The sequence below is a fragment of the Nyctibius grandis genome, chromosome 10 (genome assembly GCF_013368605.1).
Source record: "Nyctibius grandis isolate bNycGra1 chromosome 10, bNycGra1.pri, whole genome shotgun sequence".
Lineage (NCBI taxonomy): Eukaryota > Metazoa > Chordata > Aves > Nyctibiiformes > Nyctibiidae > Nyctibius > Nyctibius grandis.
In genome coordinates, this window is record NC_090667.1 from 1,341,792 (window position 1) to 1,474,132 (window position 132,341).

Below are 132,341 nucleotides of genomic sequence, written 5' to 3' on the forward strand. Positions count from 1 at the left end.
GAAGGGAAAAACCCCAAATTCACTCTGTGCCCTGTTAGCAGTTGCCAGCCTTGCTGTCTGTCCGTGCAGACAAGCTCAGGTTTTAGCTGTCCTACCTTTGCAACACCAGCTGATTGTCCTATGAGTGCAGTCACCTGCTTGTCCCCTCCTCAGAGGCTCTGTCCTCCTCTGCCTCACTGCAGAATGTGGCATCTCCAGCCCAGGGGTCCCCCAGTGCCGAGAATTCAGAGACACGGTGGTGACTACATCACTGTCCCTCCTCTCTCCACACGTTCTTGAAAGCAGAGGTCGTTCACTGCAACATCTTCCAGTACTTCACAAGGCACCGTCACAACAGCCACCGTGTACCAGTCAGGGGCTTGTCCCCAGGAAAGCCAGGGCTCTTTGGGTGCGAGGGCACTTTGCACACATAAACCTCCAAACTTCTCTCAGCAGAACATCCTGTGCCAACTCCGTGCGAGCCCAGGTCTGGTCTGTGCCATCCTACAGCCGACCACACGAGCCAGCCTCAGCCCCGCGGCACAGGAGCACCAGAGGCCATCAGCAGAGCTCTGTCCCACACTGACCTGTGCTGCCATAGACATGCCACAAGGAAAACAGGGAGACAACCATGTTTGCTGTCTTAAAGTGAATTTAGTGCATGTGAAAGCTGCAGGAAATACAATTTAAACCACACACAATGTAAACTTTCCCTACACGCTGTCCTACAGCCTAAACCAAGACGAGATCTGCTCTTACTATCTCATCTTTTTAGTCACTGCCAATTCTAACAGTACAGCCTTTCATCCTCTGTGAAAGGAACTAAATCAGCACTCATTTTGGCCAGATATCAATTTATTTTCTATCAGTCAAACCATTCACCTTGAGTTTCTGAAGAGTCTTCCAGCTCCTGAGCTATCCACCCAAACCCTGCTATTTGTTTTGAACACAGCACGTGCAGTTTTAATTTCAAAATAAATTTTCAGACCATTCTCCAAGTGGAAAAACTTCTAAAAAATTAGTGGTTCCCTCCAGTAATTACTTTTCATGCTCACAAAACTACTTACTGAGCTTTTAGGGGAAACAATTTGGTTTTTGAATTAATTTGAAGTGCAAGAACAGGGAAAATAAGGGATCTAGTCCACAAGCAAAACTATCAACTGGTCAAATTCCCTACATGAAGAGTTAGTAAAAAATAAATTATTTCTTCATCTGAGAAGACAAGGTAATTTTCAGTATCTTGAAAAATTCAAGTTCATCTCAACTATGTATCCATAAAAACGTGTTTCAATATCTGACTGATACTTTTCCCCCTCTCCCTGGCCGCACTCATTGCCTTAGCACTCGTCACTGTCACAATCAGGAGAGGCAACGTGAGGGAACCAACGCTGAGATGCGCCATCAGACTGATTCCCATTTCTGGAAACACTGCTTGGTTGTTTGCTGCCAAAGCATTCAGCAACACAAAGCCCCAGGCACTGCAGCCAGTAAGAAGGGGGTTAGGGATAAGCAACTTTTAAGATCGTTGGAAAGTATCAGTGACAGAGCAACGAGCTGCTTTTCATAGGAACGGGTCAGGAAATGCTGTAGAAGCACCAAGCTCAGTTGCTGAATATTGAAATTTTCTGTATTGTATCAGAAAACCTTCCCTGTCCGAGCAACATCACTAACCAGCTCCAGAAGGAGCACTGCAGCAGTAACAGAACTGCCCTAAAACCCACAGGGATATGAGCCACAGTCCTGGAAAGGTCAGTCTCCCTAAAGGAAACCCCAAATATTCCTGTGATTGGGGGCTTCAGTTTTATTTGTTTGCTTTTGAGAAAGGGGCACCTCTTAGTGTATATTCTTCCAGTAATCTTCCAACTTCTGACTGGTCGTAGTTGTCTTTGATGTGATTATTAGAGCCTTCCATGGTGATCCTGATGGGTAAAATGGTCTCCTTTGGTTTTGGCAACAGCCTCTGAAGTGTGACTATCCTGCAGTGCAAGGTGGTTACTGTTCTTCTATCACACAATGGAAGTGAAAAGCAAACAAATTTGACACAAAAAGGGAAAGCATCTGTCTGGTTTGTTCAGCTTTTGTTGCTAGAGAGCTCCTAGTCTTCATCCTCAGCTTCCCAGAACTCACCATCAATATGCATGGCTTGAAACAATCTGCAAGACAGCCAGTAATTTACATCAGGATGTAAAAAAAGTAAAATATGTAAAAAAAAAAAAAAACCAACAATCTAAATGTGGCCAGGAATACAAAAGCAGCAAGTTTCACTGTTTTTTTCAGTATCATAAACCATTCATGCTGCAGTCCTCAAAGTCGATTAACATAAGCTACTCCACACTTCCACAGCACGTTACACCACAAGGTTTTACTGCACCTTACACACATGATGTCTCAAGAAATCCCTGAAAATATTAGTAATCCAAACCCCGTTAAAAGCTGAACTAAAAGAAAAAAGAACACCAGAAGAAAAATAAAAAGGAAAACAGAGCAGGCAGTGAAAAAATTACTGTTGGGAGAAGAGGGCAGGCTGGAAACAAAGGGCTAAGAACCAGAAAAAATAAATCCTGTCAGCCACATCTATTACAGCAGACGAGCTGGTGGAGGATTGAGTAAACTGTTGGTATTTTGACTTTTGTACCCAGGCACTATGCACAGCGATGGGCACATAACCTAATGGAATAGGCACAAGCTTCGAGGCTGCCATGATCACACCTCTCTGCCCTGCCTGCCCTTTCCTTTGTCCAGATAGCAGCACCCTTTGTCTCTTGATACATCCCTAACAGTGATGATGTGAGTTTGCAGCTTTTTAGAAGCAGCTTTTTTTACCCAAAACCTTGTGTTGCACCTGAGCATGTGCAAGGAAACATTTCCCTACAGGCTGTCTCAGTCAGAGGCAGCAAGTAAAGCGTCAGGAGTAGGCCCAGAAGACTTGCCCAGAATTTTAAAACAAAAGCTCTTAAAAAGCAAAACCATATCCCGAATCACTCCTGATTTTTTAATTGTGTCAGGTCCTTGTAAGTGTAAATGTTGGAGAGAAGAAACTGTGTCTTTAACTGTATAGCTACAAATGTCAAGGTAAGAATAATCTGGGAGAGGCTGCAAGAGAAGGTAGAAAAATAAGCGGTAGGGCACTAGAGTACATACGTGTAGATGCTCACCTGTTAAAGCACGGGGAAGAGGGATCGTTGAAGTGCCTGTATGGATTCACCCTTGACAGGGAGCCCATACAGAGCCAGCAGAAATACTGCATGCAGCCAGTACACGTCATTTTGTTACAACCATCGAGTTTCTGAGGGGAAGAGAACAAGAAATAGCAACAAAATCGCACCGTGTCAGTCTTCAGGCCTGTCTCTGTGTGGTAACAGCCCTCAAAAACATGTCAACTAACAAATACATTTTACCTCGACTCTATCTTGACACTGATACTTTTTCCCTGTTCAAAAGACCTAGGAGCTAGAATCACAGAGGTGTCAGTTGGTTGTGATACTAACAGTAATGGAAATCAGTATTTTTCTGAAGCCAGTTTTATTTCCTGGCTGTAGTTTGAAACACACAGAAAACAAAGGGATTCACACAGCTCCATAGTCAACCTGGACCTTTTTAGTACTGGAGGCTGAGCAACACCAGCTGCTGTATCTACTCAGGTCCCTGAGCTCCAGAACCATCATCTCCTGTTCTACAGCACGCAGACAGAAATGGAAAGTTCTCTTACCATTACTTAGAAACTCACCTTCCCTGCTGAACTTGGAGGCTACAAATAAATCTGTTCCAGCCTAAATACACAACTGACTTTATTTAGTTTCTGCTAAGAGTCACTATGGTTCTTCAGCCTTCCCCCTCCATGCTCACCTCTATAGGAGTCCCACAGCAAGGACAAGACTTGGAGTTCTTTTCTAGCCACTCTTTACTCTCCATCTCCTCAAGGGCTTTCTGAATCACTCGTTTCCCATAGCGCTGTTCCAAAAATCTTTTAGTTGCCTCATCTGCTTCTAAATATTCATTTCGCAAATCCATTAATTTCTCTGGGGAATAAACAGACAAAAAACCCCAATCAAACAAAACAGCTTTTGTAATATATTATAGGAAGTCCAGCTAGTAACAGCATAAAGTATTCTCAAAGGACACTAACATCATTAATTAAAAAGCAAGTTAAACATTAGAATAGAGAAGAAAAAGATGAGAAGATTGAAACCCCTCTACCTCAAAATTCAATGGTTTTACACTGTTTCATTATAAAAGACACCAGTCGATGGAATTAGGACAAGTCTACAGTGTAAAATAAACCAAAAAATGGAAATATTTTTTCTGAACATACATTTAATGAAACTTTGTCACAGGATTTTGAGGCCCAACAGAGAAGCATCCACCCAACTCCAGTGTCAACTCTGACAACAGAAAGTAGTGGATTCGCAGGGAAGGGTAAAAAAAAGGCACATATAAAATTATTCTTCCCCTGCTGTGGCCTCTCAGCATTTGGCAGTCAGCAGTTTAGGGACCTCCTGAGCTGCAGAGTATCATCAAAGGAATAATTTTTAATTGCCAGCAACAGACCTACTCCAAATGAATCTGTCTAATCTTTTAGAGCGCTCACGTGGTGATAAGTTTCCTTGCTTAATTTCTGACTTTTAGTCTTTTTCACACAAGACTTAACTGCTTCTTGATCCATTTCCAAAATACAATGACTCACCTGCAGTGATTTTACACGGAGAGACCCCGTGGTAAGTCATCTTACAGAGAGTACAAAAAGCGTAGTTGCAACAGGAACATATACCCATGGTGCAGCCTGGTTCTTGCATGACTGGTGTCTGACAGCCCGGGCGAGGGCAATACACCACATCTGCCATCAGGTCCAAGCTGGACTGCAGAAGCAGGCGGTCGTAACGTGCAAACAGCTCCTCTCCAACCAACTCTTTAACCTAAAGATCAAAGAAAGATGACATGCATCTGAGCTTCTGAGCCTGGCAGCTTCAGCAAAAAACGGGAAGTCGATGCAAAAGTACCTACAGCTGGGATGAATCCACTTTATATTCTCCAATAGGTCATGAAAATACTCCTAGAAATGCTATTTTAATAATAATTAATCAAATGAAAAGCATGCAGTGTCAAATGCAATGGGAAAGTAATTCAGGCCTCTGACCAAGGTCAGTACTAATACAGCAGGCAAAACATGTGCCAAGTGATCCAGTTCTAACTCTGATGCCTCTGTGTGGCTCAGAGCATGAAAGAACGTCCCCAGGTATATTCACAATGCTCACCAGGAAAAGCCACACCTTGTCTTCTGTAACTACTGGAAAGTGAGCAGAACTCTACCATCACTGCTCGCACACTTCTATTACCTGGCCAGGAGTAGCCACAGAAGAGCACTTCGGTTCTGGGCAGTTGAGACAGCGGACCTGGCCGTCCCTGATCTGTATTTCAAAGTAGTCCTTGAGGCACGCTTTGCAGTACACGTGGCTGCACTCGGCGAAGTGCATACATTCACTGCCCAGCTTCTCACAGAAGCAGATATTGCACAAGTACATCTTACTGTTAAAGCACTTCCTCCTCTGAGCCTGATCAAAGTCCAAGATTTCCCTGATCAGACTCGACAACGATTCCACGTCCTGCACAGCTCTCGCATCCATCATTTCTTCTTCAGCTGCGACAGAGCCTGCTGCACCACCACAATCCTTCTGAGCATCGAGAGCGTCCAGAGGTGTCCTGCTCTGCCCGTTCCCTTGATGGCACATTTTCAGCTCATATGGGGAGGAAATATTCAGATAACTCAGTGTTTCTTCCTTCAGAAACTGCATCCAGGCAAATAAGACCACACAGCCTCGATTCTCTTCCCACACGTTGTCTAAGTGTTTGCAAAGAGCACTGAGCTAGAAAAGAAAAAACAATTCCAGGTTTCAGTAAGTTCTGACAACTCATGGTTCCTCTCCCGTGGTCCTCCTCAGTGTGTAGATTTCAGATTCTGGAGTTCTTATATATACATAAAATAATATATAAAAATAATGCTCATAGACACAAGCTTTCATTCCTCAGAACAGTGACCACATAAAAACAAGTAGGAAACAAAAGAAGAGGCAACTGAAAGAGCAATGTAATCGTTTATGTCTTAATTTTACTTTCATCTACTACATTCCCAGAGCTCTGTTAATTATGAGCTTACTCGTGATCACAAAAGCTCTGTTAAAATGTTAAAACTGTTTTACAAACCTGGGCTTGGGAGAGCCATTTGCCACTGAGGGTGAAGAGCGGTGGGGAGGTCGACGGGTAGTCTGGTGGGAGTTCAAAATTCAGCACCAGGGGAGGCAGAAAGCAAACGGTGTATTCAAACCCACTGCTGTTCTGGAGGCTCTCTGTGGAATTCCCTGAATCAAAGAGCATTGAGACAGCTTGAGAACAACAAGAAAATGAAAACTAATGTGCTGTAGCTGTTTGTGACAGCACCCAATACATCTCTTTTCATTTGATAAAGTTCTGGGTTTAAAATGATTTATTCAACCCTACATAAAAAAAACTTCTCAGTGCAGTAAAATTTCATGGAGTTGTAGGTATATGGTTAAATCAGTAAACACCAGTCCTGTGAAATATCAGATCCTGCACAAGCCAAGAACCTGGAAAGACATACCCTCAAGGAAAAAAAAATCATAAATGAACTTAATTATTCTAAAGAAATACCACCACTCATCTCTAATTTTAATGTTCACTGAAGAGGCTGTATGTATGAGGGTGAAATCCCCTACTCTGATACAAACCCCAACAACCCCACAAGCACAGCACAGGGTCAGTCATGGCTCTGTCTGGCAGCGTGCCTACAGGTCGCCAGAGCAACAACCACCTAAGCACGCACCAGAAAGTTACCTTGGTAAAACCTGAGTTTGGGATAACACAAAAAATCTCCACTCACCACTCACAAAAATTTTGAAGTTTTGGGGCAACTCCAGGCAAATTCTTGTTTCTCCTCCTTGGGCTGACTCGGCTCTCTTAAACTCATCTTCATCATAAATGCTAGCCAAAGCCAGCAGCTCATCCTCCTGAGCTTCTTTGTCTTCTGAAGACATTTAAATTTTCTGTGGAGTTAACACCACTCTACAAGATCAACACAGTTAACGCCTCCTATTCAAATTCTAAACTTGGGGTATCCATTTTATACTACTGTAAGATTTAGAAACCCAAGTAACTGATACAAAACAATGTAAAATATAATTAAGCTTTTTTACAGATTGAAAACATATTGATTGCTTTATAAAATTAAAAAAAACACCTTAACAGAGCATTGAAAAGTCAAAAAGCAAAGTTTTAGTGGCTAAAGACATCTGTAAGGGGGAAAAACAATGAAATACACTGATGGCAAGTGACAGAGGGACATTTTGTTAATGTTTGAAAGGGAAAATAGACTGAAAAACAAGAAAAAGGAATTAGTCTCTCTTGTCCACTGTTCTAAAACAAATAAAAAGCCCCATTTATGATTAAAGTTATTGACGGTATCAATAAGAGGCTTCAGGTCCTACACAGGCACCTTGTAGGTGCATTCCTACACCATTTCCATTCTAGACTTTGGGAAATAAAGCCACATTTAATGGATTACCTTTTTATTCCCAACTATGCAGTGGTGAAGTTGTAGGTACTGGTCCCCGACGAAGGACAGCCACGTTAGCAGGGCCAGAGCAGAGCCCCTGGTCATTCCTCTGCAACGACTGCAGGTCATAAACGTCTTCTCATGTAAGGCATCAAAAACGTTGACTTTGTTGTCCCAGTGCATACGGTTATGGCACCAGCGCTCCTGAGCCGCCTGCAGCCAAGCAAACAAACCAATGCTCAGAGGGATTAAAGTCCCCTCAGCGTTTTCATTATGAACGCCAACAAACATTCCAGTTGAGCGGACGCGCTCAGTAATTCAGCATGATCTTTTTCCAGCTCCAGCAGCAGTAACTCATTTCTGGGTACGGGCTCTGCTCGCTGCCACTCCGGCTGTTACCTGGCGAACCCAGGAGCCTGGCAGGGCCTCGCTGAAGCCAGCAGAAATCCCACCCTGCTGCTTGCCCCCGCACCACGCAGGGAAATTATTCACTGCTGCACAGCAGCGGCAGCCCGCCCGAACAAGCAGCACGGGGAAGAAAAAACGTAACCAAAAAACGTACAGGGCGGCGGCAGCAGCACCCCCACACCCCGCCCGGGGTTCCCGGGCCCGCCGGGGCCAGGCCGCGCAGGGCGGAGGGAGGCCCGGGCCGCGCCGGGCGCTCCGCAGCCCACACGCCCAGCGCTGCCGGCCACCGCCCCGCGTCCCTGCGGCACGGCACGGCCTGCTCCTCCGCCCGGCGGCCCGGCCCGCCACCCCGCTGCCCTGCCCCGCCTCACCGGTTACCGCGGGCCCGGGGACAGCGAGGCGGGTCGCGGCCGGGCCCAGCCCCTCACGGCACGGCCGCGGCGGAGCAGCCGTGGGGACCGGAGAGGCGGGGACCCGCTGCCGGGCGGGGCGGAGGTGCCGGCCCGCCCACCCGGTCTGCCCCGCCGCAGCGCCCCCGGCGGCCGGGAGGACCGGCAGCGCCTATCCCGGCGCACCCGCGGGTTCCTCCGGGAGCGGCCCTTATCGCTGGGTCGCCGAGGCCGGGGCTGCCGCTACCGCACCTCCCCGACCAGTACCCTGAGCAGGTAGAGTCCCCCCCTCTTTATTATCTCTGCTTCATTAACGTGGGTTTGTCTGTGAAGCCCAACTCCACCCTCCGTGCAGGGGGCAGAGCTCCTCGCCCGCCTCCAAAGGCCACAGCCCTCACGTCTACCCCGACACCATCTTCTCTTCATGGCAATCAACAGCTGGAGAAGGGGATCCAGTGGAATCCAGTGCATTTATTTCTCGCAACATCTGAATGGGCGTTTCAGCTTCGGATTTTAACACATACAAGTTAATGTTTGCAAGTTTAATGACAAACAGTACTAGAAGCAAAGAATTGTATAAAGCTCATAGAAAAAAAACCGCCAAATGGGTCAGGTCTTGCTTTTCCTGGGAAGAAAACAAAAAAACCCCCACACAAAACAAACCCCAAGCATTCCAAATGAAGGCCTCAGAGAAGCAAGCACACCCCCCCTTCAGAAAGAGTTAGGAACAAGTCAGAATTGACCATCAGCAGAGGCAGCTGAAATACAAATATTCATTCCTTCTACAAGCTCCTAATTTAACTAGAGACAAAAAGTTTACATGGTCTGATCAGCTGGGGAGGTTGCCAGGAATACACTTCCCTAAGAGCACATCCATCCTCTGCTCCACAGGAGTGTACACCAGCCCTGGTGTGCGTTAACACTAAAACAAGGGCTAGATTAAGATGAGCAAATGAAAGACCGTGCTTCAGGCTCGAGGAGGAACACCCCCTCTCCCTCCCCACCTTCTTCCAGTCCCAGCATTAATGGGCATTTTACATCAACGCTGCTGCTGTAACCCACAAGAGGAAGGGAACAAAGAGCATGCCAAGTTAGACTTGAGAGGTTACTTTAAAATAAGATGGGCTCACACTGGCCCTTAAAAATGGAGAATCAGCTTATGGCTGTTTCTGGAGGTCTAGCAAGAATACCCAAACTTCTAAATACAACGCTAATGGCAAGAAATCCTGTGTATTTGAGTCGTTAGCTACCTAAGGGTTCCGACTTGATGCATTGACCAAACCTCTCCAGAAGTTACTAAGAGTGCTGTGGTATTCACTTGCTTCGCTTTGTATTCAGAACATACAAAGTTGACAACTTAAAGCTTTATTGTAGTTTGCAATAATATAAACAAGTGCTGAAATTCAGTCAATGTCCATCTCAGGAAGCTTCTTCTCGGGGGCCGTGGGGGCAGCAGCAGCAGCGCTCGGTTCAGCAGCCTGGGACGCGCTCTCGGCTTCTCCCTGGCCTTCCACTGGTCCGTTGGGTTCAGCTGGTTTCTGCTCCTCCTTTGGGAGTTCAACTTTAGGTTTGGGTTTTGTGACTATAGGATTACAAGTACTTGTCAATTCCTAGAAAACAGAGAAATAAACCAGTTAGAAATGTTTTTATTTACCAGCAGGTGTACTTTAACTTTTGACACCACCAGATGGATATTCAAGTTGAGGGCTGATGTTCCCCAATGCGTGTTTAACAGGTTAATACCCAATCACTGTCCTTCTATCACAGATTTCTCACCTCAGAGTTTTCCTCTGAGCACAAACAACTAGACCAGGAAACAGAAAGATTCATGGAAATCCAGTGAATTATGGAGAAAGACTTACTTTAGTTTTAGCTTGTATGTCTTTAGCTTTTATAACTGGGTCCAAAGTAAGACTTCGCTTGTTTTGAAGGTTAAGTTTATTGTTCATCCACTCCATTGCTTCATTTGCACTCTTCTCCACTTTTGCTACATCTGCTTCATCTAGATGGTCATACTGTTCATCCTGAAACAGCCAAATTAGTAGTAGCTGTGCAAATGTTTTAAACAGCTAAATTGCACACTTATTTCTTCAAACTTTTAGCTTCAAAATACTAGAAAGACCATTTAGCCAGAAGGCTGTTCTAGGTGGCAGAGCAATGAAGCTGATCAGCCACAGCTCTGTAATCAGAGAACTGAAGTTCTACTGGTGCTGGTGTTTTCCTTCCATAAGGAAATCAACACCTGCTTAAAAAAAAGACTGTCGGATTTTCAAGACAACATCTACTTCTGAAAGTATAGTAAATACCAAGAACTCAGAAGCCAGCCAGAAGGTTGCACCAGTTTTTTGCTTAAAGGAGCTTACTTAAAATTCAGAAAAATATTTGTACCACTTCCTTGCACTTGCCAGAAATTAAGTATGGAAATACCTTTGCTTTGAATGCATGAACAGTTTTCATGTACTGTTGAATTTGCTTCCCTAAGTCTTCAAATGCTTTTGGTCTTTCCTCCGATTCTTGAAATCTTGCCTGAATAGGTTGACCCAGAGTCTGAAACAAAGTTCAACACATATCACCCACCATGCAGCACCACAGTAGGAGCCTGCAAGATTTAACAGGGTACATCAACATTTCTGAACTCCTTGGAACTTTTACTCTTCCCTCCACTTAGAGGAAAGACTGAGTATCCCTCAACCCTGTATCATTTCAGGTCCACTGGAGATCTCCTCCTCATATACTTAATAAGCAAACTAAGTAGTTTGTTACCAGTGCTGATCTCTGAATCTGCACAGCTAGGACAGCTCCCCAGCTGAGCAAAGTTCTCTAGATTCAGTAAATTCCAACGGGAATGTAAGAGCCACTTACTTTCAATTCTGTCAATTTATCAATGTAAACTTGTTTGGGTTGGTCTTCACCATCTTCATAAAGCCAATTTTCTGTATCTTCCAGCTTCAGGGTGAAACTATTTCGATCCTGAAGCAATCCACACAAAATAGGGGAGAGAATTCTGTTAGACAGTAGATAGTATTAAATGATACTTGGAACCTTTCTGGAAGAGTTACATGTTTAGAATGTAAACAGCTCTGTCTGACACTCTTTAGTGAAAATTAAGAAATAAAATAAAATAAAATATTCTTCAGTATGGCTTTGTGGTGGAGACCAGGCCTAAGGAAGAACCATCTATGATGCCTACAGCTTAGATCAATATCATCACATAAAAGCCTGGGTTTTCCTTACTTCCCCCCCCCCCCCCCCCCCCCCCCTTCACATTTTCATCATCACTATAAGAGCAAGTCTGAGAACAGAGTGAAACTTCTCTTCAGCAAAGGTGTCATGAATCTCACTGGACTTGTCCCAAGCTTAGCTCTGATGTAGGTACCCAGGCCCTGCAGGCACCCTGCTGGCAAGGCTGCCACTATAATCAACGGAGACCTAGTCAAGAGTTCAGAGTGATTCATCTGACTAATGTTGTCATCCAACTGACAATTACATTAATTACACACCAAGCCCTTTTAGTGCACCAGGGAAAGCTAATGAATAATACCACAGGATTTTCAGATGACCTGTTCACATACAGGTGCCCACATTTAGTCAGACTAATCCCCACTTATTATGTTCCTAGGTAGGGTTGTTCTTTGATCTTTTTTTTTAATCTTAAACTAATCCTAAATACTGATAAAGCACCAAAATAAAATAGGCTGCCTTAAAATGATTGTGCAAGTGCTCCTAGTCTGTTTTAGTCTGAAAACACATGCTCTGATAATATTTGAATTGCTGCAACTGCTTTGGAAAAGAACACACAGTATGTCCTGGGTACCATCTGCTTGTGCTTGGGCCAGATTTTGAAGGTTATCTTCATAGCCAGAACAGTTAAAAGCTGTTTCTCCAAATTTAAAGTCTGAAAATATAGTTTAAGTAAACATAGTATCTGATACAGGTCAAGGGTTAGTAAAATACAACTGTTCATTGCAATAAAATATGTTAGACGACAATCAAGGTAGAAATACTTACATCTTCACTAACGAATTTCTCATAAATACCGCAGAGTTTGTCTCTCATATCATACACATATTCTTCCACTGCATTCTTGGCGTCATTCCTCTCCTTCTCCAGCTTATCCTGCATTATCATTTTACCCTGTGAACAAGTTGTCAAATTAGATGGCTAAAAAGCTAGTTATTTAACATTTATTACCTTGTTAGCAAAGGCTTCAGTTTGACTGAAGATTCTGAAAGACGGTGGTTTACAGAACTATTCTAAACAGCACATGAATAAGAACTAATTTGGTTTTGGTGGGATATCCAGTCCAGGACAGAACAACCTTGCTCCAGCTGACAAACCTTCAACCTGATGGTAGCAGCCATCAAGCACCTTCTAACTGCAGCTGATTTTGGAAATAGTCACCCTGTGAACTCGCTTTCCTGCAGAAGATCTCTTCAAGAAGAGTTAAAGCATTCACCTCACAGCAATAATCTACTTTGGCTCCATGGGGCACTGTTGTCTACCTCAGAAAAAACTGCCTGTTTTTCCTTTTCATTGTTCCTTGATCACCCTTAACATGCTTAACGAACAGCAAAATTTCTGGAGATAAACTAGTGAAATTTTTAGCTTGGGCAAGTAAGAGTTTACCTCGTTCTCAATGAATAAGTTCAGCATATCTTTCCCTATCTGCCACACCAACTGGTTCTCAATGGGCAGGTCCACTGTAGTAGTCTTTACTTTAGCCTTCTTGGCTTGAGGCGGCTGATCCACTTTCTTGTCTTTTGAGTCAGTCTGAGAAGTCTGCATGAAAGAAATATACTCAAAGTAAAAACAGCATCACCAGTCAGTTCAAGTTGAGCATTCAAGACTTATAATAGAAAAAGTATGATTGAGTTAGTTCACCTTGACATCAGAACTACAAACTATCTGTCATTTTGACACTTTGGCTGCTGAAGTCAGAGATAATTAATGCAACTACTCACCTTTTCTGGGCACACTGACTACCTTCATGGGGGTGATGGTGCTTATAATGGAACACTTTTCTAGTATTTAAGTTATTGAAAACTAAATGATTATTTCTTCCATGATTACTCGGTCACTTGACAGGTCTGCAATTACCCATGCCATTTATGCACTTCTAAAGCTCTAATCACAGTATAGACTACCATGATATTCAAATAAAAGTTTAGCTTCCAGAGCTATGACAAAGGCAGCAGACAGGCTCACATACTACATATTCTCACAAACCTTCCCAAAGTATCCTGTAAGCAAACAGAAGTCTCAGATGTTCATCTCACCTCCATTTCTTCAGACTCTGCCTTATTTTCAGGCTGGGCCTGCTGTTGTTCTTCAGTCTTCTGTTGCTCTTCCTGGTCTACTTGCATCTTCTGAAATTCATAAAGAGATCCAATTTGACATACTGAACAATGCATATGCAGATCATTGCTTCAGTTCTTACGCCGATCACTTCACTTACATCTAATGCTCTTTAGGCAAAAGAAACACAACGAAAACTGAAGTAGAGTCTCAAGGCATAAATTATAAGCTTCTAGTCTTTGCTTAGGCAAGTTAACAGCTCACTCCTACCATGATTAAGAATTTCACCTATACCTCACAGTCCTGGTTTCAAGTCTGTCACTGGAATGACATACTTCAATTAATATTTAATCACATCTTCATATTTTAGTTGCTGGACATGTCTACTAAATCCTTACACAAGTCTTAGAACCTTCCCAGAACTTGGCCAATTGTGCTTCATCATAAAAGCAGTTTTCTGAGTAGCTAACAGCAATGAAGTCTATTACCTCTTCCTCTTTTGCATGCTGATCTGTTTCCATAGGTTCTTCATTCTCATCAGATTTATGAACCTCCACTAAAGATGCACTTGAAACACTGAAGATACCATGGATATTTACTCTGACTTTGACTTTCACTTTTGAACTGGATCCATCTGTTTGAGGAGTGACCTTCTGAACCAAGAAGTGAGCTGAACAATCCCAGAGAGAAAAAACATACCATTTAATTAACTTAATCACTGAATGTAAAGTAAAACCTGACTGTTGCTGACAACAGATCACTGCAATGCGCTCAGAGGATATCAAATCCTACTCAAGTGAAACAATTCAACTTTTTAGTCAGCAATACTAGGACACACAGCTATTAGAAATCCTCTACAGTATCATGTAAAAGCTGGCGTTACTTGTATCACAGTAAAAGACTGCACAATTCTGAGTATGCCCCTTTCAGGTTTGCTCCAACATCAGGATGCTCTTTATTTAGCCTATTTGTCCATAAACTTCATGTTACTCCACTCATTTTACTGTAGGTCCATGACTTTGGAAACCTGTCCCTACAGCATTTGTAGTAGGTTGCACTTTGACTATATAATTAGACAGAAAGAAGCCCTGAAACATGTACAAGACTTAAATAAAGCTTAAAAGCTACAGAATGGTCTTAACCTATAGCAGGATCTGGGTAAGGCAACTCCTTGGGAGAACTGTAGTACGCCTCAAGAGTAAAAGGTTCCTTTCTGTAGAAAGTGAGGACCTTAGAAAATGGAGCAGCATGGTTCTTGGGAAAGACCTCACAGTCACTGTAAAAGAAAAACAGAGCACTTTATCAGATGCATTATCCCCCACACTGAACAAGTTAAGAATATCTGGAAAACTCATGCTTACAGCTTAAGGAAAAGCTTATTTAAGTGACAAAAGTCTCCTAACCTTTTAGGTTAAAATAAGGCCAACAGCCACGTAGGAAGTGCTAAACTGCTACCCCTCCTTGGTTTTGTTTTCTACTGTCATTAACTTTAGGAAAAAAGTATCAAAGTCCTAATTGTTAGATGGGCAATGTTCTAAAAGTGTTATTTTATTTACTCTAGTTGTCATCAGTTAGTTTTAAGCTGTAAGTAATCATGCAAGACGACTGAATTTTTACCTTAACCCTTCCTCTGCTGGTGAATTCCATCGTAAAGAAATAGGATACGGTATCAAATCTGTGATAGAAAATTCTCTCACTTTGAAAGCCGGGGATAAAATAGCACACTGAAAGAGCAGGAAGAGCAGTATTACAAACACTCAAACTTCAGGTGAATAGTAATTTAATTCAGCAAGTACCTATTTATGCTGCTTAATATATACATTTACTCTAGATTAAGGGAGACTAATACTGATGGACTTGGGACCTGCATAATGAGCACTGGAAGCTGATATGTACCCTTCCTTTTCAGGAAACTGTCACAATCTGTTCACTCTGAAAACAGAAATACACGAGTTTTAGTTTAGAGTCATCATCTTTTTTTGGTTTGCTATGCTTAGGCTACTGAATCGTTTTTAGTGCCAACGTAAGAAGTTAGAAAACCTCAGTTAAAGCTACTTTTCAGAGTGACATTGTACCAGGTTTTTGCATACCATAACAAAAAATTCTCTTTTTAAGTAGATTCCAATAGCTAGTTCATACCACTGACGGAACAGAGGTGTAAGCACATATTAAATATTCAAAGAGAGAAGCATGTTGATCAGAGCAAAATTAAGCTGCATAGCAGCACTAATAACTACAGGGTATTTACAACTGCTTAAGCCATTCAACAGTGACCAATTCCAGCTCAGGACACAGATTTCCATTAACAAGAACCTTAAGCCTTCATTTCCATCCATGTTATTAAGCAATTGCCATATTACAAGTTTATCAGCGGTGCTGTAAAAAAATTTTTCCCTTGTTTAACCTAAGCCCCAAGAGCCTGGAGGGGAAAACATCATCATATGAGCTTTATCAGACTCCCAGTTTCCAGGCACAGCAGCAGCAGAGCACATGTTTCACTTCAAGCTACACTGACCCACTGATTTGGCTTAAACAAACAGCACAAAGCCATCACTTCAAGCTGCTATTCTCATCCTTCCAACCACTTCCCTGAAGCTTATTCAAATCCATTCTATGATACACCTGAAGTATCTTTCATGTTACCTGTGGATTGTCTCAAATATTTATGAATTTCAATTAAAATACTCACAGCTGAGACAAACAGCACTGTTTACCTGCAGCGCACAACCTCGTGCAACAGCCTCGTCTGCATTCAAAGTTGTACTGATTTCTTTGCCAAAAAATTTACTGATCTTCTCTTTTACAGCAGGGATTCTTGTGGTACCACCAACTATCTCTACTGCATGAATATCCTCCTTCTTTAACTCTAGAAAAGAGTCAGACATTAGTTTTTATAGATTAAATATTCTGTTTTGCATGAATATGCTGACATTGTAAACAAGATTTACTAGACCAACCATTATTTTAAGCTTGTTCTCTAAGCAATAAGAATTTCAGACCTTAGCTTGTGTGAAAAAGTTTCAAAAAGCTTGTAACTGCTAAGCAAGGAATTGTTAGCTGCGCTAAATCCATCTGTCCAAGTTCTGTCAACACCCAAAGCAAGCGTGCATTATGGATGTCTCTTTTCTGTATGCAGAATAAAGAATGCATACACACTTACTGGCTTGCTCCAGCACACTGCGAAGGGGTGGTTCTACTCTTGCAAGGAGTCCATCACACATCTCTAAAAACTTGCTTCTGTTGGAAGAAGCCATAAATAAAGCTTTAGCATACCATAAGCAAGTTATACTGCAAATACAACAGGATGCCAACATTGAGAGAATAACATTCTAACTACATACTGCAGGGTTTTCTCTCCCCCAGTCCCAGTTTTATACTTATTTAGTATATTCTCCTAAACTTGGTTCTAGTAATCTAGGCACACTTGTAACATTCACAGCCCTCCCTCTTAACTCAAGCCCACTGACTAGTCTGAACATTATCATTTTGAGCAGCACCCCTGCACATGTGGTTCTTCCATTCCCCACCTCCCTCCAGTCCTAAGAACTGGTACTTTATATGAAGTTTCTTTCTTGACTGAAGCAACTCAAATGAAGGGCACTGTAAAGCTTACCTTGGTAAAGGTATAAACATTACCTGTTCATTGTTCCAGAGACATCTATGTCATTCATGAAGCATTCTATATTCATCGGGAGATCAGAGGCATTAGCACTCATCAACTTTTTCAGTTTTTCACATTCCTGGTGGAGCCTCAACAACGCACGAATCTTTGACTTTACATCTAGTTTATATTTCTTTCCAAATTCTTCACAAAAGTATTCAACTAACATCTCATCAAACTTCCTGCCTCCAAGTGTGGTATCAAATGACGTAGCAAGAACCTTAAAAAAATTGAACCCTTCAGTAATAGTATAATTTGTCATTACTTCAGTGAAACCAATTAGCAGTTAATGTCAAAGCATTTCTTTGTTTCAAATATAGTCCAACTTTAAATGAAAGCTTGTATCACAACATTACTACAATGAAGAATTATACTGGTGCAGCCACAACAGAAAAAAAGATCTAGTACAGTCCATTTTTATCCTGCCCTTGCCATCACCAGTAAGGAGTTTCTTTTGATGAGCCATGTCTAGAAGTCCAACCTATCCCACACAAAGCTACATCCCCTACTCATCCTTCACATTTCACAGACACTGCTGGCAAGAATTAAGCTATTCTCTGACATTTCAGGGCAATCTAAGCAACTGCATCACTGCACCCGATCGTTTATGTGGATTGCAACTGCAGTAATAGTCATACACATCCTGAGATGCTTTTTTTTTTAAAGCCTACCAAGCCTAAACCATGATTATCCTATGCCTTTTGTAGCCAATATTAGATATGTTCAAAATGCTGTTGGAGAAAGAATTACCATGGACAAATTCTGGCAGCTAGACAAATATTAGATCTCTGTGAATAGTAACTCTCACAAGAATTGCAGTGCATACATACAGCTGTTTCAAGCTCCAGGAGAAAAACATATCTACTATCTCAAATGCTAAAAAGTGGCCTTGGGCACCCAACCTTCCTGTAATGAGGTGACAACTTTTAAAAGAAATTTAGGAAGATTGTGTTGCTAAGCCTTGCCCTATCTGTTCAGTAACTTGTACTGTAAGCAGACCATCAGAGTTTCCAAATTCTGCTTAGCCACTGTCAGTTTGAATCATATCCCAGTTTAATATTTGATGCCTCAGAAGGGTGGAACATGCTTACACCAAGCTAAAAATATAACATGAAGAGAATAAATGTTACTAACTCCTGCAAATAAGTGCTCATTTTTGATGAAGGCATTATCTGCAAAGAACATCTGTAGCCCATCCACCTCAGCTGATTCTACTCCTTAAACGTATCATGAACTTATTTTTCTTTAGGAATAGAAATCAGTAAAGTATCACATTATTCTCAATACTCTTTCAGACTAGGTTTGGTCTCTACACTGTTAACTGCCTTGCTGTCCAGCTCTCTGTTCTATACTCAAAAGCATCCCTTCAACACTTCTATGGTTTCAAAGTTTAAAAGACAAATCTGAGAGAAACACAAAGTGGATTATGTTTCCTCACAAGAGGAAACAGAACTACAACAAAACTAACATTTCCAGAACTCTTGCTTTCTCTTCATTTCACTACCCCAGGCTTTAAAATTTGTGTTTGCTTCTCTAGCCAATTAAGGGAAAGTTATTGGAACTGCAAAAATCCAGACTGTAATCTTAGAAGAGCCAACTAAGACATGTTAGTATTTGCTAGAAAACAGTAATGCTTTGGCAACTTACACTTAGAAGTATACTGTAACTTGCTTAGCTTCCATTCACAGCTTCAAGTAATTAAGAATGCTTTTACTCTTATGTGAGCACTACAGTGACTGTCACTTACACCATTCTAGGAATCCCTGTTTTAATGCTAGATCTCATGACTGAACTAGAGTATTTTTTGAAAGCAGCATCCAAGTCAGATATGGTAACTTCTGAATAGATCATTTATTCCAGGTTTTTTATTCTTTGCTGAAGTCTGCTGATTAAGGCATGTTTGCTTCCTCTGCATATCACTCAGCAGCCCTCTAGTTCCCTGCCCTACTTCTAGCTCCAAACAAGGTGTGATTTTAAGAATATGAATTGAGCTGTCTGGACAGGCTTATGCAAAGACAGGCAAGCTTGTCTGTCACAGGCCACATATATACTGATGAATAGTTCTACTGATAATTCAAATGGATGCATAACAGAGTGTTTACTTTCAGTTTTCCTTTGTTGAATGCACAAACAGAAACTTGATATGCAGAATGCCCCATATCCACAAAAACAACGTTCCGTGGCTTCTCTTCCAAGGCAGGCAGGTCTTGCTTATAGATTCCATATGCAAGGGCAACTACAAAGAAAGAAGAGTCAAGAGTATAGTTAGGACATTAAGTTCTGTAATTCCTTAAGAAATAGATGGCACATCAGTAAACAGCATTAGTATTTCATTTTACTTTTCAAGCTACAGATATTGATACCTTGTTAAACAAAATCCCCAATGCTAAAGGAACATGGAAGAACATTAAACAGCATTAGCCCCTCCTAGTAGCTGCATTAAAACAGATATTCAAGAAATATCTTAATGCCTCTGTAAAGCAGTGAAAAAACAGACCAGAGCTTCAGAAACTTTATGATCAACTAATCTATTTGAAGTTTCCAAAACAAGCAGTACTTCCAGAGGGCATAGATCAGTGACAGATTAAAAGCCCTTTTATGTAATAAAACCACAATATTAAGTGAGGGAGGGAAAGGAAGGTATTACCTGCAGTTGTTTCATTTATTAGTCTCAGACAGTTGAGCCCAGCAATCTGTGTAGCATCCATCACAGATCTCCTTTCTGCATCTGTGTAGAAACAAGGAACCTGCAAGAGATCAGACAGCCCTCATTAACATTTAGAAGAGCCTTTTTAGCAAATAGTTACAAGTGTGCATGGAGATTTAGTACAGAGAACAGCTGAGGTATCCTTCAAATTTAGTGTTCATTTCAGTTGCTACTGAGAAAAAGCAAACATTACATGAAGACAAAGTTACTTTTTGTGAACCTTTTTCCATTCCCTCTCACAAGCCACTCATTTTAGGAGCAAAGAACTAGAGACAAGTATCAAATATTATTTATTCTGCTAATTAGCAGCCATTTAAGACATTTTACCATTAATGAAGTAAGTCTAGTTTTGAATGGATGTCAGTAAGATTCAGTTTTAAACAGAAAAGGCAAATACCTGAGTATTCAAGTTTAATAGGCAATTTAATGCTGCAATCTTTCCAGTTTCCAACACCAACCAAGTAGGTAAGACTTATTTACTATCACATACTTACAGAAACAACACAGTCAACTACAGGCTTCTTAAGGGCATTCTCAGCTGTCTCTTTTAGTTTGGTAAGAAGCATTCCTGTCACCTGTTCAATAGTAAAGTTTCTTTCTTCTTCCATATACATGGCCTTCAAATAAAAATTGTGTACATATTACACTACAGTAAAAACCATACACTACAAACATAAGGAACACATGCATCAAACAGTCTTTACTAAAAGCAAGCTTAAAAAGTAATGCAGCTCTACACAACCCTCTCTCTGATAGCCTGGCTTGGGCACAGCAAGCACAAGAAGATAACACAAACACTGCAATGCACATTTAAGAATTCACACACACAAAGCTGCTCTGGACACAGATTGGGTTGGGTTTTTTTTTGTTTTTTTTAAGTCCCAATTGCTCTACAATGCCTAGGATCCTCCAAAACAGTAGGGAGGAAGGTAAGTTAATTAGTTATTGCTAAAATCCAAATCAGAAGTTCAGCCATTGTTGAAAAAGAAATTTTTATCATTTCACCTGAACTGCTAAGCTGGCATCTTGCACCCTTGAAGTATCTGGACAGCAGCTACATAAGTACACTGGTCAAGCAGCTTGTCTTCCAAATTCACCACGGAGTGAAGGTAAAAGCACTGCTAGAACAGTTTGTGTGGGATTGGCTTGGCAAGGTGGAAAAATTGTATAACTCTAAAATCAGTCTCACCTAACACCTGGAGAGACCATCTGCATTATTAGCCTTTTATTCCCTGTTGAAAGCTTTCCTTTCACAAGGGAACACAAGCTACAGCAAGCAGATTCAAAATAAAGAGATAAAAGGAAACTTATCAGTTTCCTCCTCTGGCTCTTTGTCAAATACACCAGACTTACCTTGATGCCAGTTGAGCCTGTTGGCAGCTGGACAAGTTCATAGGCAAGGCTTGCTTTTTCAGCTTGAACAAAGGGATCTGAGAATGCACGACCATGAAATCTTTTAAAACTTTGTACTGTATTCTTTGCATTTGAAATAACCTAGAGGAAAAGAAATCTTTAATACAACATGTCAGGAGAACATCTGAATTTCAAACAGAAGACGGTTTTGTTCTCATGCTTCTTGACAGAATATTTCTGTTATTTGTGTCTTAATAGCATAAGGTCAGCTGCTAGAAGGCAACTTCCTGCTGATTGCTCAGGTAACCTACAGGAATTTGAGATTTAAAATAAAATGTATGCTGGAAAACCGACCCAAGATTCTATCAAAAACTGATTAAAAAGGCATTTGATTCTCGTAGTGTATGAGTAGGACACACTTTAAAACGTGTCTTTCCCATTTACCTGTTTCCTACCACCCTACCTTCCACTGCGCTGCAGCCAGTAATTTCACAGACATAACAGGGATATTGACGTAAGCTCCAGCTCAGGTTCACCACATGCATGTGACAGTCAACATACAGATATTCTCACAAAACAGCTCAAGGACCTTGTCATGAAGCTTTAAAAAGCCAGGAGGGCCCCAAGATGATACTGTCAACTTAACTGACAAGAGGTAGATTGTCTTTTATTAACAGCAGAAATCAGTGCAGATGGAGAAGTGAAAAATCATTACAGCTTGTTTTCACATAGTGCAGGTAACCGTGTTTAATTCTTTAATTTATATTAGAGCAAGACACGTACTGAAAAGAGCACAGTAACTGACAAAGCAGCCAAGCACTGTACCATAACACATTTACCTGTGATTCAGTTTCAGTCAAGTGCCTACTTCCTAAGTAACCTGGGTTTGATTTTCTGTAAGTTTAGTTTCTGCAGGACATACCTCATCTCTACTGGATCTCTGTATCAATGAATTTCTTTAAGCTAAGCAGACACTCAATTCCAGAAAAAGATCTGTATTTATTTCTAGTACAGTTCTTCTGTTCTTGGATAACATGGCTGTGTCCAGTCATTTTTGTATCCTAGATAGTGAGTCTTCACACATCTCTAGGTATTTTAGGCTAAGAAAAACCAAGTGTTTGAATAGTCACTTCCTGCAGAGGACTTCAAAAAAAAAAAATCATGCTTTATAGGGGTTTCACAGCAACACAAGATATGATACAGCAGGACCCAGATGTCACAAGCAGGACAAATGAGCTTAACTTCTTCTCAGTCCTTAAGCCATATTTATCTACCTACACCAACAGAAACTCGAAGTATGAGCAAGAACACCTAAAATAGATATTTTGATTGTAATTCAACCACAAAGAGTCAAGCAAGCAATACATACTTACACTCAAATATGTCCCTTTTCTGCCAAAATTATGCACTTAATTGAATTCTATAGAATGCAGCCACATAACTAAAAGCTATCTTAATGCACACGAACTGAAACAAGCCAAGGTAGGATGAAACACTACCGCTTAACTTTAGAATTTACATTTGCAACCTAAAAGAAAAATTAGCATTTATAAGAATTTCCGAAGAGGCAAAGATTTTATTTTTGTACATTTCATTATGTCCAACTGTCAACCCTTAGATTTCTATCCGAGATGACAAAGCAGCGTTACATGCTGAACAGCTGAATTAAGCTCAGCTGTTCATTACAGTTATGGAGACACGAGGAAGCCAACTCAGAGACATTTGTTATCTTCGTTGATAAGAAAACCACATTCTGCTAACCTGATTTTTGACTACTAAAGTTGCTCTTACCCAAACTATACGCTCACCTGGCTTTTAGCTGCAGCACCAATCGAGCGATTCTTGGGTCCAAAGGCTATACATGATCTATGAGGAGAAAGATTTCCAGTTAGTATGTCGTTGGTAGAACTGCGCTGAATATCTTTTTGTTAAAGAGGGTTGATTAATTAGACCAGAGATATTTTAAACGGTATTTGGTCCATTAAGAAAGTTGGTCACTGCAGTATACACATGGAATGTTCTGTGAGTTCTGGAAAGATACAGGCACTCTAAGCTGAGTTAGAACAACAAGGCTCCTCACTGCAGAACAGCACTAAACCCAACTTTGTTCACGCTACTTCAAGTTTTACATCTCCGTAATAACTAGGTAGACTCTTTATCTCAATAATTACCTGTCTATCTAAGCCACTCAAAGATAAGTTGTTTGCTAATAATACCGGAAACATTCAACTGTTCAGAAGCAATACACAAGGTAAATGAGATAAGAAAATCGTTCCTACATGTCTGTACCAAATGCTAACGAAGCTTTTCAGTTTTAAAGCAAACCCTTCAAGAGCAGGAAGGCAAAACTTGCCGAGAAAGACTGGTGTTTACAAGCTTCATCTGTATTCACTGCAATAATGTAGATTACAAGAAAAAAAATCATACTTCCAACTACTTTGTGACAGCTTACAGCTCTGAAAAAGACAGAATAAAAAAAAAAATCCTTCTTTTACGATAAATTCCTAGTCCTGTTAAGCCTCTTTATTTACATATTCAACAAACTGTAGAAGCTGTAACAAAACCAAATCCAGCCCTCTAATCCAAGTTCCTCATACCACTGAGGTAAACTTACTGGGGGAAAATAGTTGCTATTAGTCAAGCAAATCTTTACTATTCACACAACATACTAACAACATAATTAAGCTGCTCACGATGCAGCAGGTCAAGAAACTGCTTTACAGCAGGGTTATGCCATGGGGCTGCCAGAAGAAACAAATTCCAACTCAGCATAAGGTTTAGAATTGGTCTTCCAAACAGAAACTGCCAAAACCTGAATCAAAGACTAGAGTGGTATAATTGCATTGGTTTTATATCTTTTTCCAATCTATTAATGACTTAACAAATGAAACAAGGCCCACCCTAAAGCATATGTTGCAACAGAATTAACATTTCTGAATGAATCTGTTGTTATTTGAAACAAGGGATTCAGAGTTAACAAAAAGTGAGGAAGTTCTGTGCTATGCAGACCCCAAGGCCCAGACTAAGGGAACAGGAGCTGCAGAGCACACAGCTAAAAATCCAGTGAGCCCTGAGCAGGAAGCTAGTTATTAATTTACTCCAGTCTCCAGAAAGGAAGGAAGACATGGACATGAATTGTTGCTTTTCTCCTGGACAAAAAAAAAAAAATAAAATATCCAGCTACTTCACTGCTAAATTCACAGCCATCAGTCCCCAACCACCACGAATCCACTATTTTAGATTATAGAACCCTTTAAACCTGCCAGACCCAGCACAGAAGTAAGTCCAACTGTGAAGAGGGAAGGAAGGAAGAATTCTCAGCCAGTCTCATTCCCCAAATCAGCTCACCACAGGAACCAGGGTTAACTCATCAAATACAAATTATACTATTATGCGATTCACTAGAAGTTAAATAACTCACCGTAGCGTTTTAAGGAGAAACATATAATCACAGTAAAGGTCATCACAGGTCTAATGAAGCAACTTAAGCAGAGCTTTGAACTTCCTTAACACACCTGCAGGCACTACTTCACCCTTGCCATCCCACCTGCTCTCACCTCCTTGGAAGACATCCCCTGTCCTCTGACAGCACATCTCCTCTACACTGAAAGTCAGTGCTAGCTTCATAAGATCAGTTACAACCACTTAATCCAAGTCCTTTCATCCTTAGGTATATAATGAAACTTTCTTTTCCTGTATTTTTTTTCTACCACTTTTCAATTTTAAGAATGTCCTATTCAAAGACAAACATGTGCACTGCTTTTCGATATACAAGCTCAAGTTTTACAGGATTCTGGAAGAATCCATGCGCAGAGCTGAAAACAGACCCAGTGAGAATGTCATCTGTACCACTGAACTAAGTACAATGTGTTCAGTAGGGTTTACTTTATTACTACAAAAGATCACAATGACACCTATCTGCTAATCCTTCCCAAAACTTGGATGTCATCACAGAAAACATAAAATAGTGTTTAACCCTGAACATGAGCCAATTCCTGAGGAAAGCTATCACAACACCTTGCACAACTCCCTCCAGAGCTCACGGTAAAGAGGTGCTAAGCACTTCCCAGGACAAGACACTGAAAAGTCATAAAGAATTTCTTTAAATAAATGTGTTTGCTTACAGAATGGTTTTCTGCATTCCCTCAGAACAGCACTTGGAGATTGAGTCCTGTTAAAAACCTCTATCGTTTTCGTTATGCTATTTTTTTTCCAGTTTCACTTCAGTGAATTATTTCCTGAAAGATGCATTGTGTCAGATGTTTTTTATAGCTCATCTCCTCCAATGAGTGAGATTTGTGTTCATATCTCAAATATATATAAGCAGAACTTCAACTCCCTGAGGGTCAGATGCCCAGAGCTATTAGAAGGCTGCTTTGAAATGATTTACATTAAATATTTTCCTAGTACAGCTAACCTTTAAACTTCTGTACTATTGAGAATACTAAAGAGACTAGTCCTTACTCTAGCACATGTACTGAATGAAAAACTTCCTTCTCCATTTATTCATTGCTTAGAGACAGTAACAGGCAAACAGAGCTGAGGTTTCGTCTAATGAGAAGCAAGGTCATTTTATGCTCCTGGTCTTTCTAAAGAGATATGAGGTATCTGAAAGAAAAAAAAAGCCAAGACAATGCAATTGCCTCACCAAGACAGCTATTTTAGTATCTGCTTAACATAAAGCTATACTACAACACGTAGTAAGCTGTACAAACACTTTTAGGACAGCTTTCCAAACAGTTCCCCTCCAGGTCTGATGTACTGGAAGTTCCTTTTCCACCATTATTTTGCAATTCATTCTTAGAATAATTTTATCCCAGTCCTCCCTCTCCTTCTCGGGAAGTTTCTTATTAAAAATAGACAGTGCACACTCTTCTTGAGAGGTGTGCTGGAAGGCTTATTGCTATAAGCTGAGTTAGAATATACTATAAACGCTGTAAAGTGTAACATACTTCAAGACCAAGTTCACCAGCCGATTGCTCTGTCAGCCAGCCCCTCTTCCAGGAAAGCAAACGTCTGATGCTGTACCATCTATTCCCATTCCACTTCCCCTGTCAACCTGGTGGCTAGCTTCAAGTGAGAGCTTAAAAGGCCCAATATTCAAAACAAGTGCAAGTTTTTTGAGAACCCTTGCTGAACAAAGAAACACACAGACTGAAGGAAAGGCTGCTAAGCAGCTTTCCTAAGCTGTGACCCAACGGCAGGCCAGCGAGTTCACAGAGCTAAGCACCAGCTCAGCGTTCACCTCCACGGTCCGGCTGCTCTGGGGGACACAGGACTTGAACTGCAGGAGAACAAACAGGTATGCTATCAGGCATGCAAAACACTGCATATAAATTCACAGGAAATCAAGCTTTGTTACTGCCAGCAGTGAAAGATACGGTTGGTTTTTCTTATATTCACGGACCCTACCCTTTCAATCATAAAGGCAAAGCCCTGCCTCAGGGAGGACAAGCTGGTCGTACTACACAAAAGGGAAAGGAGCTCAGGGGGTCATCCGCAACATCTCTCCATGCTCGCCGCGCGATACCGGTTCTTTCTTTAAGCAAGAAAGTCCGCTTCTCCCCACCAGCCGCGGCGTGAAGCGCAGCGCACCCCCCGACCCCGGCTCGCTTCCCTTCCTCCCCGGCAGCGCCCCGCGACGGCCCCCCCACGCCGGGGCAGGCCCGGGCCCAGCGGACGCCTTCCCTGCGGCGGGAGGCCTCCGCCTCAGCCCCGCTCCCCAGCCCGGCGGCGGCGGGAAGGCGGCGCGGCCCCCCCCGAGCCCCACTCACGGCGTGCTGCGATCGCTGTACTCATTAGCGATGGTCTCGATGCCGCCGGCGCGGGCCACGGCCACATAACAGCTCTGGAAACCCAAATCGATGCCCACCACCGACATCGCTCTGACGGGAAGGTGCTGATGCCTTCGAGGAGCAGCGGCTCGGCCCGTTTAAATGCGCGGCGGCGGCGGGCGCTGCCTCCTCGGGGCGGGGGGACTTCTCGAATGATCCCGTCGGGCCGGCGCTGAGCGGAGCGCGGAGTGAGGGGAGTTCTCGCGAGAATACAGCCGGCAGCTACTGCGCAGGCGCGGGAATGCGCCTGGTGGGCGGGGCTAGCGGGGGCCACGCCTCTCAGCAGCGGCCTGCGCGGGTGGGCGCGGGGGGATGCTCGGCGGTGGCTCCGCCACCCGCGTAACCCCCATCGCAAAAATAACCTTATAAGAATTGGAGAAAAAAGCCTTAAAGCCAGAACTTGACAGCGCCGCAAACGTCTTTGTGTTACTCTTTCCTTCGGGGTTTGAGGCTTTAAGAGGGCGCTCGTGGCTTTCAGTGCAAATAGAAAGGGCGTTTTATTTAATGTTATTTATATTTTTAACATTATTTAACTTTTAAAATTTTATTTAATTATTTAATTTTATTTACCATTTTAACTTTAATTATTTTTTTTAAAAATATCGTTTTATCCTTTCTCTATTATTTAATATATTTTCCCCTGTGATCGAATCACCTGATTGTAACAGATGGGGCTTGAAGAAAAACACCACGCCAAGAGATTTTAAAAGGAAAAAAAAAATATAAACCACAATTTCTGGAAACACGCACAGGTTTTGCAGAAAAGGACCTCAACGCCTCCTGAGTAATTATTGTTGGTTTGTGTCCTGTCAATTCAAGAGGGCCACACTGGTGATTCTACCTTGATGCTCCCAAAATTATAATGAAATCTCTTTCATCTTTTTCTATTTTAACAGCCTTGCGAGCTAAAAAAATTAATGGAAGCCTTGATGATGTTTTGTAGCTAGCTATAGGGTATAGTGATAGCATCTGTGTGTCGTTCGTCTTTTACACAACTGACAACTTTTACAGCAATAAGTAGTTAAACTCATTTGCTGTTTTTTCCTAGATGCCAAGAAGAAGGTGCAGGGGTAAAAACACGACGTCTAAACCATACACACGCACACACACGAGTGTTTAGTCCTCATCAAACCTTTCTCCATGTGGGAATTCTCCAGTAAAACATGGGAGACCTCCGTGGTTCAACCACGATGGGGCCGAGTGATCCTGCCCGCGTTCGGATTGTTTCTGAAATTCCAGAAGAAAATCCAAGGCTGGGTTCATAGTTTCATAGTCTGAGAATGTGGTTAAAAGACAGTTTGGTTCCACCTCTGCCACCAAGAAAATTTAGCATACAATTGCTTTATATCTAGTAGGATTTGCAGTACAGTTGCTCTCTAATGAACACATAAAATTATATTAATATATCTGTTTTCGAGGCTTGGGCCGCTGTCATTGCATCATGTATTTGTGCAGCTACATCGTGTTTTCCAGGGCAGCGTTTGGCCACCAAGCGCTTTGTGAGCGTGCTGGAGAAATGTCCTTCTCAGGGATCAGGAATCCTTAAAAACCTAAAGTTAAAAAAAAAAAAAGGAAAAATCCCCCAAAGCTCCAGCACGTTCCCTAGTCCCCGTGGTGGTGGGAGCGGGTTGAGGGTGGACAGGGCAGTGGGACCCTGACCCCAGTGCTGCTCCTCCCAGCAGCGAGGAGGTAAGGGAGAGCTCTGCGAGGGGAGCGCTTTGGGAGGACAGCACAAGGGATTGGCAGATTCACCCGAACACAAACCTAATTCTGACACTTTTATATTCGTGACTGTTGTGAAACTTAATGTTTGGGAATGCTTTTAGTTCTGAGATAAAACATGCCTAAAATATGGCCACGTAATGTGTTATAAACAGGACATTTCCAAATTCCCAGCCCTGTATTTACATCACTGCCTCTTGTTTTACTGATACAGAAAACACACGGCAGAGAAATTCAATATTTAAAGCAGGAAGGACTCCTGCCCACAGGCCTGGCAGCGTGCTGCGTGACGCCGCTCTGGCAGCTGTCGGGGGGCTGGGAATTGCATCACGGTGCTAATGACAGAATAATTATGAAGTGTTTAACCTCGGACGTCCTTGAACGTGGAGCGAGGTGCCAAGGAATGAAACCAGCCTGCTGCTCCGCATGGAGAATATTGTACAACACGTACCCGTGGAACAATGGACAGCAAGAAAGAACATCACCTGGTCTCCTATTTTTTTTTTTCCACTTTCATTTTGAAAAGGAGAGACCCTGCCAGTGGAGGAGCCAGGGAGCCGAGAGCCTGGTGTCACAGGGGATCTGTCTTGGGGTGCCCAGAGCCCTGGAGCCCCAACGGGCTCCCACCAGCTGCCCACCGTGTGTGACCACTGACCCTGGGCTAGGACACGGCCCTGGGACCTCGCCAGGGATGCTCCCCGTGGGGACGGGAGGGAGGTGGGAGACAGAGGACCCACCAACCCAAACTGGTCTGAGCAGCACATGCAACCCCTCATCTGGGGGAAAAATAAATAAATCAACGCAAAACCTGAGATCTCATTACATAGTCATCTGAAGTGGAACAGACTCTATGATTCTCCCCACTCTCTTCTGAATGTTTTTTCTTGTAAAAAGTGAGACTTACAATGGACAAAACATGAAAAGACTGTAATAAATATTTCCAAGAAATAATTAGGATTTGATGACAGCTGAAAGACACATAGCTTATCCTGAACTCTGGTAATATATGTTCTTCAATAAGGCTTTATCATTTCTTCCCTGGTGAAGACTGATTTGCAGTAGAGAGAGCAACTGTTAAATGAAACAGCAAAGTACCAGTTGGGGTAACTCAACTTACTGGGTTTTACCTACGAGTTTGACAGTGCTTGACTTTTGAAGGCATGATAAGTAGCTGATCCTATTGATTTTTTTCTATGTATGCTTTTTTGATATTTTTCCCCCTCCTATAACTTTCTGATTAATCCTGTTTGAACCCAGACTGGCTGTTCCTTTTGCCACAGATTCTTCACTTTCAACATGTTACAAACACACAGTCGTTGCTACGGGCACTGGGAATCCTACAGAAAACTGTGCCCATCGCCCAGTACCAAGGCATGTTTCTCAGCTCCATGCCTCGCAGCCTGGGGAGCACTACGGGCAACGTTCGCTCTTCTGCTCCCATATGGTTCACCTTCCCCATGGGGGATCAAGGTTGTGTGTTCAACCAGCTATACACAGTTGGCAAGCTTTGCATTTGGAAAGGAATTGGAATAACAGAAGCATCTTTGTCTTATCTGAATCCAGTTTCCAATATAGATATGCCCACTGGGATCAGACCTTGGTGAACATTTCTAGCCTCCAGTGTGGCAGGGATCTTTCCAGGTGGGAGTTCAGAATAGAGCAGTGTTTGTTGTCTGCTAAATTCGTAACAGCCTGAAACAATTGCTATTAGAGAGTGACAGTTATCCTCAGATGAGTGATCTAAAGACAAATGATACTCAAAGGGTAAGTCTTAATTTCTTTACTGCTTATGTTTGCATGGAAAATAAACTGGGAAATGAAGCCTGCCTATGCCAATGCGGTGGGTAAAATGCATAGAGAAGGAAGGAGAAGATGTGAAAAGTGAGAGGGGAAAAAAAAGAGAAACAAAGAGTAGAAAGAAAAAATATCTGGAATAATAGGCAGCCTGATTTGAAACCACATCCTTCAGCTGCATTTCTATCCGTTCCCCAGTGCAATGGTAAGGCACTAAAGAAAGAATAGACACAAGTTTAGTTACCTTTTATATCCTCCATGGTATGGGTTTGATACCCTCCCCCCACAGGACTGCCGCGTTCAGTCGGGGGCCGTTTGACCTGGTCCCTGGAAGGACACGGACGCGTGTGCCTGTCCTGCTGTCGCCCAGCCAAATGCCCCACTGACTCTGCTGCTCCACCTTCCCTGCCTGGCCAACAGATACAAACCCTTCAATCTGACACAGAGGCAGGAAACTTTGCTGTGATCCTCTGTGGATGCTTAAGAAGCATGCCTAGGGCGTGCAGGTTTGTTTCAATTAACTTCAAAGACGGGGTTTGTTTCATAATTGCATCACACGCTCAAGACTTTCCGAATTCAGTTATGTATTTGATCAACGACTGCTATATAAAAGAAAATGTGGGTCAGAGAATGTATTCAAAACGTAATGATAATATGTGGCCTAAAACTCACGGCTATTTTTTAAAGAAGGAATAATTTGCTGTTGATGTACTTGATACCATTTCACTGCTTTGAGCTGCAAACGGGTCTTCTGAGGCGTTACGAATATCTAATCCTCAAAAACTACGGGTATAAAAAATGGGAAAAAGAGTGATGCATCGCTGTTAATGTGTACACTGTGGGTGATTTTGCCTGTTCTTCAAAGTATCCTCATCCTGCTTTCATTCAGTGGTTTACATGATCTGTGCCTCAGCCAGTCCTGCTCCCAGTCTGCAGCCTCCAGACTTTCCCAAAACTTCCTCCTCTGGAGAACTTCACGGATAAATCCTTGCCTGGCAGATTGAGCATCCTCCTTTTTCTATTATCTGAATATTTCTATTATGTGAAATAGCTGTATGATTTCAGTGGACGTGCTCAGGTACTCCAAATCTGCCACTACGGTGTATCTCAGTGTATGCCCAGGACCTTCAGACACTGTTTACAGTAACTCATGTCTTGTAACTCATTAATGCCAGCCAAACACGAAAACGAATATGGGCTTAAAATAAGTCCTAGCAGATATCTGTCACAGGCTATTCTTTGGGCTGCTGTAAATAGTGACTGCATGTCATCTAATGTATGCTTCATAGTGCTATTCTGGGACAGGCAAGTAGAAATGGGCTTTGCAATCTCCTCAGCTGAGCGTATCTGGAGTATCGTGTTGCCCTGAACTCTGATATGAATCATACCCCATATAACACAGTTCTCAGAAAATCCCACCTCTCTGTGCTACAAAAGGTTACTCAGGAGCCGTTTTCACCAGTGCAGTTCTCTCAAGAATTTGCAACGGAATAAATGTTGAAAAGATAAATTTCCCTCTTGTTCTGGTTTCCGTGTTTTGCCATCAAACTTGAAAGATAATTAGATTCCATGTGTTTACAAATTAAGCCATCACAGCTACTGAAGTATCAGAGCTGGATAATTGCCCACCAAACAAAACCCAAAACAACCAACTGAAAATTTCCCAAAGAAACATAACAAAAGCAAATAGAAAAAAGGAGGAAAAATAGATACAAGAAAAACAATATTGGAAAGCAATGGGCCCTATAGCAACAAATGTGTAAGTCTAAAGAGTAGACAAACAGTTCCTGAAAGAATTATTTGCTCCTGGATGTTGTGTATTATGCATACATCATAGTTGTATAATTAAGGCCAGTTCACAGTTTTGCAAATAGCTCCTGGAAATTAGAGCCTCGGGGCAACCTGCCCGCATGAACGGATTTTAGACGTGTAAGATGCTACTCAGCGTGTTGGTCCGTGAAATGTGGCAGCAAGATGCGAGAGGCTTTATCCAGACAGGTTGTAGATACTGTGTCAGCCTCCCCACCGAATTCTGGAGGCAGGGAACTGAGCTGCAAGTCCAGCAGACAGAATTTTTAACATATTGATAAAGTAAGGATGGTGTCATGTGATTTCAAAATATCCGTTAGGAACTGGAAGCACCTCAGAAGGAAATAATGGCACAGGAGAATGACTTGACTTGGCTGTAACCTGGCTGATCAGAGGATGGCTGTGGGTGGAAAGTATCGTGCAAACAAGAAGAAGAAAGTACCTTAAGATGCATGAGGTATCTCCAGCTGAGAGAAGAAGTGTTAGTGCTATTTGTACGTGGAAAAATACTACGCTTAATTCTTGTCACACACATTCAAGAGCATCGAGGAGACCCCCAGAGGGACAGTGTGATGGTCAGGGGAATGGACAGTCGGTATTACAGATGGAGATTGCCCTCCTACGAGTGAAATGAATACAAGAGGGGATTCATTGCCTCTAAACACAGTGGGAATGGGAATAAGGGCTTAAACTGAAGAACAGCTGACATGAACAAATGGATGAACTGATCACTGATAAAGGGGATCCTGGAGCAATTGGAGCAATCAAGCTTTGGAAAGCCTGCTGAAGAGACCTGGGAGGAAGAAAACAGCTTGAAAGATGAATCAGCGTAAGTGTATAGCTGGGATTCTGTGAAATGGTTCCCACGGGCACTGGAAGCAGCAGTGGTACCCAGTGGGTAACTCTGAACTCTGTAATCCCAAAGCATACGAGTCCTAAAAGACTGAGGACTGAGGCTACAGTCACTCCTTGTCATGCCCTTCCCCATGGCACCCATACTCGTACCGTTTACAGACCCAGGAGTTCAGCCCCGAGCCCCTCTGCTTGCCGCTGAGGCTCCTTTGTGCGCTGCGGTCTGCTGGCTGGCTGCCCAGGAAAGGTTTTTCTTTCCTCTCTGAATTCATTCTAAATCAATTTAATACATCCCAGTGACATATTTAATGATGTAAGCTTCCTCAAACCGCACACACAAATGACGTCCCTGCTACGTCGACATGCTTCACGCTCCATCGGGAGACGTTCGGGGTCTGTTGACACACACAGATCCTTGGCGGTCGCTGAAATGTGAGCTGAGGAGCTAAAAATAGGGCAGAGTTTTCTCAGCTGGAGCGGGGAACAATCACCCAGCAGGCACTCGCCGAGGGTATGGTCAAAATAACACCCCAGTCCCATAGCAACGCCACACCAATGCTACCCCCCCTAGAAAAGGGGTGTTGTCTCAACTTCACGGATTATAAATTAAGTTCATTTAAGTGCATTCTAATAATAAATGTATTTTTTACCTTTTATTTCAATGGGAGCTGTGGCTGGCATCCATATAGATTTCAGATTTTTGGGGAGTGTTATCCCTTTCAATGTGTTTTTACAACAGCTGACCTAATGAAGACTAATCTGATTTGAGGCTCAGAAAGCTTCCTCCCCGTGAACATTAACTAGCATGTCTATCTTTTATTCTTTCAGCTTTCTGTTCTGTCCTCTAACTGCCTGTTTATGTGGTGGATACCAAAGGATTCTGACATTATGCAAGCCTGGAATTTTAAAACACAGAGCCTGCTCTTAGTTACGGATATAAATATGGAGTATCTTCATCGATTTTACTAGAACAGACCTACATCCATCCTGGCACTAATTTTATATACGTCACAAGTACTTTTCTTCTGTCAGATCTTGCCACACCTGTTAAGTAGTTGAAACAAACGCTTTTTGTGACTCTGCTAGAAGAGAAGCCCTTTTCACTGTGCAAATATCACGTCATAATACATTCAGCAATTTATAGTGCCAGGAAAATACAGAAGAGGGAATGAGGGAACCCATCTTGCTTGGGACGTTATGAGACAGAAACATAACTGGAAGATTTGGAGCTTGTATTGCTTTATTTTATGTCTAGGAAGGGATTCCCATATTTCTGCTTCTCACACGCAAGTCATCTGAAATACCACAACAGATGGGATCTCACCTGGAGTTCCCTGCCCCGATGTGCCAGAACATGCTGTGATGAGGCCAGTTTTTTAAGGAAGCCTCTGTAGGTAGAGACAATACCTTCCATTAGGCCAACCAGTGTTTGGAAATCATAGAAAAGCTTTGAGAAAACCCTCCTTTGCATTTTTTAAATACTTGATTCAGTGACGCCAGGTGGATTCAGACCCAGCTGAAACGTGCAGCAGCCCAGCGCCGATGCAGACCTTCCAGCAAACCCCTTTCTATCAGGTCCTGACGTAAAGCTCTGCCGCCCCAGACACCCTGCCCTGCTCTTGGGTTTCAGTCTGGAGCTGTACTACAGGTGTGGCATTGTTTCCTGGGAAGAATTAGGTTATTATCTGGAAATTCAAACTCTAGATGCCCTGGCAAAGGAATCACATCAGGAAAAGCTTTAATTACAGAAATAAAACCTGTTTGGGTAAGATCGCTTCATTTCTTTCAGACATTTTATTTCATAGGCAAAGTTTTTACTTTTTGTTCTGAATCAGGAAACGCTGAAAATAGAACAAAAGACTTTCCAGTATCTCAGGTCGTGTCTACATTGCAACTGTAGTGCTATTTAGAAATACCTGAGCCAAATTTAAAAGAGCTGGTTTGTGTACCCAAGAGTAGTAACACGGCGTTTCATGGGAGCTTGTTTCCTCTGCAGAGAAGCAAAGCAACCTGGCCAGCTCTAAGGTGTTACCTTAATGTACTACTGTGTGTAAACTTGGAGTTACTGAAGGTACAACTGGGTGGAGGCAGGAATTTCTAGACAGGGAGTGATTCAGATCTATTGACTATATTCCTTATCACTGAGATTTTTTTCCAGCCTACAGTTTCGCCTGAATAAGGACCTTCTGTGTTTCTGTCTCTCACTTTTAGTTTTCTCTGATGCTGAAAATGCTGACAGCTCTACATACAGGCATTGGTACTCAGTGTGGGTTGTTTTGGTTGCTTTTTGGTTTTGTTTTTTTTTAAATTATTATTATTATTATTATTTCTATGTCCAATTTGAATTGTGTTTTAATTTGCTATTTTTTTTTAGTACGGAATACATGATGTAACTGATTTCTTTTTGGATATGTTCTCCGAGAGAGCTAGGGGGAAAAAGTAAAATGCACATTTAAAAAATGCCAGGTGACACCGTTGCTAGCTGACACAAGGCAGCTCAGTGTTGGTGCCACTGAACCTTCAGGACTTTCCTCATTTTTTTTCTCCTGTCTTGTCTGCATACCTCCTCCCCTTCCTGCCTAGAGAGGGGCACACTTTGGAAAGTAATTTCCCTGCCCAGCATATTTAGAAATAGGTTAATGACACTGCAACTTTAAATAGCAACCAAATGTGCAAGGGCAGGATTTATGGGCACAGTCAGTTCATTGAGCAGCAGCAGCTCCCTGGAACCATCCCCCTGACAGCGAAGCCAGCGCTGTGCAATGACTCTGCACATTTAGTCCGGAGAGTCTCGGAGCCACATCCTCCAGTGTGCTCGTCAGGCCCGTGGTGAGTGACCCCTGAATGAAAGAATGGCTGTGAAACGGAGATTTCAGGCTGTAGGAGCTTGTGGACTTTGAACTCACAAGAACACTACCTCAGGTAGAAGGATTTTAAGTGGACTGTTCTCATAAAAGGCACATCTTTAAACCCTCTGTGTAAGGAAAAGCCCATACGCTCCATGGAGTAATCTGGCATGTGACACCAGAAATCTTGCTATACTGGCAAATTTAGGGACCTGTTGTTCTGCTGCATTAACGTTAGGAGAGTTGCACAGGCACTAGAAGCACCAGATGTTGTTGAGTGCAGATATTGCTATCAGTGTGTAATTTACTCCAAGATTTTAAGTGATACTGAGGTAAGAACGGGATCATCAAACAGGAATTTATTATGAAGCATGGATTATTATAAATAGCTGTTCTTAGGTATTTTGTATTTTTCAGAAAATTTCTCAGTCAGTCCTAAAATAGGAAATCCTTCTGTCTGACTTTCTCCATTAAAAGTGAGATGCCAGACATCCAAAATCAAATATTGAGGCCAAACTCTGCTGCGTTTATAACATACCAGGCATCACACATCAGAATTTAGCTAAGGTGCAAGATATGATTAATCACAGATTATCATGGAGCATCATCCAAAACAGGGCAATGATTAGATACCACAAGAAGTGCCAGATATAGAAGAAAACGTGATGCATAAAGGAACAGCCACCAGCCTCAGACGTTACAATTACAGAGTTTGGAGACAGGAACTACCAGAATATTCAACAATTAGTCACATGGTAATTAATCCTGATCAGTTGGAGTTGTTTATGTTGAACAGAATCCCCCAGTATCTTACCTTCCCAGTGTGATATTTAACTGGTGCCATTGTACCCAGTAGATGTTGTTACCATCCCTGTTATTATAAATATGTGACACACAGCAGGAAGTTCTGGCTCTGCTGTCTCCTGGCTGTGACTTGATCGTGCACCATCAGAGATGAAACACCTCTATGCCACGTGCCTCCTAATTCAAGACCTGGGATACTCATTGCCTGAAAGCATACGATTTTTATTGCTGTATTATATGTGACATATATTTTATTTTTATTCATCTACGAATTGCTTAAAATATAAACTTGTATAGCCATCTGTTCTCACTACTGTTACACTCCTATTTTTTCTCCCCACAAATTCTGTTGTACTGTGTTCCCACCTTGTATCTTCTCTTGAGGTAAGTGTCAGCTTCTCTCAGCAAGGGCTGCCTTTTACCCTGTTTATGGTTTCTCACACAGTAATGATCCAGCTGGTACAGTTGGATTCTACTGAACTTAAGAAAATACAATATGTATTTTTATTTGATATAATAAATGAACACCACCGACTCACAAGAAGCACATTTTAAAGAAGAGCTACATAGCTGATACTAAACTACTACAAATCAGTAACAGTTCATCTGTTTCACTAAATGTAAATGTCCAGTGGAACGCTCATTTATTGCCTATCAATTGTCCCTATGACAGGATAGTTCTGAATTAATACTGAAAATGGTTGGATATAAAGTACTTCCAGGATATTAATAGCTGGAGTAATCACAATTCAGCATTAAAAAATGTTTTATTGAGGATTGTTGTCACAAAATTGAAGATATAATTTTAAAACTGATCCCATGAGATAACAATGAGTTTTGATAAAGCCAATATATGAAGCCACATTCCTTGCTTCCCTGAATGCAGGATATTGGCTGCTCCGCTTGTGCCAGCTGGCAAGGATTCCCAAGGGGCTGCCTGCCAGGTATGTGCCACCAGAAAGCTCCAGCCGCTGCTACTCTTCTTTTTTTCTGTGCCTAAACCTCTCCTCCCATGCCAGAGACTATAAGGAGATGATGTAGGAGCCAGAAATACTAGCTGCTGTTGGCATAGCTGGGAGACTACAGTCTCTTGGGCTGAATGGAGTGGAAGAAATAATTTGCCTTATGATTCCTAGATATTTCTGAACTGTATTTCCTTACAATCAAGTCTAGAACACACTGAGTCAACACAACCATGACTTATCCGTATCCTCAGGCCCTGAGATTCATGTTTAATGGATTATTGAGCCACAGTTATGTACCCATACCAGCAGCAGAATTAATCTTCTCTGAGATTAAATACTGAGATTTCTTTTTCTGCCAGCGTGAGGTATAAAAATTTGACCTGCTAAAAATTAATGTGTTAGTACATGTTTGCAACATTTTAGGAGTGATAACGAGTTAAATTATTCCTTTCTGAAATTTAGCTCTTCCTAACATGTTTTGGCGCCTTCAGGTTATGACCAGGGAGCTATTATGCTTTCCAACTTGTCGCGTGGCTCAAAGCTCTTGAGAAGCTGTAGCAGGCTACTTACAGCTATGTTGAATTATTCATGTGGACGAATGAAGGCGAAGCTATCCCAATGTCACCCTCCGGTCAGGCCTGCTGGCTGAAGCAGCTCGGAGGTGGTGCCCTGTGGCAGGAGAGACCTGGATCAATAATATCCCTCTTCCTCGCCTCTCCTGCTCCCTTCTGCTGCTTGACATCAGCCGCGAAGCCTTCAACAGCCGGCTCCCCCCAGCCACACACGGACACAGACGGGTTGTCTCAGTCACAGTCCGTCCCGCTGCTGGTTTCAGGTATTTAAAACATATCCCTTCCGAGAAAAATTACAAGTGTTTAAGTGAGAGGCAGGTTCTTGTCAGACTTGGACTGACGGGAGAGAGAAGCAGCGGTTGGGCACTGACAGGGCGGGAGCCCGCGGAGAAGAGGCTGAGGCTTGCGGCGGGCAGCGGGCCCGGCGGCGGGATGAGAGGGGCCGGGCCGCCGAGCGCCCTGAGGACACACAGGGCGCCGCGCCATGGCGGCCGAGCGCGGCGGGGCCAGCGGGGACCCGGCTGGACAAGGTGGAAGGCGCAGGGATGAGGCGCCAGGGACCGGGGGCCGTGAGAGACCCCACAGCGCTCCCCTGTGCCCTCCCGCCCCCCCGGTGCCATGACAAGGCGAGAGGAGGCGAGAGGAGGCGGAAAGCGCGGTCCTCCCGGCGCGTCCTCTCTAGCCGCAGGACGCTCTGCTCTCTGTGACGGCCGCGCCTTCCCCCAATGGGAGGCGGCGGCGGGCGGCATGTCCCGGCATGCACCGCGGCCCGCGCCTCACTTCCTGGCCGGGCCGCTAAGATGGCGACTCCCATGCACCGTCTTATCGCTCGGAGACAGGCGTGAGTGCGGCGGGCGGCCGGGCTGGGCAGGGCGGGAGAGGTGCCGCGGCGGAGCGGGGGGGTTACCACAGGCGAGCCGGAGCGGGCGGAGGCTCACCGGGCAGCGCCCTGAGGCAGCCGCTTGTGGGGAGGGGGTGCGGAGGGGCGGCTGTGGGCCCCGGCGGAGCGGGGCCGGGACAGCGGCGTCCCCCGCCAGTGGGGGCCGTGGGCCCGAGCGCTTTCTGAGGGCACGGAGCCGCCTGCTCGCAGGTGCTCTGCATCCGAGGCAGAGTGTTGCTCGTCTGTAAGGAAGCCGCTGCGAAGTACGGCTGGGGTGACCCGGTTAGCGGCATCGCTGCCGTGGAATGATGAGGATGAAGGTAGGGTTGTGGAGAAGGAGAGGAAGGCTTCGAACTTTGGCTGTTGGTGTTAACGCTAATTAGCAGCGTTTTGGGAAAAGGCTACCTGACAGATGTCGGCATGCCGTAGTTTTCAGGGCAGTGCGCAAGATCTTGTGATGCGGGTGTTCACGGATCTTCATCATAGGCTTTCAACAGGTAGATTATGAAAAAATAAGTTCTAGGTTCATGATACATTTACAGAACTGTGAAAGAAAGGCAAAAAAAAATCAAGCGACCTTTACTCAGATGTGGATATTGTGTTCAAGTAGTTCTCTCAATGCCGAAGGGATCTGATTGCCAAACACTGAAATGAGAAAAAGCCAACATTTTTGCTCCTTTATGTTAAGTATAACAAATGCCTGTGTTCCACACTCGTGTATTACTTGTGTTGGCTTTTCATTTATTTGTTGGTTTGGATTTTTCTGCTTTAGAGTAATTTATTTCTCGTGTTTCAGTTTTTGGATTGTGTTTAGGTTTTTTTTGTCTGACTGTAAGAGTTGGATAGAATGTGGATGATTTCTGCATTCTCTTTCCTTTTTTACTGTTCAATATAATTTATTTCCTATTTTCTAATGAAAAGTAATTTGGAATTTCAAAGTACTCAAGGAATACTTGTTCTTTTAAGTTGATATTTTATTATGAGTCAAGGAATGATTTCTTACATTTCTTGTTACATCTCAGTGTGCTTAATGGGTAGATACTGAATTGCACATCTGCCAGCCTTTGCTTCTAGGTTGATCCCTGTTAAAAGTTTACTTCAGTCTCATGCTTTTCATTAGTGTTAAAACTTGTTAGTGCTGATATGGTATTTATAGATTTGTAGTTGTTGAACTATATTGATCTGTTTTCCTGGTAATTATATTCCTTTTAGGGCTTGATCTTATCATTTTAGCTTGCATAGAATTGTCAGCCCTGGTCATGTGAGTAGTACTAAAACCCTGGAAATACTGAGTTATATTATTATTGCTTTAAACTTCCGTTCTGTTGCTGTGGAGACAGGTCTGGGCTAGTTTGAGATAGAAAAACATTCACTTTTTTGGTTTTGCATGTTGATGAACAGGAGGGAAGTATCTTCATTCTGCTTACACGTAACTCTTGTGGCAGAGCCAGAAGTCCAAGGCAAGACAAACCAAACCATTCAAAGATGTTGGGGTTTTTTTGTTCATTACTAGATGTCCTGCTTCCTGTTCAAGTCTGAGTTAATTGTGCAGCGTAGGTTGCAAGTTTAATTAGTTTTCTAGTGCTGATGTAGATTAGTATTTCTAAGACTAGGTTATGAAGCCAAATACTCTTTGCATTGAAAAAGTGATGGATGTTCAGAAGATTCCCTTCAAGATACAGTAGAACTGTCACAAAAGGTGATGGCTGGAGTTGAAGGAGAAGCAATTCACACCTTGCCTTGAAAATCAATTCTCCTTTTGAGAGCAAAATGCTCACTACTGGTCTGTCACTTTATGCTCTCTAAATGCTGAATGAACAGTCCAGGAGCTGCCTCCTAGTTCAGCCAGGGCTGTTACCTTCAGATAGTTTAGATGGGCTGGCCTTAAAAAATTAGTATTTTGGTGTTTGGAAAAAATGATAGAAGGTGGAAATAAGTTACAGCAGTTGCAGTGAACTGTACGGGAGCTACAAAGCCCTGATTTCAGTCCTGGCTCTAAAACTAATTTGTGATTCTGACCTTGAGCAAGTCACTTGACTGCTCTATGAGTTTCCTTATTTGTAAAGGAGGAGGGTGTCTGTGAGAAGATAGCAAAACAGCTTTTGCAGAGCTTCAGAGTAGTGGAGTGAGAGCTAGAATATGAAAATAATGAGTTTTCTCCCTCAGTTGGCTTCTAAAAATGATCAAAGGATTTTACCACAGTGTGAAAACTGAAATGTGGATGTAAAATGCTCACTAAGTACTTCAAGGATTTGGATGGTACAGAGTAGTAAGTGAAGTTGTGCTTGATTTACATTGCACAAAGTGAACAAGAAGCTGATTGGTCTTAGTGAAGGTGACAAACCTGCCAGGATTTAATGAATCTTAGTAAATTCAAGTAAGTTACAACTAACATCATCTCTGTTTTACTTGCTCAGAATCCTGTGCTGTCTGTGAGAATTCGGCAGTTTGGTGCTTACGTTAAATTCTAGTATTTGGAAATGAAGCTGCCTGCTTTTTGCTGACAGTGTTCTAAATCATAATTTCAATTACTGATCTGAAGCAAGCTGGGATGATGTGCAGTTATTGGATAGTAACAAATTGGATTGCAGCATAATCATTCCCAATCACTGTCATACAATTCGATAATGCTAAAAGCTGTGCCAATTAGGTTGATCAAAATGTGATTTTGGTGATAGGATTAATCTTTGTTTGCTGACAGAGAATGGTCCCAGCTGCATTTTTCAAAATGCTTAAGCTGTTTTCAGTATCTGAAGGGCGGGGGGAATTAAGGACTCTTAAGAATGAGGGAAGACTGCAAGATAGGCTAACCAGCAGCTGGTATAAAACTAAAAGTGAAATTCAGGTGCAGTTGATAAGTGACAGCTGATGTCAGTAGCTCAGCATTTGCTACTTCAGCAGAAGATGATTTAAGCTGAAGCTCTGAAATAGAGGAAAAGCATCTCTTTGTTCTCTTTCATAAATAGTTGATATGAGAATGTTTTAATAAATGGAAATGTGTTTGCCTAAATTTTGTTACTGTTCTTGTCCTGATTTAAGATGTATAATAGCAAAATCACCCATGAATGTCTGTTTAATCATAACTACATACGCTGTTAAGAATCTGTATGATAAAATATTTTTTCAATAGGTAGAACAGACTTGGAATCAGTCACTTAAGCAATTCTGCATTTTTATAGGGAGGCAAACAAGCAGCATGTAAGATGTCAGAAATGTTTAGAGTTTGGACATTGGACGTATGAATGTACAGGGAAGAGAAAATACCTGCATAGACCTTCGAGGACAGCTCAATTAGCGAAAATTCTTAAAGAGAAAGAAAAGCAACTATTACTGCAACAAAGGTAAGACTGGCAGAATGCAAATGTCTAGTTTATTAATGAAAATGTGATTTTGTATGTGGGTGGGAAAGATGGTGCCCTAGACCATTTGCTGTCATCTTCCAGACTCTGTGATGCTTGCTTAATATTAGCTGTTTTATATGTGAGGTGGAATATGTACACTCAGGTCCCACAAAATTAAAATGTTGTTCATTAACACCTGCTCATCTGAAATACACTTAAATATATTTGGCCTGTCTGAAACAAAGAAGTGCACTAAGCTAAAGTTAAAATAGTTGGAGCTTTTTTTGTAATGGAATACTGTTTCCTCAGTTCCTTGGTTACTGGATTTCATATGTTTATGTGCTAGTACAAGCAGGTTGGTGTGACGACTGTAAATGTATTTATAACAAAGAAGCAATTCTTTCACTTCTGTTCAGGTTTGCTGTTAGACTGTGGAGTTAAAGCTTGGTCTTCTGGATGGAACCTGACAGTGGATCTGTGCCAGCACAGCTCCTGTGTATTGCTCATTACGAGCTCTAATCGTTAAACAGGTGAATGAGAGTTGGGTTATCAGGTGTTTTTAACTCTCAAGCAAAGAGTAAGAATATCTCACTGAATTGCATAATTTCCTTTTTGCCATTGCAGAAAGTGAAAGATACCTGCAGCTAAACAGAAAAATTTAAGCAAAATTCTGCATTTGTGTAATGTGATTTCCTTTCCACTTTGCTCTGAGTAGTCTCCAATGCTTCCCCCAAGTTTAGTAATTGTTTTAACAAGCAACTCCAGATGTCAGAGAGAAAAATAATGTCGCACATTAGTTTTCCATTAAATTCCTATGCATGAGGGTCTCTGTTCTGCCATTGCAACTCAGATTTAGTTACCAAGAGTTGTTGCCTCAGCCCCACTGAGGAACAGTATCGTTTACAGCCAGTGCAGCTAAAATTGTTGAGGATTTGGAAACCCTCTGTTGCTGCTGCTTGCAGCTCAGTATGCTGGCTGTAGGTCATTAGTGCTGCCAGGATGTGAGTTAGGCAGAGTGTTTGCACCTTCTGCTCTGTTATCTTAATGGGGAAAGAAAACAGGTAGTAACCTGTGGCAGAGAGGTCTGATTTGTCTTCGTCAGCTCTTTCAGCTGAGGCAGCAGCATGAATCAGAGAAATACTGACTTAAGTGGAAGCCCATTAGCTTGTGTTGAGTGACATAAAATGCTTGATTTTGAAATTAATTTTGATCCAATGAGGAATTCCGAAGCAATTGTAATCCCCTAGTATTGTAGATAAGAAATCAGGAGTGCTTAGGCTCCAAAACTTGTTCCCTTTGGAGACAGAGTTTGGAAGAGTTCTTTAGAGACTCAAGACTTTTAAGACAAAGATTGAGTTTGAGACTCAGATTATTTCCTTGTACCTTTCCTGCCCTATTTCTGCTGAATTCTGCAGCATAACATTGGAGGATGGTGAGCTGAGGGTGCAGTTGCTCGTTGCCTAGCCGTTGTGCCTGGGTCTGTGTATGGGATAATTTTATATAGGAGTTACAGGCCTGCCAGTGTCTGTCATGAATGGAGGTTTTTGAGCTGTAAGTCTAACAGCTGACAGTGCGAGGGGCATGTGGTGTGAAAAGTCATCTCAGAAAAGGAAGACTAAGTAATCCTTAGGTGGGAATAGTTTTCAATCCCAGTTAAATTGGGCTGGATTCATACTGGTTACATAAACATCAGCTCTCTGAAGCTCCTTAACTGCGCCATGAGGTATCCATTCCTTTAGGTGCCAATGTTACGCTTCCAAGGATGAAGCTTATTCTTCATGGAAAGAACAACTTCCTAGGTCACTCTTTTACTTTTTGTATAGCTTGCTTCAGAAGGTTGTTTCTTGTCTGCGGAGAAGTTGGGTCTCCTACAGGTCTCTGCTTCCGAGTATTTGTATCATCATCTTTAAAGATGTAATAATGAATCATTAACCAGAAGGCAAACATAGTCTAACAAGGTTAATATTTACTTTTTGACAACCACATAAAAGATTTCTCAGCCTTAACTCATTTCAGCAGTTGTTCCAGGATCCTTCTGTTTGCCCAGTGTTGACCCCACGATTCTGATGGACATTGTGGAGGTTTCATGGGCGTCAGTAAAGCCCCCTGCTTGCCTGTCCTAGAGTAGGAGTTGGGAGGGGAGGAGAGGTGAGAAAATGCTTGTTCCTTAGTGATCTTACTGTACTGAACCAAAACCAGGATGCCCGAGTCTTATTTATGGTTCTGGAGACAGTGTGGGGGAATGGCCAAGTGTCATGAATGAGACCTGTTTATCTGCTGGGGACTGACCCCTCTCAGTTGTGTCGTTCAGGAGATTAGTGAATTTATATATACTTCTCCATGGGTTAAACGCTAGAGGGAGGCACAGACTGTGCCACGGCAGTTACTCACATGCTGAATTAGGTTGCCTCTTCTGAAAGGTGCTTTGGTATCTAATTCTGTTTACTCACAGTGACTCCTTTTACCTGTGAAGCACCTGGTTGCCTATGGGAGGGGTATAGTGCCTTAATAATATAAATATTAGCAACATTCAGCAATACAGGAGGGATTATAATTTGGTTCAAAATTTGAAGATCAATGAATCTTCCTCTTGGCCACAGGAGATTGTGGGGAGTGTGGAAAACTCTTGTGTGTAATTATAATATTGTCATACCATATGTGTGAAAATAAAAAATTGAAAATTCTAATTTTTCTGGTATACAAATGGCATTGAGTACTTTTATTGAAATACAGTATAGTTTGCACTTAACACTTTCTTCTTTCTACCCTTTTCTGGAGTCTTTATCAGCACATACTGCTGTCTAATTTCTGAATGAAATATATTTGCAGTTTTTACTTCTGTGTATTTAAAATGGTTTCCAATAATAGGTGTCAGTTGAGGAAAAAGTATCCTGGTTCATGAAAGAATGTACAACTTCCTCATATATCAGTGGCACGTTAAGCATATTGTAAGTATATGATGAGGGACTACTTTAATCACACACGTGCATTTCAGGTTGAATTATGTGCTATAGATCTGCAGTGGATTGAGAAGAGCAGGTGACTGGTACATTTAACTGAAAGAATTTTATTTTCTTTAAAAAAAAAAATCCAGAAGTGAAGACTGGTTAAAAAAAAAAATCTTAGTGTTTTGTTAAAAGAAACTTACTTCTGTGTCATTTACCACTAAAACTTTGTGTGAGTGTATGAATACATGGGAATCTGACAAATAGCTGGAAAGCATCAATATAAATAAATTGTTCTAGGTCTTTTTGTGCTTGAAAGAAATACATGATGAAAGCTATGGAGTAATTCATTGTGTCTATGAATTCAGTTATTGCTAAATATGGTTATACAGAACTTTTTTTGCATCCTGTTCTCCTGTGCTTTTCCCATTCCAAAATGTTGTTGTCCGTATAATATGAAGAAAAGCATAAAGAAGAGTAAAGCATACTTAACACAGAAAATTAGAGGTGAAATGCTGCTTTTTTTTCTTCTTGATTTGTAGGTATTGTTGTTTTACTGGTTTGAATAGTAACTGCAAATAGATGCCAAATGAACTTTGGGCGGTGTGGCTCTGCTGGTGGGATACCAGTTTTCTAATCACAGACTGGTTGGGGTTGGAAGGGACCTCTGGAGATCATCTAGTCCAACCCCCTGCCAAAACAAATTGAATATTAAACTTGGCTCCACTGTGCTGCTATTTATTTAATTTTCCTGCTGCATTAATCAAAGCCATTGTTTTTTTTCCCCCCTTAATTAGCACTGGAGAAAGTACTGCAGAAAGGAAGACCAAGAAAAAAAGGTATGTGGGAAACGATGACAAATTGTTCAGCTGTTTCAGTGTGTGACCTTGCACTGGGTATTGTGGCAGGCAGTTTGGAAGAGGTGTGGGGGGGAAGTCAACGTTGCAAATGCAGTTTTGATTTTACTGCTTTTAGCCTGTTACAGGCATTGGTATGACAGACATTTGGAGCATTTCTACTCCTCCCTGTCCAAAAACTCTTAAATTCTTTGTCCTCTGCTTTTCTCCCTACTCATTGTCCTATCTCTACATGATCTTGCTTTAATAATAAAAATCTTCCTATTTCTGCCTCAAGTGTATTTTAAGCAGTTGTGCAAGAATGGCATACTGTTTTCGAGTCTGTGATCTCTTCACCTACCTATCTTGCTCTTCCTTTTGTTGTTTTCATTCCCTTCTTGTAGCAGCTGTCTCTCTCTGAAGCTTTGTCTAGAGAATGAAATAAAGCATCTAAAAACCCCTCAACCCCGAAACCAAACAAAAAACCCCCAATCCCAGACCGAAACACAATCCAGGTACTAAACCTGCCCCTGGCCCACCCCCCCAAGTACTAATTTGAGCCAAGAACTCTTTCTCTCTTGGCATTATTTCTACTTCAGTTTGCAGTAACGTTTGCTGGAGAATTTGCTTCTGTCTCTGTTAGCAAAACCCTTTCAGGAACAGCTAGAACCCTGGCTGTAGTAGTCCTGCTAATCATGTTGTGAGTTTTACTTACAGGGGATGTCTGTACAGTAATAACCTCATTATCCCTTTGCATTTAATTGACTGTTCTTTGTCTCTAAATCTGATCTTCTAAGAACAGTTTTGGGAACATTTTTAAAGACTAGGCCTTCTGCTTTGTGTGGCAGTCATTAAATAAGCCACTGCAGTTTTTTAAAACATCCCTTTATTTTAGGCTGTGATGTGGAATGTGGCTTTATTGGAATGCTTCTTGGTGAGTGTCCTAGTTCTACTATCAGGATATGTTTTATCAAAGGCTCCTTTCTCAGTAGTGTCTGTTTATTGCTTGAGTTACTTAGTGAGATCATAAATTAACTGACTTCTAAACAGTGTAGTTCAGACCTCTTCCTGCCTCGACTTTCTCATGTGTTGCAGTCTTCTACTTGGCATAACAATTTTTCAGAGTATTTGAGTTCTAAACCAATGCAAAAATTAAAAGAGCAAAAGGATTTATGGGGGAGGGTGTGGTTTGATCACGTTTTCCTTAAAATTTTAAAACTCTTCTAGGTTTGAATTGTTATCCTGTTTTTATGCAAGCACCAAATCCATCAATATAAATTCCTTTCCAGATCGTTTGCTATTTATATTTTTATTATGATAACAGGAAGAATTAAATGTGCAAAATTCAGCAGAGGGTTATATACAAGTTCCAGATTTAAAAAAAAGGCAAAAGTTAGGGTTCTGGCAGGAGTGAGCACTAACCTTTTACATAGTGTGTGTTTGTTTTGATATAAACAGTAATAGGTACACTACAGGCTTAACCAGAAAAACAGGAACAGACAGAACAGCTGTTGTACAATCTTGTGACCTCAGGTGACACAGAGCTGTCTTCTGGGTGCCTGTTGGCTTCAACGTTCCCGTATGGCATGCTTTGGTTATTGAAAGGCCACTTCATGCTTGGATCACATAAATCTGCCTGTCTGAAGGGTAAAATCATGTCTTAATTCACTCCTTTCTTCAGGCACCCGGCTGTGATTGTGCCCAAAATTGTCGATTTGATTTAAGTAGCATGTTTAAAATCACCTGGGGTTGTTAGATGATTGCAATAGAATTAGAAAGGGCAAAAAGTCTCAGAGAGGGGTGATGGCATGTGTTACAAAATGCAGCAGTTGTTCTACAATTGGTGCATGGAATTGTACAAGATACTAACGTTTGTGAACTTGATCTGAGGAGGATGAATGCTTGTCTGCTGGAGAAATTTTGTACTTTTACAGTGGTGTAGTAGACCCAAAAATCTTAGATCTACCAATCTATAGCATCTGAGTTGTTACATTACTTCACCTTGTCCTAATTAGGTAGTGAATTTTACTTGCTTCCATTTCCATCCTCTTCCTGTGACTACCAACAGGCCACGTATTGCATCACCTGCAAACAAGTATCTGCTTGTTTCTTCTCTTGTACATCTAGCTGTTGCTTTCCTCTAGGAGCAGCTTAAGTGTTATATTCTGATGTTCCTGTGAGTGGGTTTCAGATTATAACCTAAATATTGGAGGTCCATGGACTGCTTGTATGGATTCTGTGAAAGGAGAAGAAAGTTCAGTCAAAGTTACCGTTCAGGGGATCCTCTGACTGATTCTTGTCCGTATAAATGGGTCTGCACATCTGATGAAACTGCTTAAACTACTAGTCCCATTTTTTTTTTAGTTTTGCTCATCGTAAGACTAGTTTTTCACCAATAATAAGTCTGTATTTAACAAGCCCTCACGGATTTATCTGTAATAAATAGCCATTGTGTCTGCATGCACAGAGATAACAGATTACAGATGTATTACAAAAAATTCCGTGGTTCATAGCTTAATACATGCATCCAGATTTGTCAGCTGACATGACCATGGCTGATATGTTGAAAAACCATTACTCTATCCCTAATAGCCTTAACATAAGCATTTCCTGAGTTGTTGTATTTAACCAAACCCTCTGATAAAAACTACTACATTAATCTAATGGAAAGAAGATTCTGCATTATTATATCTGACATTTTTGTGTGCTGTTTGGTTGACTTGGTGGGGAGCAGGGTGAATTAGTACCTTTACACTTTGTTTGGAGAAAGATCTATGGGAGAATTTAATTGTACTTTCTTGGAATTCATATTGCCTTAATCAGCAACCTTGATCTTGAGAACCACAGCCTCAGTAAAGGCTAGAAATGAAAAAAAAAAAATTGCAGAGGATACAGAAATCCACTTTGCTGTGTTCATAATTCTGTCTTTATCTTGGACTCTTTCCACCCCTTCTCCTCCACCCTGAAAACACAAGCATCATGTAGCAGCAGGTAATTTGGGTTCTTTTGCCAGGAGTAACCTAAGAACGGTTTCCACTGAGTACAGTTCTGCCATTTGTGAAATGACTGATGAAACTTCCACTGACTTTTACATTGCCAAGATTTCACTCCTTATTACAGTGGTGTGCTAGGGAACTGGTCTGTGTTAATTTTTCCCCGAGGCTTTAGTAGTGCTGGACATTCATACTTCTCCTGCAGCCTTGTTCTTCTATTTAGCCAAGTCAGTAAAGACACTCGTCATTACTATGAACGAGATCCTTGCCAGCTTTCAGACTTAACCTTTCTCTGTAGTGCTACTTTGGCTTGCTTTATGTGCATGGTGTCACTCTGCTGTAGCTCAGATGTGTTCAGAATTGGAAGAGGGAGGGAGACATGGGAATTTGTCTTAGATTGTCAGTCCTGGAAGTTTTCAGACCAAATAATTGACCTTTGGATTACAACACAGTATAAAGAACACTGTGTGATGAATGCTGGCTCTCGCAGGCCTGTTCTCATCTGTGTATTTACTTTCTTTCAGATCTAAGAGCGTGACCAGTTCCAGCAGCAGTAGCAGTGCCAGTTCGGCTAGTGATTCCTCATCTGACAGTGAAGATTCTTCTACCTCCTCTTCTGATGATGATAGTGATAGCGATGAGAGCTCCTCTACTTCCTCATCTTCTTCATCCTCCAGTAGTACTTCCTCCTCTTCAGAGTTCGAATCAGATTCTAGTTCCTCCAGCAGTAGCAGCAGCAGCACAGACAGTAGTTCTGATGACGAGCCACCGAAGAAAAAGAAGAAGAAATAGCGTGGTACAGTGTAGGACTGTTGTTCAGTGAATGATCACACTCTTCAAAGATGGTTTGAGCACATGGTTGCCAAACAGTTTAACCGGTCAACATTTCTACGGCTAAAACTTTCTAAATGTTTTGCATAGTTGTTCATAGGACATGAAAGGTATTAAATGGCACGTGAGAATTACTGAAAGAGTATTTTTGTGGTTTATCCTTTTATGGAAAATTTTACTTTTTTAGTTCAAAAATCTATCATCAGATTTGTTTATATGAGCTAAGGTCCAGTAACCTGGATGTTTACATGCTGGAAAGCAAAAGCTTTTTATTGCAAATCATGCTGCAGATCATAATATGCTACTACTCTGTTTCTGACAGCTTCACTTACAGTTAGAAAATCCTCTAATCTATTAGAAGCAGAAGTTTTACACTGCTGGCTGTAGAGCACTGTCATTGTTGAAACTGAATGCACAATGTTGCACACAGAGGGCCTTCCATCTCACTGTTAACAAATGTTTTCTGTGCTGCTGAGCTTTTTTTCTGATGGCTTTTCCTGATGCTTCCAGGTCGAGTCTTAACTGCAACATAAAACTTTAAATAGTGTTTATTTGTTAATGATCAGTGTACTACTTGTACTGTACAGAGGCTTTAGTCTTTTCAACTTGCCCCTTTCCTTAGCTCATGTATTTGTAGTATTTTCTGAAGAGACAGTGTGTCTCCTGCAGCAGTGTCTGTGTAAGAGAGAGGAGCAGTGCACAGTGGAAGAATTATGACTGATGCTGCTTAGGAGTTTCATCTTTGTGCCTTTTTTTGTAAATTAAATGTATCCTAGTGAGAGAAGGGCTTGAGTGGGTGTTTTTCAGAACTACGTTAGCTTTCCATACAGAACATGGTCAGTAAAACCAGAGAAATAGTAGTAACAAACAAAAATGGGCACTATTTTCAAGGAGATAAGAAAAAGGCTATTTTCACTGGATGCTCAGTAAGAAAAGGAGTCGCCTTTAAATAGAGGTCCCAGAGGAAAGTGTTTCCCTTTTGGTATTTTTGCAAAAAATTGTTGTGTCATGCAAGATTACGAATCCGTGTTGTGGGGCACATGGTGACTGGCGTTATAGTCTGCAGTATAATCAGCCCGTTATTTTTATGTAATAGCGTGTATGTGTCTGTGAAAATCTGGCATGGGAGAAGCAAGTTAGTGCAAAAAAAAAAAGAACCCAATAAAAGCAAAATCCAAGCACACTGCAGAGCAAGTATTGCTGGTTGCAAATTGAAAGTTATTTTTCTTTTGGTGGATTGAAGCAGTTGGCTTTAGTATATTAATTTGTGATGCAGTCTCCTAAATTTCTTATTGTTGGAGTGCCCTTTTTTGGGGAGGGGACATCACATGTGGAAGAATTATTAAATATCTTGGTTTAGGTAAAATATAGTAACTAAACTATTTTTTATATTTTTATGGAAGAAGTAGTGTGTAGAATTACTTTGGAATAAACTGTGCTTATTTAAATGTCTGAAAATATGTATGTTGTGTGTTTTAGTCTGTAATCATTACTGTGTTTTACAGAACACTCTGCAGACTGTAAATAAAATTACCAGAAAATTGTTTAAGTCATCTGGAGTGAATGTACCATTCAATGGGAAAAGTTAATAAATTATTAAACAGTAGTTACTAAGTTCATGCTTACTGCAAATCCTAACGTAAGTGATACCATCATAGTTAAGCGTGTGTGTGGAAGCCCGTTGGAATATAGGACTTCTTGTAGAGCAGGGTTTAGGGCCATCTCAACTGGTGACTGAAGCAGGTGTGGTGGCAAGCTTGCTGTCAGTGACCCCTTCGTTGCAGGGGGACAGCTGGAAGAGGGGTGTGGAGGTCCTGTGCTATGAAGGTTTAGTTTGGTTGGCGCTGAGCTGGGCAGCAGCAGCAGTGAGGATGTGCAGGGGCTGTGGTGAGGAACAGGCGCTCATTCAGAAGAGGATGGGGATGGAGGCTCTACCTTTGCCACCCTGTTAAGACCATCTTGTATGTTCCTTTCATTAATGCTATTGGTGTTCGTGTGTAGATGGTTTCGTCAGAAGTGTGTTGCTTCACACGAGTATGTTACTTCTCCCTGTTGTCTCTGCCAAGAAAAGAGAAGTTTGTTAGACAGCTACTAAGCACTAAAGCCAGTCGTTAAATTCAGAGGGTTGGTCTGTTCATACAGCTGTTTGTGTTTGGTGTCTACAGTCAGACAAATTGGATCCATGTGCAAAGACAAAAGGAAGCGCTTGTGTATGTTGGGTTCTATCAGCAGGAGCTCACGTAGGATAACATAATTACAGATACTAAGGAGACCTTAACTTAATTTCTGGTCCGCTGTTGGCTCACGAGCAGAAATTCAAAGAGATGGCTTACTGCTTCTCCTGGATATCTGATACTGCCAGCTGCTGATGAAGTCCAAGACCAACTGTAAGTCCCGCTGTACTCAGATTTTTTTAAAAAATGCTTGATTTCAAAGACAATATTTTTGTTATTTTTTTAATTTCACTTTCTGTTTAATTTTTCTCTACGCATTCTTATTTTACAGACTAAAACCCACCAGCCTGTCAAGAGCCTTGCCAGTTCATCTTTCGCTAGATCACACCCTGATTTCTTACTGGATGCTTTGATTCAAACTTTTTTCAACAGGAAAGGTATTTCTGTAATTACTGTCTTCAAAGCTCTAGGTTAAGTACAGAAGATAATTAATTTTTTTTTTTAAAAACCCACTAACTAGGAATTGTTGTATTTACCAAGCAGTTACCTGAGATCTGTGTAGCTCTGAACAGCCTCAGTTTAATCCTTCCAATCACAAGTAAAGCTGCCTTTGCTAATTGAAGGGAAGCAATTGATGCAGTCTAGTAGGAAAACAGCCTCGGGAAAAGGCATCACGTTTCAAGGAGAAACGCTGCAAACTGATGGGAGAGCAGAAGGAGGGAGAGACAACCTGATCTTCTAGTCCAGGGCTTTGCTAAATCAAACTTCTGCCAGTCAGGAACAGGCTTTTGGGTGCCCTCAATGAAATTGGATTATGTAGTCTCTTGTGGATTGACAGATTGATTTATTTTTTTAGGGAGGAGTCCTTAATAAATAGGACTTTTGCTATCAAATGGATTTGACTTATAAAGAAACAATTCAACATATTTAATCCCATGAGTTTAATTTGCTTTATGAATTTATATTTGTACAAGCTCTGCCTCTAGGCAGACACTGAGACATCAGCTGTGTCTGAGGCAGATCTTCACAGCCTGATTTTGTTAATTGAGATGTGGAAGGGAGGGGGTTTAATACAACAAATTTCAAACAAATAACAAAGTATTACTTTTAAAAGTATGAACCCAAAGTAGAACTATGTTCCAGCACATTTCAAAATCAGTTTATGAGGAAGAAGTGGTTTCTGTTTAAATTGAAAATCTTTATATAGTACAGTTGTAGGTTTTTCAAAAATAGCCTGTCTTGGATATTATTTTTAAAGCAAATTTTGGAAGTTTTGGTAACATTGCTGGTGTAATGGGGCTACCTGCATGGGGTCTCCTGTGGAGCGACGTGTGCTCCCGTGGGTCAGTCTGAGCTGTGAGTGCTGCCTGGCTGTGCTCTGACCTGCCGGTTTGGGTCAAAAACAGGCAACACAATGCTCTGCTGAGATGAAAAACTGAATTATAAAGCAAAGTTAGAAAGAGTGGTTCAAGGCCAAACCTGCCCTGTGGTACAGCGCAATGGGCGCTGTGGGTGCGGGAGGCGAGGGCTGGCTGTGGGGTGGGGGGTGCTTCAAGAGCGGGGAAAAGCTCTGAAATGAGTTATTCAGAAAAATTAAATGCTGATTCTGGGAACAGGCTTGAGGCTGTCTGTGCTTGGAATTATTTGTAGATAATTATTGATGATTACTTTGTGTCCTGGCTTGCATGGATTCAAGTATCGATCCCTTAAAATGCTGCAGAGCTGTCGGTTAACGAGAAAAGGGAGGTTTGTTCCTCCGGAGCGCGGGAGCTGACTGTAAATGTTTAACCGCTGGGCAGCAGAGGTGTTTTTAACGCATTTTAACCGGTTCTGGGGGGATCTCGGTGGCTCCGCGCTACCGTGCGCGGCCCGTGACTCCGCCCGCGGCCGCCAGGGGGCGGAGAGCGCGGGAGCCTTCCCCGCGCGCTGCCACGTGACGCCGGCCGCGGGGGGGGCGGAGCCGCGCCACGCCCTCCGCGCGCGGCGGGGTCACGTGCTCGCGGCGCCCCCCCCCCCCCCGGCGGCGGGTCACGTGAGCGGCGGCGGGGCTGCGGCGGCGCGGGGGCTGCCGGGAAGGGCGAGTGCCCGGCTGCGGGAGGAGCCGCGGCCCGGCAGGACGGGCGGAGGGCGGCCGGGAAGCCGGAGCCGGGCGAGTGGCCGAGGGCTGCCCAGGCCGACGCCGCCGGCCTTCCCCGACCTCGCCTCGCCGCCAGCCCGGCCCCGTCCCGCGATGGAGCGGCGGGACCCCTGGGGAGCCGCCGTCGCCCCCCGCCTGTGAGCCGCTTCCCTCCTCCCCCGGGCCCTCATCCCCCACCGGGGGCCGGGCCTGCCGCTGCGCTGCTCGGTGACTCGGCGGCGGCGCCCCCGCTCCTTCGGGCCTCTTCGTCCCCCCCCCCTCCCCGCCCGGCGGGCCGGTGGCGGCAGCCAGGAAATGGTCCGGGCCTAGCGGAGCGGCGAACGGAGGTGAGACGCGACCGGGGGTGGGGACGCGCCGGGGCCGGCCGCGGAGCAGGGGCGCCGCCGCGGGGACAGGCCCTCCCGCCGAGACCGGCACCCTCGCTGCGGTCCCCGCCGGCGGGGGAAGGGCAGGATCCCGGTAGTGGCCGCCGTCGGACCCCGCTCCGCTCCCCCCCGTCCTCCAGCTCACTTCTCGGGGAGCTTTCCCGGCTCGCCGTCCGTGCCCCGGAGCCGTCCGGCCGCGGCCCGGCTCCCCGTGCCAGCGCTATCCCCGTGGCCCCGGCCCGGCCCGGTCCACCGGGCTGCGGTTCCGGGCGATCGGGATCGCCCGTTTCATGGCGCATCTCTCCCGCTTCAAACCGCGGCACCGCCGTGGTTCCCCGCACAGGTTCACGGCGGGTGACACGCCGAGAGGAGTTAGACACGGGCGGGAACGGGGGTGGGCGGCTGTGCCGGGCACCGCTCCCCCGCCGCCGTGTCCCTCTCACTAGAGAGCAGAACCGGGGTGGGCCCCCTTAAAACTGACGTTTGGGACGGTTCTCGGTGCTAACGGGGCCGGTGCCTTCCCCTCTCTTAGCTCTTGGGTTTAATCCTTTGCCAGTAATTGACGTCAGGGCTTTGTTCCTTCCCCTTTGCTCTCCGCGTTTCGGCCCGGGGCCGCCCCGGGGATGGAGCGGGCAGGGCCGGTGCTGCGGCAGCCCGAGGAAATGGCTCCGTGTGGCTGCTGCCAGGGGTCAGGAGAGGGGAGGCTCGGGGTTATTGCCAAGCGATCACATCCTCCTTGCGAGCGACTAGATAGCTGTTACGTAAAGCATCCTCCCTGCTGAGGAGTGTGTTATACTTTGCAATCAAGAGAGCGATCGCTTAACGTTTCTGGAGCTTGGGCTGACAAGTGCTTGTTCTTTTTTCCCTCCCTGATGAACAAAACAAAGCAAGAAAGTGTTGAGAGGCGTAAGATGGATATTAGTGCTTTCAGTTGTGTCTTTCCTTCACTTCTTGAGCTCAGAAAGTGGTTAACTTCATTTTAGGGGAAAACTGAGAGTGCTTGTAGCTGTATCTCAAGTACGGTCTGAAAAGATGATGTTCTAATGAAAAAAGAGCTCTGCTTAGCAGGTGTGGGCCCCTCTGTGCCACAAGCCCGTCTCCTCGGCTTATTACGGTCCTGTTTGATCATTTACTGATGAAGACTGACGGTTTTAAATGTTCACATGTTTCCACTGATGTCAGTCCGACCTCCCACTCGCCTGTGTGTGAGCTGAACAGGCACTTACTCAGCATCAGTCGTCTTTGAAATTAACTTGTTCTGCTCAAGTCTGTGCTTTTATTTGTAACCTTATTGCCAGCTCCCTTCTCGGTACTGAACTCCTCCTCGTGGGTGTATTTCTAGTTCCTTACATTTCTTTAAAACTTCGGAATGCTAATCCTAAGTCACTGGAACAGAGGGTTATTGCAAAATAGGGTCTGGTCAAGTGCTTTGGAGGAGTGGTTGTAGGCTTGATTTGTCATTTCGTTATCTCCTCTCATGAGAGAAACATTATTAAACTCACAGCGCTGCTGTTGTGTCGTCTGCCTCAGCAAGGCGTGATATATACAGTCTTAGTCACTTAGGTACTGTGTGTGGGCATTTTACTGGAGTTATACAACGGCTCGTGATGGTGATTGTGCAGTTCATGTTGGTCAATAACAAAATTTTACCCTCTAGCATTATTAATATCTTGGCTTTATTAATGTATCAATGTTAATTTTTATGATTTCCTAACTGCTCTACAATGTATTTGCAGCTTTGTGCAAGAGCAGGCTCTCCTCTGTGGAACAGTTTTAACAGTCATGAAAGAAAACTTCAAGTAAATTTCAACTCTAGTCTCAAAAATGGTTTCAGGTCCCTAATATTTCCTTTAAACATCTCTGCACTTCTCATTTTATGACTTTTCTCCTATGTGTCAAACATTGAGAGAGCGAGACTGAGCCCTGGGGTAGTTTTTTGTGCTAGAAGGCACACAGCAACCAAAAAAAACTAGTTCATATTTGTGTGGTTTGCATTCTTTCCGGTTATAATGATCTGAACTTGATAAAACATGATAAAACTTCAGTGAAATAATACTTGGATTTCCAGGTTGTCTTTTTAGTAAGCTGGAATGTACGGATGCTTTTGCATGGTTATGACCCCAATATGTAATGAGAAGGTGCCACGTATTTTTATCTGCAAAAGCCACGCGTTTTGGGTGCTTCAGGTTCTGTAGATAAACAGTTGCAGCCGATATCTGTCCTGACTTTACAGTTGGGAGATAATAAGTTGGCACGTGTGCGCTAGTTCCTTCTTCCTTTCTAGCTCGCAGCTGCTGGCAGGGATGTTCTGCTGCACTTTGTTTTCCACTGTGGTTGGTCCTGGATGTCGGATGGGACTAAAGACGTGTGTGTCCTGTGTGTTACTGACAGAGAGCAGCTCACAGCACCTTTTGAGGCAGACAGGGGACTCTGTGACCAAGTGAGGGTGAAACTGCTGTCCCCCCACCCATATATTCAGCGCTTATGAGAGTTGCTGTAAATGCTCATATCTGCTTCTGATCCCTCCTTTCCTTTCCTTCCTCCTCATCCTCGACTTGTGAGTTTTTTAGTCATTACTGCTCTTACTCTTTGCTCCAGCTCAACAGAAATCTACGATGTTGAGAGTAGAAATATTAACCAGCGATACCTGTGTCTGAGGCTGAATCTTGAGAGCTGAGACCTGAAATCAACACCTGTCCTATAGGTTTTGCCCTTGTTGGGCATGTGGAAAGAGTACGAGCATCTTTCAGGAGGCCGCCTCTACCAGGAGCAATGTGTGTGCAGAGCAGGGAGGAAAGTTAGTCGCACAGTGCCATATTTGGGGTCTGCCTGTCTGAGGATGAGAGAAGTCTTGAGATTTTAGTGACTTTGGGGTTTCTCTTCTGCTGCAGTAATTGTTCTCACCCACAGTATTTCAGATTGTTACTCACACGTGGTTTGTTCTACAGGCGTGTTTCCTTTCTCTCGTGTTACTATAGTCTCACAGTTACCTTCAGCAGAGGCTAAGAAATAACTAAACTTGAGTCCACCTGTCTTGTCATTCAATTTTAACATCTGTCTTGGAGTTTGTGTTAAGAAAGAAGCGATGTTGATGTCATCTTTGCTAAGGAGTGAGAACGCCCCGAGTTGTGGGGAGATGGAGAGGCTGTAGGATGAAGAGGGACTGTCTGGAAATGAGTCAGGAAGCTTTAACAGATTACATTTAGATAGAGGAGGGTTAGATGGGTGTAAAATACATTGCTAACTGTATTAAAATAAGAAAATAAGAATTCAGGTTCATAGAATTGCAAAACTAAAGATGAAAGAACTTATCTGGCAATTATTCTTCACTTGCAGGATTGTTCCTTCTCTGCAGTTACTGATGACTAACAAGATGCTCTCCAGCTTGTGAAATGATAGAGGTTCTGTCACTGCTTAGGAAATATAACTGCACAGGCTCGTGCTCCTTCCTGTCATAAAGCTTTTCTCCTAAGTTTAGTCAGCCTGAATTTTTCAAGTAGTGCTGTTCTCTTACTGTGTAGTTTTCTCTTATGGGAATCCAGATTTATTCTCTTTTTAGATACTTGAACTAGATGTACACATTCCTGTTGAATTAAGGTTTCCCATATTGAATAATTGCATCGGTGCTCTCTGAAATAAAAGTCTGATGTTGTCCCTGACTTCTGTAGAGGTGCCGAGCACAGCACATAGCTGCAGCGAGGCACGGCTTGCTTCCTTCCCTGGTGCTGTGCCAGCTTCGTACGTGCCGTCCAAAATTCCCTTTTCCCCGTAGCTGTGATATTGTTTGCCTCGTGCACTCGTGTCTAATTTGGTGTCTGCCATCTCCCCAGGCTCTCAAATTCTTCCTGCTTTCCAAGTTTCTTTCTCTGACTTTGTGTTTCAAACCTCTTTTTTTTCCCCAAGTGCATTAGGCTGTAGTTCTTCAAGTTGTCGTGTCTCTTGTTCTTACTTGATTCATTAATTCTTGCTGATGAATGTAAAACCTGGTTTATTAGCTGGCAGTAGCACCAGGTACCAACAGGGGAAAAAGAAAAGAAAATATCTCCTTGTGCTCAGTACTGTACAAACATTGAATAAGAGAAGTTCTTGCCCTGAAGTTTTGAACTAATTTTCTTCTGTTAACAACTCATTAAGAAAAGTTTTTCTGCACTTTTTTCTACTGGGCTATGGCGCCCAGTGCCAGCAATACCTCACTGGACAGCTCATAGCCCCCTTTATCGATCTCTCTTTATTACAGTTCATCTTAGTTTTTATTCATGTTATAATATTGTAATTTACTTGAATGTGTTGCTTTCTGTGTGTTATAATTAAATATAGAGTGTACTTTTACTAATATTGTAATCCTGTAATGATCACGTTTTTCAGGACAGACTCTTTTATCATTCCCCATCTCTCCCCGTGGATGGGTGTGCTCCTGCAGCCTCACTGCAATCTCTTGCTATTTATTCCCAGTACTACACTGGGAGCATAAAGACTGGACGTAGTAAACAGCGGGTCAGAATAATGGTGCAGTTCTCTTCCGTGTTAGCACTGTGTTTATTTTCCTGCAAGGGATTGATGTTTCCCCCATTGTCTGCAGTTTCCAAGAGTAGCTTTAGGATGCGTGTCTGTTGGTCTGGATGCAGAACTCCGCAGCTCTTAAGTGTAGTGGCTTATCTTGGAGGGGCGGAAGGTGTGTGCCCCTCCTGAAGCTCCTGGGAGTAGCTCCCTTGGGTTGGGAACAGTGTCGGAGAATGTGTCATACCAAAGTGGATCCCTAAATTTAGTGCTTCTAAAACACTGTGACTTCTACTGTGTAAGGTGTTAAAATGAGAAGGCAGCAAGATTTTGGTGTGCTGTGACTTTGTAGTCTCGTGGAAACGGAGGTGAGTGCTTGGTATCTCACTATAGCTGGATCATAGATCATTTTATTTACATATATTTTCAAATTTTAAGGAAAAAAATTATAATGTGTTTAATTTTTAGAACCAAACATCGGGAAAGTAGTGTTTCTAGCCAGTGACTGGTTCAAAAGTACTCTTCAGACAGGAAAAATTATTTAAACTTGTCCTTAGCTCAGATTCTAAGGTTTCACCAAGGTAAATCGCTCCCTGTTAGATACTTTCCTCAGCAGTTCTGGCTCCTGCTGAAATTTCCCACCACTCATTCCCATCACACTCTCTCCTTCCTGCTTTTTCGTTGGGGTGTAGCAGGTACATCTGCATCTTTACTCCGAGAGCTGGATCGCGATCTGTGATCGGTGATGTGAGAAATGGGAGTGTGTTTCAAACACAGAACCCCAATAAATACGAGGAGAACAGAGCAGATGTTTTGTTGCTCTTCTAGCTGCGTGTGGTGTGTAGATACCGAGGTAGTAGGCACCTACCCATAGATAGGCACGTACTCATAGATAAATGTCCAACCACCCGGGAGCCATAAAAGGCAATGTTAGTGTAACTGGTCTGCCAGCATCAGAAAATCTGGAAACGAGTCGTGATAGCTTTATTTACCCGAGGAGGCGCTTGGGTTCGCTGCTTTTCTCCTCTTGTGCCTTGGGGCTGTGCAGAACAGTCAGAAATGTCTGTTTTTAAATGAATATTTAATATTTATATTGTTCGTCTGCGACATTTTTATATAAATTATGCTTCAAAATACTGGACGTGCACTCCCATGTATGTCATCATCTACGCTAGCATTGCTATAAAAGCTCAATAGCTGATCATAATGTTACACCTTTGTACATTCACATGTATTTTTTTTTATTTATGCATTTAATTTCATTTCCAAAAGACGTTAAAGAGATTTCAGCGATAGAAATGCTTAAATGGTTTTAATTAGGCTTTGATGTGCACAAATCATTAGAGTGAGTAGGATGAGGAGATAAGAGTCCACAATTCTCTTTGTATAGTTTGGCTGCAGAGCATCTAAAGGGAGTATTTTTCCTATAGGGGAGGGGAAAGTCAAACCAAAAAAAGCCACATCAAAATGGGAATTTAGTTTTTGTGTGATGTTACGTATTTTGTGGGCAGAGGAGTAACCAGAGTTTCTGGAAAAAAAAAATCAGAAATGTGCCAATCTCATTTTCCAGTGTTGCATTACTATTAGCATAAGCATTTCCTTATTTAAAGAGAATTTGAAAATTGCTTGGTCAAAATCCAGAGCTGAAAAATTGAGCCATTAAGATGAAAATTTCAGAAAAATTGAATATGGAGAAATGGATTAAAAGGACTTAATGGAGGAACACGTAAATTTAATTTAGCAAGTTCTGCTGTGTTTTGGTATAAACAAGAACAGTAACCTAATGGAAGTTGCTGTGATTGAAAAATGCTTGATTTCACAAAGTTGTCTTAATATTATTTTATTCTTGTAACTTCAAGGGCCTTGAAGCATAAAGCTTGGCCAAGATGAGATAAAGTGGACTGATGTTTTTCCTATCTTGCGTCTTTTTGCTGATGTACTGGGTGGTCTTGTATGGAAAAAAGCTTGCCAGTGGTTTTGTTTGTGTGTTTTGAGGAGGTTTTTGTATATTTGGGTGGGTGGGGGGCCAGTGGTGATGGGGTTTTCTGTTGTGTGTTTGAGATTTACCATTAAACCTTCCAGTTCGCGTGTGGTTTGGATGTCAGGGACTCGTGCTGGTGTGTGGCTCCTGCGATCCACACTGGTGGTGGGCAGGGAACCTCCTCGTGACCTGTTTTAAACCCACTGGTGGAGTTTTGGAACCCCTGTGTTTAGTTTTGTCCTTATGATGCCGATAGGATAAAATATCATATTAAAATGTTGATCTAACGCAGTGAAAACTTGGTGTAGATAGCCTTTAAAAGATAAAGGGTGAAAAGGTTTTTCCTGGAGCAATGATTACTTCTGAAATATCTGCACCAGTTCTATTTAATGAGGAAAAAAAAAAACAAGTAAGTAGTTCGTGCTGTAACACATTCTTAGCCAGTAATTACCAGAAATATGTTTTGCTGGGAGGGAGTTTTAACAAGTAGTCTTCAGCTTAAATTTGTTAATCACTAATAACCTCCTAAAAAAGGACTTTTCTTTCTTCATTTTTCTCAATTTCCTCTTTTTTAAGAAAAAAGTTGCATTCTTTTATGGCCACGTGAAGCAAGATCCATGCTGAATTGACATGTAAAGATGTTTTCACGCTGTCCTCTTCACGCACCTAATTGGCCCAAATAGCTTGTGTTGATTTTTTTGTTTGTTGGGGGTTTTTTGGGTGCCGTTTGCAGAGGAGCAGCGCAGTGTGCGGGGTGGCACGGGCAGGGAGGTGTGTTAAAATACATCCAGTCATGATTTACTGACAGCCTCAAAAACTAAAGATGGTCAGGAATGGGTGTGGTTTGATCTTGGTTTCTGCTTGAGTACAAAATTTGGGTCTCATTGGCTGGTATAATGGGGTGATCTCTTGCTAGCAGGAGTGTACTTTGTATTTATACAATTTATTTTAATCCATTATAAACTTAATATTTTTTAAATTGTCATGTGTAAGTAAATAGTGAATCATACCTTAAAAAAATTAATCTTACCTTGTACTTAATAGATTTCAGTTAATTCAGCCAACAATGAGGAGTTGCTGTCCGTGCCAGGTGCCTCAGAAAGGCAACGAAAGTTGTTTTTAATTGAAGCTGGTTTATCCACCATATCCCTGGAAGCTTTAGCAATGAGAAACATTTCTTGCCATGTAACTTCTGTAGCAGTTGAAGGCAGTTTTATCTGTTAACAGAGACATTATCAGGCTCAAGCTTTTTAACAAACTGACATGCTGGAAGTCTGTGTATGAACCGACCTGTTGCATTAAGTGTTTTGAAATTCAGCTGAATTTTGACAAGACTTTTGCAAGGTCCTTGTGTGTTTCTTTAACTTCATACGAGAAAAAGCTTAACTTTAACGGCAAGATTCATTGGGTCCACTGACGTCGAATTATATATGTTATTATGATTCTATGATTTGCATTTTCATGTCTGTCAAGTCTTTTAACTTCTAGTTAAAAATACGTTTGGAAGAGCAGCTCAAACCCGGCCTGCGCAGCGCCTGTGCTGCTTTATCACATGGAGGAGTTCAGGTTTTGGTCTGGGTAGACCAAACACTGTCACGTATCTTCTGTGGAAGATGCTTTGTAGTTATTATTGTTCGTAATTATCAGATCTCTGGTGGAACTGCGCGGTCCTGGGATGAGGGCGGGTTGTGGCACGACCGTGAAGGCACCGGCTGGTTCCTGGCTGCCCTGCCTGGGACACGGGATCCCTGGGGACAGGGAGCAGCGCGAGGCGTCTTCTGTCCGGGCTGTCCTTGGTGGCTCAGTCTCTTTTTGGTGCTTAAATCTGATAGACCTGTGAGCAGCATGACTTTTGTTTTAAGGCCACATCCAGAAAAGTGAGAAAAAGCTGTAAGAACTTTGGGGGGAAAAAAAACCCAGCTTAATGTCATTCGGGGAGGGAAAAAAAAGGTAATGTCATTTATTAAAAGGGTTTGTATAGCTAAATTAACATCTATTAACTGTTTTCCTGAAGTAATTGATACTATGCTAAATGTCTTGATACTCAGTGGCTGCTGAAATTTTAATGTTTTTCTCAGCCTGCTTACAGGCATTATAAAATACGTGTGGCATTTAATAGGGAGGCTGAAAGGTTAAAACTTTGCAACTTTTTAAGCTACTGTTTGTTTGGAAGCACTGCACATCAAAGCTGTGGCTTTCCTGCTGAATTTCAGCTTACCTCTGTAGATAGTTCTGGTCCCTTCCTCTCGCTTCAAATTTTTTTTTGCTTGGTCTGCAAATCTTAAATACTCCTCTTCCCTAGTGGGTTTTTCCAGAGTTTAACTAATGTGTGCTCTCAATCTTCAGTGTACTTAAATTTAAAAAGAAAGTTTTAAGCTATCAGAAAGTATCCCAGGTCTCAGAGCTCTCATGTCAGTCATTAATAGCAGTTTTTAGACAGGTAGCAAATTGTGATGAATTTGGTAAACATTTTGCATACAAGTTAGGGTGGAAAACTGGGAATAGGAGTTAAAATTCTTTTTTCTGGTACTCAAAATTGTGGATTTTAAGAAGTCTGTGAACTTTTCCAGTTTTCCAAATGCAAAGCAATCCTGGAAATACCATAACTGCTGACGGGGACCACTGGTGCCGTGTGAGTTCACGTCATCACTTCTGAAGAAATATTTACATGCCGACCTGCGTGAACTCAGCTGGCTTTTTGGTGCTTCCCCTTCACCCCCTTTGGTTGTTCTGGGAACAGCCTGGAAACGTAATTCACTTTGTGCTGCTCAGTCGATCTGTAGCGTACCTCGAGTGTTTTCCCGTGTTTCTGAAGAGAGTGAAATCACAACATGGGGAAGTTCCTTAGCGCCGGCTCGTCTGCCGACACGCTCCCCAGCATCCTTCTGCTCGTTTCATCAGTCATAACCACGCTGCTTGTCAGCTGTGGCAGACAAAGCCCACCCATGACACCACGATGCAAAAAACATAGGCAGTAATTTAATGAGACTTTTGTGGATTTTGGTGGTTTTTTGTTTGTTTGTTAGGTTTTTTGCTGTTGCTTTGTTTTAAACAGGTTGCTTACTCCTGCTCTCTAATGCCGATATGACAGTTTTGGGGGCCATGGAGCATTCAAACTTATCTGTGTTTAAAAACAACCCTGCCCCGAAAATACCTATGTTGAACCTGCACAGATTGCCCTAATTCACCGTAACCAGCTCCAATAAATGGCCGTGTCGGCACAACCAGGAGAGCGGCGCAGGGCAGGAGCACGACACGGGGTGGGAGCTGCTCTGGGCGTCTGCCCGGGGACGCGGGACCACACCTGTACTACACTCTCAAATTTAAAAAATTGCCTTTTGCTTTAAGTACCAAGTAGAGCTGGGCACAGGATGTATTAATAGCCTGAAAACATTTTATTACGGACACTTGTGTTGTGAAGATGCATCAAATAAAAGTTGTGTTTAGAAAATAAGCTGTGCTTGAAAGAGCAGGGGGAAGAGGCGGAGATTCTATCAGTGTTGTCATGTGGAAGAGACCTTACTCCTGCGAGCAGTTACAAAAGGCCTAAGTGGTTTATACAGTGGCAGAATTTATTATCTCAAAGCCTGGTGTTCATGTTAGTATGTTATGCAGCAGAATGCGTGAACCTTGGTTACGATAGAAGTCCGAGATAAACGTCTTGTGCGACAGTGCAGACAGATGATCTTCCAGTGAGGCTGGAGGAAATGGCAGTTAAACCTGGGTAATGCATGTGATGAGCTTTTTCTCTCCTTGCTTTTTCTGTAGTTCTGTTAAGATGGGAGAAGGTTGTGAACCTTGAAATGAATGGGATTTTTCCCTTTTGCCTTTTCACCCTTTTAGTTTAGATGACACCTTATTAAAACGTTGTCTACCATTTCAAATCTTACACAGAGCATATTTACCAGAGAATTTCTGTGAAGTTAATCCGTTCTTAATCCTAATGCTGTAGAGTTCATAACACTCAAATGTAATGATGCCTTTTATGAAAGTAAATTAATGTGAGGAAGTCAGAACTATAATAGCCAGATTAGTGTTGGATGTCTGAATAACTATTGCTTAATAAATTTTAAACACCAATTGTCTTGGCTTCAGAGTTTAGACAGAAGAACATGTAGGCACAGGAATAGGGTTATTAAGCTTTTGCCCAATTAAACTGCAGAGTATTGTTGGGAAACACTACTAGAATATGCTTGGGTTAGCCTGTGTGGACATGAAAAAAGATTGCATGTAAAAATTTGGGGTTCATGGTGCTCCATCTTTGCACTGTGCAAATTATAGAATCTACCAGCGGTGGAGAATTGAAAGGATGAGGAGAATGTCATCATCTGAGTGTGTGATTGAGCTGGCCTGAAGTTTGCTGAGCTGAGAGTTGCGTGAGGAACAAACTTGTGTTCCCAGTGGATGGCAGAGCTCTGAGTTCAGTTCGCTGTAGTGCTTTTGGTTTTGTCATCTTCTGAACTGTGGGACGTCTGGGCTTGAGCTTCAGGTGGTGTTAAAGAGTATCTTTGCCTCGGGTAAGAAAGCCTCATATCCCTGAAAGTAGTTTTGGTATTGCGAGATGAAGCAAATAGAAATGCAAAAACTTGGGAAGGCAACGTTGAAATTCTGCTTCGCTTGGCAGCAGAAATGAGCTTTAACTTCCTTCTTCTGGGTCAGACTTGGTTGTTGATAACAAGAGTACATTGACACTCCTCTGTCTTACCTGACTTGGCCTTGTAGTAGGTGCAGAAAATGACAATTTCAGTAGATTATGGCTTTGTTGTATCACAGCGTTCAATCTTAGAGATATTCTTTTCCTTTGAGAGTCATTTACGCCACTGTTGGGTCGTTCCTCTGTGGGATCTGTGCCTTTGCTTTGTGGCACACAGAGGGACAGTCGATGGAGGAATGAACCTTTCTCTGCTGTTTGCATCCACCGAGAGAGGAGGAGAGAGCAGGGAGTTGTGCTGTCGCTTCCTACACGTCCCTGTTCCTGTACCGTTTCGGAAGAGACAGGACGAAAAGGAGGGACTGAAGCTGATGTCCTGGGAGCAGCTCTGCTGTCTACGAAGAAAAAGAGCTGGGAACTTTGCTTCTGAGAGCCAGGCAGCTGTTGCCTCTTCCTGTCCATAAAAGGGATAGAAAAAAGAAGAATAGGCAGAGCGGATAGCCTCAGGTCTGCTTGTTTTTGGAGGAGACAGGGACTACTTTGGGTGGGAGCTGCCAGCCGTGCAGAACAGGCTGGGTGGTGCAGTGTGGTCTGTTCATGGTTTTCTGTGCTGAACCAAGAATGATCTGCAATCCTGGCTGTATCATCCTGGATAGTGGCACAAAATACAACTGATGCCTGTGTAAGGTTAATAGGCGGGGGGAACGGACGTTTCCACTACCCTGTAATACTTTTGCACAAAAATATGACATTTTAAAGAACGGGGAGTTTTGGGTCTGTGAAGACGCCTTGAGTAAATGACATCAAACCAGTCTTGCAAATTCTTCCTAGATGTAAACAATGTTAAGCTATTGTAGTAGCATGTTTTAGAAATGGACTTAAAACTTGGTTTTAAATGAGCTGTATTGCAGCTGGAGTTAGACGTTTCCTCTTCAATTTGGCTTCTAAAATCCAGTTACTGGGTGTTAACTTTTACCTCAGTCAAGACGCAGTCCTTGCTTCTGTGTGCTGCGTCTCGTGTATGATGAATAATACACGCATTTCTCACCTGAGCTTGTTCAGTGAGACGTTACACTTACAGAGCCTCTTTAGTCCTGAAGGATCCCCAAGTCCTTTTTCAGTAGGTAGTGTTGAGTTGCACATCATGACCATAATTCCTGAATCCCTCATTGTGGTCTGGTGGCTTCTCGGGTAGAAGGTGGTGGCTGGCTGATGCTTGGGTAACCCGACAGGGCTTTGGGGAATGAAGGAGGGGATCTGGCAGATAAACCTAAAAAGCAGGATGCAGTTACTTGCATCGTCACTTGACTGAGACACTGGAATTAGCAATGTGCTCTTACAAAAAGTACTGTGAATTTTTTCTCAGCTAATAGTGATGAAGGATTTGTGCTCATTAGTCTGAGAAGCAGCAGCAAGCCCAGGCGTATAGTGCTTTCTTGGGGATTTCTGCGGGGTTTCGGAGCTGAGTAGGAAGGAGAAGTGCCTCCAGCAAACTGCTAGCTCTGCCCTCCCTGGTAGTTCTCATCAAACATTAACCTGACCCAGGCCAACGCACTTTTAAAATTTATTTATTTTTTTAAAGTTCTCCCACCCTCACAATACAGAATCACACAGAATCACAGAATGGTTAAGGGTTGGAAGGGACCTCTGGAGATCACAAAGGTGTCCACGTCCAGCTTTTACAGTACTTGATGATCTCCCTGTTGAATGTGCAGAAGGAATCCATGACATTAAGGGTGGGATAGAAACATTTATGTTTATATTATAGAAAGGAGAAACATTTATGTTAATGGTGAATCACTGGTTTGTATTTGTGTTGTATTACCAATAGCTCAGACCTTCTAATGGAACCGTGGCAAGAGGCGTAGCTCTCTTCAAGAGCTGGAGCTGTGTAAGAGTTCGTTCTCATCAGAACACCTAAAGGAGATTATGGCTCAAGCTTTACGTTCACATATGCAGTCTTGCAGTGTGAGCATGCCTAACAGCAAGTTGGCTGATGCTGAGTTAGAGTTGAGTACTGCTGGTAGAACCACCCTTCCTTTGGTGGAGCAGATGCTGTTTGCAGCTGGAGCCACCCCAGACTAAACACCCTCCCTCGGCACAGACCAGCCCTGCGGGATTCACCAGAGCTGGGGGAAAACTGCGTGTCAGAAGGTGCGAGGGAGAGAAATAAACCAGAACACTTTGTCCTTCTGAAAAGTTGTTTTTTCCTGTTTCTTGACACATATAAATATTATTTGAATTCTCTGTGAACTCTTGGTCTTAGTTTTGTTCCTTATTTTGATGTAGTAAAACTCTGTGAAGATGATGTTGATGATTTAGGGCTTCTGTATTGGCAACATTGTGATTATTCTTTACACTTTACCTGCAGAAGCGTACTCTTTGTACCTTTTTGTGCAAAGCTGTAACATTTTAGTAGGAAATGTTTTATTTTTTTCTGCATTTTTTTTTTCTTTACCATAACAGAAAGCTGGAAGTTAAGACGACACATTCACTTTTATGTGATAAGTATTAAATAGATCTTGGTGACACCAGATCATGTTCAAGTTCTGTGTGTTGGTGGGGTTTTGTTAATTTTGTTATTGTGGGGCAGTTATTTTTTAATTTTTCCCTTTTTCGACAGCTCTTTTATATGAATGCATTTGTATTAAAAGCTGACAGAGTAGCATTTTAGGATTGTGTACGTGATTTTAGTGACAGGATTAGCAGCGATGTCATACTCAACACACAAGCTGGGAGAAGCATGCAATGCCAACTCCTTAGATGCTCCTTGCTATTCATGGTACAAGTAAGAAAAATATTTAAAATAAGTAACAAATATTTATGGGAGGGAGTTGGATGCAGCATTAAGGCAGTTTCTGGTATTTTTAAATGCCGTCTGAAAACGTGTAATTCCTTATTACAGTTAGGATTTCCAGCTTGCTTTTTCCTCCTTTTTTTTTTTTAAAAAAAAAAAAAAGAGAATTAGTGTGAGTTGTCTGTGCTTCCCGCAGCTGGGTGTGCCCTGCACGAAGCGCTAGGTACTGTGTGTGCTCTCTGAAGACTGTTTATCGTTCATGGCCAAATGTTGTCAAATAAAATTTGTGTTTCATCACAGTCTATTAACCAGCACTGGATAAATGAAGTGTTTGATTTCTCTTGCTTATGAAACCAATTCAGATAGAAAAAAGCCCTTGATTTAAATGAGCGTGTCTTGAAGGAAGCCAAGGTGTTGTAAACATGCTTTGAAGATGTCTGGTTGTAAAGGGGTGGTTTTGGATGGCTTTTTGACGGGCTACATGTGGGGGGTTCCTCGGGCAGACCTTCACCTTTGATGGTTTTGCCTTGCAGTGACTGGGAAGGTGGAGCGATGCTGGTGAACTTGGGCAAGGACAGGCTCTGGGATGCCTGATGTGGTTCGGGAGGGGTGAGAAGTAGGCTGTTAGTCCTATGCCTGTACCCGGGGGTTGGCCATGGTCCTCTTCCCTTTAGCAGCATTGCCAGTAAAACTAAAGCAATGTGGGTGTGTTGGGGTTTTTTTTTTAAACTGAAAATGTGGTCCAAAAGTCCCATGGCTGGGAATTGTCCCCTGCCCAGAGCGGAGGGAGTGGGAGAAGGCTGCGGCAGGTGGGCAGGGCCGCAGCAGCGCTGCGGTTTCATAACGCGAGTTATAAAGTCCAAGATGATGATTGCTTGAGTGAACTCTAGCCAAAGCCATGCCCTTTCAGGATTAAGGAAATCAGAAATACCAAACAGGATTTAGTAAGATGTTGGAAAGAGAAATGAAAATTGTGGTTCTGGTATGGGTGATTCGAGTGATGCTCAACTAGTTTGTGTGCTCAGTACGTCCAGATCAGCAGGTAACAGTGGGTGAGGAAATGCACAAGTGACTTCTGTATCAGAAGTTTCTGTGAACTTCCTGCTGAATTTCCTTCTTCCTTTTAACTCTTCATATTGAGCAGGAGAAGAGACATGAGATTTGAACAGAGTCAGTTGTGTAGTGAAATCGCGTAGTAAACGGACTGTGCAGAGTAAAGCGTGGCTGACTGTGCACGAATAATGACTCACACCATATAGAGTTAGACTTTCTAAAAACGGAAATACTACGCTGTGCTTTAGGCCTGTTTTCGAATTTCTTTTAATTTTTGAACTTTGCTTTCTCCAGATGTGGAAATTAAGGTGACTTTGGTCCTTGCTGTGGGGGCATTAGTTTGGTCTCCCTTAGCCTGGCTCTATTCTTCCTAGGAGTTCACACTTTTCGCTCAGGCCTTCCGGGAAGAGGGAAAGGGAAACTATAGCAGGATCCTCTTGATAGCAGCAGGTACAAGTCAACAAGTTCTTCATCTTCCACTTCCAGGCCCAGTGCGCAGGGAGGCAGGAGCAGAGATGCTGTCCTCTTGCCCAGAGGGTGGGGTAGGGGTGGCAGGAGCTCGGCTGCTCCGAGCTCTTTCATCTTGTGGGATAAGGTTTAAATCTGGGATATGGGTGTGGATGTGGGCGAGGGAGAAGCCGTTCTGCCTCTGCAGCTCTGACTCTGCAGCAGTGGTGAGAGCAGCGACGGGGCAGAGCTCATTCCCACCAGTCAGCATCGAAACTGGGAGAGAACGGGGCTTCTCATGCTGGCGTGAGATGGGGCTGGTGTCTGCTCTGACCTGGCCAAAAAAACTGAGCACCAGCAAATAGTACATAACTTTGATCACAGCAGTGAATTTTAGATAGTGGATTTTAAAGGTGTGTTATAATTACAAGTGGTCTGAAAGCTTAGTTTTGAAATCTCCTTTATGCTGAAGTTAATTGCTGGCAATGTTGGTGAGGTAGGCATGCCTTAGTCTTCTGCTTTTCAAAGTGCCTCTACTGCTTACGTTTCCTGAACACAGGCAGATTTATCTTCTGTTATGTTTCACGGCTGTGGAAGATACAAATTTGACTGGGAAGTAGTCTGAAGTACAGAGTAAAGGAAGCCCCACTAACTTCATTTATTTACACATTTAATGCTAGTGTGATTTTAAGAGCTTAGTACACATTTTAGGCACTCAAAATATCTCTGTGTAGAGATTTAGAAGATCAGAGCCAGCCAGCGCAGAGCCACGAAGATGATTAAGGGGGTGGAACATCTCCCTTATGAGGAGAGGCTGAGGGAGCTGGGTCTCTTTAGCTTAGAGAAGAGGAGACTGAGGGGTGACCTCATTAATGTTTATAAATATGTAAAGGGCAAGTGTCATGAGGATGGAGCCAGGCTCTTCTCAGTGACATCCCTTGACAGGACAAGGGGCAATGGGTGCAAGCTGGAGCACAGGAGGTTCCACTTAAATTTGAGGAAAAACTTCTTTACTGTAAGGGTGACTGAACACTGGAACAGGCTGCCCAGAGAGGTTGTGGAGTCTCCTTCTCTGGAGACATTCAAAACCCGCCTGGACGCGTTCCTGTGTGATATGGTCTAGGCAATCCTGCCCCGGCAGGGGATTGGACTAGATGATCTTTCGAGGTCCCTTCCAATCCCTAACATTCTGTGATTCTGTGATTCTGTGATTAACTACAAACAAGTCTAACTTGAATTGCATTCAAACTATTGACTCAATAAAAAATTTAAAAGAATTAAAAAAACCCCTAAACCCAATCCCCATACAGTGAGAATGACTAGCTGTGAAGATATTTATCGTTTGCTATACTACAGAAGTCTGGGGAGAAGCAGTAAAAAGTGTGATTAGCTGGTATATTTCTGATGAGTAATTTTACACTGACCTGGCAGGTATAGCCAGATCAGCTCTGTTTTTGCTCCAACTCTGATCTCAAGTGGATCTTTGCTATAATGTTTCTTTCATGTGACAGTGTTGGTACAAATGTTGTTTTTTTCCTCAGTCCCAAGAGTTATAGTTGATAAATGTTGATACAATTTTGAAAGATACTTGTCTCTGTAAAAAATAGTAAAGGTCTTTGTTAGTATTTAACCCTCTATTTGTAAAACATAGATGTAAAATTCTTAGTTAAGGTTATAATCTTCTAAATGTGTAGCTGTATATAATTCACAATCTTCGTGTACTGATGTGAACGAACTACTCGGAGATAGGGTACTCCTATTCCTTGCTTCACATTTTGCCTTTAATAGTAAAATGCCGTAGATTCAAACTGCTCCAGTTGGCTTTAAGCGATCAGTATCTGTAGTTATATCTGATATTTGTCTCTGTTTAAATCCTACATGTATAAGAAGTGGGGCTGCAGTCTGAAGAATAAGCTTTTTAAGCCTCAAACTTATAAAACAAGTTTGCTGTTAAGTGTCAGAATGACCCAGGTGATTTGCTTGTCGTGTTCTGGTGTACTGGTCCCTCTCTCAGGAGGCAGCCTTGACGTTCGCTTGCAGTTACACGAGTTCAGCTGATTACAGGATAACTGGAGAAAAAGTTACTTTTCACATATAATTTAAAAGTTATTGCATTATTATACCAGCATTGAGTTGGATTATGCTAAAACTTCTACCTTGTTTACAATGCTTATGTTTACCACGCAGGGAAATACAACAAACCTGTTGCCTTAAAAACTGTCAAAGATTTAAATGTGCTCTGTGGGTTTATTCTGGTTTTAGCATCCTCTTATATTTTGGTATGTTCAGAATAGTAGACAAAATAAAGCCAAATGAGTAAGAAATTACTAAATGTTATTAAGGTGAAAAGACTAATATTTTAAAAACTGAGTGATAGGTTAAAGTCTTCTTGTTTAGAATGGAAAACATTCTGGTTTTGCATATCTTTCAAAGTAAGGCTGTAGCAAATGTTATTTTAAAAAAAAAAAAAAAGTGAGACAGCTGTCTAAAAACATAGAATAATGGTTTTCTAAGCAGACAACATTTTCATTTTAGACTGCAAATTATGTGGAAGAACATCTGTTTCTTTCCTGGGAGCACCTACCATAATTTTTGCAGATCAGTAAGGCACATTTATGAATCTCTTGATATGAAGTATAGCACATGTTGAAAGAGTTAGTACTATCTTGGTTATAATCTTATTTACTCCTTTAAGTCCCAATGCTTTATCAAGCTCAAAGGGAATCTTTTCCAACTTTTTTTTTTGTGTGTTGCAACAACTTGATGTATTTCTGTTAACTCAAGCAGCCAGACCAAACTGCAAAGTAAAACTTGTAAAAGGGGAGATTGGCAGGTTTTTAATCTGCATTTTTGTGGTAGGAGAACACTGTATGGTCTAAGGCAAAAAGGTGTGATATTGCCAGAACCGCGCTGAAATTACTGCTTTGAGTAGAAATGTCTTTTGGGAGTCAGGGAGGAAGGGAGACCTGGAAACAGCATCAAAGCTTGAGGTTAGAATAGGTTGGAGAATGGGTACCAATAAGGGTATGTCAGCAGCAAAAATCAAATCTACAGGAGAAGTCAGGCTCTGAATGGGTGGGGGGATAAGAGAGTAAAGTTGCAGAACATTTGGGGGATGTGGAGGAGAAAAAGTATTTTAGAAATGAATGGGACGTGGACAGCGTGGGTTGAAATAGCTAAGTGATTCAAGCAGGTGAAATGGTTTGAAATAGTTACTTGCCTGAGGACTTTGTGGATTTTTTTCAGTTTTTTATTACTGCATAAACTTTCCCTGTGAGAAGCTAGCTGTAGATTGTGGGTTATAGCTCTTCTAGGTGTGAGGTGTCTTAAATTGCACAAACATCTTTCCAGTTTTGAGGAGTTAGAGTCAGCAGGGGCTTCTTAACCGAGATCGTTCTTTTGGCAGAGCAGGCACAGGGGCTGACTGTGTGTGTTTGCATCCCTCCTCCTTTCCTTCTGTGATCAGAAATTATTGTTTTGTTTGCAGCAACATGAACCGTGAAGACCGGAATGTGCTGCGTATGAAAGAAAGGGAAAGGCGAAATCAAGAAATTCAACAGGGTGAAGAAGCCTTTCCACCTAACTCTCCTCTCTTTGCTGAACCATACAAAGTTGTGAGTTTATGCAGTTCTTACAAACGCAGTCTTTATAGCAGAGGTCATATGCAAATTTGTATTTTAAATTTATTTTTATCTGCATTATTTTTAGATCCACAGCTCTTATGTCAACCAAGTATTTAAGCAGGGCTTGAAAATAAGGATGGCCAGTTACTAACCAGCTCTACCAGCAGATTTATTATAATGCTTACGAAGGGAGCTTTGCAGGGAGTGAGAAAAGGAATGATAAAACCATAACATTTTTTGGCTTCCTTCTGCTTTTGCTACAGTGACTCAAAACAATTAAACTGTCCATTGTGTCATGCCAAATTGCTTTGAGTGCTTTAGCCTGTTTCTAAACTTCCCAGCCTACAATCAATGTAATCCAGACCTGGGTAAGTTCAGAAAGAGAGTGTTTAAATAGGAGGTTAATTTTCAATGCTGAAATGCCCGATAAGATAGAATTATCAGCTTTAAGTAGTATGCCAATTGTTTGTATCTGTTTTTTTAGTTTGTTTTGAAGGAGTTGACTCTGTTATGATCTTGTACAGCTTTAAGCCTGTGTTAGGTTTCCTTCTGGGTTTGATTTGCTGAACAGAACTGGAAAAAAAAAACCTAATTCTGGGAGAGCTAAAAAAGTACCATTTAAGATTTTCATTATGTAGCTCAAAAGTCACTTGGAAAGCAAACCCTTTCCCTTATCACAATTTCAGCTGGTTTGCGAGAAGTAAAACATTGTGACTGAAAACTATCCTCCTGCAGGAGGAAAGTTGAGAGGTGTTTGATTTGTTCCTGTTCTTCCATCACTTTACTGTGCTTGCTAACCAAATCCCCCACGTATGAAGTTAGCTAAAAGCTGGTTGGGATGCATAGGTAATGATACACTAGGCCTCATTTGGAAAACAAACTGGTTCTGTAAGAAAGAACCCTTTCTTATATATAATCTTGTTGGCAGCAAGAATTATGCCAGTATAAATACCAATTAAAAAGTACATACAGTGGTGAGGTTAAGCTGATTTTATTTTGCTGTTAATTAAAAATTTTTAGGCCTAACACATTCTGTATTAGAGAAATAGTCTTTAAGGTGGCAGTAGGTATCTACAATTTTTAAGCTTGCAGCCAGCTCACCAATGCATTATTTGAAGCACTGATTAGTGGTGTTTCAACTGTTCCTGCTGCTGAAATACATCTTTTCTGTATGCTTTAGGGGGTTAAATTACTGCTTTAAGAACTAAGAACTTTGGGAATTGGAAACAGTGGCGAAAGAGACATGGGTGCTAGCCATGATCTTAGCCCTGAAATGTAGATTACCTGCAGTAGTTGTCAAATCAATTAACTGAAAGTGAAGTCGTGAATTTTTTTAAGCATTATTTTTTAAAATTATTTTCACAGACCAGCAAAGAAGACAAATTGTCTAGTCGTATTCAGAGCATGCTTGGTAATTATGATGAAATGGAGGAGCTTATAGGAGATAGATCGCTACAAAAGGTTTTTGGAATTCCCAAACCAACTGTACCATCAGCACCAGATGAAAAATCAAACCAAAGTTTCTTTGGTGATCAGAGACATAATACGAGCTCACATCAGAGCAGCAAATGGACTCCTGTAGGACCAGCACCTAGCACTTCCTCGCAATCTCAGAAACGGTCCTCGGGTTTACAGAGCGGACATGGTAGTCAGCGCGGCAGTGGCAATAACACTAGCAGTAGTGGCCAGAGGCACGACCGTGACTCATACAGTAGCAGCAGCAGCCGCAAAAAAAGCCAGCATGGGTCTGAACACTCCAAACCCCGTTCTTCCAGCCCTGGAAAACCATCTGCTGTTTCTTCGTTGAGCTCCAGCCATTCGAGATCTCATGGCAATGATCACCACAGCAAAGAACATCAACGTTCAAAATCTCCCCGGGATCCTGATGCCAACTGGGACTCTCCCTCCCGTGTACCCTCGTTTTCAAGTGGACAACACTCTAATCAGTCTTTTCCACCTTCACTAATGTCCAAGTCGAGTTCAATGTTACAGAAACCCACTGCGTACGTAAGGCCGATGGATGGTCAGGAATCCATGGAACCAAAGTTATCCTCCGAACACTACAGTAGTCAGACTCACAGCAGCGGCGTGAACGAGCTGAAGCCCAGCAGCAAAGCACATCTAACCAAGCTGAAAATACCTTCTCAACCACTAGATGTAAGTTGCTGTCTGATTCCTGGCTTCTTCCATGTAAATCCCTTTGGGCTGGGATTTTCCAGCTTCTTTAAAATCCCAATATCTGTAACCAAAATTCAGTTTTTAGTAAACACTGGGGTTTTTTTTGTTCTGCAAAGCATCTTAAACTGAAGACTTGTATTTTACATGTGGAATGTACAAAAGTAATTATTTTTTCCTTCTGCTTCTTCCATGTGGATGCTGTGATTTTTATTAAATAAAGGCTGTGAGGAGTTCAGAAAGGTTCACTTAACCCAGAGAGGCTCATTTTCATAGCATATTTCTGTAATCAGAAGTTACTGAAATAGTAGGATATTCACAAACATTTTGACAAGCTAGATACATACATTGTCATTACTGGGAGCCATGTTGTCTTAGACTAGTGATGCTATCTGCATATATCGGGTTTTCTTTTGAAGTGTGTAACAATTACTAGATGTGATTATTATACCTTCACCTAGGGAAAATAAGCTAACCCTAAAGCACACCAAATTGAAGAGGGTTCAGAACTCGTATCAGGTATGCTGGGTGCAAAATACTACTGGGTTAACAACCTATAGTAGTTTGGTAATTCCTGAATCATTAAGACACAGACTCTGACTACATCTCACTTACAAGGAGAGTGCCTCTCTTAATAATCAAATGTCATTGCATCTCCTGTTTAACTGTTTGAATCGTGGTAGCTAGAGAAAAGCATTTGTTCTGGGATTTCAACAAATAGCAAAATAAGATCCAGGACACAGGTGAGGAAATTTGAAAATCAGTGATTTTCTTATTCATGAAGACTTGACGTGCTCATGCTGATGCAGTGAGTTGTATAGTAGCTTTGCTTCCTTTCTGCTTGTAGCAGTCAGGGATGCAGAAGAGTCATAGTTTGATCATTATTGCTGTTTCTAGATTCATGTTTTACTTCATAATGCAGTTTGTTAGTGCTGTGTATTCATGGTCATGCATTTGAGTTCAGGTATTATCCAGTGGCTTCTTCCAGGAAATGACTGACAGCTCCGATTCTCTTTCCTCTCTCTAGAAATTTTTAATATCACTAACTGCCTATGATCACTTTAACTGTCAGGTGAAAAGTAAGAGATTATTGTGGCAGTTTTATAGATCTTATGTATTTGCTTTTCATAACTGGATGTGACTCATACTGTAAAAATATGGATCTATCTGGTATTAAAATTAATGTTGCTGAAAAGAATTAGCAAGTGCTGTTTGTATCTATATAGAGTCCATATGAACCCTGATAAGGACTGAAGTTTATTTTTAACTGTTTCTGGCCCCTGGGATCTTTTAAGGAAAATTTGCTTTAGGAGATGTTAATCTTGAGTTTTGATTTGTAGGCATCAGCATCTGGTGACGTGAGCTGCGTGGATGAAATTCTAAAAGTAAGTTCTCTGTGCTTTTGTTCCTAACTTATTTGTTGAAAATACAAACATTACTAAGGAGGTGGAAAGTACTCTTGCAGTTAGTGCCTTTTAAATTGACTTGACTGCAAGTCATTACAGGAGGGCTCTTCAATTACTCCCCTAACCAGGTAGATGGGGGCAGACTGGAAGCAGAGCTGTGTGTGAGCTGGGCACTGGGCGTTGCTGGGTGTGCACATCATCTCCTGGATAGCCTCACTGCATTCCTGTTCTTCTAGGCCACCTCCCTGTTAACCTAACCAGAATTACCCATTTCTTCCACCAAAATATAGTCCTTACATTCCGATATCTTTTTAGATTATAGTAATTTTTTTTGCTACCCCACAGCAGAACTTTCCCTTCTCTTTTACCCAGGTTATTTTTTCAAGTCTTTTTACCCCTTATGTTATCCCTGGTCCTGTGTCTACTATCACAAAAGAATCATCAGATTCCCCTTGAGCATCTCCAGGGCTCACCATTTGCTCTGACCTTCAGTACTCTGTGGTCCTCAGAGATGCTCTGAGAGAATACAAGGCACTTTCTTTCCAGCTTTGGGCGTTTGATTTTCCCCTTTTCCCCCAGACTTTATAGGCTTCCCTTTCTAGGATTCTTCTTTCTACCCCTGTATCCTACACGTGCTCTTCACAGTCTGAAATGATCAGACTCTGACTTCTACTGCAGTTTGTGTTCAGGACAACCAATTTTATTGATTTATGCCTTTCTGCTTCTTGCTATGTCTTAACTATCTGTTCTCATGGGTAATAATTTTTTAGGTTTACGTGCAAAATCTGTTACACATTTGGGAAATTAAGGTTTGAATATAAAGCTTGGTGAAGTGTGGACAATGAACTGAAAATTGAGGGACAGGGTTACGTTTTGGATCAAAATTGTGACTTGCAAGCTTTGCTTTAATTTTGTTAATAGCTTTCCTTTGTTGTTCTGGTTGTAGGAGATGACCCATTCTTGGCCTCCTCCACTGACTGCTATTCATACGCCATGCAAAACCGAGCCATCAAAATTTCCTTTTCCAACAAAGGTCAGTGCTGTAGTCAAATAGTGAATGCTGTTAAAAGAGTAGCTCCACTTAAAGATCAGGATTTTGGAACGCTTAAGTTCAGTTCTGTATAGCTCTGGGTTTGTTTCAGTGCTTTGTATCTCTTTATCTTGCTTCACAACAACATTTGTTAGCAGTAGCCTTATGAAGAATGTGGTTGTTTTTCTCTGGTTTACACACAGAGCACTCTGAAAAGATGTGTCTAATGTAGCTTTCCTTTTACTTTTTGTTTCATAAACTCAAACCTTCTTCAGGATACTTCGGAAGCTTGAAAATGCCATTGAGCCTTTTTCCCTGTTAGGGAAATGCTTCGCACCATTTCGTGAAGAAGCAAGTGTTGTGTTTACCTCCATCTAGCAAAGCAATGTAGACTGGCTGGTAAATGCTAAGAAATATAAAAGTACTTTTCTGCATAAACTGAATTTTCCTCATAACTTTGAAGTCTGTTAATAGTTCTACTAGATCTTATGTTTTCAATTACAAAAAAAAAAATTAAAACAGTTTTAAAATCGGATGTTTTGCTAAAGAAATTTTCAGATCACTTGTTCTGAAAGATCTCTTCCTAACCTCCCATGTACTTAATAACTACTGAAGTGTTTAAGCTATTAATTCTAAGAGAAATCAGTCGCTCTGCTGCTGTTGGCAGCACAGGGCATGTTTTTAGGAGACCTGCTTGAGACCTCTGAGGAAAGAGTTCTCGTGCTCTCAGCTGCGTGTTCCCTCCCCTGAGGCTAGATCTGGCAGCCCCAGCTGCGGGGTTTTCAGGCAGATTGGCACTGGTGATCGTTTGCCTTGAAATACAGCTTTGCAATCTGCACTATCTTGGAAGCTGGTGGGTAGGCAGGGTAGAGATAGGCAGAGTAGATAGCTGTGGGTAGCAACTTCAGTGAGTACGGTTCAGCTTGCCATAGCTGACTCATTCAAGAATTCATGTTTTGTTTCCTGTATGTGCTGAATACCAGTAAAAGATTTAACTTGACAATATAATTTTTCTCCAGACTCAACATAGCTCTGAAATGGACTGGAGTACTCCACCCCTAATTTGGTATAACTTCAGATTAAAGCAATTATGCTGTTCGTCTTTTAAAAGTTACCTTCCTAATAATGAAGACTCTGCTTTTTCTGACCAGACGGCTGTTCTAGAGCACCACATGCTGCTATCAATTTCCTGTTTGATCCAAATTGCTCCCCAAAGCAGAACAGTGAAGTATTTTGAGAAGATTTTCTCACTGAGGTCTCTAATGTAATCTGTCTAAACCCATTGTTTTATGTGAGTGCTTTGACATCACCTTCTTTTGGCCAAAGTTCCCAGGTCCCATGTTGTAAGTGCGCAGCCACAAAACTCCCACAGACTGGTGTGAAGTTAAACGGTTCAGGTTCTTGTACTGGCTCGATATCCCAGAGCTATGGGCAGTCCTGTTGTCATCACCCTCTGCGCTGCGTGTTCCTGTCTCACTGTGTCTCGCTCGCTTCTCTCCAGTGAGCTGAAAATGCAGAACATACTCTACAGTTGCCACCTTTACTTTTGAAGGTGTATCTAGAAACAAATGTTGTTGTCTAGTTTCTTAACGTTATAACGATGACTTAGATCAATATTAATCTTGCCTATATTACCTTTAGTCAGGGTTTATTTCCTAGGTTATAGAAATTCCACGCCTTTCCTCATCCACAAGGGTACTTATTCCACTGCTTTGAATACTTATTCCTGAACCTTCGGGGAGGTGTTTTCCCTTCACATGCTTTTGAGAACACTTGATGGTGGGGTTGCTAGAACTGCTTGTTTCTGTGTTTCTCTGGTATTTGGCTTACTTTGAGATGAAAGGTGTACAGAGATCTATGTGTCTTTGTGACGCTGAGAGAAACTTCATAAGATTGCCCGGTCTTGTTGAGGTTTGAACAAAAAAGGTAGGTTGTGTTTTTTTGAACCTATCGACCTGGCTTGTGTTTCTTCACACAGTTTGCAAAAAATTCCATTTATGGCTGCTCTGAGTCTTTTGACTTTTTGCCAGCTTTTTTATTTTGTGGCTGCACATCTTAGCCATGGAACTTTGTCAACTTCTCTCTCTGCATCCAAGCCTATAATTTCCTCTGCCTTCTCCGCTCTGTCATTCTTGGCAGCAGGATCTTCTCAGAGTTCCAGTGAGTTAGTGATCCACAGGCTTGTGCAGTCTGGAGCCGGAGGAGAATTCGGAAACCAAAACAAAACAGTGGTTTGCTTTAATCAAGCAGCACTGTTCGAGGAAGGCTTGTTCTCTTTAGTACTGTGCTCCATTCGTTTGCAGTAACATGCCGCAGTGTTTCACAGCGTTCCTCTTGTGTGCAGAAGTTTGGTATGTTTTGCCTGTGCACATAAAATTGAGCTCCCTTTGGTGGAGCAGTCAATTTTCTTTGTAAGACTGATGAGGTAAGATGATTTTCCCTGTGTGTAGATAGTGAGTAGCTTGAAGGGACCCAGACTCCTGACCAGGGCCTCTCTGCATTTACTATAAATATATCTAATAATTAACAGGAAGTCTTTGAATCAGAAGATAAAACTTCATGAAAATAGGTCAGGGAAAGTTTTATGGATGCTATGAAAAAAATGTAGATTCCTGAGCCTTGATAAGAAATATTATCCAATGACCTAACACTGTAATTTTATCCTCTGTGACTTTCTTTAAGCCATGGGCTCGCAGTCAAAAACTCCAAAAATATTGGCATGTTTGTAAAATGTATTAAAAAACCCAGCTGTTTCTTAGAGGGTGGAAGTTTTTTTTCATTTCAAAGTAACATGGGAACATTGGCAGTTTTTGTACCTGCATACCTGTGCAGTGACCTGGAGGCATCTCTGAAGAGGTGGATTCTGCCTCCAGGTTTGTTCAGCATCTGCCCTGTGCTGGAGTTACCGAGAAGGCCAGCGGTCAGGTCCCTTGATCCGCTGTAATACAGAAACTTTCTTCTGAGAAATAAAAATGAGATCTGACCCGAGATTCAGACATTAAGTGGAAATGAGTCCCATGCACCTCGACCGGGACTGCAGCCAAGCTGGTGACCTACAAAGAAGAATTCGGAACTCAGCTGCTGTTCTATCCAGCTGGCGAGTGTTTTTCTCTCCACAGTTTTTGTGTTTCAGAACAAGCTGCAATTTTGTTTCCTGCTTAAGTGTCTTCACTATCTAACCTCAGCAGTGTGTTATACTTTGGTTAAAAGGGTTTCCTTCCTTTAAGTTGTTTTTAATTTCTTCTTTCTGAAGTAGACCTTGAGAAGATACTGCTATAAATAACTTTGGAGTTGGGAGTGTAGCTTTTTTTTTTTTTAATCTCTGAGTTTCTTAAAGAAATATGTATTCAAAGACAAAACAGATGGCAAGAGAGTTGGAAAAAGTTGCACATTTAAACACAACACCTGGTTAAAGTGCACTTAACTGAAGGACTGCGCTGTGCCTTCGAAGTAGGAAGTTGACTAAAGTGAGCAATTAGGCAGAATTAGTGATGGGTGTGTTGGTAAGAAAGGGTGCCAGTTCCTCCTCTTGTGTTCACCCCCGCGCAGTTGCTCTGTAGATGTGGTGTTTGATCACCGTGTGGTCTGTACTTCTTTTTTGACTTACAGTTTGTCAGCTTGTGTAAGCCGACAGTGGAAAAAGGCAATCAGGGAATCCCACTTGCAGTCCTTGTACCTCTGTAAAAGACAAAAGTTTTTCTTTTGAAGGAAGTGTAGCAGTTGCTTTCTGTTGAAGTCACAAGGCTTCTCTCCAGCTTCATCTTCACTTTGCACTTTAAACATAGGTTAATTTTATTTTTATTCTCCCTTCCTTTCTTTCAATTAGTAAATATTAGAGGCATTTGAAACACCTTAGAATAAATGTTCCCTGTCAAGTTCCCTATCACAAAAATACACGTTCAATGTATTATTGCAACTGCTTTCACTTCTGAAGGGAAATCAGAAATATCTCAGAGTGCTTTGCTGTGTAAAGCTTTTGTGTGTTGAAAAAACTAAATTCTGTAAATAGCGTATGTAACTGCTGCAGGTCACTGAGCTGGCTGTTTGGGAAGACTGGTTTGCAGGTACACCAAACAAACTGGATTTCACTGCTGAATTGTTATTGTGGTTTGCCATTGTCAGAGTGTTTAAGTAAAATGCGTGTGTATAACTTTGAATTGAGTCAAACATTTTCAATTTTTATTTGTGAGGCCAGCATTTGTCCTCATTTTAAAACGAGGTCAGGAAGGGCCTATTTTAAAATGGCACTCCAGCCTAGAAGTAGGTTTTCAGGAACTCAGTAGCCTCTGCATGTTTGTTAAAGATAGCAAAAACCTCTGCATTTGTTTGTTAAAGCAATATTTTAGTGTTTTTTAAAAAATTATAATCTTCTATGTTTTCGGAGACAGAATTGGGTTTTCTGGAGTGGGAATACTGAAGATTATACAAGTGCTAAAATTTGCCAGGCTTTATCTTTCACGGCTAGATTTATAGGTAACATTCATTATGTATCAAAGGAAGTTACGTATCACTGTTTATTGGCTTTTGTACAAGTGAATTGTCTGATTACATGAAGATCTGGGCCTTTGGGGGGAGGAAGGATGTTGTTGGTCCGCTGGGCCTGGCTGTATTTACCCGGGACTCGTGTGGGGCCTTGCGAGAAGGGCTTTTTGGGCTGAGGGTGCAAAGCTGTTCAGATTTAAGTCTCATTGTTTCTTGGGCTCTTTTGTAGCTGAGATAATTTTTTTCGTTGATGTTTTGTTACTATACTCATTGCTTGTCTACCACGATGCTGTGTGTGTCTGAAAAAGAAAAATGCAGAGAAAAGAATTTGAAAATACATAAAACTAGCAGCGAAGCTTTTCCTTGTGTAAGGAAGATAAAGAAAAACATACTGAGCAATTCCTCTCCATGCTGAACATACATGAAAATGGGATTTATGGAAGTTACATAGGGATTTTGGAGTTTCAGCTGTCACATAGTACAACTGCACATGGCCTTGCTTAAAACTGAGCAAGCAGGAGAGCTGAGCTGAGGAAGAGGAGCGTGAAGCACTGCGTCCCTGGGCTGGCTGGGCCGATGGGGCTGGGGAGAGGAGCTGGGGCACATAAAGAATCACTGTCTCTGCTTTGCTGTTAGGTTTTTTGTCTTTTTTAGAGGTTAGGTGCCATCCTTAATGTGGAAAGAATACCTTACTTAAAGCATGAGTTTTGGTATGTTAAAATTCCCAGTGAAAAAAACAGTTTGTGCTCTTTTATTCCCTTAGGAGGCTCAACAGTCCAGTTTTGGCACTGGAGAACAGAGTAAGTATCTTAAACTTCCTGTAATGTGTTTAATGTTTTTGTTGTGGTTCGGTATTCTTAGTATGTCACATTTTTTAGAGAATGAGATTTCCCAGACTGGTCATAACATGGAGTTTAAGTTAAGATTTCTGTACTTTCTCAAGTTTTAATCTATAAAACAATTGCTTGATTTTCTTTTGCACTTCTTGTTGTGATCTAGAAAGTTAAAACTGAGTTGTCAAGGTTGTTACCTATTTTCTAGGAAAAAAAAATGTATTTTTAATATGTCACGTTTTCTGATTCTTGAAAAAATACCTCCTTCATTGATTGAAAATAGCTGAGTACTAAAACAAAACACCCTTTAAAAAACTCAACTCCCTGCTTGGGGAAACCAAAATAGTGCTTATGTTTATATTTCAATGGGAAAAGCACATTGCAGTTTCACTGTTCGTTTTCACTTTGTCATCTTAAAATCGAGAGAGAGAACTGGTCAGGAACTCGTATAGTAATGTGCTTCGTAATATCCTTGAACTTCATGTCCCAGAATGTATTTTCCGATTTTAGACAAAAACAGCTTTAATTTCTCTTTAACTGTATTGTTGTTTTGAATATTACTGAAATTAATAATTTAACACAGGTAACATACCAGTTAAAATTGAATTAGGTTTGTGCTGTTACCTTCCAAAAGTCTTTCCGCTCCCTCTTGAAGTGATTACACAGATTAAATAGTAAAAGAAGAATGGTTTATTCTTAGATATTCACAAGCAGCTTAATCTAAACACCTGATACAGTGGGGAATTAAGGAAACAAATTAAAACTTAATTCCATAATGCTAAGCCGTAGACTTACGTTATAGGAGCAGCTGATCTTTAGGTGTGTAAATGGGGGGGCAAGGTTAGTCAAAACACAGAATCAGTTTTTAACTGCTGTTTGAATTTTCTGGGAAACTTTTAGTAGCCTCAGTTCTTGTTTCTGTTGAACTATGCAATTTGACAGAATTAAAGAGAAGGGAAGGACCTCCCTCCCCAAACAGAAAAGCAGATTATATCAGTATGTATGCTGATTGTAAGAATTGGTTTCAGAGTTTGATTTCTGGATCTAAAGGTTGCTCATCTGCTAAAAAGCTAAGTAGGGATGCTGAAACACGTCAGAGCTTGACAGGCTGATTTGTGTCCTGTATCATGTATGTAGAAGGCAATAGATTAATCTCGATGGAAGCAAAACAGTTTTTCACACCATTAATAACAAATATAGTGTGTATTGGTTCAGACAGCAATGATTTAAATAATTTTCTAGATTTTCTTGATTAAATTATTTGCTGTATTTAGTATTTTGTCTCTGCATCCACTCATTTCTTCAGTCTGTGGGAGATTGTACCTGGCATCAGCTAGTTATTACTTTCTCCTGTCTACTCAGCCATTCTTGGTTTATCTAAGACTATGTACTTCTGGCAACTTGGGAGTGACTTATTTTGCTGCCCGAGTTTTCAACCCTGCATTTCTTTTTTCTTCTTCTAGAACGATATAATCCTTCATCAAAAACATCCAATGGCCATCAGTCCAAATCGTAAGTGGCTGTTCAGAAAACATTTCTCAAACAACAGTTGAATTTTAAGAGACTTGGAAAATAGCTGTTTCTTTTACTAGAATGTGTCAGTTCTTGCACAGACTCTTTAGCATACTTCTCCTTGACTGGCAGAAAAAGGGGATCATTTTTAAGCAGCTGGTTTTGGGGACAATAGACCAAATATGGCACATTGGAGCGAATAACAAATACACTGTGCTGCCTTTCCATTCCCCTGTTTTCTTGGTAGTTGTCAGGATAGGTGTGCAAGAGTTTGGCCCTCAGAATTGGTCTGTGAACCAGAAGGGTATCAGCATATAAGCAGGATGGGACGGGACTTATCAAACGTGTGCATGCAGAGCTGCCAGCTGGAAGCAGCTGGTAGTGGTTGCACAAATAGACAGGATGGGGAACTCTTTTGTGTTGGAGGAGACAGTAAACTATAGTTGGGATCTAGTTAAATTTGTTCTGCTCAGTCTCTTAACTGACAAACGTTTCTGTTAGTTGTGCACATGGACCCAACATATTACTTGGTCAATCATGCAACTGGAAGAAAAAAGCAACTGGAATATTCTAGATGGCTGTAGTCCACCTTTTTCATACCTGAAAATTGATTATATGCTGTTCAAAGATTGTTTCCAAACAAATAGGTCCATGAACATGAAGGTTTACCAGCTGGTTGTATGTTTAATGAAAGTGGTTGTAGATTCTAAAAACTTGATGTTCTCAGTTAACATTCATTGTGATGCAATCACAAAATGAAGTCCAGTTCTTCTGCTTGTTGGTGCACATGTTACAGTATTAGCAAGATTAAAAAGCACATGAGCTATGGGAAGGAAATAAAGCAAAAAGAAGAGCCCCTCAATTATTACAGACTTGCAGTCAGTTTCCTAAGACATGTAGTTTAAGAAGATGCTCATAAGCAGCTGATTCAACAAGTGGTAGAAATCGAAGTTCACCATTTGGCTTTGCTTTTGTCATGGCAGTGTAGACCTCTACGAAGGAACTGTGCTGTTTCCAAAGCTGGAGAACGTGGTAACATCTAAGAACAAGAGATAGCATTGGACATTGGTTGAACTGGGATGCATAGGAAGAAAGCTGAGATGTTTACTGTGACAATATAGTTTTAAATTTTTTTTAAAAAGTGATTGTGGGCTGGTCAAAAAACTTTAAAAAGGAGATAAATGCATCTTCTGTAAAAGGATAGCAATGAAAAATCCTTTGGGAACTAGGTCCTAGAGTTTGGTGTTTATTTTCAGATTATCAGTAGAACTGCTATACTGTGAAACTCAGAAGTATTAGACTTCTAATCCTTTCTCATTTTCTTTCTCCAGATGTGAATCGAACCAGACAGAGTAAGATGTTTTATTTTTGTACTCAAAGGTGTTTTTCAATAAGCACAAAGGCCCCGTGCCCTGCTATGTGTTTCAGTGTGTTCGCATATTTTCAGTATTGTGAAATAGTGTGCGTATGTATGACTACCATAAATAATTATGGCTTTCAATAATAATAAAAATAATTATGGCTTAGAACAGTTGCACTGTTGCCACGAGACAGGAAGCAGCCAGCAGTGTTAGCTTTCTTGGTTCTATTTAAAACAGTATTCTTGGCCATTGTGTATAAGCAGTTGGACATGCACAAATTAGCTCCTCCCGCATTAGTAAATTGTGTCAAACTTACTTTCTAAATTTAACTGAATGGACTAAGGAGTCAAAGTGCTAGAATCCTTGTTCTTCTCTAAAGAATGACTTAACTCATCATTCTTAAACATGAAATATTAGAATGGTATCTTGTGGATTTCACCCACGCAGCCTACTCCATAGTATAAACAATAGCATGTTGAAATGTAGAAGAATGCTTTGAAACTAATTAAAGTACGTGGAAAAACTTGTCTCGCTTTCTCCCTTTTACTTAGTATGTTGAAAGATGACTTAAAACTCAGCAGTAGTGAAGACAGCGATGGAGAGCAGGTATGTTCATTAAATCAGTTTCAGAAGAACATAGCGAACACGCTCACGGTTCGGTGCTTCAGCGGGGTTCTGTGTCCCAACAGCAAACTGAGCAGCTAAGAGGTTATGATTAAGAATCAAAAGCCAAATGACATGTTTTTAGACAAACCTCAGGTATTCCTAAATGTAAACTTGAGGAAAATGATCTGTTTTGTTGAAACAGTGCGCTTTTATCTAGAAAATCTTGTTTTACTGATTTCAAATGGGCTTTCTCTGAACAGAAAGGGGCAATAAGTGTACTTTGAACCGTATGTGAAGGCCCACCATTTAGAGACAGAACCCCTCATGTTCTGCTGTTTAGCTTGGGACTGTGTTGGGATGATAAGGGATACTGTACCTGTAACTGGGAGTGTAGCAGCACCTTGATTTTTATCGACAAGTCTCTTTTTTTTCCTCTTTGTCAATATTAACTTTGTCCAGCTTCTGCCAGAAATGGCATCTAGAATGCTAAATTAAAAATACCTGTGAGGTCTGTGCTACCGAGCAGTAATCCACACTCCTCTTCTGCTTCATTTCTTCCCGTTCCCAGTTCTAGTACTTTTATTTTCTTCATGTGGAAAACTCTGAGATAGTACATTTAGTTGGTGAACTCCTAGTACTCTGGGCATCTCAGGAATATTGAATCATCTGATTCAAAAGGATGGAAACATGGTATTAGTGAGTAGTGGAAATAGCAACTCTTAGAACTGTAGTCAGAACATGTAGGACTCTGAGATAATAGGTTTTATGGTGAAAATTGGAGAAAACTGATTTATTTTCCTTGCTGTGTAAGGAAGCTGCAGACAAACTGCTGCAAGTACTGAATTAAGATGCTATTCAGGCTAAATAATTTGAAAAAATTAAAGGCTCTAAATTGATGCTTTGCAATTTAATTGCATATACAATCCTAAAGTAACTTCTAGAAGCTTCATGCTCTTTTTCTTAATTGCAGGACTGCGATAAGACGGTGCCAAGGAGCACACCTGGAAGGTAGGCATTCCTGGCCGATTGCGCCATAGGAAGTAGAGTGGTGGAATTCAGCCCAGTCAGCACTCTTGACTTGATCTTGTTTCTAAAATTCCTATTTGTTTTTTGTCTCATGTTAAAGCAAAAGGTGATTAGATTTTAATCAGTGATTAGATAGCGTGTATCTTGCAAATTGTACTAACCGCTTTGGGAAGGGGGAAAAGCAAGGGCTGCTGTTTGTTTCCAGGATGAACTGTGTTCAGTTGTGTTGAATTTTCTAGTAGATGTTAATTAAAATATTACATCGTCCTTTCTAATGAAAGAACCTCTAGGATATATTTGTGCCTTGGGTAGCGTTTGTTTATTTCTCCTCATTTTTGTTTTCAGTAATTCTGAACCTTCGCAGCATAACAGTGAAGGAGCAGATAATTCAAGGGATGACTCGAGCAGCCATAGTGGATCTGAAAGCAGTTCAGGGTCGGACTCTGAAAGTGAAAGCAGTTCCAGTGATAGTGAAGCTAATGAACCATCACAGAGTGCATCCCCCGAGGTAGGATTTGACATGTATTTGGGCTGTCTTCATTAGCTTGGCATTAATCCTGAGTTTTAGAAGCAGAAAGAAAGCAATAAATTCTCAAACTGTTTAAAAAAAATTAGACTTACAAATGTGGGATCACTTTCAAGATGGAATATTCTCTTGCTAAAGTACCTGTAATTGGATATAATAACAATTCTTTATATAAGCACACATTTGATGTTTGACTTTGAGGTGATTTGAGGAGTTACATATTGGAGTGCAGAAATTAGATACAGTAACAGTAGCTTAAAAAACTGTGGGCTTTTCTTCTGGAAAGCTACGGCAGCAAATATTGCCTGTTGATAGCAGCTGCTCCAGATGAAGGAAAAACGAGAGCTGTTATTTGTTACCTATATTCATCAATCTATATTTCATTCATTAGTTATCTCAGGTTTTTTGGTGTACCTCTTTCTTTGCCATGCAGCATAGTACAGCCGTACCCATGGAGAAGATGGAAGAAATGTGAAATACGTTATCTAACGCTGAGTTTTAATTTGTTTTCAGCCAGAGCCACCACCAACAAACAAGTGGCAACTGGATAACTGGTTGAACAAAGTTAATTCACATAAAGTGTCACCAGCTTCTTCCGTGGACAGCAATATCCCATCATCCCAAGGCTACAAAAAAGAAGGACGGGATCAGGGGACCGGGAGCGGGTACACTGATCAAAGCGGATCCAAGGATTCCATTTCTTCTACACCAGGGCGAGATTCCAAACCCACCCAAAAGGGCTCGGAGAGCAGCCGCGGCAGGCAGAAATCACCTGCCCAGAGTGACAGCTCAACACAGAGGAGGACTGTAGGTAAAAAGCAACCCAAGAAAGCAGAAAAGACATCTGTTGAAGAGCCTAGAGGAGGTCTTAAAATAGAAAGTGAAACCCCAGTAGACATGGCAACAAATATACCTTCAAACAGGCATAAGGCAGCCACAAAAGGCTCCAGAAAACCCAATATAAAGAAAGAACCCAAATCTTCCCCTCGGCCTACAACAGAAAAAAAGAAATACAAGGCTTCAAGCAAATCTGCCCAGAAATCCAGGGAATTCATAGAAACAGATACCTCATCCTCTGATTCAGATGAAAATGAGAGCCTGCCTCCTTCATCACAAACACCCAAATACTCTGAGAGCAATAGGACTCCTGTTAAATCTTCCATGGAGGAGGATGACAGCTTTTTTCGGCAAAGAATGTTCTCTCCTATGGAAGAGAAAGAGCTTCTTTCACCACTCAGTGATCCTGATGAAAGGTACCCACTTATCGTGAAGATTGACCTGAGCCTCTTATCAAGAATACCAGGGAAGCCTTACAAGGATGCTGACGCACCCAAAGTGGAAAAGAAAAATGTGCCAGAGAAGCACACAAGAGAATCCCAGAAGCAACCGTCTGAGAAAAGTTCTACAAAAGGCAAAAGGAAACATAAGCAGGTGATAATTTTGTAGACAGAGATTTACCTGTTATCTCAGCTCCTTAGTGGATTGCTACTGGTCGAGTGTGTAGCCCAGCAACGCAGATCATACCTCAATGTAGTGACTGAGCAGTTCAGGAGATGACTTTGGCTGGCTGTTTTGTGTAGAACACATTGATCATCCCAGTGCTGTTATTGTAGAGACTATTGGGATTTTCGTTTGGAGTGAAGAGGGGAAGGGAGAAGGTTGCACCTGTAGGAGCGTTAGCTCTGTAGCTAGAGCTCGTGGAGGTAGCACAGCGTCTGTACCTCTGAGCGCTGCATCCCGCCCTCTCATGCCTCCACTTGATCTGGCACCAGCCCCTGTTGCACTTGAGGCCAGCTCAGGCAGCTGATACAATGGAAAATTCACCTGGCCAAAAAAAAAGGCAGTTTTCGGCTGGATCAGCTCTTTGAACCAGTGAATCACAGTTGCAGATTGCTGGGACAAGGGATGGGGCAGAAATGGGCCTGGGGCATGGCAGCAGCAGAAACCATAATCTCAGGGGTGCTCCTTTACTGGGAGCAGAGGGATCTCTCCATAATGATATCTAATCTTTTCCAAAAAAGCATTTCATCTTTTCAACTATAAAGAAAAAGCAGGAATGCCTGGGGGCAGTAAAATGGACAGAAATCAATGGGGGAGCAGAATAGAAGTAATGCTCTTGGAGAGGGGACTGGTAAGAAGTAGTTGGTGGTGTAACCTTAAACTGCTTTTAGAAACCTCAGAACATAGTCTGTGTAAAGAGCAGACCTGTGACTGGAAGATGGACTCCAGTGAGTTTTTATGAAGTTAGGGCTGTGAAGCCCTGGTTTGGGGATTCAAAAATTGCCATGCTACTCTGGATTTCACTCTGAAATTTTCATTTTGACAGGGATTTCGCAGAGATTGTAAGACTTTGTTGACCTATGGAATCAAAGGATTATATGATAACATCCAGAGAGTTGTTTGACTCTCCAGAGGAGACAGATAAATTCAGTTAAACCAGTTTTCCTACTGAGCAACTTAAGTAAACTTGGTCACTTACTGAAATTAGTGTCTTCTAGGAGACTTGATATGTAACTGCAAACAGGGGTTTCTCCTGTACTGTTCATAAGATTCCTGTTTTCTCTGGATAAGGAAATTAAGTGAGAAAGTATGAGTTTCTTTTGTAAAATTGGAATAACTGACCAGTACAGTGACTAATTATTTTTTGGAAGTATTACTAAATAATTCCTAATGCTCATGGGAATGCACTCACATGTTCCAGTGGCTCTAAATTCACTGACTTCTGTTTGTTTGACCAGTTATGCCTTTCAGTACACATTCAGAGTTACAGCATTGAAGTTCTGTGCTCTTACATCTAAACCAGAAAGCTTTGGTAAAGACCAATTAAATTTAGGCGTTATCCCAGCAAATAGTCTGGTGGTTAATTGGTTTGAATCCTCAGATTACTCTGATGCTTACTGGTACGTACAAGAGAAGGTGCAAGCCTGTTTGAGGCAACTAAAGAAACCCCACCTTTGCCCCCCACCCCTCCAGTTTTTAGGTTTGTGAGTGCTCTGTACACAACTGTCACCACTTGATTTCTACACGTTACTTGCTCATGTGTTTCCTTGATCATAAGGCTGGGGGTTGCAGCATTGGTGTAACAAAAATGAAACCTTTTGGGTGTGAATCTGGGTTATGTTACCAGATGACTTGTTCTGTGAGGGCCTATTTTCCATTTTATTCACTGTATTGATACTTCCAGTGCTTGCTGAAGACAGCTTAGAAATTTACCTTCAAGACCCTTTGACGTTGGGATTAAATTTACATAAAAATCTCTGAGCTTACTTTAATAGACTGCAAGACTTTTGCCTTTTTCTGGCATTCATAAGACACCCTTGTTAGGCTCCACAACATAAAATCTGTCTTCTGATCTCTTATTGAAGCCTTTGGCAGATTTTTCTGGTATTTCGTGGTGATGTTTGTGCTAAAATGAACGACTTAGGTGCTACTTCTTCTATGCAGGTTGGTAATCTAGAGGCCAGGCTTTGTGTTTCATTATGTTCCAGTATCATGGTCTGGTCAAATATTTGATAGGGACTAGATGCTGTAGGGCATGTTTTTGTGGTCTGTAAATATCTTATTCTGTACACTGCCAAACGCCTGCTAAATCAATTCTCTCAATGTGAAACGTTGCCACTCTCAGTGAAGCTGTAAATGTGGACGTTTGCCTGGATGTCTTTCTTGTTTGCTTTATTCAGAATGAGGATGAAAGCAGAGCCAGTGAAAGCAAGAAAACGAAACTGGAAGAAAAAGCTCCATCAGGACACAAGGCTTCTAGCAGTAGGGAGTGAGTATCTCGGCTGTTTTCCACATTGAAGGCTCAGGGTGATGAAGGAGAAGATGGGTGCCTGTCTTCCCCCCCTCTTCTCCCCACAAGTGTTTCCTCATTATTAATCAATGGGTAAAATTTCATTACTTCTTACTCTTCAGGCAGATTTACTTCAGAGTTTCTACTAGTAGTTGGTGGAAATTAATTTCCATGACCAAAAACATTGGCCAAGGGCAATTATTTTACGTAACAGAAGTAAAGTAACCCCTCATGTGAAGGGTTGGTGTGTTATGGAATATATATTCCTGGTTTTCCTCTAATATACAGTGGGGTTTGGTTTTGGTTTAGAAATCAGCTGTGCATCTAGCTTTTTGATTTTGCAAAATCTGTGCTTTTAAATTAACCCAATCTGGTAATTTACCCTTTAGCAAGTTCATAAACTGAGAATAAATTATTTAACTGGCATTGTCTGGGAAGGTGATGGCATTCAGATTTGGATCCATGGATTTAGCCTCACATTTGCTTGATAGATTAGCTGAAGAAAAGTGTGAATGACAGAAAAGCAAAGTAATACAGAATTAGCAAATCAATAACATTGATTAATACTCTTTTACTTGTATGTTACTTCTGTAATTTTCCATGCTTTTTGTAATAGGTGTTATGCTTTTGATTTATTTCTTAGTCAGTGTTAATCCACAGGAAAGAGTAAGGTTTTTTTTCCACTGCCTTTTAAAACTCTGCTATTTCAGATCAAGCAACTGAAAACGGGTATAATTATGTCATGGAAAATATTTCTGTGTAGTGAGTAATTGCCAAATTACAAATACGTGAGAAGCTGCAGCACATCAGATGCTAGAAATCTTGTTTGCCTGTTCTGAATTAAACAATGTCTTACTATTTGTTAGGAAACAGATGCAGAATGAACGGGTGCATTTCTAGCTTGGTTATGCTTTTTTACGTATTATTTCTGATATTTGCTTGATTGCCAGTGCAGTTATCTGAAGGACATTTAATTAAATGAAACTATGTGATTTTATAAAAATAAGGTGTAGAAATAATGATTATGGGAAGCCAAGAATAGCCAACGTTAGCCCTCAGCAGCCAAGGTGAGAGTGTACTGAGAAAGCTTCCCAGTTCCTTGGGTTCCAGAGAACATTTATCTGGACCATCTTTTTTCTGAGCTGTTAGGCTGACTCGTCTGCAACAGACAGGCTGGCGCTAACATTGGCATTAATTTCTTACATGGTAAGTGTTTAGGGTGTTTTTTTAAGAGCAGTTGTAGGGATGTGGTTTTATGGTTAGAACTTGTCTACTGTGTTTTCAGGTCAGAACAAATAAAATGGTGAGAACGAGTTCATTCTGGCTTCGTAGAAACCTCCTCACTGAGATGATCATTCTCTTTCTTTTCCTCCATATCTGGTTTGCTAGGTCTTAACAACAAAAATCTTGTTTGTTTGTTTGTTTTTAAAAAAAGGGGTTTTTATTTAAAATTTTTAAAAAAATTATGTGTTGGGTTTTGAGGAGGTTTTTGGCTGGTTGGTTTTGGTTTTGTTTTTTTAAGGAAAGAAACCCAAAACCTGAATTTGTTCATTTTGTCCAGGTCTTCAAAGCCAAGTGCTGCTAAAGAGAAGGATTTACTACCATCTCCTGCTGCCCCAGTCCTGCAGAAAGACTCCAAGCAAGAACATGGGTCCCGGAAGAGGACGATCAGTCAGTCCTCGTCCTTAAAGTCCAGCAGCAACCTTAGCAAGGAGAGCAGCGGCGGCAGTAAGAGCAGCTCCTCTTCTAAACAGAAGAAGACAGAGGGGAAGGGTTCTAGCAGTGCTAAAGAAACCAAGGTAAAGGGCTGATTCTGTAAATGCTTTAAGCCTCTTTCTTTGCTTTGCAGTTCGACATGCTCAGTGTGATCTAAACAATAATTTGCAGTTCAAGTTGAAATGTAATTAGTTTTAGATACGTGTTGTTTCATATCATAGTGCTTAAGTACCTTGGAAGTCTATAAATCAGAAAATAACCTGGGAAAAATCGTGCAGCACTAATGTTTATTCCTACCAAATTCTTATGTTAATTAGTGAAATGTGTTTAGTCATCTTCTGATTACTGATGCTGCTTATTTGTTTAATTTGTTAATAAGAAATATCACTAGAAAGCTGTTTGTGCAACAGTAAATAAAACAATGAGGTTACTCTCATCAGAGCAGATACAGATCTTGCCCTGATTTTTGAGGAGAGCCAAGAGCTCAGTCCACACTCAGCGCTAGGATGCGAGGCTGTAGCTCTCATTTTATGACATTGTGGGACCCCAGAAAGATTATTTTAACTCCAGCTCAGGAATGTAGAGCGCTCTCCATGGTTGGGGTGGAGAAAACATGGTTATAAAGATGGTGCAGAAAATGTTTTTTAAGAGATTTAGGTTAGGATGATACTTAGATGATGGAATTTAAAAATATTGTAGGAAGATGATACTCTTAGGTCACTAAATTGTAATGTGCTTTTTCATCAGTATATAAGTGTGTATTACTGGACAGAAAGTAGCCTGGGAGGACATCTGAGTGTGTATTGGTGAAGAGCTGTGAGGAGCAGTTTCTGCTGTACAGGCAGTTGTGAGCACAGCGTGTTTAACTGGGAGGGGTTTCACCTTTGTCTTTGCGATCCCAGCGGGTGCTGCGGGTGCTGGCTCTGGGTGCTCGGGAGCAGAGCCCCAAAGCCTCTGATGGGCTGTGGAAACTGGTAGTTTAAGCAACTGCTAAACCTCAGGAGTTGGATTTTCAGTCTCTGAAAGGCTTGGAAGCAAAGTCTAAAAATGTTCAGGAAGGATAATTGATTTGGGAGGAGTGAAGCAGCAGATAGACATTAGCAGTGGCAGAATGTACTCATCAGGGTGGAGTTCACGAATATCTGAACTGGGAGACGTGCAGGATTACTTCAGGTGCCAATACCATGGGGTTTTAGAAGCTGGGCAGGGTTGTGTGTATCGGTGGCTGCGTAAGACACTTCCAGGAGCTGTAGATAAGGAACTTACAGACTGCGGCTCTGCCCTTTCTTTATTCGTCAGCATCCTGAAGTCAGTTGTTAATTGGTGAGATGTTTATCATTTTATACTCCAGATATGCTTAGTCATGCCTTTCTTCAAGTAGTATATACTCTTCCTGCATTCCACTGCATTTTTTTTTATTGTGTGTGTCACAGTGGTAGATAGTACATTGCTGTGCAAATCTGGTGCCTTGCAACTCCATTCTGATTAGCAATAATCTGATAAATTAAGGTTATGAAATACATCTATATAGATGGCCTTTAGTCATGATAAATCAAGGGAGCGGAAGACACATGAAGCTGGGGAGTTGTTTTATACTGTTTAGCTACTGAGAACGGATTCTCTCATGACTCACAGAACGTTTCTAGTGTCTGGTCTTTAGCCTGGAGTGTCATGCTGAGCCACGTAATTTAGGAGAGCAAGGACAGTGTGTTGTGAAGACAGCTAACTTTTCTCCCTGAAGATGATGCTTATCCTTCCAAAATAGATATTTTTTTCAAGGTAAAGACATTCAGCAGAGTGTATTGTTAAGAAAAATGAGAAATTGTAAAAGTATTCATCACTTCTTTGTTAGAGTGGAAAAATAGAACTTAGAAACAGTGACATGGGAGATTCAGGGCGGGATTTCCTGGACCCAGGTGTGTCCAGAAAGCCTTGGCTGCATTTCTTCCTCTGATGGAGATCTGGTGTTTTAGAGCAAGGAGCTTGGTTATAGCCTCTGTGTCTGCCTCTGCCAGCAATAGGTGAAAGCCTTGTGGAAGCTGTGTTACTGTCTGCAGTGAAGGGCAGCTAAAGCAGGTGCAAAACTGACGTTATTGCATATAATGCATGAAGTCATGGGAGAAGTTTATACAACAAATGCTTTTATTGAAGACAGAGAAGATTTAACTGTTCTTAAATTTATTATTTCACAACAATTATCCTTCCAGGAGAAGATTCTGAACAATTCATCAAACTGCCCTCCTGCGTCTGCTCCATCTACGGAAAGTTCAAAGTCAAGAAGAGCAAAACTTGTTTTTGATGACAGGTAAGAACGGCAAAAGGTGCCTTTTCCTTTGTGGGGCTGTGAATCTCTGAGCACAGCCAGCTCCCTGTGGAGAAGAGTCGTCCTTTTGCTTCACACCAGTACGAGCTCACGCTCTGGAGAGCTGTGCATTGTTCCTGCAGGGATGTGCTTGTCTGACTGCTCCCTGTGCCATTTACTTGGCAGACAGCGCAGTCTTTGAGGAGGAGCTGTACCTGCCCTGCATGTTCCTGCCGAGCATAAAAGGACCAGCAGGAGACTTAAATAGCTCAGAGTTGTTCTGTTTTTCAATGCTGATGGGTCCTTTTCACCCTGCCAGGACACTGCTACCTGCCTGTTCCCTTCTCAACGAAGCCCACGTCCTCTAGAGCCAGGAGTTGTGGTCATTGAGAGTAGAGAGGAGCCCTCGTTTTTGAAATTCCAGATCCCCAAGAGTGGGATTGGGATTTAATCCTGTGGGGTCAAAGCAATCATCTTGAAAATAAAACAAATATCTTACCGTCTTGTGCAGACTGTGGGTTTCGCTTGTACCAATTCAAATCTCAGCACAATGCTTGCTCTTAAAGCATTTCTCTTTGTTGTGCTTTAAATTCACTTTACAGATAAAATTGTGTTTATACCAAACGTAAAAGTAATTTCTTGGTTAAGAACTCTTTGGAAGTGGGCAAGCTAGCTGGTCGCTGTTTTTTTCCTGATAGTTATTCCTTAAAGAAGAAAAAAAAGGTTAATTTGATGATTAGAGTACACTATCAATTACTTAGGACGAAATAGTTTACAGAGATTTTGTAATTATTCCAAGATAAAACAGAGCCAAGAAATTGAGATAAGATCAGACTTTAAAAAAAAAATAAAATCTGGATGTGTATTGAAATATAGGAAGACACAATGAGAGCACCCTCCAAGGAACAGTAATTGTGCTTTGGAAAGGCGACGTGTTATAAGCTTATGGTTATGACTGAGATGTTTTAGGATTTTTTGGGCCTAGTACTGATTGAACTAATTTTGTAGGTATATAATCTTTTGAATATTAACTGTTGCTTTGTAATTATATCAGTTTCCTGTAAGTGAACTGTTAAAAGTGTTGATTTCAAATATCTTTAATTCTTAGACAAGTAAGATAGGATGGATGGGAGAATTTATTTCAAACTTTGATCAGCTCATAGGTAAAACATTAATATATTGAAATGTCTAATTACACTTTTATGATTTCCTTCTGCTAATCTAGTCGTGAAAGTCATTTAGCAATGATTGTCTCGGATGGCTAAGCAAAAGCAATTAGCCCCTGAATGCATCTTGGTTATTTTGTATTATTGTCATAATTTTTAAATATTTCACACCCTCAGTAATGCCAGTCCTGGAGGCGCTGGATTGATTTGTCCTCAAACTTTGTGGGCTTTTTTACCTTCCCCTGCCCCTGTTGTTGGTCAAGTGTTTGGTTTGCTTGACTATCAAATGCAATAATTTAACCAAATGATGTGTACTTACCAACTTGCTTGAAATACTGTTTTGAATTACCTGAAACTAGAGAACTAACTTTAAACTATTTTTAACAATTTTATCATAGTGTAACTAATCATCCTAGTTAACTATTTTAACAACTTTTTTAACAGTTTTATCACAGTGTAGCTCCTGCTACTTGAGTTAGACAGAAAAAATACAAAGTGTGGCAACATTAAGAAACTTCGTTCAGAAAAAGAAATGCAACATGGGTGAGGCTGACTCCATAACTTTGTGTCCTCTGTTGCAGGACTTACTCGGCTGATCATTATTTACAAGAAGCAAAGAAGTTAAAACATAACGCAGATGCACTGGTAAGTGAATCTCCAATAGTTCTCCAATGTTTGCACGTTGTACTGGCGTTTGTTTACTGCCTTTGCCATTTTGCTGCCCTTTTGTACTGGAGCTTTCTTGTGCTTCCTCTCCTTTTTTTTTTTTTTTTTTTTTCTTTTTTGTCCTTAAAAGTTTTTCCAATCTCCTCAGTCTGACAGGTTTGAGAAGGCTGTGTACTACCTAGATGCTGTAGTGTCGTTCATTGAGTGTGGGAATGCATTGGAGAAAAATGCTCAGGAATCCAAGTCCCCGTTCCCTATGTATTCAGAAACTGTGGAATTAATCAAGTAAGCATTGCAAAGCGTGTACAACGGTCGGGTGGGTGGGAAAGAGGTCTGGAAATCAGAGCTTCTGGATTGACTAGTTTTGCCACCAACTTTTGAAATCTGTTACATTCTTCAGTAAAACTGGATCACTTACCAGTTCATTCCTGTTGCTGAGGCTTAGAAGTGTTTTCATGAAGGCTGAGATGCTTTCTGCTAAGGCTCTTGCAGTCTCTCTACAACATGTAACACATGAGAAGCAAAATTACTCCAATTACTGCCAATTCAGCATTTTGTTTAGGGTCTGAGAGAGGTTCCTGAAATGGTGAAGACAGTTGAAACTAGAAATTCATAACAATGTCAGAGTTTTGTGATTGATACGTGACACTGTCATGCTTTATTTTGTTGTTTACTTGATGTCTTTGTTTGCAGATACACTATGAAACTGAAGAATTACTTGGCACCGGACGCTACGGCTGCAGATAAAAGGCTAGCAGTGCTGTGGTACGTGTGTTCTGACCTTAACACAGGGCACTGATGAATGTCAGATGTTTTATCTACGTGAAATGCTGTATTACCCTGAGTTCTCAGGTGTTTCTGAACCAAATACATGATTTTTCCATTTAGTGTTGTCTCCTAAGCTGAGAACTGGAAACTGATTGATTATATCAGCAAGACCACTGAAAATTATAGTTTCAGGTTAAGGCACATAAAGCTGTGGTTTTGTTTCCCTGAGAATTTAAAGGTGTTTAAGGATTTTTTGGTAGACCTGCAACTTGAGAGTTGGCAGAGAAAGCTTTAACGACATAGCTGCTAGATTTTTGAACTTCACCCTGTTGTGATGAACTTGACTTTAACTGTAAATGTTTTTTTATTCTGTCTTTGGTCAGCCTTCGGTGTCAATCTCTACTATACCTAAGGCTTTTCAAACTGAAAAAGGAAAGTGCGTTGAAATATTCTAAAACTCTGACTGAACATCTGAAGGTAATTGCATATGTATTTTCTTAAAATATTAGAATCTAATCCAATTAAAGCTCTACATCACTTGTAATTCCTGAATCCCATTTTCAGACTGCTAGATGTGAACTTGGAATATACCCTACGTAGAACTGGACCTTGCAAGTACATTAGAGTAGAGTAGTTTAAAGTGCAGTGGGCTGTTTGATACTTGTTTTTAATTATTCCCCCCAGTGGATGTATCTAAATTCCTGTGCAACTGATTTAAAAGTGCTGTCAGGGAAAGAGATCAAGATTAATTTGAATTAATTGATTTGAATCAAGATGTTGCAGATGAGAAGAACAGTTACAGTAGTTCTGTCATGTTACTCAGGCCTTAATGATTTAGACTGACATTTCCAAAGGAACACTTGGGGATACGTAGCTAATGTCACTGGGTTTCTCTGAAACTTCCAGCTGTCAGTACTGTGAGGAAGCAGGCTTGTCACATGCCTGACTCCTCAGATTTTTTGAGACACCTTTAATTGTTCAATGCAAGTAATAACAGATTTCTTCCTATTAACGGGCTGAAAAACGCAAAATATTCTCATTAGAGACAATGGAATCTACTGGTTAGAACAGAGGACTACTCCAGTCCTATGTGTATTTAGTGACCTTCTTTGTGTTGCTAAAATAATCCCTTCATTTGTGTCTTATTCATCAGTAAAAAAGGATATTTTCCCAAATTTGAATTTACCGTGATATTATTCAAATGTTGGTTATTGCTTAAAAGAAAAACTACAAAAATTTGTCTGTTAAAAAATAACCAATGAAATAAAAAGTTAAAGTATAACTAGTTAAAAGTATAAACATAAATCAGGTGACAAATTTATTTTTCCCCAAACAGAATTCCTATAATAATTCTCAAGCACCGTCACCTGGTATGGGAAGGTAAGTAGTAAAAGCCATTTATTTAATGCTTTTTCCCTCAATACAATAGCTTTATTAATGCTGCAAGCCCAGGCGGCTACAAGTACTTTCAGGGTTGTCTGTTCCATAGTGTAGCAATTTACTTCTGCTCTTTAAACCCTAACAATGGACCTTCGATAGATTATTCTGTGAGTTTTAGGAGGGCATTGCAGATGTGCATCGTGTTATCTGAAACTGTAATATTATGGCAGAATAATTACCATGTAGTTGTACTGTTTTCATTATTGCTCTTTAAGGTTCAGTTTATTTAAACGATGAATTTAAGATTTTATTGAATTAAGGGATGATGAGGTTGGTGGTTAGGTTTTGGCTGTGAAGCTAAAACGTAAGAGTTGGAGGATCCTCAACAGTTGGTACCAGCTCATGCATTTCATTTGTTGTAGGGCAAATCCTGACTTCTTGATGTGTAAAGTGGGAGTGCTTTAGCATCCCACACCCTGAGGTGTGGGAAGAGGGGTCTTAGAGGGCATCTTACAGCGTGATGTGCCTAAAGTACATATATATATAAAAAAGCATTTTATAATTAATATTTTTCTTTGGATAAGCAGCAAGCCTGTCGGTATGCCATCTCCAGTCTCTCCAAAGCTGTCTCCAGGGAATTCAGGAAATTACTCTTCCGGGGCAGCCAACCCTTCAGGGAGCGGGTCTTCGGTGACGATCCCCCAGAGGATCCATCAGATGGCAGCCAGCTACGTGCAGGTTACGTCCAACTTCCTCTATGCCACTGAAATTTGGGACCAAGCCGAACAGCTGTCTAAAGAACAGAAAGGTAAGAGCCGGCGCAGGTGGATTATAACATCAGACGTACCAGATTGTGCTGAGATGCTCGTAGGCTTTGGATTTTGGAGTTGCAGTTGATGGTGCACAAGGTGCTTAACCAGGTCCTCTGCAAAAGTAAGATGGAAAGTTACACCTTCGATTACAGTGGTGCCTCGGGCTGGGTGTCTTGGTTGTCAAGGTGGTGTTGGAGATGGAATGCTTCCTACCAGCTGTGTGTTTAAAAAAAAAAAAAATCTTTGTCACATTTCCTGTAAAATATTCAGTGTAGGAGGAGGAACTTGGTACGTTTCCATTTCTGAAATTCTTCAGTGAGATACACATTTGAGGGGGAAGGCCAAGGAAGTTTCACAGTAGTTTAACCATGCTCTAATTATCCTTGTCAACCAGTCTTCTTAAAGAAATTGATTAGAAAGGACCTTTTTCCTTTATTTTCATTCTGCCATCATTCAGCCATCTTCCTTTTCTTCTGTCTGTCTTAATCTAGAAGATCTCTGCTGAAAAGTTGGGGGTTTGGGTGTAATATTTCCCGTATGTGCATAGTTTAACTTGTGTTTCTGTTGTTTTAGAGTTCTTTGCTGAACTGGATAAAGTTATGGGCCCTCTGATTTTTAACTCGAGCATCATGACAGACCTAGTGCGTTACACCCGTCAGGGATTACACTGGTTGCGCCTGGATGCCAAGTGATATTTTGAACTGAAGGAATGGAAAATCGAACACATTTTTCTCGCTGCCTCTGATTTATCTCCACAACACTGTGTCATGCCAATAAGGAAGACTGCCATAACACATTGCTTAGTTGACACTAAGAGCAAGGAATGCTTTCACATGTCTCCCATCCTTGTGTTTTGTGTTTTAACCCCGAATCATCTGGTTAATGGACTTCTTCAGTATTCCCGTTTTAAGTTATTTAAATATTTTAAAATTTGCTACATATAAAGGTGTAGTTTTGCTGATCTGTCATGGATAGATCATTGGAATTCCAGTCATAATACAGAAATAGTCAGTTTAAATCCTATTTATTTTAATTTTTTTAATTTTAATCTTGAAAAGCCCAGTTTGGGGGCAGTTTTTAGCTATTTCTCCCCTAAATTTACCCTTCCGAGTACTTAGCAGAAATTAAACATAGACACTTTATTTAAGTACTTTGTGAGCTTTGTTACTCTGTAATGTCTTGTGGTGGTAGAGCCTGTAAAAGGAACTAGGGTTGATAGGTTCTAACGTGTAGGGACACCATACTTTTCATGCCTAATGCCTATGAGTCAACTAATAAATGACAACTACAGATTTATTATTGCAGAATTTGTACTAAATAGAAAAGTTCCAGATATTCTTCTACGTATTAAGATGCTTCGTTTAGATGAATTATAAAGAAATTTATATGGAAAAGTATTTAGCTGGATCTGACTTGGATTGTTTTCAAGGCAGTTTCAACCCGTCGATTAACACTATAACAATCACAAAACATTACAGTAATTTACATTTAATGTAATGTCGAAGTAATGGTGTAGGAGCGAACTTCAGTCTTGGTAGGTGCGATGCGTACAGGGGAGGTTTCTGAAATGGACAATCTTGTGCTTTTTTTGTCTCTCTTCATTTAAAATACGTTTTGTTTCCTTGCTTGTCATTTTTTGACACTCAGAAAATCAGTGAACTTTGTGGTTAAAAGACCCAACAGTAGTTAAATTCCTACCAGAACTGCCATTTGCATCTTTTCCACCGGCTGAGAAACCAGGAATCTTAAGTAGAAATCGAGGTCCAGTTTTTCCTTTTAGTAGAGTCATCACCTGGTCGGTGATGGACTCCACAGGATGACAGTGCAACAGCCATCGTGGGGTGGGAGCACGCCTGCTATTACAGGGAAATCAACCGTTCTGATGCAGAATGGATTTAAAACTTGTATTTACCCCGTGTTAATGAAGGTCCTGTTAATCTTTGATGGAGCGTAATACTCGCGAGGGAGCGACTCGGTGCAACAGAGGTGGTTCGTGGTGTTGCAATTGACTGCTCTCAACCGTGCAAACCAAAGTACCTTTCCACGTAAGGTGCTTGTCTGAGTAAAAGGTTTAAACCGCTACTGCTTTCAGTATTGCTTAGTGCCCCTAACATGTCTGGTGTGCCTTATGCCTTACTTTTAGGTGAAGATTTTATGAACTGTTTACAAGACGTTTTACAGCAGGACCAGGTATACTGTATGCAGTGGTCTTCTGCAGTACTTGGGTAAAATTCCATTTCCTTTTTAGAAGTCCTCGTCTGTCACACAAACTGACTTCTCCTTGCGGTGGGCTCCTTTTGAAGAGTCAGACTCTGAATCCTTTGGAGTGAGATTGTGGAATGCTGCTTTTGTTTTCTCTCCCATTTAACCCTTTATTCAGTACCAGATATGAACGTGCATGTTCAGGAAAAATTATTGCACTAAATTTTTTGTGTAGTTGTAGTTAAGTGCCAAAATCACGGCAACCTCGAGAGAAGGAATAGAATTCTACGCTACTTAGTACTGCAGTATGTCCTATGGGCTTTAAGAGTTTAGAAGTTTTGCAAATTAGTAACCTACTACAAGGTAGCTGCATATTCGTAGAGCTTCCTTTGCGTTCCAGCGTGTTTTGTACTTCCAGAAAAGCTTTGCTACGTACGAATTGATACATGGTGAACAGACCTGTCACTTTTTCCATGATGGCTGAACTTCAGGTCTGTCGGAGCATCCTTTTTATTGAATCACTGTGCAAGGTCGCGTTTCTGTTAGTGTTTGCTGTTCGAGACAGAACTCTGTACCCTCAAACTCCACATCTTGGTTAATGGGACACTGTCACCTCTTTTTCCTTTAATACTCTAAAGTGCCTAGCACACTTTTGACGCTATATAAAAAAAATACCTTCGTAGAAGTTGCGTTCAGAGTTTATTTTTTGTGTAGTGCTGCACTAGCCAGCGTGGCTGGTTTTTGGCTTGCTCCTTTGTGCACAGTTCCCATTACTGTTAGCAGGAACGGGCTCATCTCGGGGAATTTTTTTTTTTTCCTTAACTAGAGTCCCCCAAATACCTTTTGGTGTCACGCTAAATTTGTCCCTTAAAAATGTATCACTCTCCCAGATCAGCGGATCTTAAAAAATTGTCTTCAAACGACCAGAAGACTTTTTACATCATGTCAAAATGTGGATCTGAACTGGTTGGAAGTGTCCCACCTACACAGCGTCCTCCGTAGTGGGGTCCCCCCTAGAGTGCTGCCCCCCTCTTCTGTCTGTCCGGGAGGTGGGCAGCGGTCTTGTCGTTGCAAAGAAATGCCTTACGCATCTGTGGCCCTTGCAAACGGATCCATTGACATTGCACCACTCCAAAAGCATATCTTAATTCGGGATTTCCCGTTGTTTCTGAGAGAAAAGTTCTGTACTTGCTCAGATTTCATAGCTAAAAAATGCAACTACGTCATAGGCTCCCACCCCTGTGTCCCAGCGCAGGCGAACGGTCCGACCCCTTCCGTCCCGCTGCACGACAGCGGTGGGAACGCCTGTGGCTCCAGTGTGACTGACGAGGAGGGAATCCCCAACCCTGGCTTCTCGTGACTCTCTGGGCGGTTGGATATTAAATACATATCAACGCCGTAATTTTAATTCCCTCACTGAACGTGGTCCCAGTTGGTGAATCTTAAGAATGGCTTAATCAGACTAGGCTTGCTCAGATATCAACACGATTTGGATTTGCTGTCACACTTGCAGGTTCCCAGGTGATGAGCTGCAGCCGTTGATAATTATACACAAATCTTCAGGACACCAGAGTAAAACAGCCCGAGACGTTTGTTTTGATTTGAAACTCTTAGCCATAAAGCAGAGCATATGGATGGCTGCTCTTGGCTTTTGATGGCAGTATGCAATTTGTATTGTATGTGTCTTTTAATATATATGTATATATCTATGAACTCAGTCTGTCCAAAGTATATGTTATACTTGTTTTTAGATTATGGTGCAACTGACTATAGTGATATATTATTTATTGAGTGCTGAATCACCATCTTATTGGTGATAAATCTTGCATATTATACAGGAGTGCAATGTATATTCCTTTAGATTGCTGAGGCTTGATTGCTGTGATAACAAAAAAAAAAATGCCCTGAAATGTATTTATGAATGGCCCCGACATACAGAGTCAGTACTTTATGGAAATAATGTAGCGCTTGCCTGGGGCAAGTAAAATAAAGCCGTAGGCAGAGAATTATGTAGCTTGCCAAAATGGCAAGCTACTGGAAAGAGAGACTACCGTTGCTGTATTTAATATTTCATTTCCCTAACAGATATTTGCAGTCACTGCAGTGTTTATACTAAGGCAGATACAAAAGGGCCTGAGCAAGTCAAGTTTGAATTACCCATTGGGCAGTAAACAACTTCCAAATTCTTCGATTGCTGACAAATATTTTGATCAGGGTTTAAATTACTCCGTCGGATGAATCAGTGTTACGGAAACCCCTGTGTTTCCAAGCAAGAAAGCTAATGGTAGATATCTTTAATGTAATGAGTAGCCAGAGCTTTTGCTAGCCAACTCGGACAGATCCAGACCTATTCCAGGAGAGAAATTTCCGCAGTAGGGGAGTTACGTAAACTGGAACCATCAGGGAATCGTGAGGTACGTCCGGCTCCGGTACTGGGCGAGGAATTGCTCCCAGCTGCCAAACAGCAGCGTTGGGGCGGGGGGAGGCCGGGAGGGGGTCAGCGGCGTGGTCCCTAAATCCTTGTGGCAGTGGGAGCGTGGCCGGGCAGCAGCCCGGGCTGGGCAGCGTCAGCCCTCGGCGCTCTGCCAGCGCTCAGCGCAGCGTCACTCGAAGCGCAATCTGAAATGCCACGAGCAGGGAGGTGGTGTAGGCTGTTTGTAAACGCTTCCCCTGTGTTAGTGTCATCTGGAAGCTTCACAGAAGCGTCTCCGTTGCGGTGTAACTCTCCGCACGTGCTAACGGAGCTGATAGGGGCGAATTGGCATTGCAGCGTTCCCTGTCCTCGGTTTTGGTGTGCGGCCCTGGGGGGTGCTGCGGGGGGTGCGCCCTGCCGCAGCGCTCGCTTCTGGCTGCGTTGGCATCACACAGCTGAAAACTCAACGCTAAGGACCAGGCGTGACTCTCGCAAGCACAGTTCCTGACGTTTGTATCTGGTCCCCCTTTTAAAATGGTTTTAAGAAATTTTGTATATGGAGGATAAAGTGCTTATATATTTATTAAAAAAATCCTTTATCTTATTTGAAATTACTATTTGGTGAAGAAGGGTTTTGCTTTTGGGGGAGGGCTGGCGGGTGGGGGAAGGTAACTTTTAACCTGTCACTTCTAAATGAAGCCCGTATTAATCCTACAGAAAGGTACTGTTAGTAACTAATGGGATGTCTCTGTTTTATGCTTTGTACATGACAAGTCCATGTGTTACATTTTGTTTCTATCAAAATATTTAGGCACCTGTCTTCAACCAAAACCTAAAAAAAAAAAAAAAAACAAACTGTGATTTTTATTTGTTGCAATACATTTGAAATTTCAAAGGGTACTTTGAGGCTCGAAATTAGGATTTTTAAGTCAGTATGTGCATTTCACGTAATAAAGCTGTTAATGGTGAGCAAAGTATTATATACTAACTAGATTTTTTCCACATCTGTATAGTATATTCTATGTATTTTGTGGTATTGAGATTATAGAAAGTTTAGTGTCTGAAACATGCGTTTAATGTGTATTTTTAAACAAATTTATGGCAATTAAAATATTTGGAGAAAAGGGTATCACATTTCAATTTGTAAAGATCTTTTTAACTACTGTGTCATTAAAATGCTTTGTACAATGCAAAACTGTAACTGGAGAAACTAAGTTTAATAAATATCAAATAGATTTTCTGTATTAAACTTCAAAAACACTGTGCTTGTATCTGTTGCATGGGCTTTCTCCTCCCTGGTGTTGCATTTTTAAGCAGTTTTCTTTTTTGATCCCAGTGCTCTGGGTACAACAAAGGCCAATGGCATTCAGTATTTGTGTCCTAGGCTTGTTGGGATTTGTCTAATCAAAAGTGGCTTTGTTCCTCTCAGCCCTCCGAGTTAACGTGCAACTGGTCAAAATTGGATTTTGATGAAATTATTTTAAAATAGTAGATACTTCAGTGGCAAAAGTCAGTCTAGGACATTTATTTAAGTAAATTTGATTAGAAATAATTAAAAGTAAATACTTCTACCTCCAGTTATCACTGGATATATTTGGGATATTCAAAATGCTATCAGTATTATCAGTTTGTTTGCTCTTTCTTTCTTTCTAACAGGCCTTTATCAGAGGTACTGATAAGAGTTCAGCTGTTGAGACTGAAATGAGATGGAAGCACGATCTATTTTATGCGCTTGCCAGGTTGAAGGATAAATGTCTAAAGTTCAGTTTGAAATGAGCACTCCTCCTGCTGTGGAGCAAATCAGGATACAAGGAAAACCGAGGTGATTTGCTGAATGTAAATTTTTAATTCACACTTAAAAAAAAAAAACAACATTACAAAAAAAAACAAACGACCATGAGATGCAGAGTCCTTTTATTGAGCTGGGCCAGTCATCCTGAAGCGTGTGCTGCGGATGTACAGCCTCGGTTAGGAAATGCTCTCAAGCTCTTCCAAGTCCTTTGATCAGTTCATATGACAGAAATGTTAAATATTCTTATGGCTCGAGTCACTGTCCTAGCTTTTGAACGGTCAATAAATATTTTACGGGTAGCGTGGGGCATTGGTAGCCGTAACAGTGGTGGGTTCTTCATGGTGACAGGTCACTCCGAGGCTGTTCTGAGGAAACAGCGGTTCTTCCTGGAAAACAGAACACGCTCAGCTCAGAGGTAACATCCTCAGATCCATCCTCAGCAGTGCCCCTCTCACCCAGCCGTTGAAACAGTGCTGCATTCAGCTCGTGTAGCCCTGCACAGTGTGTTCACCTCTTAACTCTAGTCAGTTCCTCGATTCATTTTATGTTCTTTGCTTTGTGTAACAACTCCACGTGTGTTACCCAGGGCTATGTGGTCAGGCTGCGGTGTAGAAATTACAACAGAATTCCCTTTCTGTCTGTATCTTCCTGTAGCTGCTGTTACAGTTCACCTGTAGAACCAATTGATGCATTTCAAATGCATATAAAATAGCAGCCTGACTATCCTGTCCTATCAGATGTATGTACAGTAGACAATGGATGTGTTCTACCCTGTCTCTGCTTTCTGGTGTGTGTACAGTAGGTGCCACACAAAAATCAGCTTTCAGTCACCAAGTAGTAATTTTAACTCATCAATTTAACTGTATGTAGTTGGACAGTTTGCTCATGAGAACTAAATGGCTTTTGATATTGTAGTTGTCTTTTAAACTATGAGCTTAAGTAATCACCTTGAAGTGATTAATTTAGGGTAAGATACTGCTTTTAATTAATATATACTTTAAAGTGAAGAGTAGTGGCTTTAAGAAGGATTAATGTTAAGGTGTCTTAAGTGCTTCCCTAAAAGCTTTCTAGAATCCTATGTTCTTTTTTGAAAAAGCAGGTTATTTGGGGTGGCAATGACAGGACTAAGGTGTGTAATCAAGGGCACTTGGACTCTGCTCTGTTTGCACTGCTTACAAAAGAGGTCTAAATCGATTGCCCCATCCCTATTCCTGGTATCTCTTTCTATGCACAGAATTAACTCTGTATCTTGCGTGGGTGAGAATAAGTAGGAACTTCCTCTACGTAATATAATAGCAAGTGTCGCTGAGCGTGAACATTGCTCAGGATCAGTTACCTGCACAGCATCGTAATGCATTCGGTGTTGTCCCTGCACGAGGCTCCAATGGGTCTCAGGGACACTCCTCTCCAGAAAGGGGTCATCCGCTTCTGCCTCGTTAGCCGAGGCTGTCGGTGGTGCAAGGAGGCACAGTGTGTCTGAAACAGAGTTGTGGCGTGGCTGTCAGAACGTGCAGCAGCTGTAAGCAGTTGGCCATCCTGATGCTGAGGTCAATAGTCTTAATTTTAAGTGAAGAACTCGAAATCTTTCTCATTTTCAGATCATAGCATGCTCTGTTAAAGTATAATTGCTCGTATCCTAACCCCAAAGAAGTAAATATAAAAATTAACTGTTTTTTAACCTTCTTGGGAGGGAAGGCAGAATTATTTTGTTGTGTCTCAGAGTAACCCAGCGTTCACTAGGCAGTTACTCTACTTTTTTATGATGTCGAATCCTCTAGAAGAGCTGTACTGTCACCTCTAACTCCTGCCAGTCAATGTAAGTCATAACAGTTTTTATTAACTGACTGCCTGTTGTAATTAGCACTTTAAATAGTTCTCTGTATTTACCTGGCTGAGCAGCAGTGAGCAGAGCACAAAGATTGCTGTCATTTTCCAACAGTGCATCTTCACCGACGGAGCTGTCACTTCGGCCGCAGGACCAGCCTTGGGTGGAGGAGGTAGGAAGAGCCCCAGATGGAACTTCCCAAGCTTCAGTGAGATTTTTATAGACTACATTCTCTTATCGTTGCGTCAGCTGTCAGTCAGTACGGGAGCAAAGGGCGTTTGGGAGCAAGAGGGAATTACTAAGTTAGCATCTGCTGCAGGGATCTGGTTCAAGGCCTGTCTGCCTAGCTAATGATTTACTCTCCTTCCACTTGTACTTTGTCTGGTCAACTTACCAGTGGTGCCAAGTGTTCCTTTTTTAAAACCTAGCTAACATGTTACCAGAACTCCATGGTGTATTTGCAAGCAAAAGGGTGGTTGGTTCCAAGTATTATGGTAAGGAGCAAAAGCCATAACCTTATTTAACTTCCTGATGTTCACAGTGTGTGCAGCTGTGAGTTTGTCAGCCAGGGGTACATGTTGCCTTATCGAGCTGATTTGGAGCAGAGAATCATGCTTTGGAGTCTGCCTCTCATTCTTGGTACAGGGAAGAATCATGAGGAAGTTACTTAACCTTCCTTTCCATGCACGTGGTAGTTAAAAAGCAGATGGAATACTTTTCAGATGGGCTTTGGAGTGTAAAAAGTATGTTATGCATGATAAATAATAGACCTCTTCTTCCAAGGATCCCAATGTGTCGTTAAAGAGAATAATTGCTGGATAGCTAATCCCCAAAGCAGAGACTGCTGCAAGTGTTTTCTGGAGCAGAGCTGCTCCATGTGGCAAGATGATGGTTTCTGTAGGTGAGCTGTCTGCTGCTGTACCCTACAGTGAAACTCTGGTTAGTCTCCTAAAAGGTGCCAACAACCCCCATTGATGTGGATGGGCAGTTTGTAATTAAGAGGAATCTTAATTTTTCCCATTATGGAATGAGATTGCAACAGCCTAGAGAAAAGAACGTTTAAGAGCAGCTGTCTCTTACCTCTCATCTTCTCCATAATGCTCTCAGCTTACAGACATGGGGCCAAGTGGACGAAGCGCATGTCTAAGACAACCAGTCTGTAACTGGACCTTGCTGGTGCTCGCTCCTCATCTGTGAGACCTTGTGCATCTGGCTCCCACATCTGTCCCACAAAGGCCGTGTCTGTCAGGTACCAGATTTTTGAAATTGCAGAGTAACAAAAAGAGAATAGCAATTTATTTGTGTCAAGTACGTGTAGGGTTTTGAGCACACACTCTTTTAAGTTACTTCAAGTAGGAAGATACTGTATAAAAGAGTGAACTATGTTTTAGTTAAATTGTAAATACAAATCTGGATGCAATAGGCTGCAGTTTCCTGGGATTGCTTAATATGGAGGCACAAGTGCCAGCACAGAAGGTGAGTTACTTCAATTAAGATATGCCACGTTGTCAGGTTCCTGTCCACAGGTGCTTACCCCTTAGCCCAAACTTCCCTGGGATCAAACAAAAACCCTTCCCAGCGTATTGTCTACAACCACTACTGGAAAATGTATTCCTTTCCTAGGGTGGCTCTTACACTCCTCCCTCTGCCCTCTTTGTCTTGCTTCCCTGGGAGGAGGAATCAAAACCCTCCATTATTTCACCTTCCTGGGTCTTGTGAAGGGAAGGAAATGGGCAGTAAATCAGGGCATGTCAAATAGCTGAACTTGAAAGTTTCATTTACATTTGGCTGTGAATTTCTCAATTGTTTTTCCCATTAAGTCCTTTTTTACATGCATCTGCGTTCTAATTTCTGCTGTTTCCACTAGGCACTAGTGTAGAACAGAGAAAGGAAAACGAGGCAGCAGCAGGAGTGGTCCTGACTTCATCTGAGGAGCACAGGATTTGAAATGACAGCTCTCTAGCTCTGACAGCAGTGCCCTCCGTAAGTCATTGTTTCTCAGCTTTTTTGGCTGGGTAAGACTGGTACTTTGTGGTGTGTGTCCTTCTGGGTTACTAATAGCATCAGCATATCCCCTTCAGGCAGCAATCTGTTTACTCTGTGCAGGAAACTGGGGAAAAAAAGCATAAAATTGAACCAATTGTTTCCCTGTGTGCCAGTAAAAAGCCACAGCAAAGATACAGGTTAGAACAAAACCAACAAAAAAAGACACAAAATGTTGCCCTGTTACCACTTCCAGTATTTACCAAAGGGAGAACAGCAATAAATTAGATGAGTGAGTAATTTTCAAACACCTTGTTCAGATTCTGCAATACCCACCAGACAACTCCCGCAGGCCATGTGTCCAGAGGAGCCATCCCTGCCGGTAACGGGTTCTGCCCCCGGCTCCCTGCCCGGCAGGCTGGGCCCGGTGGCGGTCTGGCTGAGCACAGGGGGGCCAGAGGATGGCTTGGTGGGGTTGCCACAGGCCCGTGGGGGAGCAAAGGGTGCGGAGGCCCAGCCTGCCTGCGGGCTGGTTGCTGACAGTGCAGCCAGGCTGAGCCGCTGCCCGAGCGCTCCTGGGCTGCGGTGCCTTGGGTAACGGGTCACCGGCTGGGGTGAAGGTGCTGCCGCTGTTTGCAGTGGTTATCAGCTGGTTCAGGCACAGTTCAGCTGTCTGTGAACGGGGCAGAGACCTCATGAGAGAGACCGAGACGAGCAGCTCACCTCCAACAGAGTTGCTGGGACGAGACGTATTGAAAACCAAGAATTTACTGAAGCTGCCAACCTACGAGTCCACACGTGCCATCATTCAGGCTACCCCTCAGCTGCCCTGAGTGCTCTCGGAGGCAAAATCAGCAGGACACAAGTCCAAGTTTTGAATAAATTCTGCCTCTCAACATCTTTGCCAGCTCTCGCAATCGCAGTGGCCGGTTCGTTGCTCCCTTCTTGCTTAAGCTGCCTAGAAACTACCAACGACCTGAAACGTGGAGTTAAATTGAAGCACAGAATATTTTTGGCACAACTTGCAGCACCGCATCACTTGTATGACTCCTGTTGGTGCCAACCTCAGACTGCGCTTGCAGAAAACACCAGAGCGGTAGGAGCAGCCCTAAGACTGAGCTTAGTCTCATGTGCTTTTTAAATGTAGGTTAAGAGCCCCACAAGCAGCATTCAGCTATAAAGATTGCACACCCCCAGCTTCCCCAAGTGAGAGACTGAGCATCTTCCTCTTCCAGACAGCCCAGCCCTGAGCACACCAAGAAATGAACACAGGGAAACGTCACTCCCACCCTGGGGGAAATATAAACTCTCAGCACCAGATACAGGAATAGCAGGGCGGGGAGATAAACGTGCTGCTTTGTGCAGGACATGGGCTTGAGACAGTCAGCTAGAGACAAGAAGGGGAAAAAAGCATAAAGGAACCAGCCAGATGTTCTGGACTTTGAACAGTGAAGCTTCTTTATACACTCAAGAGCCACAGGGTGAATTTCCTTCTCACATACTTCAGTAACTTTACTACTAGCATTTGTTTTTAAATCATCTTCAGGTATTAAACAGTCTTGTTTCTTCTGGTAGTTTCCAAGAAGAAACTTCTAATCCAGCCTATTAACTCTAATCAGATATCAGAATTGCATCTGATTAACATTAATAAATATGATAACTAGTATCACAGAGTCATGGAACAGCCCAGGTTGGAAGGGACCTCGAAAGGTCGTCTAGTCCAGCCTTGCATGGGAAGGGAGCCCAGATGAGATGGTCTCACACCAGCTTGAGTTGCATCTTGAAAACCTGCAGCTGGGGACTCCATCGCGTCCCTGAGGAGGTTGTTCCTGTGATCCATTGTCCTCACAGTAAAAAACTTCCTTTTGTACATCGAGATGAAACCTCTCCCAGAGCAGCTTGTACCTGTTGCCCCCTTGTCTTCTGCATGGGGCTCCCTGTGAAGGGAGAGCCTCTCCACAGAGGTCAAGGTCCACGTTCAGCCCTGAGCCAGCAGTCAGCTCATGCCGTTTCAGTCAATACCACATCAGGTAGTTGATTTGTTTTTCACAGATCTCAAGGCTAGAGGAAAAGGCAACGGCCAGTGATGGATACAGGGAGCAATGAGCTGTCACTTGAAATAATCTCTAGCTGAAGGCAGCCCTCGCTCCACTAGTTATACTGAGAAACTCTTCAAAGAAACAGGAGCCAAAAAATAGGCTGGAAATGCTCAAACATAAAGAGTTTGAGCAATACAGAACTTCAGCCTGGTTATCTCCCTGCACAGAGTGAACCAGCCCGAGATGGGATGCTACTCCCCTTAACCATCTCCAGGCACAGATTTCACACAAAGTCATGGGGCAAAGTTATAGTTTATTAGACAAGGCTTATCATCTCCCTCTTACTGCCCTTCTAGTCATGTGAACAAGCTTAGCAACACGTAGTTTATAACACAGTGACGTAACAATCTCCTTATTAACGCCATTACTGGTCGTTTTCGTAGTCAGCGGGGTTCTTCCTCTTCAGTCTCTCAAACTCCTGCGTCCCCCAGGAGTAAAGGAGGTAGCCTGCCACAAAGGCTGCAAAGGAAGGGGGACACACACAGACATCAGCACAGCGTGGCTTGAACCACTGGGTTTGTGTGATAACAGCGTTACACAAGGTCACCATCACACAGACGCCTGCCCCAAAATGAAGGGAGGGGGGGAGTTAATTTACTCACGGGGCACCACCTTGAAGACCTGGGAGCTGAACCGCCGCCACACGTTGGGCAAACCGTGCGAGATGGCGTTGGGGAAGGCGCGTTGCTCGAAGGGGGAAAGGCTGTAGGTGATGACATGGCGAACCCGCGCCAGGTTCCCGAAGTGACGGCCCATGGCGCCGAAGTGTCACCTTCTTCACCGACGCTGCGGCCGCCGTCCGCCCCGGAAGCGGAAGCGGCATCGGAGATGCCGCTTCCGCTTCCGGGGCGGGCGGCGGCCTTTCCCCTCCGTTGCTCCCTCACGGCCTCAGGGCAGTTTGCGATCGCTGCCGTCTGTATAAAAACACAATATATCTACTCCAGTTGTAATAACTTAATCACGGTGAAATGTCCCCTGAGTGAAGGGGTTTGAAAGGCGAGTCCGTGCCGCTGTTAGGGGGAAACGCCTCACGGGAGCGTTTAAAAATCATGGAATCGTTTGGGAAAGGAGCTTTAAGATCAGCAAGTTCAGCCGTTAACTCAGCGCTGCCAAGGCCACCACTAACCCATGGCCCTCAGCACCACATCTACACGGCTTTTAAATCCCTCCAGGGATGGGGACTCCACCACTGCCCTGGGCAGCCTGTGCCAGGGCTTGACAACCCTTTTGGAGAAGAAATTGTCCCTGATCTCCAATCTAAACCTCCCCTGGTGCAACTTGAGGCTGTTTCCTCTCATCCTATCGGTTGTTACCTGGGAGAAGAGACCAACCCCCACCTCACTACAGCCTCCTAAAAGCCTTTTTTTTAAGCTGACAGCATTGAATATTTCTTCCTAATTCAGAAGCAAAGGGCAGCATGATTCTGCATATAGAACCCTCTGCCCTCACCCCATGGACACCTTGTGCTTTGTTCCTGAACCAGACCAAGCCAGGGCTTTTTGTTTGTCAGGGCAATGGTTGGACTCAGTGATCCCAGAGGTCTCTTCCAACCTGATTGATTCTGTGATTCTATGAAGCCTTTCTGTTTTTACCAGCTCAGCAGTAAGCTGGTGCTGGTTCTTACTCAAATAGTTCCATGATTTAAGTTTTCACAAGTTACCACACAACTGTCCTTAAATTCTTCCCACCCATTGTTGAGAAAGCCCAGAGAGTGCAACAGAAGAACAGCAAGGAACACCCTTGTAACTTCTTACAGAACCATGAGGAAGAGTTGTCTTCTTGCTTGGGGGAACTGGAAACATTGTAGAGAAAAAGAATGAAAAACTGAGAAAGTAATTTTGACATTAAAGCTTTCCTCTCTTCCTAGACACTTGCTGCAGGTGTCACACAAAAGATTTCTTTATATAGAGGAAGACCAGCAGGCACTGAATGTAAGTGGTATGCATGAGAGGCATTTATTTCTTTTTTTACATCTATAACAAAGCAGCTTAAAATAGACATCTGGTAGTTGAAATCTTTTCCATATTTTAAATGCAAAAATATTCCAATAAAAAGATATTATTTACATTTAATTTCACATTCTAGAAAGGCTGAGTGGCTACAAAAATAAGTGCTATGATGTAAACACCTTCTACTAACTCCATGCTAAATCCTAAACGGTTTTATAGAGCTATTAGAATTACACAAACAGTTGATTACAGCTACAGATACTTTGAGAATGCAAAAATACCCAAACCCAGAGTAAAACCAATTTGGGTTCACCCACTACCGACAAGTGCACTTGGTAGCTATCATATCTTCATACTCTTTGTAGACGATGGAGCCGTCGGGCTCTATGGTCAGGACGCTCAGTGGGCTGTACTCGGCAGGAACACAGGAGGGCTTTGGAACAGAGGAGTCCAGTTTCTCATATATGATGTTCTGTACCATTGTGTGCACTGGAGAGCCGTAACGATGCCCGACGACCCTCGGGCAGTCGCCTTTGCAGTACTGAGGGCTGTACCTGTGGGGTGCTATTATCCACTTGTCCCATTTTAGCTGGCTAAAACTGAGACGTAAGTTGTGAAGCTCGCACTCGTTTTGAGGAAAAAGAAATTGTTTGAAATACTCGCTCAAATTGTAAGGTGGAGTCGCCGGTGCTTCTTTCAGGTTCTCATCTCTTCGACGTCGAGAGGCCCTTTTACCCTGTGAATTCTCTTTTCCTTCATCACCCGCAGGATTGACACGTGGACTGTTCCTTTGCCTCGGCCGCACTGGGTTTTTCCTCCTGTGTCTAAGTGAGTTCCACCTGTGATAAGCTTGCTCACTGGTATCATTCAGATAAAGAAGAAGAGAAGGGGGAACCAGTGCCATATTAATGGGATTTTCCAGTTTAGTGTTCTGTTGTGGGTCACCCATCAGACAAGTGAAGTTCACAGCCATATGAATGTTCCTCCTGTTAGTAGCAATTAGAGGCTGGAGAAAAGAAGTCACATCAATCTCAACCCACTTGCGTTTTCCAACTTCAAAGTGCAGGCTAAAAGCTATGGCGTGTGAAATGCTGGGACATACTTGGCTAGAAAAATCATGCTCCTTAACAGATAAATGGCACATGCATGTGGTGGAAGAAGAAATGGGAACTGATGTGTCAAAGGAATAGAGCAAGACAGACTTGAGTAAGTGCTCTAGAGCAGTAACACGATCCAGGTTGAAGAGTAAATCCACCGAGTGAACGTCTCCTGGGAAGGGAAACAAAATCTTGTAGAGTTAGTGCGTCTTAATTTTCCACCTAGACATAAATACTATCATGTAGTGGATAAGTAGAAATAATTCAGCAGCAGAAAAAAACCCCAAACTGTTTAGATGCTCTCTCTTACTTCTAGTATATGAAGTTTCTACTTTGGTCAGGGACATAAAATTGAAAAGTTAAGAAAAGACAACAAACCCAAGAAAACCCACGATTTTAAGAGGTATTAGAATTAATTTCATGTAAAAAAACAGTACAGGAGGAAGTTAGCTGTTGTCTTTTCAGTGTTGATACAGGGAAACAGGAACTCCTGATTATACAAGCCATGAACTGAAATAACTGGAGTTTTAGAGTGAATGCTTTCTGAGGTTTTTAGCATTAACTCTAGTTATTCTTCCTACTCATATATTTTTCTCCTATTTAAACCTCTTGACCGGCAGCTGCCAGCAAGTCCGAGTAACAGAGAGGCAGAAATTTATTTATTAGCACTACTTTTAAAAAAAAAAAAATCATTCTTTCATGAGTGTGACTTTGCTTTTCTTTTGTGAAACAGGACAAGAGCTTCCAAGTTATTCTGAATGAACGTTTCTGTCTCATTCACCCCTCCTGTAAGATACTCTGCTCTTACCTTTGCCCCTGATATTAAGAATTTTTCTGGCATTCTTTGAATTTGCTCCTATTTCCATCTTTTTTTTGAGATTGATGAACCCATTTCCTGACCTGTTTTCCAGATGTGGACATAGCATATGTTTAATATATTGGGGTTTTTTCTACTCACCACTGTATTTTTTCTGTAAATTAGAAATGGTTCATTTTTGACCACACAAATGCATTAAGTCATCTCTTCAAACTTACGTAGGCCAAATAATAAGAATTCAGATGAGGGCTCTGTAGACCTTGGTAAGCATGGTAAGTTACAAAGTGCCCAGCCATCCTAGTTTTTCAGTCCTGAGCCTGATTTACAAGTAGTTCTACTCTTCACTTAGGGATATTCACACATTTGAATCGTGATTCTTCCCTAGAAAATGTACAAGGCAAGGAGAAAAGTCATCTTGCAATGGGATCACGTCTCTTTACAGCGCTGTTTTTATGGCCTTGAAAAAAGCAAAACTGAGGCAGGCAGTAGAAGGAAGCATGATACTTATTATGCCTAGCCCTTTTTTCCACTTTTCTTGCTTTACTTAGAACTGATTGTAGAGTTTTCTCTGACTCATAGTAAGATGAGTCAGCCTGAAACGCCAGTAGCATCTTGAACATAGTACCATTTGTGTGGCAGTTCCCAAACTGGGGGGAAGTCTCTGTCTAATGCCATTCAAGGAGAAGTAGGTTATGAAAAACTCCTACAGTTTAGGAGAAGAGCCATGAGGATTCAAATAGCAACAACTCTAAAGACATAAGACATTTTTATATTGCGCTGCAAGCCCAGAAGATGTGGAAACCCCCCATTTAACCTTTGCGACTGAGGCCAGCCCACACCTACCTTTCATGAGGTCCCTGTGGCGGTGCTTGCATTCAGAACACGGAGTGAAAAGTCGAACAGTGTTATAGAGGTGGCTTTTGTTAGCCTTTGGGATTCCCTCCTTGGTAGCAGACATCTTATATAGCCTCTTCATGTACCGAAGGGCTCTGGAGTCTGGCTGTAGCCTGGGGGCCTCGCTTTCCCAGTTCTGGTGTCCCCGGACAGACAGCACCTTGAGAAGGGGAGGCAGGAGGGCATATCCACGTCTCACGCCTTTTGGCAGCCGCAGCAATGGATTTAGCTCACTGGCAGCGTCCTCAGGAGGTACCAGCAATAACCCAGGGGTCTTGTCAAAGACCACACGACCCCTGGAGTGGGGAGAACACTGGATGGCAGAAGAAAGCCAATGAAGACAGCAATAGAAACAGACACAAATTCTCCAAGTACTCTCCATGCTCTTTAGGGCTGCAGCTAAAAAAATGCCTCTCCTAAAATATTCAAGAAAATAAGAGTGCCTGAGCCTGATCTCTTATATATGGTGCAGCTGTGGAATGGGAGGGAGGTTTCTTTCTGATTAGAAACCCAAGAGGAAGATCTGCAGCTGGCTACTGAAACCACATGCTTGTTTGCATTTGGCCTAGAGCTTTTGCCCATGGAAGTATATTATAAACAAAATCCTTATTCTCAGAGTTAACCTTTTTCACATGGTAAATTACAAAGCAAGAGGGAGTGCCAGCCTCCAGAGGGAGCTGGGGAAACAAGTTAGCATTGGCTAGTCTAACTAAATCCGTGTTTATTTGCAGAAATATACATAAAGCTACATATTATTGCCTTGCCAATAGTAAACTAATAAAAAAAGAAACTGTTTTTAATTTTCTCTTGACTTATTTTTCACATTTCACTTCTCTGTAGACAGTAATATCCACTTGAAGAGAGAGGTAACTGTGATGATGGCACCATCAGCTTCGTTTTCATGCCAGCACACAGCACGTATTTACCTCCAGTCTAAGGTAAAGCATCCAAAAAGCAGAGTGCTTTTTCCATCAGGATCAGATATCTATGAAGTAATAGTGATTGCATCAGGAATATTCATAAACCCTTGTAGCTGAACATAACCAAAGGGATGGGGTTTAGTTTTATTTAATTAGGAAAATACAGGGAAAAAAAATCGGTTTTCATGACAGTTGTTTTTAATTACAACTATGCTATCAATAATCTAGTGAAATGTCACCCATAATCTAACTTCCACATCTCAAGGCTTCTGAGTAAGGATTGCTTGTTTGGAGAGTGTTTAATTAACTTACAAAAATGTCAGTCTGGCATTCTTTGATTTGGAGTGGAAGGTTAATTGGGATGACAATCTATAATATGAAACAATATAACCTTTTCTGCTAGATTTCCTCAAGCTGATTTGATTATGGTAAGAGGGGGATACTGTCACTTCCAAGGTCAGCTATGTTTAAATTGTTTTGGATAAGGTGATCTGTACTTTGATTCGTTTTAAAAATATATCCTTCAGTCAGGCATGCTTGCACCAAACAAGCTTATCTGCTCCCTCCCGTGTGGGTTTGAATTAGTGCCACTTTACATCAGTTTCAAACAAATGTAACTCCAGTTTCTGCTGTTCCATGACAATTTAAGCTGCCCTCTAACCCTACCCTCTTCCACAAACCACATGTGCATTCCTACTCTCTCCTTTGCACTGATTTTTGATGTTATCAGATCTTGTGGTGGGTCCAGCCAGGGAGCTGAAATGGTAGGAAAATAATCCAACATAAAGCGAATATTTGCTTTACCTTACTGAAACCACTGAACAAGCTGAGAACAATTAAGCCTACCTTGAGTAATTCAGGGCTCAACAGGACATGAGTGGTACTTCTGGATGCTAAAGGCACGGCAAATCCTTAACTATTATTCTGTATAGTGAGTGCCAACATAATCTTACATATTTTTATATATACACTTCATTGAAAAGGGTATTCTTAAACGTGCAGCTTTTGAAAATTTTGCTTAAGTAGATGGAAAAGTTCATGGAACAGGTGAAAGGACATGGAGATTTTTACCTGTACATTTAAACCTAGCCCTGATCAGAGATATCCTGCTCTTTTGCATAGTCTAGTGGCCTGATCATAAGACTCATCCACATTTAGTAGGTGTCTGGTTGGAAATCTAAGCAGAGAAGTCAAAGTCCAAATATAACCAACACGAACCAATATGTCACTGAAGAGGCACCTTCACTGACTAATGACAGGGAGAAACCCAATGCAAATTGCCTTGTGGTGTATTGGGCAAAGCTGGGAGCTGCTGTAGTGATGGCTGGAGGGCCACCAACACAACTGCTTCTCATCAAGCATAATGCTGATTAGCATCCTGTGATGCTTTGGGGTAGAAGGTGGTTAGATCTTGTTTATTTTCCTTCATCCTGGTGTCTGACTGGGTTAGATGTTGTGGAGGCTTGCAAAGGATCTTATGGGTAAGCTTTCACATTTTTAGTAACTGGTTGGTCCAGACCTGTGGAAATGTTTAATAGGTCAGTTGATTTGACTATGGTGTGTTGACTACTTGATCCTTTAGAAAATGTGATGATTTTCAGTGCATGAATAGGAGACAAAATGCTCTGAGAGTGGCTGTAGGAATGCAGGGATTCTTGACATTACTGAAGCCTTGGAGTCTTCCCATGAATGTATTTATAACTTTAGGCAGTTCTTGAGCAGCTTCTAATAAACTGGACTTCCTTTGCTCTGCAGTAGCCTATAATAAAGAGGGAGAAAACTGGAGTTTATGTTGCTGTTGATTTTTCCCTCTAGAACCCAGTTCCCCTGACCAGATGACTGCTCCAGCACAGTCTCAACCATCCCTGCGTGCAGAACTAAAGCCTAGTGACCTGCAGGGGAGTCAGGAGCTGGGGGAGGGAATGAGAGAGGAAAGAGCGAGCCCTGTAAGCCACACTCGCTGCCAAAGCCAGTTTATCATCCAAAGTGGGACTTTTTCCTGGGCTTCAGGTTTCTCAGTGCTTGGACGCATTTGCTGAGAAGTTATTAATTGCAGTTAGACTTGTTTAGTAAAACATACTGTCCAAGGAGATCAGTTTCATCATATTTCTTTAAAATTCAGACTATTATTAGGTTGTTTGATAGTCTCATGTTTTCTATATCGTAAATATTTATTCTCTTTAATATTAACCATTAGATTGTTGCAGCAGAAACTACATTTTTCTTTTTTTCCCTAGGAAGCACTGAGTGAGTACCTAGTCTGTACTGCCACAAACCAGTAATAATTTTTAAATTCCTATAAATCAGAGCTGAAGAATGTGTGGCTTTGCCCTGTAACAAATTATGTTGTTTGTTTCCACAAGGGAGCAAAAGCATTAATCACGGGTATAGCTGTCATGCCCAGATAAACAAAGTGTTTTCATTTTGGCTCCCTGAGATGATTCAGTGCACTTTGAAATACAAGAAGGATCAGGTGCTCTCTGCAGGGTCCATTAATAATGCTGCAGAAACTTTGCTCACTGCCTGTGCACAGTAACAGCTGAGTTACATGTCTGCTGTACATATGTGAGCTGTAGGGATTTCTGACAATTTAAAAAGAAGAAATGTTTCCTGTTGCTTCTAATAGCTTCTTCCTGCCATAAACCAGAAAGATCAAACACATTATTTTAAAGAACCAATGCCTACATACGCATATCATTGTTTGACAAGACAGAATCAGAGCTAAAAAACTATGTACCACTGATTTTATGAGTATGGTGTAAAACAGATTTTTTAAATCACTGATGATAGCAGCCTGTGCTCAAGTCAGGCCATTTTTATCTCCTTGATGATAACATCAGCAATCCCTTAAACTGTTTTTCACAGACACAGTGGATGAGATTTTTTCCCATTCTTTATCTTATTTGTAATTCTCCCATATAAGGTTTATTTTCCTACCTGAAAGTTTAGCCTTCCTGAAAAGCCTGGAAAAGAACTGATGTCCTAGACACAGACACAAGCTGTAACACTGATGGATAGCTGACGAATTCCTTTTTTCTTGCAGACTATTTCTTCTACTACCTGTGCAGCTTTGCACGTATCGTTTTGTTTTCTTTACGTTTTAATTTACCCTCACTTTCTTATCATTGTTTATAGAACCTAGAAATTTCCCTAATGGGCTGTGAGCCCATTTTCCTGTCTACTGCATAAATACGGAATAAACAGCCCAGAGAGTTTGTAATCTAAATATAGGGCAAGGGAAGGGACACAGCATACAGTTATATTTGTCAGCATCATAGAAGAGCAGAATTTTAGGGATTTAAAGAAGATTATAAGAGAGCATTGCTGCTGTTTGCATCAGGGGCAGCAGGAAGATTTGTTTGAAAATATAACAGGTGAACAAGGGAAGCTGGCCCCCTGAGAGGGAGTCGGCAGAGTACGCTGGTACCTTGTAGGGGTGCTCTGAGGATAGACACGTTAAACATTATGAACGTTCAAGCACTGGGATAATGATAGTTTTTAGGATAATGATAGTTTTGTAAGGACCTGAAATAGATGCACACAGCCACGATCCTGACTGCATCTCAAGTACTCTGGTGTCTGCAGGATATTGCTGTAATAGGTAGGTAAGAAGCCAGCAGCAGTGATGCTGTACTTTAGAGACATGGTGAAACACGGTTTTTTCCACAGGAATCAGGTTTTAGAACCTAAAATAATGCAAAATTCACAAGTTATAATTGTCTCAGTTCCTCAGGCAAGGGAAAAACCTGCATGAGGAGGATATGCCCAAGAGGGCCTCTTTTCTTGTTTACTTGCCCACCAAGGTCCCCAAAGCATCAGGATGAGGAAAGATCATTCCCTGGTGGTTGACTCCAGTGAGGAAGGCAAGAAGAGGAAGGAGATGAGCTTTGTGGTGTACCTGGCAGCAAGGAGCGCTGAGGAGAGAAATACCCCTCCTCTCTATGCCTGCAGACAACTAGACCCTGACCTACACCCTGGGTAGTGGCATTGGCTGCTGCAAAGACAGTGCCTGGCTGTCTCAGGGGGCTGGGGCAAGAAGGGTCACCCACCCCTTTCTTTTTGTAATTGCCATCTGAGGCCTCTCTCTGCTTTAATGAAAAAAGACAGCCTTCTGCTATGGCCTTGTAGAGCTGAGGGGGCCAGGCATCCACTGTGGATTTATCCAGTGGCATAATGATATTATGTTTTACTCTCCTGCCAACATCTGCTGATAGATGAAACAGCTTGGTCTGAGTATGGAGTTTGCTGTACAAAGATACAGCGATAAAGATAAACACAACGGCTTTTTAGAGGATGCAGAGGAAGGTAGTGCCGAGCTGGGATCACGGCACCTTTCAGAGCCCCCGCCACCATCCCTTTGGGCATGTCACCTTCCTGTTACCTTACGTGGCTTTGCTGTAAACTGAGCGTGTAATAACACTGAGGAGAAGTGACCTTGCGGACACTTTGTACAGCTAGAATTAATAAATGTTCTTGGCAGGGTAATCAGTTAGTTGGTTCATTTAGTACATGAGTTCAGTGGCTTAATAGGCAGCAGTGTGAGAGAAGTTTTACTTCGTCCTCTTGTGAAAACAAATGATTAGCAAAGAGCAACCTGACAGCCTCACTCAGCCACTGCAAATGAGCCCAGTTTTCCCTTTACAGAATCACAGAATCAACCAGGTTGGAAGAGCCCTCTGGGATCATCGAGTCCAACCATTGCCCTGCCACCACCATGGCAACTAGACCATGGCACTAAGTGCCATGTCCAGGCTTTTCTTAAACCCCTCCAGAGATGGGGACTCCACCACCTCCCTGGGCAGCCCCTTCCAATGGCTAATGACCCTTGCTGAGAAGAAATGCTTCCTAATGTCCAACCTGAACCTCCCCTGGCACAGCTTGAGGCTGTGTCCTCTTGTCCTATCGCTGGTTGCCTGGGAGAAGAGGCCGACTCCCACCCCGCTACAACCTCCCTTCAGGTAGTTGTAGACTGCACTAAGGTCACCTCTGAGCCTCCTCTTCTCCAGGCTAAACACCCCCAGCTCCCTCAGCCGTCCCTCGTAGGTCAGACCCTCCAGACCCTTCACCAGCTTGGTCACCCTCCTCTGCACTCGCTCCAACACCTCAACATCTTTCTTGAAGTGCTGTTAGACTGCTGGTGGCCATTTGGATATTGCTGTGGTATCTTTGTCAAACCTCTTCAGTTTTACTGAGGTGAGGGTACAAGCTTCTGCAGTGCTTTCTTAGAGGTCTTTTACATCAAGAGTTTAGTTTACAACTCATTCACGCGTTACTTTTCATCATCCCTGTGATGACTGGGGACGAATGTAGATACTCGATGCTGAAGGATGGCACTCAGAATTTTACCTGCTGAGCAAATATCACACAGAAAACTAGTAGGTTTCTCCTTGTTGTAGTCAGATATTCTTTTAAAAAATAAAGATAGTTCATTCTCTGAAAAGAAACAACTGCTGCAGAAAAGAGCTACCGTAGGTAGCAGAGCAAGGCAGAGCCTTTGAAAAGCCCTTATAAGTTTTGTGCACATTTACAAATATGACTGCCCATGTGGAACCTGGATGAGATAGGCTTTTAATAGAGTTAAACTTTTATTGAAATAAAACTTCGGGAGTTAATGAATGAACTGTTGTTTGGTGGCACAGGGACGTGCTGTACATGCATCCATGAAATGTGGCTTTCAGGTGGTTTCAGAATACATTTAATCCAGTCTGAGGGCTGCTGCAGTCAGGGGTGGGTTTTGCCTTTTGGCCTTTTCCCTTGTGCTGGTGGAATAGTTTTCACCTGGTCTCTGAGGGGAATGGCCCATTCCCCAGCTGCACGCTCAATATAAAGTTGTGGGGCAGGCGAGGGTGGGCTCTTTATTAAGGAAGAATGTTAGAGAGAGTGATCTGCTCTTTTTGAGAGCATCTTATTTTTTTTTTTAGTTTAATTTAGGTATAATGTGAAGTTATACAATATGATAGTCAGGTACGTTTTAGATACTATAGGTATCTAGAAAGATTTGGTGAAAAAAAATGTAAATTAGTAGGTATAACTTGTTTTGTTTGGTTTTTTTCCTCTTTCTTTTTATACACATGCAGGCAGGATTGCAGGAGGTATCTCCTTTCTCTTTTTTTTTTCAGAAGGGAGAAAGAAAATATTGGGAACAAACTATTTTAAAATCTAGGGTCTTATATTGGATATTCTTCCTCTTGCCTTGGTGCACTGCTGTGGGAAGGTGAGTTTGCTAAGCTTGTTATTATCACTTCCAGCTTTCCTGGTGTATTTTCCTGCCTGGCAAGCTCTTGTTTACCAGCTGGAGAGCAAAGAAAGCCCTGAAGAATAAAAATTGTGGAAAAAGGACAGCCTGCTGCTGTTACCTCAAACCTTGCCTGAGACAGCAGACAGGGCAGGTAAACTGCTGGATACCAGATGTGATTATTTTATTTTCTTTTTTTCCCAGGAATGTTTTTATTGCTCCTAAATAAAAGAACAGTTCTGGCTATTCTTGCAGCATCCCTGCCGTAGGCTTCAGTTGTGGCTCTAAGGTAGGAGCTGGGAAAATGTTCTTCATTTTGTTGGGGTCTTGTTTATTTTACGCTACTATCAGCTATGGTTATACAACCATATATATATATATACTAAAAAAACAAGTCCTTATGTGACCCTTAGTGAGAAAAACGCTAAATTATAATTTAGCTTCTTAAATTTGCAGGAAAATGAACTCCAGAATGATATTCTTTTCCAGTCTGTGTTCATACGTGGATATGCCCCTGGTATGTGGCTGTGTGTTCGGTTTGGGGTTGGAGCCGATGATCCTCGGGGTCTTTTCGACCCCAAACGACTCTGACCCGGTCCTGCGAGCCGTTCCCGTGCCCCGGCGGTGCGGGGCAGAGCCGTGCCTCCCCCCGCGGCGGGTCCGGGGCCGTTCCCCTGACCCCACCCCCGTGCCTCCCCTGGGCAGGGCTCTGCTCGCCGGCACCGCCGGGGCAGAGCTCTCGGTGCCCGGGACCGGGCGGTGCGGGGAGCGCCGGGGGTGCGGGTAAGGCTGTGCCCGGGGCGGGGGGACCCGCAGCCCGACGTGCGGAGCGCTCGCGGTGATGCCCCGGGTGCCGTAAATTACCCTGATTGGTGCTAATTGCTGCAGGGGGGTGCTTCGCCTTGGGGAGGTGAGGAGGGGTCGGGGGTGCTGGGGGGGAGCGGGCGCTGCGGCAGCGAAGCCGTTAAAGCCCCGGAGGGGGCCGGGCACAGCGGCGATCGGAGCCGCCTCTTTGAATCGCCACGAGAAACTCGTGTGGCCGGTGCAGGGCGGCCCCGTCGCCTGTTTTAAACGGCCACGGGTGAAGGAGCGAGGGCGTTTGGGTTGGTTTTTTGGTATGTAACTTCTAACGGGGTGTGAGGGGCACACAGATGCTGCTGTCTGCTGAGAACAGGAGGGGTTTCAAAAATGACTTTACCTGGTGTTATTTCAGGGGTAAAAAGCATCGTTTCATAGTTTAGAATATGTGGATTTAGAGTTCTAAAGCTGTTTTGATGTGGAACAATGTGGCTTATTTATGCTGTCTGCGGCAGGGGGGGGTTTAATCTTTCTATTAATTTAAAGACCTGAGCTACATAATTATTTCCTGCAAACATCACCGGGGCAGTAATTGCCTGGACCCTTCTTTTCCTGTTGTGCAGAGACTTGTTAGTAGGATTCTTCTTGCGAAGAAAGGTCTCCTTAGCAGCACTTAATGTCAAGAATGAAGCAGTGTCAGGTAGAAACTGAGTGTATTTCAATGAAGTGTATTCTAAAGAATTCCAGACTTAACTCTTGAGTGTTCGGTGTTTTGCAAAGTATCCATGAAGTGATGTATTTAAAGAGTAGAAACATCTCCAAATGGTATGCAGCTAAGTGTGAAAATTGAGAAAATATTAAAGTTAAAACTTGAAAAACAATTTGAGCGTGCGTTTGGAAAATAGAAATCCAGGTTGAATGAATAGGGGAGGTGACAGAAAAGTATTTTCAAGTGTGTGGGGGAGGGAATCGCATAAGATTTTCCAGCCAAGAGAGAATATGCAAATGTATTTATTTATGAATTTGCCTGAGAGGGTTTTTGTGTGCTCTGATACTGTCTCTTGTTGGGCCTTATTTAGTGCTAAGGTGCAAGTCCCAACATGCAGAAGGCCAGACTCACACTACCAGGGTCCCGCCGGCTGCACATGCAGTGTGGGGCCAACTGTGGAAACTGGGAACCACAGCCAAGTGCCCAGTGAGAGACGCTTAGGATGTGGCTGGGGTGTGGGCTGCTGAGCCCCTGTGCCCGGGGTAAGGGGCAGCCCTGCGGGTGTGCCTGCCCCCAGCCCAGACCCAGCCTCTGATCGTTGGTTCTGGCTCAAAGCTGAAGGATGAATGACTGTAGCTGCTACCGGGTGTTTGGTACTTTCCATTGTAACACACTCATTTCCTTGTTCTGACTGAGTTTTTCATCTAGAATTTGCATTCTGGTGATTTGCTTTGCCCAGAATTTTGGGAAAACGTGGACAAAATGAGTCCTGACTTTCAACAAGCGTAGGGGGAAAAAAAGATGTCTTGCCTATTTTCAATACTTCTGACCCGTCGCTGAACAACTTTGTTTCCCACGCTTTGGAGAAGGGAATTAAATTTTGTTTTGCATGAATTTGCATCAGGGATGTGCTTTTTGTTGTTGCCTCTGAAAACCTTCCCAAGTCTGCCCAATTAATAGGTCTCTGAAAAAATGCACATGCTTTGATTTCGTTAGTAACTTAAACGTCTGAAGGTCTGTCCTCAACATACTGGAATCTCCAAGAGCTTCCAGTCGTGGTTGGGCTGACTCTGTGCCAGTCCCAAAGCATAAATGAACGTGCTGCCTTTGACCTCTGGCTTCAGATGATAAACCAGGTTGTCACCAGCGTGGCTGGTTCCCATTGACCTTGGCCAGGTTGGAGCTAAGAGCTGGCACTGGCTGAGCCCACTGTGGTGACTGGGCAGGAGACTTGCTGGCATAAACCAGTGAAAATGGATCTGTGAAATAATTGAAGGGTGGGGCAGGCACAGAAGTGGAATGGGAGTTCTGTGAGTGTTCTTTTAATGTAACTTTATATGTATAGAATTTTAATACCGTGAACAAAAAGCAAAGGGGAGAGGGGAAAAAAGAACTAATCATAGTTCCTCTGTTTATAATGTTTTCCTAATCTTAGTAAAATGAAGTTTTAATTTCGTCAGAACTTATTTGCAAAGGAAAAACTGTGTTAGAAATGTCATTGATGTCAGATTTGAATATATCTCTTAAACTTTATTCTTTGAAAAATGCCCTCTAATTCCTGTTACCTGGGTTTTCATCTTTTTGATATTGTAATGTCGGCTCCCTCTTTCTGCAGATGTTGTGCAGAATATTCTGGAGAGGCACATTTCTGCTGCTTGTGCTGGAAGTGTTGGCCAAGTGCATGGCCAACTACTGATTCCTGTGCCTAGGGCTCATTCCAGTGGCCGTGTGCTCCCCAGCTAAGGTGCTCTGCCTTCCCTGGCTGCCTGCTGCCTTTCCACAGAGCTTTTTGCTCTGTTTTTCAGTGTACAGTTTCCACACTCAAACCAGAGAGGGCAAATGTAAACTTTAGTTGAACAAGGGATGTGTTTATCTCAAGTGTAAGCAAAAGATTGATTGCTTTGGGTGTTTCCTGCCCATTTCTTTGAGTCTGATTCAAAAGCAATTTTGAATTCAGTCTCATTCAGTAAAAGCAATATCAAGGTGCCATTTACTTCAGTCAGCCTTGAAAAAACTTTTTAAAGGATAGCAACAGTATTCAACGTTGTAGTGTCAAATCATGTATATCTTTAAAAGTGAATAAATTTATTTAAATAATCTGACAAGTGCATTTTCTGGTGACCTGGGAGATCCTTCACTATCAGGAGGAGGATGATTCTATGGCTTAAAGTGTTTTTATTTTTTAGCATTGAGTAATTTTGGGTGCTAAGGTGTGAGAGTGAACATCTGACAGTATGACCTGGAGGTGAAATCAGTTACACCAACACTGAGGATCGTGCTCCAGGGGGTTTCTTGTGCCCGTACAATGCACATCCAGCCACAATGGGAACCAGATGCTTAGGAGGTTATGCCCAAATGTAGCCCTGTGCATTGTCACAAGTGACACAGAATTTACTTTTTTTTTTTGCTCTGTGTGCATGCATGGGTGTAGACTGTGTGTCTCAGAATAAGATTTGTAATTGTTTCATATGCAAATTAATGGAGTGCCTGTACTTGCTCTCATAGATATGCATCATTCGGTAAATCCAAGCCTGGCCTGCCTCCCTGTCAGGGCAGTGGTTAGTTCAGGGAGGTGTTGGGTACGGGCTAAAACATGTACATTATTTCTTGGATCATGGACTTTTCTGCACCTGTCGCTATACAGGCTCCTAGATCAAGAGCAGGGAAGGAGTATGATCAGAATTTGAAAATTAACATCTCTTTGCTACTTCTCTGTCCAGGAGCAATTATGCATTGGGCTGTCCACTGAGCCTGTATCTAGTAAAATTTCAATCCTGCTTTGAAGCAGATGTTTCTTGGTAACTATTTTTGTTTGTTTTTCTGAAAAAAGTTACTATAAAATTACAAATAAATATTTGTTTTAAAATTGTCAACAAACTTTCCATGAGTTGTAAAACAAATGGTTTAGATGGTAAACGTACTCCTTGAGCTGAGTTTTACCCAATCAAACCTCGTAAGGGAGCAATATTCCCAGTACCGCTGGGTCTGATTTGGGAGATTTATGAGTCCTAGAATGTGGTGATGTCCTGGTTTCATGGGATAAAATTTATAGAATCAAGTTTCTGGTAGATTTTTGTTTCAGTTTGTGGCCAGCCATGGTGATCAATGACATGAGCAGCTAAACCCAGGGCAGCTGCCCCAGGCTGGCCCATGGGTGTGTTCTGTATCATTGACATCAAGCTCACTATAAATGGGGAAGCTGCTGGGGATGGGAGCTCTTTGCTTTCCTCTCTTCTCCCTTCCCTTTTTTCTCCTTCTCAATGATTGCTATCCTTGGAGTGACTTGCTGCAGCTCTGTGGGATAAGTATAATTTTGTGTGTGTTGTGTTACCATTGATATTGGTTTCTTTATTTTATTAAATCTGTTTAAATTTAACCCATGAGTCTCCTTTCTTTTCCCAATTCTCTTCCTCGACCGGGGAAGAGACATTGGGTGAGAGAACAACTGCTTGCTGTTTAGCCCCGGGTGTGGGCTAAAGAAGACAGGTGCCCACCCTGCTTTGGCGTGCTCAAACCAGCAGCGATGTGATGCCCTGGGATCTCGGGGAGCTGAAATTCTCTGCTCCCTCGAATGCTGCCTGTGAACCTTGAGCAGGAACAGCTTGGCTCGTGTCAGGAATGTTTGTTTCGTGGAGGCTGAAAGGAGGTCATCTGTGTTGATTCCTCCACGATGGCCATACGTGCATATTCCACATTGCTGGGGGATTTATACATTCAAGAGTCCTTCTGGCTTAAGAACCACTGAGCTCATACGATTTGTATTTGTCTAATCCAGGCGTAGCGTGGTCTGTCTGCTTGTGGCAAGTGTGGGGTTTGCACCTGTCCCTGCACCCCTCCACTTATTCCTTCACCTGTCCCTGCTGCTGGAGAACATTTGTAGCAGAAGCTCTAAGACAATTTAATTGTAAGATTGTAGAGGTAAGAGTGCTGTCCTTGCAGTGTCTGCTGCTTTAGCCAGCTCCAGCGCTGCTGGGAGACCTCAGCAGGAGTTAACCACCCGAGAAAGGATCCTGCTTTCAGGTGCAGTTTGCAGCCCTCGCCAGGTTACATGTTGCTCAGTTATGCTGCTGACCATAGCTGCAGTTTGGTGGCTCTTTGAAAGGAAATGTTTAATTTTGAGTGGAACTGGAAGATTTTATTTGGTACAGAACAAAACCTTGTACTTTTAAGTTTTTTGTAGACAAGCTGAAAAAGTGATTTTGATGTGAACTGAAGTAATTCTTATTTAACTGATTCAGTTGTCAAACTGAAAGTATCTATGATCAGGTCAATGCTGGAAGGCTGTTCCTGGCAGATCTTGGCTGGCAAGGCTCACGTCTCCGATGCTTCTACCAGTGTGAAATTTTGAGTTTCCAGTCCCAATTTCATGAGAATCCCGTGCAAAACCTTTGACTGAAATAAGTTGTTTAACTGGAGAATAGGACTTTCTCTGTGAGCAGTGTCAGGAGATCCTCTTCTAGCTTACTAATGGACTGTGAGCTTGCACGTGTACTCTTGGGTCTCTTGGGCTTAAGGATCTGAGACCATAACCTGAACTGACCCCTGAAAATGCACCTGCAAAGCTCGCCTGGTGCATGATGATCTAACATGGGAGATCTGGTCTCATCAATAGAGCAGGGAGTTGGACCGTAGACTTGTTCTCTTTCCACTTTGGCCATTAACTTACTGCCTGAATGTGGCTAAATCACTGTGCTACCCCAAATCTGTTCAATGAATAGCTTCTGTCAGCTCTACATCTGAGAAGTGTTGAGTTCAAAGCACCTTTATATATACTTTTATATATATATTGCAAGTAATTTTGCCTAAATTATATAAAAGACTGGTAAAACAAGAAGGATTTGCTTATATTAAATAAAAAAAAAACCACAACTTTCCAGGTTTGTGGGGATTGTTAGCAAATTGTCAGTCATTACGTGAGACTAATAGCATTTCACATTGTGTATCTA

At 42.1% G+C, this 132,341-nt stretch overlaps 6 protein-coding genes and 1 long non-coding RNA gene across 9 annotated transcripts; 3 read left to right on the forward strand and 4 right to left on the reverse strand.

Moving 5' to 3' along the window:
* Positions 1-613: 613 nt before the first annotated feature.
* Positions 614-8,420, reverse strand: RNF14 (ring finger protein 14). 2 transcript variants are annotated; one of them, XM_068408620.1, is made up of 9 exons: positions 8,323-8,420; positions 7,553-7,756; positions 6,872-7,034; positions 6,178-6,332; positions 5,313-5,840; positions 4,664-4,892; positions 3,826-3,998; positions 3,135-3,265; positions 614-2,132 (listed from the first exon to the last, which is right to left on the reverse strand). In XM_068408620.1, exons 3-9 carry the CDS (start codon positions 7,023-7,025, stop codon positions 2,075-2,077), a joined length of 1,428 nt encoding a protein of 475 aa, XP_068264721.1. In that variant the 5' UTR covers positions 7,026-7,034; positions 7,553-7,756; positions 8,323-8,420; the 3' UTR covers positions 614-2,074. The 2 variants fall into 2 exon arrangements, with proteins under 2 accessions (XP_068264721.1, XP_068264720.1); XM_068408619.1 differs by having other exon boundaries at positions 6,872-7,053.
* Positions 8,421-9,689: 1,269 nt separating this feature from the next.
* Positions 9,690-27,373, reverse strand: HSPA4 (heat shock protein family A (Hsp70) member 4). Its single transcript, XM_068409684.1, has 19 exons — positions 27,131-27,373; positions 23,165-23,222; positions 21,357-21,497; positions 20,498-20,620; positions 19,944-20,043; positions 19,399-19,532; positions 17,272-17,516; positions 16,796-16,872; positions 16,350-16,501; positions 15,253-15,359; positions 14,778-14,911; positions 14,124-14,305; positions 13,617-13,706; positions 12,967-13,119; positions 12,349-12,474; positions 11,203-11,310; positions 10,768-10,887; positions 10,203-10,364; positions 9,690-9,950 (listed from the first exon to the last, which is right to left on the reverse strand). Exons 1-19 carry the CDS (start codon positions 27,235-27,237, stop codon positions 9,744-9,746), a joined length of 2,526 nt encoding a protein of 841 aa, XP_068265785.1. The 5' UTR covers positions 27,238-27,373; the 3' UTR covers positions 9,690-9,743.
* An 11,960-nt stretch (positions 27,374-39,333) lies between these two features.
* Positions 39,334-51,953, forward strand: ZCCHC10 (zinc finger CCHC-type containing 10). The gene is made up of 4 exons (XM_068409262.1): positions 39,334-39,395; positions 42,614-42,775; positions 46,518-46,559; positions 50,074-51,953. Exons 1-4 carry the CDS (start codon positions 39,355-39,357, stop codon positions 50,339-50,341), a joined length of 513 nt encoding a protein of 170 aa, XP_068265363.1. The 5' UTR covers positions 39,334-39,354; the 3' UTR covers positions 50,342-51,953.
* Positions 51,954-52,905: 952 nt separating this feature from the next.
* On the forward strand, positions 52,906-107,535 carry AFF4 (ALF transcription elongation factor 4). Of its 2 annotated transcripts, none has more exons than XM_068408334.1 (22): positions 52,906-52,991; positions 73,970-74,096; positions 75,471-76,262; positions 77,621-77,665; positions 78,633-78,719; positions 83,962-83,998; positions 85,495-85,543; positions 86,875-86,895; positions 87,456-87,510; positions 88,481-88,518; positions 88,882-89,044; positions 89,576-90,493; positions 92,743-92,831; positions 94,414-94,651; positions 96,776-96,873; positions 98,618-98,681; positions 98,851-98,987; positions 99,396-99,467; positions 99,854-99,947; positions 100,807-100,850; positions 101,438-101,658; positions 102,236-107,535. In XM_068408334.1, the coding sequence occupies exons 2-22, from the start codon at positions 73,974-73,976 to the stop codon at positions 102,352-102,354; spliced, it is 3,504 nt and encodes a 1,167-aa protein (XP_068264435.1). In that variant the 5' UTR covers positions 52,906-52,991; positions 73,970-73,973; the 3' UTR covers positions 102,355-107,535. The 2 variants fall into 2 exon arrangements, with proteins under 2 accessions (XP_068264435.1, XP_068264434.1); XM_068408333.1 differs by lacking the exon at positions 52,906-52,991 and adding an exon at positions 54,658-55,017.
* Positions 107,536-110,019: 2,484 nt separating this feature from the next.
* Positions 110,020-112,041, forward strand: LOC137668247 (uncharacterized). The gene is made up of 3 exons (XR_011048907.1): positions 110,020-110,102; positions 111,002-111,143; positions 111,762-112,041. It is a non-coding gene; the product is annotated as an uncharacterized lncRNA (long non-coding RNA).
* Positions 112,042-114,209: 2,168 nt separating this feature from the next.
* On the reverse strand, positions 114,210-114,796 carry UQCRQ (ubiquinol-cytochrome c reductase complex III subunit VII). Its single transcript, XM_068409634.1, has 2 exons — positions 114,579-114,796; positions 114,210-114,435 (listed from the first exon to the last, which is right to left on the reverse strand). Exons 1-2 carry the CDS (start codon positions 114,730-114,732, stop codon positions 114,341-114,343), a joined length of 249 nt encoding a protein of 82 aa, XP_068265735.1. The 5' UTR covers positions 114,733-114,796; the 3' UTR covers positions 114,210-114,340.
* Positions 114,797-116,241: 1,445 nt separating this feature from the next.
* On the reverse strand, positions 116,242-119,115 carry GDF9 (growth differentiation factor 9). Its single transcript, XM_068409615.1, has 2 exons — positions 118,683-119,115; positions 116,242-117,194 (listed from the first exon to the last, which is right to left on the reverse strand). The coding sequence occupies exons 1-2, from the start codon at positions 119,113-119,115 to the stop codon at positions 116,242-116,244; spliced, it is 1,386 nt and encodes a 461-aa protein (XP_068265716.1).
* Between the last annotated feature and the right edge of the window lie 13,226 nt (positions 119,116-132,341).

What these genes read in the sequence shown, in the direction of transcription:
- RNF14 (XM_068408620.1), bottom strand. Translation starts at nt 7,025, where the DNA reads ATGTCTTCAGAAGACAAAGAAGCTCAGGAGGATGAGCTGCTGGCTTTG. An exon ending in CTTCAAAATTTTTGTGAGTG is followed by an intron (nt 6,333 to 6,871) that starts GTGAGTGGAGAT and finishes TCTTTGATTCAG; the next exon opens with GGAATTCCACAGAGAGCCTC. An exon ending in TCCGTGTAAAATCACTGCAG is followed by an intron (nt 3,999 to 4,663) that starts GTGAGTCATTGT and finishes TTTATTCCCCAG; the next exon opens with AGAAATTAATGGATTTGCGA.
- HSPA4 (XM_068409684.1), bottom strand. Translation starts at nt 27,237, where the DNA reads ATGTCGGTGGTGGGCATCGATTTGGGTTTCCAGAGCTGTTATGTGGCC. An exon ending in ACTTATTCATTGAGAACGAG is followed by an intron (nt 12,475 to 12,966) that starts GTAAACTCTTAC and finishes ACTTGTTCACAG; the next exon opens with GGTAAAATGATAATGCAGGA. An exon ending in ACATACAAGCTAAAACTAAA is followed by an intron (nt 9,951 to 10,202) that starts GTAAGTCTTTCT and finishes TCTGTTTTCTAG; the next exon opens with GAATTGACAAGTACTTGTAA.
- ZCCHC10 (XM_068409262.1), top strand. Translation starts at nt 39,355, where the DNA reads ATGGCGACTCCCATGCACCGTCTTATCGCTCGGAGACAGGC. An exon ending in CTTATCGCTCGGAGACAGGC is followed by an intron (nt 39,396 to 42,613) that starts GTGAGTGCGGCG and finishes GCATTTTTATAG; the next exon opens with GGAGGCAAACAAGCAGCATG. An exon ending in AGGAAGACCAAGAAAAAAAG is followed by an intron (nt 46,560 to 50,073) that starts GTATGTGGGAAA and finishes ACTTTCTTTCAG; the next exon opens with ATCTAAGAGCGTGACCAGTT.
- AFF4 (XM_068408334.1), top strand. Translation starts at nt 73,974, where the DNA reads ATGAACCGTGAAGACCGGAATGTGCTGCGTATGAAAGAAAGGGAAAGG. An exon ending in GCGTGGATGAAATTCTAAAA is followed by an intron (nt 77,666 to 78,632) that starts GTAAGTTCTCTG and finishes TTCTGGTTGTAG; the next exon opens with GAGATGACCCATTCTTGGCC. An exon ending in GAAACTGTGGAATTAATCAA is followed by an intron (nt 98,988 to 99,395) that starts GTAAGCATTGCA and finishes CTTTGTTTGCAG; the next exon opens with ATACACTATGAAACTGAAGA.
- UQCRQ (XM_068409634.1), bottom strand. Translation starts at nt 114,732, where the DNA reads ATGGGCCGTCACTTCGGGAACCTGGCGCGGGTTCGCCATGTCATCACC. An exon ending in GGTCTTCAAGGTGGTGCCCC is followed by an intron (nt 114,436 to 114,578) that starts GTGAGTAAATTA and finishes CTTCCTTTGCAG; the next exon opens with CCTTTGTGGCAGGCTACCTC.
- GDF9 (XM_068409615.1), bottom strand. Translation starts at nt 119,115, where the DNA reads ATGGAGAGTACTTGGAGAATTTGTGTCTGTTTCTATTGCTGTCTTCAT. An exon ending in CCACAGGGACCTCATGAAAG is followed by an intron (nt 117,195 to 118,682) that starts GTAGGTGTGGGC and finishes TTCCCTTCCCAG; the next exon opens with GAGACGTTCACTCGGTGGAT.